Raw genomic sequence first — 144,179 nt, forward strand, 5'->3', positions numbered from 1 at the left:
TGTGCACAGTGACAAACATGAATGTTTGCACAGAACAAAACAGGAGCATGCTACACACTACGTATCCCAAAACTTGGAACAATAGAGTCAAATGAACTTTTCATATGCTCTTTGAATGCGACAAGATTATATAAGATCAAACATAATCTATGTATTACTTTCATGTTTTTATAAACAATTAACATAAGATAAAATGGAATGAAACTTTTGGATCTCATAGCATTTGATTTTAAGTTTTTACTAATAGAAGCAATTGACATTCCAGTGTAAGAGAGGATAAAATAAAGACCAAAGAGCATACCACAGCTCTGAAAAGCTTCGCTCATGCACCAGCCACCTAGAGGTTCAAGAATCAAACCATTCCTGGAAAACAGGCAGACCAGAAAAGATTAAGGAACTATTATTTAAGTTTTACTGAAATAATGTCATCGACGACAATACCTGGCTGCAAGTGAGAATGCTCATATGAGTTTCGAAGTTGAAATTTATCGATTGTGTCTATCTATGAAAACTTTAGCCTGCATGCATATCTTCAATCATCAGGTTAAAATCGTAACTTCATAAGATTAACAGATCCCAACTATTTGGAACCAACGATAAAATTCTGTAAAGTCATCCAGCCCTATCCAACCAAATGCTCATGTCACCTAGTAGATTGACCATGACTTAACTATCCCAGCCACCAATGCAAAACATCCATCCTAATGTTTATGCCTGCTAAAACTACATTAGGTCCTTTTACATGAGAAAAAGTCCTGAACGGAGTAAATACATTAATAGCCTACCCCCTAATGTACATGGATTATCCGGAGTCCAGGGAAGTAAAATAGAAAACTTAGAAGAATCAAGTCCATTAAACATGGATAAGTTTTTCTAGCACATTGCTCTAGCCAACTGGCTAAGCCCAAATCTGCATTAAACGTGGATAAGTTTAATTCATAAAACAAAAAATAAAACAAATGATTATAAAAAAAATTTAAAATGGCATATACTGACCTGACCTTAGTGGAGCCAACTAAAGCTGCCTTTGCAAACTCAGCATGGATAAAGCCAAATCGTAAGATATACAATTTTTTTCGGGGACAAATCCTAAGATATACAGTTCTGACTATGTGAGAACTCCATCTTGACCAACACAGTTTATCTTGGACATGACCTATAATGTTGTCCCTTTGGTAATCCCAGCGGTTACTTCTGGTTGATGTTCAAAACAACTAAGAGAACGTAAACTTCCGTCCTCCAGTTGCACACCATACACAAATGGGAGTCTAAGGGTAACGAAACTCTCTGCAGGTAAAACCACTTGGGATCCGAGGTTGAACTGCAACTTCTGCTAACGTTCTGGGATTGAGGGAGGTAGACATGATGCCTACACGTAAAATGATTGCAATAGCATGAGAAAACAAAGATTTAAGTTTGTAAGAAAAATCTAATAAACAAAAGAGGAAATAATGTGTTTAACCAGTGATATATTTTGTAAGAATAATAACAGGAACAATGAACAGGTGCGTGTTACAAGTGCATAGAACAACAATAATAAACAACATGAAGGATTTGCCATTCTAAAACCAAAATCCAATCAAGAATACTAGCAAACTGATTTATTAACCTTGGAGAATTCTAATTCTTCGGGTGTCAAGTTGTAAAATAAACTGTACCAATAAAGTAAAGTAGGTAATATCATAAAGGTTAGGCATACTATACTTGAGTAAGGGAGATAGAAATACCTCAAATTGTATAACTGGGCAAGTAGCTAATATCACTGGAAAGGGAGGTGTGACCTACAAGCGGAATCTTTAGAGGGCATCGGTAAGGGAGAAAAACATTAGCATGAAATCAAACCTCCTTTAGTCAGGTATAGCATATTCCAGATATTAAGAATGGTACTGCATATTTCAGATGAATAAAATAGGAAAAACCTCGTAGATGGCCAATCCAAAGCAAAAAGTTTAAACACTAAAATAAACTACTTAGTAACTCTTGTAAAATGCAATGAGAAAAATAGATTATAAGAAACATTCCATACCACAAAAATGTTGAATTATAAGTGTTGAGCTGAAAAGTTTAAAATAAGATATCTTAAATTGGTGTATTCACTTATGCAAAATGATGCAAAGTGTAAAGTTCAAATTTGTTAAAAGGCCATGAGTGTCATGTGTTGATTGATCCATGTAATTAGTTAGATGAGTGACTAAGATGAAATGTAGTGTGTGTGTGGTCCCAAGTTAAGGCCAACAGTGATGTAAAAAGCATGTTTAGTGCTCTCTTTTGATATATGAAGAAAGTCATCCTCTCTGCACCTTAGGCGAGAGTGAAAGAAAGAAAACCATTCAGTTTCCTTTGTGTTCATTTTTGTTCTCTGTCTAGCTCTTTCTCTCTAGATCGAAACCAGAGATTTCATATACACTAACATGGCCTTAGAGCCTAGTTGGGTTTAACAATCTGGGCGTAAATCTGTGAAGCTATTTTTGAGCTCAATCGAAGCTCTCTTGAAGCTCCGTGAAAGTTGTCGATTCAAATAAAAAACATGTCTGGATCTGGAGGCTCGGAAGTGAGGACTCCAGTTTTCTCCGGTGAGAACTATGAGTTATGGAGAATTAAAATGGCAACAATATTCAAATCTCTTGGGTTATGGAATCTGGTGGAGAAGGGGATTACAACCTCCAATCCGAAGAAGAAGGAAGCTGGAGAAGCATCGGAGGATGATGAAGAAATGGTAGCTGTTTTGATGAAAGACGCAAAGGCTTTGGGAATCATTCAGAATGCAGTCTCGGATCAGATCTTCCCACGAATAGCCAATGTCGAGTTAGCTAAGATGGCATGAGATTTGTTGTACGGAGAATATCATGGTGGTGATCATGTACGATCTGTGAAATTGCAGAATCTTAGAAGAGAATTTGAATATGCTAGGATGCGAGATGATGATTCTTTATCTAGCTATCTTACACGGCTGAATGAACTAATTAATCAAATGAGAACATTTGGTGAATCTCTGTCGAATGAGAGACTTGTGCAGAAGGTTCTGATTAGTCTTAGTAAACCTTATGATTTTATCTGTTTGGTTATAGAAAACACAAAGTGTCTAGAGACTGTAGAATTGCAGGAAGTAGTTGCAATCTTAAAGAGTCAAGAACAACGGTTTGATCTGCATACTGTTGATACTACTGGGAAAACATTCTCATCTTTCTCAGTGAGTTCAAAGGAGCAGAATAGGGGTAAAGGTCAATCTGGTTCATCTCAATTCCAGAAAAATTGGAATAATAAGGGCAAGAAATGGGGTTCAAAACCTAAGTTTCAGCAGAAATTTCCTGCTAACTCTGCACATAATGCACAGTCAATGAGTCAGATAGGTACAAAACCACAGTGCAGGGTATGTTCTAAGTTTCATTTTGGAGAATGTAGGTATAAAGGGAAACCTAAATGCTATAACTGTGAAAAGTTTGGACACTGGGCTAGAGAGTGCACAATAGGTAAATTAGTGCAAAAGGTAAGTTGAGGTGACAGGGAACTTGTTTTATGCAAATAGCACAATCACTGAATCAAAAGTGAATGGAGAATGGTATGTTGACAGTGGTTGTAGCAACCATATGACAGGGGATTCAAAGTTGTTGATAGATATGAAGACAAATGTGGTTGGCAAAGTTCAAATGCCCACATGAGAACTCATGAATGTGGCAAGTTTTGGTACACTTGTGATAGACACAAGCAAAGGCAGAAAATATGTCAAAGAAGTAATGTACCTACCTCGTTTGAAGGAAAACTTGTTAAGTATGGGTCAGATGGATGAACACGGTTACTACCTGTTATTTGGGGGAAAGATGTGTAGTATCTTTGATGGACCTTCATTGGATTGTCTGGTACTCAAAGTTGAAATGAAAAAGAACAGGTGTTATCCTTTGACGCTGATACCAAATGATCAGGTTGTACTAAGAGCAAGTATTTCTAAGTCTACTTCGATATGGCACAAGAGACTAGGCCATCTGCATTTTAGAGGTCTTCAACAGCTTAAGAACAAAGAAATGGTGCATGGTCTTCCAGTTTTAGAAGAAATGGATGAAGTTTGTGAAGGTTGTCAGTTTGGAAAACAGCATAGAGAGTGGTTTCTAAAGAATCAGGCATGGAGAGCAAGTAAACCTGTAGAACTGGTGCATGTAAATATTTGTGGTCCTATGCAAAATGACTCTCTTGCGGGTAACAAATATTTCATGCTTCTTGTAGATGACTGTACAAGAATGATGTGGGTTTATTTTCTGAAATACAAGTCAGATGCATTGATCTGTTTTAGAAAATTCAAATCCATGGTGGAGTTACAAAGTGGTTTTAAAGTAAAATGTTTGAGGAGTGATAGAGGGGGTGAATTCACATCTTGTGAATTCAACAAAATGTGTGAAGATGCAGGGATTCAAAGACAGTTATCTATGGCTTATACTCCACAACAGAATGGAATGGTAGAGAGGAAGAACAGAGCTGTAGTTGAAATGGCAAAAGCTATGCTTCATGACAAAGGACTACCTTACTATTTATGGGCAAAATCTGTACTCACAGCTGTCTACATACTGAACATGTGTCCTACAAGAGCTCTTGGAGAAGTAACTCCATTTGAAGCATTCAGTGGTCGAAAACCTGGAATTGCACATCTTAGAATTTTTGGTTGTTTGTGTTATGTACACACACCAAATGAGTTGAGACAGAAACTAGATGCAAAGAGTGTCAAGGGCATATTTGTTGGTTATGCAACCTGTGAAAAGGGGTACAGAGTCTATGATTCTCTTAGTAAAAAGCTTATACTCTCAAGGGATGTAGTGTTTGATGAAAATGCAGCCTGGGAATGGTAGAAAGCTCCTGAGAATTATGTAACTGTGTTTCATCATAGTGAGTTATCTGAGCTGCCTAAATGTATTTCATCAGAGACAACTCCAGAGGGAAATGGCTATGCTTTGTCACCAAATCTGGCATCTTCTCATGAATCTGTAAGTGATGTGAACAGCAGCATGAGAAAGACTCAAGCTTTTGATCACACTCCATTGAGATGGAGGAATCTAGATGATGTTCTAGCACAATGCAATCTTTGTATTATGGAACCTGAAAAGTTTGAAGAGGCAGCTAAAGATGAATCATGGATGAAGGCTATGGAAAATGAATTGTCAATGATTGAGAAGAATGCAACATGGGATCTGGTGAACAGACCAAGTGATAAACCCATAATTGGGGTTAAGTGGGTGTTCAAGACCAAGCTTAATCTCGATGGGACAGTGCAAAAGCATAAGGCAAGGTTGGTAGCCAAGGGATATGCTCAGAAACCAGGTGTGGATTACAATGAAACGTTTGCACCTGTAGCTAAACTTGATACAATTCGGACTCTAATTGCCTTGGCAGCTCAGAAAAGTTGGAAATTATACCAACTAGATGTGAAATCTGCTTTTCTGAATGGAGTACTCGAAGAAGAGGTTTATGTAGAACAACCAGATGGATTTGTGATCAAGGGGAGTGAAGACAAGGTGTACAAGCTTCATAAAGCTTTGTATGGTCTAAAACAGGCACCAAGGGCCTGGTATAGTGAAATTGATACCTACTTTGCTCACTGTGGGTTTGTGAAAAGTCAAAGTGAAGCTACTCTTTACATCAAAGCAAAGGGAGGAGAACTTCTAATTGTTTCAATCTATGTGGATGACATAGTATATACTGGAAATAGCACTGAGATGTTGAAAGAGTTCAAGGAAGACATGACGATAAAATATGAGATGACAGATTTGGGGCTTTTTCACCATTTTCTTGGTATGGGGGTTATTCAAACTCACACAAGCATATTTATCCATCAAAGAAAGTATGCTGTTTCTTTGTTAGATAAGTTTGGTTTGAATAAGTGTAAATCTGTGTTCACACCTCTGGTTTCATTAGAGAAGCTATGCAAAGATGATGGCAGTGGTTCAGCAAGTGAGGAACAATATCGAAGAATTGTGGGAAGTTTGTTGTATCTCACAGCTACTCGACCAGATATAATGTATGCTGCAAGCCTTCTAGCTCGATTCATGCACTGTCCTACAAACAAACATCTTGGAACAACCAAAAGAGTGCTTAGATACATCAAGGGAACATTAGATTATGGTTTGGAGTATGTAAAAGGAAAGAATGCAATGCTAATCGGATTCTATGATAGTGATTGGGGAGGATCTGTTGATGATAGCAAAAATACTTCTGGTTATGCATTTTCTTTTGGCAGTGGAGTGTTCTCGTAGGCCTCTGTGAAGCAGAATTGTGTAGCACTCTCTACTACAGAAGCAGAGTACATCAGTGCCTCTGAAGCAACTGCTCAAGCCATTTAGCTTAGATTTGTACTTGAAGATTTTGGTGAGATGCAAACTGAAGCAACTCCAGTGCACTATGACAATACAGCTGCAATTGCAATCACTAAAAATCCAGTTTTTTAGTGTACTGTCCAACAAATGAGCAGGTGGCAGACATATTTACCAAGGCTTTGACAAAGGATCGGTTCAACTATCTCAGGGATATGCTTGGTGTGAAATTAGCTCAAAACTTAAAGGGGAGTGTTGAATTATAAGTGTTGAGCTGAAAAGTTTAAAATAAGATATCTTAAATTGGTGTATTCACTTATGCAAAATGATGCAAAGTGTAAAGTTCAATTTTGTTAAAAGGCCATGAGTGCCATGTGTTGATTGATCCATGTAATTAGTTAGATGAGTGACTAAGATGAAATGTAGTGTGTGTGTGGTCCCAAGTTAAGGCTAACAGTGATGTAAAAAGTATGTTTAGTGCTCTCTTTTGATATATGAAGAAAGTCATCCTCTCTGCACCTTAGGCGAGAGTGAAAGAAAGAAAACCATTCAGTTTCCTCTGTGTTCATTTTTGTTCTCTGTCTAGCTCTTTCTCTCTAGATCGAAACCAGAGATTTCATATACACTAACAAAAAAATCCTTTGAAGCTGTGATATTGTGCCAGCAAACTTAGTCATTGGTGAATGTTGCTTATCCCTAGAGATCTTGGAGTGTGGGCAGTTCATATAGATTGGTAAATTTCTATTCAACATAGAGAAAGCACATCCACCATCATTAAGGCTACAAGACGTTTGGACAAATTATGGATTGCAGATGCACTAAAAGATGTGTGATTTTGCTCCTTCCTTTGTCCTGACTGCATTAGCCGATCTATTTTCAGATTACCATTAGTTACTATCTCTTTTGACTTAGTTACATGTCCCTCTTTATTTGCAGCGGTAGCAGCCATCCTATTTAAATTGCGGTGAACATTACCACGGAAACCATTCTTACTCAGTTTAGAATTATCTGGCAGGCTATGGTCCGAGTTTTCCTAAGATTCTTTGGGCAATTAATATGAGGTCCCAAGCTCATTAAGATGCTCTGGATTTAATAGAACACGGTGGCCATGGGGGCACTCATGCTCAAATCCAACATACACTATTACATGTTTTAAAAAATGGATCATTTTTAACTTTTCACCGTTGTTCAGGTCCACACTAACTACATTACTGCCTCTTTGTAGATAGGAGTCAACATTTGTGCTATTGGTCCCACTAAAGCTTTCCCGGACAGATAAAACATCTTCAGATTTCCGAGTTCCTTTATCACTAGTCCTTTCTACACTATGATCCCTTGCCCTAGTTTTCTGAATACTCTTATCTAGACCTGGTGAAGATTTTTCCCTCAACAGGATAGAAGGAAATCCTGAATCTGCAGCGAATATTCCAGCGACGACCTCAGAAAAAGCTTTACGCATGGTAAAGTTGGGAAGACCTTTACCAAAATGGATTCTAATTATTATCATCAAGCACTAAGTCCTCTGCAAGGTTTATGTGACTTGCTACTCCAGAGTTTAACTCCCTTGTGAAAAACAGCACATCAGCTTTAGATTCAAATTTGAGGTTTGTATCTGGCCTTACTACAAAACCTTGATGCATTGCACTGGTCGGTAAGTCATTTGGGCTTATCTGTTTTTCCAAATATATTATCCATTTCAAAATAAACTTCTGAGTGGAAGAAAACACACTTTAAAGCAAGCCTTTACAAGGTTCATAGTACTTTGCAACACCAATGCGGACCAAACTCCATGAGGAAGGTTGAATAGGGCATGTATTGCTTACTTTAGGTAGTTGAAGTGTGGGAAAGTGCTTGTCACAGTCTGGGTAGCAATTGAAAGTAATGTTTGCTGACTCAAAGTCAAAAGCATCAGATCTTAGTTTCCGTGAATGACCACAAGAACACGCGTGTGTTAAAGTTGTTAGGATCTCCTAGCCGATAGGGTTAGGATTCCTTGTTTTTAGGTTTAAAGTCGTGCATAATAATCCCTATACTTAAGGGACAAGTTTATTTGTTTTGGACTTAGTCCTGCACCACGATTCTAGGCTGTAAAGTTGTGGGTTATTATTTCCCTTCCTGTTTTGATGTAAGGCCATTTAATAGCCATATTTGTTCTTTAATTCAATAAGATAATTCTCCCAACAATCAAGCGTATTCTAATTTTTGCATAAACAAGTTCTTTATTGTTATGTTCGTTCTAACATCTGGCATCAGAGCCCCATCACGAGGCCTGACCAAAAGTTTGTATCACAGTCACCAGCGTAAAGAAGCAACAACATACAAGCGAGAGCAGTTTTGTGCAGCCTGATATCCCAAGGTTCAACGGACACTATGATCACTGGAGCATGCTTATGGAGAATTTTCTGCACTCTAAGGAATATTGGAGCTTGGTGGAAACTGGGATCTCTGCAACAGCAGAAAGGATGGATCCCATTGGGGCACAAAAAAAGGCAATTGATGATCAAAAGTTGAAAAACCTGAAGGCTAAGAACTATTTGTTCCAAGCCATTGATCGATCAATTCTAGACACGATATTGAAGAAAGATACAATGAAAGATATCTAGGACTCTTTAAAGCAAAAGTATTAAGGGACAACACGAGTTAAACATGCTTAACGACAAGCTCTTCACCATGAAAAGTGTTGCACATGAAAGCTGGCGAATCGGTGAATGACTACTTTAGAAGAACTTTCATCATAGCCAATAAGATGAGAATTCACGGAGAAATGATGGAGGATGTGGTGATCATTGAGAAGCTTTTAAGATCTATGACTCCAAAGTACTACTACGTTGTGTGCTCGATCGAACGATTTAGATACTTTGTCCATAGATGAACTTCAAAGTAGTCTTTTGGTGCACATATAGCGGATCAGTCGCCACACTGTGGATGAACAAGCAGTTCAGATCACTCACGGAACTCAGTTAGGAGGAAGAGGTGGTGGTAGAGGCACTTATCAAGGAAAATGAAGGGGAAGATGTAGGTTTGGGTCTGATAAATCTACCCTAGAGTGTTATAGTTGTCATGAGCTTAGGCATTTTCAGTGGGAGTGTCCCAAAAAAGTAAGAGATACAAAGGCAAACTTTGTTGAGACCAGTGAAGATATGTTTTTAATGGTGTATGTTGATATCAAGGAGGCTAGAAGAGATTACTTGTGCTTCACGATTCTGGGTGTAGTAATCATATGTGTGGGAAAAGAGAATTATTTTCCCAATTTGATAACAATTTCAGAGAATTAGTGAAGCTGGGCACAAGTTTTACTGTGCTAGGGAAGGGCAGCATTCAAATGGAAGAAAATGGGATCATGCAAGTGATTACTAGAGTTTTCTTTGTGCTAGAGTTGAAAAATAATTTACTAAGTATTGGTCAATTGCAAGAGAAGGGTCTCGCAGTATTCATGCAACACAAAAGTGCAAGATCTTTCATCTTGAGAAAGGTTTAATCATGGAAACCAAGATGACATATAATAGAATGCTTGTTGTGCTTGGTCGTTGACCACCAAAAGAGGAAATCTGCTTCTCCTTGCTGCCCACAGATCAAGACCAACTTTGGCATTGTCGTTATGGCCATCTCAGTTTGAATGGTCTCAAAGTTCTTCAACATAAGAATATGGTGGAAGGGTTGCCTCAATTGAAAGCTCATCTGAAAGTTTGCGATGATTGCTTGATAGGAAAACAACATCGCGATCCTTTTCCAAAGGAAAGTATATGGAGGGCATCTGGAGTTCTTCAATTAGTGCATGCGAACATATGTGGGCTAATAAATCCAATCTCAAACAGCAAAAAAAGGTATCTCATTACCTTTATTGATGACTTCAGTAGAAAAACTTGGGTTTATTTCTTGGTGGAAAAATCAGAAGCATTTGCTACTTTTAAATCCTACAAAGCTAGGGTTGTGAAGGAAACCGGAGCATTTATAAGGAGTCTTCAAACTGATCGTGGGGGAAAGTTCACATCACTAGAGTTCACTCGCTTTTGTAAAGTGAATGGCATTCAAGACAATTAACGGCTGCATATACACCCAACAGAATAGGGTCGCAGAGAGGAAAATTCGCACCATCCTGAATATGGTGCGCATCATGCTGTCAAAGAAGCAAATCCCAAAAACTTTATGGCTTGAAGCAGTGAACTGGACAGTGCATGCCTTGAACAAAAGTCCAACGCTTGTCATGAGAAGCAAGACACCAGAAGAAGCCTGGAGCGGATCCAAGCCTTCAGTAAGTCACTTCTGGGTCTTTGGATGCATATCTCATATTCATGTACCTGATAACAAGAGAGTGAAGCTCAATGCCAAAAGTCTGAAATGCATATTCCTTGGGGTAAGTGAAGAATCTAAAGCTTACAGATTATTTGATCCCATTTCTTAAAAAATAATTGTGAGCTGAGATGTGGTATTTGAAGAAGATCAAAGGTGGAACTGGGATAACAGCCACAAGCAAACTATTTTGGCTGATTTGGAATGGGAAGATGATGAAGTGGTAGGTACAGATGGAGGCAATGGAGATGAACCTGACGTCAACATCACTGCTGAAGATGAACAAGGAAATATAAGTTTTGTTCAAAGTGACTTACTAGAAGGAAGGGGTTCTTCAAATGATGACAGTCTTTTCCATGAAGGATGAGTTAGAAGACCACGAGGGTGGATACGAGATTATGAGAATGGTTAGGGCCTCTCTGATGAAGAAAATGTGGATATGGCTCATCTAGCCTTATTCTCTGACAGTGATTATTTAACATACGAGGATGCAGTAAAGAGTAGCAAATGGAAGCAAGTCATGGACGTTGAAATTGAAGCTATTATGAGGAATGACACATGAGAACTCACCTAGATGCCATCTAGAGGGAAAACAATTGGCGTAAAATGGGTTTTTAAAACAAAACTCAATGAAAATGGGGAAGTGGTCAAATACAAGGCTTGGCTCATTGAAAAAGGGTACAGTCAGCAGTATGGAGTGGATTATGTCGAGGTGTCGACACCAGTAGCTCGTTTGGATACCATTCGAGTAGTTATCTTAATCGCTACCCAAAAAAGTTGGATGATCTACGAACTAGATGTCAAGTTTGCATTTTTGCATGGGGAGATAGATGAAGAAGTGGTTGTCGATCAACCTTCTGGTTATGAACAAAAAGGGCACGAATCCAAGGTATATCGACTGAAAAAGGCTTTGTATGGACTTAAACAAGCTCCTAGAGCTTGGTATAGTCATATAGAGACCTATTTTGTTCAAGAAGGCTTTAAGAAATGTCCTTATGAGCATACCTTGTTCATAAAAACAGCATATGGAGGTAAATTATTAATTGTGTGCCTTTTTGTTGATGATCTTATATTCACTGGTAATGATGAGATTATGTTCGAACACTTCAAGAAATCCATGATGTTTGAATTTGATATGATTGATCTTGGAAAAATGAGATATTTTCTTAGGATTGAAATTTTGCAAAAGTCAGATGGTGTTTTTATCAACCAACGAAAATATGCCCAGGAGCTATTGGAGAGATTCAATATGGATAATTGCAATCCAATGCACAATCCAGTGGTTCCTGGTTTTAAGCTCACAAGGGATGAAGATGGAGTAATAGTTAATGGCACTCTTTACAAACAGATCATGGGAATCCTTATGTACTTGACTGCCACACGTCCTAACTTAATGTTTTTAGTAAGTCTAATTAACAGGTACATGGAACGTCCCATTGAGATTCATCTGCAAGTAGCAAAGAGAATGCTAAGTTATGTGAAAGGCACAGTCAGTTTTAGGTTGTTCTACAAGAAGGGAGAGGAACTTGTTGGCTACATGGACAACGACTACGCTAGTGATCAGAATGATAGGAAGAGCACTTCGGGTTATGGTTTTATCCTGAGTTCAAGTGCAGTGTCTTGGTCTTCAAAGAAACAGCCGGTAGTCACTCTTTCCACTACTGAGGCCGAGTTCATTACTGCAGCATCTAGTGCTTATCAAGTTGTGTGGCTAAGAAGGATTTTAGAGCAGCTTAATCATGGCCAATCCAAACCAACGGTGGTTTACTATGACAACATCTTAGCTATTAAACTTTCCAAAAATCCAGTGATGCATGGTCACAGCAAACATATTGATGTGTGTTTCCATTTTCTTCGAAATCTCAACAAGGAAGAAGTTGTGGAGTTGATACAGTGTTCTACTCAGGAGCAAATTGCATATATTCTGACAAAGCCACTAAAGCTCGAAGTGTTCGTGAAGATGCGTGACTTGATGGGTGTCTGCGAATATCCAGGGATAAACTGAATGACAGTAGCATTCAGTTTAAGGGAGGATGTTAAACTTGTTAGGATCTCCTAGCTGATATGGTTAAGATTCCTTGTTTTTAGGTTTAAAGTTAGTGCATAATAACCCATATCCTTAAGGGACAAGTTTATTTGTTTAGGACTTAGTCATGCACCACGATTCTAGGGCTGTAAGGTTGTGGGTTGTTGATAGGAGCATATTCATGCGACTTAAATGGCTTGTTCTCGTGCATTTACGTTATGTTTCTTTAGTTATTTTAGTCATTTATGCTTCTTTTGTGTGTTTTCAGGTTCTAAGGGCAAAGTATGCAAAAGGATGCCTTTTGGAGCCTTTTGGAGCAAATTAGAGATTGGAATGGATATCATATGCTTGGAGCCAAGAGGATGGACGAAATTGAAGGATTCCTCCTCCATTGCAGCCACATACACATTCATTTCACAACAGAAATTGGTCCCTTGGGGCCGTGCCTTTCACAAAGTCCATCCATTTCTTCCATAAACTCATCCATTGCAGAAATGTAGACCATCAAACTCCCTTGTGCCGTGCTCTCCCCTACAAATCCAAACACCATCCTTCCATATTCCACCACTCCTCTTCCATTCCTCCACCACTCCCCAAACCATTCACACCATCAAACTATCCCTAGACCTTGTGCTACAACGAAGAGGAAGAGAAGAGTGCCTAAACGTTCATACAATTCAAGTTTGAGTTGTTGGAATGTTTAGGTGTTTCTTTGATTTCAACGTTTAATTTCAATGCTCTTTGTTTTGTACGAATGAGGAATGGAAGATAAGAGGGCCTAAACGTTCATACAATTCAAGTTTGAGTTGTTGGAATGTTTAGGTGTTTCTTTGATTCTCTTTGTTTTGTACCATGAGGAACTAAACCCCCCTTGGCTAGGGGGTGATTCGAAATATATGTTTATGCTTGCGTTTTGATTTGATTACTTCTAATTGCGTTTCATAATTTGTGGATTCAATTTGTTTAACTATTTGATTGATAACTTATTTATGTATGTTTATTAAGAATGCGCGCTTAATTTTCATGCATGAATATGACACTAGAATATAAGTGAGTTTCACCTAATAGTTACGAACTTATATTCACAAGTAGTGGAGGTTGCTTATAAACAATCGCGTTAAATGAATTCTTGGCAAGAGTATCATGCATTCATAGTTACAATTGCCTCGTCAATACTTATAATTTTCGTAGAGCGTAATGATTCTTGCTTGTATCTCTATTATGCAATCATGTAGGGGACTTGTGGGGAATGTTTTGAATTGTTGTATGCGCTAACCCATCCAATTCAATAACATTAGGAAGATTTGAAGGTTAATTAGTGCATCACGGTTAACTTGGGGTGTTGAGAATTCATGGTTTATTGAAATGCAATTGGAAATCATTTTATTATGCAAGTGTAACATGTGTGGAGAAGAACCTTCTAGCTAGCATTCATCCATTCATTTTCATCGCATTCATATTTACATTCTGTCTAGTTTATTAAACTTGTTTCGTTATTTCAATTTTCGTCAAATTAAAATCCCCCTTTACTTTATTGTCTAATTTAGTTAGAAAGTGTCTTAGTTTGTGTTTATAAGAGTTTTGAGTCATTTTGTTACACAAATTCGTCCAAATTTGTGTTTGTGCTCAAATCTGCCCAGAAAGTGGTTTTTAGGCAGATTTGAGTGTGTTTGTGTTGTTTTGAGTCTTTTGGTTTGTTTTAGTGTTTTAAAGTTTAGTTTTACATTCTTTGAGTCTAGTTTAGTGTTTTATATTACGTTTTTACGTTTGTGATTCAATTTGTTACATAAATTCGTCCAAAGTACTCAAAGTGCTCAAATCTGCCCAGAAAGTGATTTTAAGGCAGTTTTGAGTGTTTTGGGTAATGTTTGAGTCTTTTGGTTTGTTTTAGTGTTTTAAAGTTTAGTTTTGCATTCCTTGAGTCTAGTATAGTGTTTCATATTGTTATTTTACGTTTTTGAGTCAAATCCAAGTGGTTAACAATCCCTCCTAATCCCCGGTCCAGAACGATCCCTACTTATACTTATACTACAATTGACAAAAAGAGGGTTTAATTTATGTGCGTATAAATCACGCATCAGTTGTTATTTCTCTTCCTGTTTTGATGTAAGGCTATTTAATTGCCATATTTGTTTTTTAATTCAATAAGATAATTCTCCCAGCAATCAAGCGTATTTTAATTTCTACATAAACAAGTTTTTTATTGTTCTGTTAGTTCTAACAGCATGAAGGAAAACATATCCGTTAGAATGTTGCTTCACAGGAACTCCCAGAAGTGATTCACTAGCCTCAACATCATGTCTCTGGTGCATACATGGTTTTCCAGTCAAACTAAAGGCATCACACAATTGCCTTCCAGATTTCCAAATGAATGTACATTCATCCTCCAACTTTTTTGCAAACTATTGCACTGCATGTCCTTTCACCATTGAATGGAAAGCTTGCAAAGCCTTCTTTAAATGTGATTCATGATGTGAAGTTGTGTAACAACCAAACAAGTCTTTGAGATAAACCTCTTTAGCAGCTGGAAGAGTTATTTCCCACCACAAAATCAAAAATTTTGTGTTCAGCCTTTTATCATTTTCGAGCCAAGATGCTGCTAAATCTAGAAGATTCGTACCTTTTGAAGAAACTCATTTAGTCTGCTATGGAACTATGTTTCTTAGGCGAGGTTGTCTTTTGCTAGCTTCAGTTTCATCTAAGCACCCACTTTTTGCAAAAAGAATTCCATGAAGAATCTATTGACTAGAAGATAACCAAATTTGGAAATTTGGAATTTCAAGAGTAGACATCTGCTTTCCAGGTGTAGCTGATCCAGCGGCAACAGTTGCAGCAACAACAACCACCAACATCAGCAATTGAACCATTACTAAATTTATTTACTAGTCCCCCTTGCCTCTTAGAATATCAGTTTGTCTGTAAATAAACTCCTTGACTAATATGATATTCTCTTTGCTTGCATTCTGACCATGACTTTCAAGCAGAAGAGAATCTGAGGTTGCCTTCCCGTTCAAAACATTTTCCATGAATCATGTGGCAAATTGTAAGGATTGACCTCTCTGATTTGTAGACCTATCTAACAAAAGAACAACCCTTGATGCATCAAGGGAGAATAAAGGTGCAGAATTTGCACCCCTACTTCTTGACCCCGCATGACTGCTTTCAAAACCTAGAAGTGTTCTACACTTTTTAATTAAAAAATGAATCTATGCTTCAAGGGTTGAATGCAGTTTCTTCCTAAAACTACTCTCATATTTACTCACAAGGCATGTTAGCACAACCACTAAACCCGAACCTTTAACAGGCAAGCTTGGCCATGCTAAATTGCTCACACTAGACGATTGATTAATTGAGGATGTATCTGCCGACTCGTCCACATTAGAATTGGGATTTGGCACATTAAAGAAATCATCAACAAAAACAAACAATGTGACTAGGTTACACTGTCCTGGAAACAAAGAAGTGTAGGAACCTAAACTTGACATAAGCAAAATGGCAGAGGCATTGCGAGTCAAGATGCCACCACTTCTACCTTGAGAAGAATTGCTAGTGGAGTTAGAGGATGTGGTAGGTAGGTCGTGAGGATGACAATGATGAAAATGGCCTGGACAGTGTTGGCTGCACAGTTATGGATCTCATAAACGGAGTCAAAGCATGCTTGGCCGCTTGTAACACTCGAAAATTTTACAGGAGTTGCGAATCAAATTGCGATCCCTCTATAATATATACTATTACATGGCGAACCTGCATTACTCATTGGGTTAATCACAGTTAAATCAACCATTCACACCCCCTATAGATTGAAACCCCAAAACTTGCTTTTCAAAATTCTAACTGCCCCAATAAGAAAATTGGTCATATACTGAGTAGAGGTAAGTTCTTGTACTAGTAACTATAGATAGTATAATGCCCATGGAAATTCTTCGTTAGCGAAATTTTCACACATTTTTTTCAAAATACTTCTATGTGATTTACATTGTTGTCGCAGGTTGGGTTGCATGTCCTGCTACAAGTGCAACTTGTTCGTGTGTTGTTGGATGGCAAGGTTCAACTCTAATAACACTACATAGGGCGTGTCTAGAGTTGTTATGTAGTCATCACGGTGTTCTTAGATGAACGCATGTTGTGAGTCTTACTCGTGATTATCTAAAAGAAAAAGAAATAAAAAACAGTCGATAAATAAGAACTTAATCAAACCAACTTTCTTCACTTACATGTTGAATATTTTTAAGAATTCTCATAGCATTAATTTGGGGATGCAAAATTATGCAAATTTATGTCCAAGCAAATTGACTAGAAAACCTGCTAAAAATATAACCCCTAAACCAATTGACTAATATTGATATAATGTTTGTCAAAAGGCCTCCAATGCTTAAGTCATAAGATGTTTTAGAAAAAATGACGCGACTATTACTAAAGGAGAAGTCTAACAATCGTATGTTATGCAGGCCGATGTATGGATAATATCTCTTCTACAAGTGCAAGAATGTTCACTTTGGTGGATGACTAGCAAGATACATCTGAATGTTTTACTATATCTTGAACACTACATGAATGAGGTAGTCTTTAGCATGGAGTTGTGTAGGAAAGTGTGAGGCATTTGGGTGACTCTAAGGAGCTTTTCCCTATTTGTTAGGTGTCTTATAGGCTGAGCTACGACGGAGTAGTTGACCTTTTCTCTCAGGAGAGGAGTGGTTTCCTACTTAAATGTCAAGTTATTCTCTTAAAGTGTTTGGCAACTTTTTTTATTTTTTTATTTTGGACGTAAAGTTAGAATTCATTAAACTTAAAACAAATTACATAGTCAACAACGGCCTATGACAAACAATGGGAGACCTAATCCCGCAATGACAAAGGCTTGAAACTAAAAACTGATGACAAAGAGAAAAACAACCTAAATCAACCCCGAAAAAGCAACCCGATGTTGCCAAACTCTCACCAGCAACCGTTGAAGTGACAGAGTGAAGGAGGATCCGCAGAGAGTCCAGCACAACTAAAGTAACCCCAAAAAAAAAAAAAAAATCCACAACAAAAATCAAATCTTAGAGCACTGCAACAGATCAAGCCATCTAGATCTGTTTGCCAACCACCATACCTCTAAGAAGCGAACCAAGTTGACATAACACGGGGGTGGGGAGGGCCAAGGGGATGTGTAAAACACCCTTACTACAACGAAAGTCACAGAACACTTAGCCCAAAATTTTTGGCATTCCGATAAAGCAAAGGCAGTAAGTTAAAGATTTACATCCCAAATCGAGTCCAAAACTCGAAAATCCGATTTTTAGTATGGATAAAAGGAGGTGAAGGAAAGGTCGCAGATAGAGGTGTTGGCAAGGGAAAAGGGGGGAGATGGATGTGAGAGAAAAAAGCTGCATAAATGAAATTAGTTTGTGAAACAAGGGCAAAAGGGAGGAGGAGAAGCATAGTAAGGTAGCAAAATGGGAAACTCATAGCTAAAACTGGTGAAAAACACACGGGAAATGGCGAAGAAGACCGAGCAATGCAGGACACAGACAAAGGACTAAAGAGAAGAAGGAGAAAAGCAGGAAGAGCAAGGGGGCTTGATGACCCCAACCAAAGGAAGGAGTCGACGTTGAAAACTGGGGAAATAGGGGTTCTGTAAGATAGAGAAAAGAGGGAGCAGCTAGGGTTTTTTAGTTGTTTTTTTTTAAGTGTTTGACAATTGATCTGGCCTTTAAGGGTTGATTGTTGAGGGCTTTCCGCCATTTGGGTTGAGATTGTAGTTTTGTTTCATGCCGTTAAAGGTAACTTCATCACCTGACATGCTTTGATTAAGTGTGACTAGTTTATGTTTCCATAATAAAGACATAGCGGCAAATCTTTTGTTGGTATCTAAACTAAAAATGTGACGAAATAAAGTGTAGGTCAATTGGTTAAGAAGTGCTACGTATAAACCTGAAGCCCAAAATTCGATTTCACTATCCCAAAATTAAAAATAAAACAATTGACTCCGAAATGGTATTTAATCTGAAGTTTCTTTTTTTTTTTTTTTTTTTTTTTTTAAATAACAATGGAAAGGTTAGTTACCACTTTTAGAGCAGAAAACAGAGCGCGGTTAAACCCAGAATGTTCAGAAAAGTGTTGAACGGAAGGAACCAAAGTCCCAGATAAAACACCAAAGCTCCTGAGTGGCAGCTCCTCACTCTCACTTTATCATCTCAACCTCCCCCAACCACCAACCAATCCAAAGCAAACAATGCAAGCAGCTTTGGCCGTCATGGCAGCTCAGACTGTCTTGCTTTCATCCCCCACTCTCTTCTCCCAACTCCAAATCCCTAACCCTCACTCAATTTCTCCTTCCTCCTTCCATGGCGTCTCCCTCAAGCTCCCACTCAAATCCCAATCCATGTCTTTCGCTGCCGCCGCCCCTAAGCCTCTCACTGTCGTCGCCGCCACCAAGAAAGCCGTCTCTGTCCTCAAGGGCACTTCCAGTGTGGAAGGAGTCGTCACCTTGAGCCAAGAAAACGATGGTATCTTCGTATAACCCTACCCCCTTCTGTAAATGATTGTGTTATCGATATCTTTTTCCTTTTCCGACATGGGTTTTCGGAAAATTGGTTCATGTCCTTAAATGGCCAACTCTGCTAGGTTTACTCTCATATTGTTTTATGTCTAAGAGAATGGAAATGTGGAAAAGATTATGTGTTTGTTCGATATTTTCGCGGTTAATTGAAATTGAATTCTGGATTTTGGGTAGTGAGTAGCTTGTTTGGACTCAAGGCAAGAGTTTAATCTACAGATTTTCTTTTTTCTAGTTTTAACTCCTGTTTGTTGAGAATTTGAAAATGTGGGTACTCAAAATTTCCCAAACTTGGATTATATTTAATTTAGTTGAATGCTGTTTCAATTGTTCCTTTAATTGTGTGTGAGTGGTCTGATTCTGTGCTCAAAATATTGTGTTATCTGAACTCATAATCTCAGTCACATTTGATGGAGCAATGACTGCTTACTGGTGATTGTGTTTTACTGTTATCAGGTCCTACAACCGTGAATGTTCGTATTACTGGACTTACTCCCGGTCCTCATGGGTTTCACTTAGTGAGTGTTTTTGAATTAGGTTCTTCATCTGTGGATTAGTAAACTTGTTTCTAAGTGTTTTTCTTTCTTGTGAAGCATGAGTATGGTGATACGACAAATGGATGCATATCCACAGGTAGGGCTTTATATCATTTCAAGCTTAAAATTTTATGGTTATAGTATTATGTAGTTGTATTTGTGATTCTATTTTGATGCCATTCTAATGAATTTCTTTTTCCCTTACTAGGACCACATTTCAATCCTAAACAGTTGACACATGGTGCTCCTGAGGATGAAGTCCGTCATGCGGGCGACCTGGGAAACATAGTTGCTAATGCCGATGGTAATTTCATATTTTAATTCCCTTTACAAACTTGTTCTTTTCAATATCACAACCCAGTTAATGTACTAAGAGATATATTGTGGGGATGCAGGGGTGGCAGAGGCAACAATCGTGGATAACCAGGTAATCATTGAGCTGGGTAATGCTTTCCTATAAGAAAGTGTGTACCTTCTGGGCATGTTTATCTTTATTTTCATACAGGTTTTAGTTTGGTGTCTGGCATTTTTGTGTTCATTTGGTACTGTATTCACCTTAGTAGTATTTGATTACTCACATTTTGGTTTTGGCTAAAATTTGTAGATACCATTAACTGGTCCTAATGCTGTAATTGGAAGAGCACTTGTTGTTCATGAGCTTGAGGATGACCTTGGAAAGGGTAAGTACTAAGTAGTTTATAATCAACCTGTTGAAGAAACTTGTTAGTAAATTTAAAGCACGAGTGGAGAAAATTTTATATGCAATGGTTGTGCATGGTTGGAACTAGAAACTAACTCTTCTTATCCTTTTGAGCAAAGCATGTGGGTGGGTAATGACAAGAAAGTTTGACAAGAAACATTTGTTTCCTTCCCCTCCGTTTTTATTTGTTGGGGAATGCAGAGAAGCAAGTTACTACCTTTGATGTTTCTTTCTCATTCTTCTTATTTACTTCCTAATCACATTTGGTTTGCACTTGTAGGTGGACACGAACTTAGTCTAAGCACTGGCAATGCAGGCGGAAGATTGGCATGTGGTAAGCAAGAAAATTTGATTTCACATTTATTTCTCTTTTCTTTTTAATCCCTTTTCTGTTTTACTGTTTGAAAAAAAAAAGATTCTATGCTGTATGTTGTTCCTTTATCTAGTTTGTGTTGGAAGAATATGATAAATTGGTGACAAGGAATAATTTTCTCAGGAAATAGGGTAATATTTCATTATACATGGGCCTTTGTGCGTAATTTTTCCATTAGATGTAGCACATTAAATTTTCCTCTATTGTATGCTTTTCTGATGAGAGATAAACAAAAAGAAAATGCCCATGACTTACCTGTGTTAAGGTACTGTAAAATATGAAATTGTGATCAACAAGTTTGTTATGCAGAGAGCCTCAGGAAACATTATACCTTCTATTAAAATTTTATTGGGTAAATTCGGGATATAATTTATGCTTGTATTTCTGTATGTGTATATACTATAATATAGCATTAGTAACTCTTTCAAGACCTCTAAGCATTTTCTATGTTTAATAAGGGTCTTGAGAAACCTTGATATTATTAGCAATCGCTGTTATACTTGTATATATGGATGATGAGAGTTTAGTATGTTGTACTCTAATGTGAAGATGAACTAGCATCACATATAAATAATTCTAAATAAATAGACAAAAAGATATATTGGTCATATTTTTCTGTTGAGCTATATCCGAAATTTTGTAATTGTCTCTATAGTCAATAAACTAATTAATTAAAAACGTTAGAATGATGAATTCCAGTTCTTTTTTGTCCCAACTTACGGGTGGAAATTGTTATTTGGCCCAACGTGTGGATGGCTGTTGCAGTCTATAATACTGGAAGGACATAATCCAATTGATAGGTGACTTCAAATATGACATCTTTTGTTGGGCACTCAGGCATGGGTTTGGGCAAATAGTTTGTGTATGGGTCATCTGAGATACTTATATGTTGATAAATGGCTAGATCATAATGGGTGCATTCATGAAGCTGTTCTGCTTATGTAATGGTCTTCGTAATGGTTCATCAAGTCCTAGGATTAATTTCTCTCATCGTTAGCCTCATAAAGGAGGTTTTGAGAACCATTTGGAGAATCACTCTCTAGTCCTCTCTCTCCAATTAAATTGTAGTCCTAGTAAATGGTTAGTAAACAAAGGGTGCAAGGGGGATAGAGTGAGTATCTTGTGTATTTCATTGTGGTTATAGTAACGGCAGCCTACCCTTCATTATTTGTTCCATAGGTTAGTGCTCTATATGATAGGCTTTAGTAATAACGTTGCCGTTGCACATATAATGGAGAGGCTTTACATTAGGCATACAACGGCTATGCTCAACATTGGAAGAAAGGAACTAGTATATGGTTTTCTGCTCCTTACCTTCTGAGCTTATCTGTTGTACTGTGAATGTCATTGCCCAGGGGAACAATGCTTTTATGGACCAAGTTAAACGTACTATTAGTTTTGCTCCAGGTTATGGAACCAATTCCCTCATCAAAATATCCGGGGCGACACATGTATTTCAGTCATATCCTAGTTAATTAGGATGAAGTATGGTTAACTAGATGATAATTGGGAATATAGTTTCTGAGTTTTTCTGGATACCCTTGGTGCTTAGAATGTCAAAACGTAAGTTGCTTTAGTTCTACAGATGCATACTGCCTCAAGCGCCAATAGGGGTTAAAATTTCTTTTTGTCTCATCCCACAATCACTATATTCTTGCTTGTTTCCATGATTTCGTTAAATTCTCAATTTTCACTTTTCGTTGTGATCTTGTGCATGCAGGCGTGGTTGGTTTGACACCGGTGTAATTGGAACGTCCTTTCCAATCAGTTTGTTCTGAAGAATTGGCTGCTGTGGTTCTAGAGTTTCTCATATAGAGCTTAATCTATTGAGGGTGTAATGTAACATTGTGGACAAATTCATCATACCATTTGTGGAGTATTTTAATCTCAATAAACTTGAGTTGCTATGGTTACAGTATGAATGAAGAACATGCAATTGACCTTTGAAAGCAGCTAAATTGGATTTATAATGTTCTTTCATCCATAAGATTGAGCACGATTCTTGAGTTAAGTATGCGTTGTTGACTGAAGTTGCTGTGTGCACATTCGATAAAATTCGAATGGCACATTGAAGATTTTCATGGTCCATGTGCAAGGAGAACGTATAAATGAACTTCCGTTCGACAAGATTGAGCACAATTCTGTAGTGTTCTTTCCGTAGTTCACCGGATTTAGATTGTGAACGGCGTAGCTAGTCATCGAATCGAGTATGAAAACCTAACTGCTAGAAGCCTGCGTTTTATTTTTTTTTTCTAGTTTGGCACAAGGAAAAGATGAAACATGAAAAGGGAGGGAGGGTTAGTTTTGTTTTTGGTCTTTCTATTTTGGACAAGGGAAGAGTTGTAAAAGGGCAGGAGGCTCGGTTTTGCACTGTGTTTTTTCTAATTTTGGTTCAAAAGTACAACCAAAGGAGGCCGAAGTTTTTACTTCTCGGCACCTCAAGTGGCATAACAATCTGTTCAGCTGCTTGACAAAGGTTTCATCGGCAGTTCGTCACAACTCATAATAATGGAGTCCACATTAAATTCTTTAACAGCAAACATGAGTTTAGATGATTGTGTACCGTTGATTTTCTCAAGAGGAATCCATTAAACTAACAAATCCAAGCAACTTAAATTCGTGAAAATCCTAATATTTACATGCGTTGGATAAATATCAAGAATCAATGACAAATTTATATATGCTAATAAATAATAAATGCGAAAAAATAAATTAACAAAATATGAATATAACGAATTTATATTTAAACTGATTTTTAGCGAATTTCTTTGTGATTCTCTCAGTAAGAAAGTTTTGGATTGTAGAACCCTAAGATTGAGCCCAAATTCATTCTCCATGGTCCATCTTTTGATAATTAATTATATATTATATAATTAATTAGTATACCCCAAAGCCCAACCTCCAAGGTTGAGCCCAAATTCATTTTCTATGATCCATCACTCCAATTACTATCTATAAGGGACAAAGCCTTATAAAGTGATAGAACCTTTTGGTAGTGAGCAATGTAAAACAATAAACTTTCTACTCAAAATTTCCAACAACATGTGTTTATGTGAAATTATGCCGGTAAATTTGAACTCAAGGCTTCGGATATGAAAGTAAATTAATGTTTTTAACTACCGGAGCTACAAGCCGAACAATGTTAGCATTGTTGAGGCTATGCTAAGTTTTCGTAGTTCCATTGTGAACCCTCTATTAAGGTGACACTTGACACCCCGAACCCTATCCAACCCTGTTGTTGTTGATCGTGATTAGTCAACTTTAATCACGAGTTGCTTGACACCTGGGTTCCTAAACTAACAGACACAGTAGGCTTAGTAGGCTAATTAAGCCAGTATTTTTAAACAACACGTAGCTGGTGACTGGTGACTGGTCTGACTCATGCCATCATTCTGGTAAGTGTAGCCAACAAACTACTACACCTGTACCAGATCCAACAAACATCTCATCAATAGGAACTGCCCGACCTAGCTATCTTACTTAGGCATCACGGAAAATTTAAATTGGTTAAATTTCACTTTTGATCTCAGTAGTTTAGGTCAAATTTTACTTGAGTCTTTATGATTTTAGGGTAAATTTGTGACTGTAGTTTACTTAACGACACATCTACTATTCCGTCAATTTAGATTGACGGATATGACATGTGACATGTATAAGATGAGGATTTCAGTTTTTTAACTTTTTTAACTATATTAATTGGAAATCACTTTAAAATGTAAACACATAAGCCTAATCCACACAAAGATCATAAATATGGAGAAGATCAAACTCATTTTTCAAACTACTCTCCCCAACATGTTGGACTGTGATTAGGATTTGCTTGTTTTATGGTTGGGCAAAGTGGTCAAATCATGAAATGAGGCAGGTACGAAGATACAATTTGTATTTTAAGAGTGTAGTACTCAAAGGATGATAAAACATAAAGTATTGGTGAGCTTTAGTCGAATTTCTCAAATATGGAAGCTTATTTGAGGAACAATCTTGTAGATTATTTTAGTTGTATTTTAACAGTCTAAACTGTCTATCTTTTAAGTCTTTCATTTAATATATTTTCCACAACAGATATCTCAAATCGGAAACTATATGAGGATTACATATTAGTCATTTTAGGGTTTCTTGGAAGCATTATATTCAACAATTTTCTTCACTGCAATTGAATGTCTAAATAGTTTCATATTTATCTAATATTTTTTAAAGATAATAAGTTAAATATAAAATAATTCAGATCTTAAAAAAGATAAATAATGAATCCCATAAAGTGTCCTTCTAATAAGACTATTTAAAGGTTCTGATAATAGAATAGAACTATATAAAAGTATATGTATGTAAGAGCCTAATTAATATAAGATATAAGTTTGGCACAAACAAATTCCTTGTGGTTGTGGTTAGAGAGAAACCTGATCAACTCATTTCTTTTAATCAAACCTGATCAACTCATTTTATTCTCCTTATCTTATGATTAATTATGATGATAATCTTCTTTGCTATGTTGCATTAGTTATAACTTCCATCAAACACCAAGACTTTGAGTAGAGTAGTACTAAACTAAGTCATCACTATTACTAGTCCCACTAATTACTCAACCAGAAAGGGAGTTTAGAGAGAGAGAGAGAGATCTGATTCGGCAGATTGCTTTTGGCACCGTTAAAGCTTTGATTAGGGTTTTGGCTGGTGTGTAGTCAGAGACTGTATTGCTGCACTGGGTCATCTTTCGTGACGTTGGGATGTAATCAAAATAATTTGTTAGTAGTTGCATGCAATACGTATCTCCATTGAATATTTTCTTCTGTTTTTTCATTTTCTCAAAAAAATAATTAATGTATTGTGAAGATGATATATGTTTTTTTTTTTTTCCTTTTGGTAGGTAAAAATGATACAATTCCTACCTAATATTTTTGTTTTACCATGAGTCGTATCTGATACTCTTAAATTTTCCTAGCAGTGCGAGCCAACTCCTAAAAAAACTTGTTTAGTTTATGACTTAATTTGCATCCGAACACTTTAAGTGATTACTTAATTAACAAGCTATATATAGTTTTATTCATTTTTTTGTATATGAAAAAACAAACTTATTCATTTCACCTTCTTCTCATCTTTATACTTTTTTTGTTCAGTCATAACTAATCGTATCTTGAAACTATCTTATAAGAACTTTTAAACCTTAATTAAGCTAAGAGGACTTAAAATCAAGTTTTAATCAAATGTTGACTTCTAAACTAGCTACTGCATTACTACCTACATAAGTCGTCTCTTTCATCATCTCAAACACGCATCTTACGCCAATCACCAAACAGATAATTAAATACATGAACTCGGATCAGAAGGATGCAAAATAAAGGTCATCCTTTTTTTGTTGATTTTATCTTTTTCTCATGCCCACGCAACTTTTGTTTGGTGTGGAACCTGCAAAAATAGGTTAAAGTTCAAAACAGAAACCATACAGAGTCTGAGTCTGAGTAAATTCTATATCCATTATATATATATATATATATATTATCTTCTCCAAGCAGGACCTCCACTAACATCGCCTCTGCGGCTTGGATTGAAATATGCCATCCTCCTACTGGACAGATCAAGAATGCATGCTTTGCTTTCCTCCACCATCCAATGGCAACAGCACCAAATTAAAGGCTGCATGCATTTGCCCCCCTTGCATTACGTACCTCGGCCAACTGGCCACATAAATCTTTCCGTGCCAAGAATCGTTGCCCTACTATTCTTGATTTTTAAAATATAGTTACGTCATAACTAGTGGGGGCTGGATTATTCTAGCAGTGTTGGCCAAATTAGCTAGATTTAAGTAATTAATTTGGACTATAATTAAGATTTGTCAAGTAAAAGAAAAGGTGCACACAGAAAAAGAGTGAGTTTTTGTATTAATACATATATAGATAAAAACCCTATTTTGTAAGAAAATAATAAAAACTGTGTGGAAGATCAAGGAGGTTGGAGTTATTTGCAAGCAAAACTCTGATACTATATTAAACGCTCATTATATTCCAAAAATTTAAGTTGTTAGAAAATGTATCAATAATACATATCAAATTATCATAAACAAATTTTTTTATCATTTCTGCTAGTTTCAATACATCTACATCTCTATAAAAGTGAAATTCATGTGAAAGACATTTAGAAAAGTGGGTTTATATCTTTTTTGGTAAGTTATGTAGTCAGTAAATGCACCTATCTCACTCACCATAAAAAATTGAGTAAAATAAATTTAACACTACTAGTGCATATGGTTTGCTTAGCCTGTCAATGTCCAGGCATGGTGTACACTACCCACCAAAATATCATGAAGACTTTATGAGGGACACATTGTTTGGATTATATATTTCAAATCGCACAGACAGTTAGTTCACTGACAACCAAGAAAACAAAACCTAAAATAAGAAGGGGAGTGTGGTTGTTTGGCTAGCTATTATTGGTTTTTTTTTTTTGTATGAGGACGTGCTTGGTTGCAAGCAAAAGGGTTTATGAGTGGCTCACAAGTCACAAGCTTCCCACACACCCTCAGTGACATCTCAACTGTTAAAAAAAGTGGAGTGACTATCAAGTCCCCCACAATACTTCATCACCTTCCTTGTAAAGAATATCACATTATTACTCAATTGACAAAACTATTGAATTGGATTATTAGGGTCCCCCCACCACACACACGCACGCACTTTTCTCCAACTCCAAACAACGTGCCCAACAAGTTGCAATCACCAAATATAAATTCGGATAAATATGTGCACCATGCTATAGTTTTATTCCTTTTTTTTTTTTTCTCTCTCTCTCTTAGGGAGCTTTCTTTGACCACTCAAACCATACATATTGAGCTAACTCTCTGTAATGTTGGCGTAGAGAGTATGGCACCTTTTCATCAATCTATAGACGGTCATCACTGGTTGTCGATGCCTTAAAAATGACAAAAGGATTAATGACTTTCACAATGAGAAGCAATCCACATGGTTAGGGGGTGTAAGTTATAACTGAATTTTTTTTACTTCAACCAAACCAATCCTATATTTATAATTTTGACATTAAATAACTAATTTTGATTTTTTTAATAATTTGAAAAATGCAATAAACGTCTAACTACATTTTCTGAAATTTTATGTTTATTATATATTTACCATGAATGAGAAAGCAATGTATGAGTATCATTTTCGTTCTTGACATATCCTCGTTCACCATAGCACACAAGGAATGAAAAAATAAATAGATTTCCTGTTGAAAATATGTGTTCCATTTGCAATTTCAACAAGTTATCATTATCAAGATTTTTCTCATACCTAAGCAATTTAGGTATCATTCCCGCATAATTATCTCATATCATTCGTTTTTAAAATTTAAGTAAAGATTGAACAACTAGATCGAGAAACATTAAAATCAAAATGCTTTATGGTATGTCGACTTCTAGTTCGATGCCTTATCGTGTAATCCATTCCGAAAATTTACGTAAATCCCTTGTCAGTATTGATGCAGATACTGGTGGCTTCAAAATTTTGACATGATTAATAAATCTCAAAATATATAATGAATATGTCATCCCCTAATGAAAATTGTCTGTTCCTTTTCTTCTTCAGTGATGAAAAAGGATAGGAATCAAGCACTAATTAATATATGTAAGAGAATACATATATATTCTTCCACTTGAGTTAGAAGTCCCTCTAAACATATTTTATCTTGGTTGAGTGGTTGAGTTAGATGAGCCATGTGATTATAAATGTGCCTTGGCTTCACATACGAATCAGGACCCAAATATATGCTCCGATATTTTGTTGGGTTATAATAATTAAGCAGAAAATGACATGAGAATATTGATGCAAAATATGAACATATTTTACTAGGGTTGTAACTCTGGCAAAATATTCAATCTAAATTGATTGGATGACAAATGAGATTCTAAAGAAAAGTAAATCTTTGAAGTTGATGCAGCCACATTTTTCAGTCCTAGTCATTTTATGACTAATGAGTTGAGCCAAACCCTTTCTATTTAGCATAAGGGCACATAAATTAAAGATGATATTACCGCAAATTACATCCATTGGACCATATATATATAGCTTTATTCTCTTCAAATATTCCATGTTTTTCCGTAATCTTTCTCGAGTAATCTCAGTACAGATTGGCACAGAGAGGAAAATATCTTATTTTTGGTACAAACCACCTTCCTTTATGCTTTACGAAAAACAGCAACAGCAGCAGCACTTAGCAGCATCACATAGTAGTACTTAACTTACGTGCCTCACACGAGTAAGCACGTTTATCTGTTACGCCAAGAATATTCTGCCTTCCTTTGCCTGCTCATTGCCTCACTGCACGATCCCCTTAATACCTATTTGGATGTCATATCCTTTTATACTTTTTCTTTCTACAAGGAAAACAATCAAGAGTTTCATCCTTTCATCAAGTATAAGATGTTATAAAGGTAACTTTCACAAATGCACGTAATCACCTACAAATTATATGTATCAAATATACAAGAGTTGTTTTCGCACCCACGAAAAGGATCATTTAAAGCGCATATACTTAGTTCCTATTTGGCCACCCTAGCAAGTAATTTACCAGTTTACTTGAAACCATGCCACATGGTATTGTTATTATTTCACTCAAACTACAACATGTGCATTTTGCATTTTATTAATATACTTTAGTAGCGTGGAGATGTCAAGTTTGTCACTCACTCATATTATAACACATGAAATGGTAACATCATGTGACCGTGTGTCCAACACTCACGAAAATTTCTCTGCCCTAAAGGTGTAATTGTGATTTTGAACAGTCATCATATAATAGAACTTAAGAATAAATTACACTTGGGGCATGTTTACTTACATAATATTGAGATAAGAAAGAATGAACATGAGAGGAATTAGTATGGGATAGACAACTCCTCTATGTTAATGGAATACCTTCATTGTTCAGGTATCAGGTATGTCATACCCAGTTTTAGGTACGTAGTATAATCCAATCAACAATCAAATTGAAGGACCTTTTGGTTTTTTTAATAGCCTTGAAGATATTCCTGCCGCTTTTCTGTACCATAACTCCGGACTACAAGTTTCGGGGCAAGGTTTGGAAAAACGAGTAATCCAAGAATAAGAAACAAAGTGGAAATTCTATTAAGAAGCTTCCAAATATCTTTATTGACTTTGGAATATATGGTGTTTCAGGGACTAGTCCTTAATTTTAGAGGGAAATTCGAAAAAAAATTATTTGTTCAACATCTTTTTCCCCTTATCTTTTGAATAAGGTGTTTTTTTTCCCCTATTTTTCTATAGGAATATCGGTGCGCCCATTCTATGGGTCACTTAGTAATACGGTCTAATGATATTCTTCTTCACTTGTAAGTGAGAGATTTCAGGTTCGATTCTCACCAAAGGTGAATTTGAACCACATTATTGTTAGCTCATTGTGAGACTAAGCCCACCCTATTTCCCTTAGTGTAAATACTATCGTTTGTTTAAAAAGAGAAAAAAAGAAAGAAAAAAAAAGCAAACACCACAGTTGCATGGAGGTTCTCGTTACCGACTAGAGAGGAAGAAAGGCACATATATGTGCTTGTCGGTTAGATGGGTTCCTTACACATTCTCTGACTGACAGTGTTTCACACTTCATATATAAGTATATTTTCAGACCAACAAAAATAAATAAAAACCTGAGAAGAATTTCAAGGTTTTCCAAAAAGGAAATTAGGATTTTTATGGGCCCACTCTGTATTGTAGTGATATTAGTACTTCAGTAAAATGGAGCAGTCTTGTAACTCTCAATTCAAAGACCCTGTATATACAAAATTTAGTTGTACACGACAAAAGTTACCTTTGAATAATTATTTATGTTAATTAATTTAATTATGATAAAATAAACAGACGAGTGCGATATGATTCCAGTAAATAATAATAATGTTGTTGTAATGTGAAGAAAAACCTAAAATTATGATTATATTTGCAGTCTTATTAAATTAATAATTTAATAACGTAATATGCCAAATATGTATTTGCACAACAAATGCATTCTTCTTAATTAACTAAAAATATGGTTCTAAAGACTAAGTTACTCTCGTTGATTAGTTGAAAAACTATAGTGATTGAGGAAAGCATGAGAAATGATACATACCAAACAAATAATGTAGCGGATGAGGAAGGGGCCTCCTTGGGAATAAACAAGTGGGTCAACAGGTACATGAACCACTAGATGAAGTCCCGAAGAAGGTACCTAAACTTTGATGATTATTCTCAGATTTCACTTTGATTTTAAAAGTTTTACTCCTCAACATTTACAGAGAGTTCGTTGTGACTTGTGCCACTTGCATTGTTAATTTAAAAAATAGTCAAACATCGAATAAAAATTTTAAAAATTCAAGGATGTTTTGGAATATCATATACTCAGTATTTTAAACGTTAAATCTTGTTTTTTATATTATCATAAACATCTCATATATGTACTGTAAAAAAATCCCCTAAAAAACTAGCATAATAACAAGCTTTTGTATTGCAATTGAATTAGTTTAATCCTATATACTTTTAGTCTTAGTAAGAGCTAGTCCAGAATCGTGCAATATGTTAAACCCACCCCCCCCCCCCAAGTGTTTGCGACCATTTACAAGAGTTAATACCGAAACAGACAATTTCGGATGCCCTCAAAAGAGACTCGCGCCCCTTCTGAAGTTCACAAATCCGCTCTTGTAATCGATGAACCCCCCCTCCCCCCCCCCCCCCAACACACACACACACTTTTCTTCCTCCTTTGGTAGGTCCTAATATGTTAAACCCCCCCCCCCCCGGTGAGCGTTTGCGACCATTTACAAGAGTTAATACCGAAACAGACAATTCCAGATGCCCTCAAAAGAGACTCACACCCCTTCTGAAGTTCACGAATCCGCTCTTGTGATCGATGAAACCACCCCCCCCCCCCCCCCAAAAAAAACACTTTTCTTCCTCCTTAGGTAGGTCCTATTTTCAAGAGGTTAATTGAATAAGTTGCAAAGCAAGTCTTTATTTTGTTGTTAAGGAACCATGCACGTTAAGTTGAAAAAATCAATTTAATCAAAGATTTATGGCTCTTTTGAAACTGTTTTTAAAATAATTAAGAGTGATTTTAAAGAAAATATTTTTTTGATTTCAAAAGCACTTATCTTTCCACTAAGGTTTGGTTTCAAATTCATTTTCATCAAAAGCATTTTCAATCATTTAAAAACAGTTCCAAACAAGCCCATAATAATGATAAAGATCGATGAAGTTGATGATCTTGGTCATGATAAAAGTTGGTAATCTAGTGTGAGAATGTGAGTGTTGATCACAATGAAAAGGTAAGGACTTTGTATTTATCTATAAAGAACTGAGCTATTTCTTTTATTGCCAATTAATTTAGGGTGGAATCTTAAATTTTCATGGTATCAGAGCATGTTGTCTCATGTGTTAAGCCGAACAATCATTTGTGCTCCACATCACATAATACTTGTTCACTTATTTGGCTTGTGTGTCACCGCACGTAAGGGGCGTGTGAGATCATGGAGTATGTTTTACCAAATCAAAAAGTTAAGAGACCTAGCATGTGCCTAATTTAAAGAGTTGGACTACTCTCATTATCGCCATTGCCAATAAATTTTAAGAAAAAACCTCAACTTTCTTGCTTAGGTCAATTTAGTCCGAGTAATTAGTCTCTGTTGTGATGTATTAGGAATTATTTCATCATTTCATCTTAAAACTAATGTGAACACACTCATATTTTCAAAATTTACTTTATTTATAATTGACACCATCGCAGGTCAATATATGTTTATTCTCTCGTTGTTATTCAATTATACACTAGAGTGGTGGTATATACGCACTATTTTCTTCCAGATTCCCACATGATCTACCTCAAAAATCTCATGACCGACTATGTAAAATACCCCAAGAAATTTTGTTTATATTTTTTAATACAGTTTCCGTGGTCCAAAATATATATATATGCTTTCACATGGAAGTGTTATAACTGATGCCGTATTATATTTCTGTTTCCAAACCCTCTTAACCCCTTTTTATACATCAACTTTTATGTGATAATCGAACCCTTCTTTAGAATAATTGGAGGTTCCCAATTGAGCTAATAATGGTCCAATATACTAGAGATAAAGTTTTAGATTTCCGCTCACGCATCCTAGGTTTGAAACTTCACTTCTCCTCTTCCCTTCCCTTTAATAGTGATAAATTAAAATAATAATAATAACAATGGACTTGAACTGTAAATAATTTTCTCAGCATGAAAAATAATTATATAGGACTAATTATGTTTCAATAAGATGTAGTCATGAGTTTTTATTTTTATTTTTGTTTGTCAAACTGCCTTGTATTTCAAATGACTTTGATTGGCAACTGACCTTCAATTCAAACTTGAAAAAAAAAAAAAAAAAAAAACAACAACAACAACAATGGGTACCCATTAGAATTGGTATCGAACTTGTCATTCACGGAAGTCAAATCTAAAATGTCTAACATACAAATAGAGAAGAATACCACTAGTGCTAGCTAACCTTCAGACTTAATCATATGCATTAGTTAGTTCTTAATAACTCAAACAAACAACAAGTGGCCTTTTACCACAGTGGTGGAAAGGGTGTTGAGCCCTTTCATGACGGCGTGAGTTCAAACTCCGTCGGTGACTAATCTAACGTCTAATCTAACAAAATCTATTTTCTGACAACAACAACAAATACAAATACAATAAAAAAAATAAAAAATAAAAAACCCTCAAACGAACAATTAAGAATGGTTGAATTAATTAACAAATAAATGAAAAAGAGGGTATTTTGTAGACATCACAAATTAATTAGCTGCAAGTGCACTCAAACTACTGCTTTTAAACAAGATAACATAACTAGCTAGCTAGTCACAAAATGCCCGTTTGCATATATACTTGTATTGTATGGTAAACATGCCCTACTTATATATCACTTAACCAAAGCCTACTTGACGTAGGCACTAAATTACTTGTGCACACTACTAAAATGATGTATAGATCCCTTTCTTTTCTTGCTAGGCTGGGCGCTTGGTGGGTTAATGATAAATTATTTTAGATGTTAATTTGACACTGTCACGTGATGTTAATAATTTCATCCATAGGTCATAAAATGAGTGGACGACAAGTTTATATTTAAGGTATAGTATTCATAAATAAGACAAGTATTATAGTATGACTGAACTGACAATACTACATAGCGATGTTACGGTCAAAACGGAAGCTTTCTCGCTTCGTTGGTGCTGCAGCCTCATTCATATATGTAGGTACTATCTAGAGCTATATGTGTAGGCTATTGGTATACATTGGGCACGAGCTTTAGATGAATGAGCAAGTGACATAGAAAGATTAGTTGAGAGAAAAAAAAAGTAATAAGGAGTTTGCTTGAAAGGTGCCCGAATCTCCCATTACTCAATGTATATGAAGATGTAGTGCTGCTTTTCTTTAACAAGACATGATGTGAATGAGGTGTAGCCAGCTTTTAACGTGCAATCCTCCTTTGCTTTAATCGGTGTGTTTATTCGTGACTTAGTTGGCTTACTATGTGATATGAGAAAGAGAGTGTGAAACTGACTCCAAACGTTTGTACCAACCTTTCTTGAACTGTCTCCGTTCTAAATTTAATTTTAGTTTCCTCGATCTCTCTCCCTCTTTCTCTCTCTAAAATTCACTAACACACTCTTAGTATTATTGTGTAAGCAATAAACAATGGAGGAAATCAAATCTTTTTGCCATGCACTCCGACGAGTCATATATTTTAGTTTAGCTATAAAACAACAAACCCACCACCTAATCATTAAAAGTCTACACATCTACCTTTTAATACTCGATCGAGTAACACTATTATATATTTACTGACTATATTATAACTACATATGTAAAAAAAATTTATCATGACAAAGGATAACTACATTAATAAATCTTATATATACGTATAAATTTGACTTTAAAAAGAGATTTGATGAACAATATGAACAGTAAATTTCTATATTTCTTCCTTTTTCTCGCTAACCCTCTCATGATGGTAGAGGAGAGAACATGACTCCAATTGAAATAATGTGTTGACGTACAATATATTCGCTTGAAAGTAGAACAAACTTTTCTTGGTAGTAACACTTCGAAGGTTGGAAACGCAAGGAAGATTTTGGTGGTAGACTTATTTATGGTTAACTGTGAGCGGAGGGGCGGCTTTTGACCCCACAAAACTTTCTTGCCATTCACTATATATAACAACAGCACTCACTCCTCTTTCCTTGCTTCCCTTCATTGCTCTCTCTCCCCTCCCTCTCACTCCCTCTTAGCCCTTCCTTTTCTTAGTTCACATCAAACCTCTTTCACGGTTTCCTCTCTCTCCTCTAATTTCTTTCTCTTTGGTCAAAACCAAATTCTGGGGTTTTTGTCTGTGAGCATGGAGGGCCAAGAAGAATTAGTCGTGACTAATGAGCAAGCGTCACAGATGATCATGATCAAAGGCAAGCGTACCAAGCGCCAGAGGCCTCAGTCCCCGAATGGGGTAGTCACCGCGGCGGTGACCTCTAGCTCATCGAGTGCCTGTGGCGTTGCTACCATTGGAGGAGGAGATCACGAGTACAACTATTATGGAAGTTCATTTACATCTCCCACAACTTCTAGTGAGATTTATGAGAGCACGGAAGAAGAAGAGGACATGGCAAATTGCCTAATCCTCTTGGCTCAGGGTGATCATGGTAATCCAAAGCAGATCATTGAAGAAAGATTAGCACAAAATATTAACATGGGCAAGGCTGGTTTTTTGGTCTATGAGTGCAAAACATGCAACAGAACTTTCCCTTCATTTCAAGCACTTGGTGGCCATAGAGCAAGTCACAAAAAACCGAAGTCCATGAGCAGCACGGAGGAGATAATAAAAAAATTGCCACCACCAGCGGCTGCGCCACCAACCCTCCATTCCATCACAGCAACAACTTTTGAGAAATTTGAAGATCAAAGCAAGCAGTTCATCAAATATAAGAGCAGCCCATCTCCTGCAATTCCAATCCAAATAGGTAACAAGCCTAAGATTCATGAGTGTTCAATCTGTGGGTCTGAGTTCACATCTGGTCAGGCACTTGGTGGCCACATGAGAAGGCACAGAACAGCATCTGCGGCAACCAATAGTAACTCTACTAGTGGTGGACCTGGTGGTGCTACTGCTACACATGTGGCTGTGAGTAATAGTAGCAATGATATGATTGGCACAAGTACCAAACTGCAGAGAAATGTTCTCCCACTGGATCTAAACCTTCCTGCACCAGAAGATCATGATCATCATCACCATCACCATCATCGTGAGTCTAAGTTTCAGTTTGTGCCTACCCAACAAACTACCCTTGTCTTCAACGCCCCTGCTTTGGTGGATTGTCAGTATTAAGAGAGAAAAAAATAAGAAAAGAGAGAATCTTTTATTAGTAGATCATCTCAATGTGAATTATAAGCATTGTTATTTTCAATTTTTACTGTTGCTGGATATTTTTTGTGGAATATAAATTCTTTGATCATTCTTTCTACTTTTTAATTTTTTTAACTATCATATGTTAGATCATGTAATAGATGTGAATAACATCAATTGACCAAGACAATACAAATTCCTCGCACCAAACCTCTTATTCTTGTTCATATAAATCAGAGTAATTCAATTAGAATATTACTTTGTCACTCAGAAATGGTTGGATCATCTAAATGGTTGAAGTTGAATACTTTGAGTAAGTAAGTGGTTAGTGTTCACGGTTGCCTTTCATTCACGAAAAGTGAGTGATGAGGCATCTTTTTCTTTTTACAATTTTCCTCCCTTTTTCTATGTTCCTTTTTTAAGTGGGAGAGCTATGCACATAAACACTATGAGAGAGAGAGAGAGAGAGAGAGAGAGAGAGAGAGATGGAAAATGTGGTGGCAGCGGCTAAGGGCTAGGGTTGGGCAGCAGTGCAGCATCCAGCACCACAACCAAATGTCATGGATTAGGTTCCACCTCCTCCTCCTTGAATTGGTGTTATAATAATAATGATAATAATAATAAAACTAAAAACCTATAAAAGCTCTCTCCCTCTCACTTCACAGTCTGTTCCATTAAATGACAAGAAGTAATGGATAGCAAAGCAGAGTTGGCAACTGTCATGCCACATGAATCCACCTGTATCTCTCTCTCATTCTCATTTTTTTAGCTTAATTCATAATAAACAACAATAGTAATCAATTTCTATGTTAATTTTACGAACCATCTTAGGGAGAAATATTTCATATCTTTGGAAAACAAGTCAGTATATCACGTATTATAATATAAAATAAAGAAATGATATATTTTCAGTGTGCATGTATTTACTTATATTACAACATATGATGCATCACTTTGCATTCTGAATACACGAAAAAAATCTATCTAACCGAGGTTTTTTAGTTAGTTCCAAGCCTAACGCATATTATTATACATACACAACACAAACACTCTCTAAACAGTTGTACCTAATTTACCAAATTGTGCTGCTGTGTGATCCCTTACTTTGCAAGTCACTTCAACTATATTTTTGATAATCAATCATCATCTCTCCCTAGTGGGGCCCACACCATGCCACATTCATTGATATTCCCAAGAGAGATACTCCAGCTCTCTCACACCACACACTCTCCTTTGTTTTTAGGGTTTGGCTAGCTAGCTAGCTTCGACTTATCCAATCTCCACTCTCACTCCACTCTCTTTGTGTATGCTTCGTTAGGTCCCACAATCCCCTCATATATTTGTTGTGATAGCTCACTGCTTTTCAAATCATCAAGTTCTCCATCATTTACACTTCCTCTTTCTTTTACCATGTACATGTCAAAGAATTTCCTCCTCTTTTTTTTTTTTTTTTTTTTCGTGGAACTTTTCACATCATCAAGTTCTCCATCATTTACACTTCCTCTTTCTTTTACCATGTACATGTCAAAGAATTTCCTCCTCTTTTTTTTTTTTTTTTTTTTCGTGGAACTTTTCACATCATCAAGTTCTCCATCATTTAGACTTCCTCTTTCTTTTACCATGCACATGTCAAAGAATTTCCTCTTTTTTTTTTCCAAAAAAAAAAAAAAAAAGAATTTCCTTTTCCATATATGTCACATTTTCAAGAAAAACAATGCTTGGGCTGTTCAAGGATGTGCAGGAATTTTTTTACTCAAAATTCTTTGTGTTTAAACTACAACGCTTTGTATTTATGATCAAAGTCATTCATATTATAAATCACTATGTAAAGATCATCTTTACAAAAGGTGAATTAAAAATAAGGTCATTTAGAGTATTTTAGCAAATACATAGACAATTCGTAATACTTTTACCAATTTCGTTCATCTGTTTTTGTACAGTTCGATGAATAAACAAACTTAGTTTAATTGACTTTTTTGTAGGCGATCTTTATAGAGTGATTTATAATATGAACAAGTTTGATCATAAACACAGAGTTCTATAAATCAGCAACAAACAACTTTGAGTAGGAACTTCAACTCATCCTTTGAGTAGTCAAGCATTGTTATGCAACCCTAGCTAGACTGGTCCAAGTATTATCTACGAAGATGTCAGTTAACATAGGCCAAATCCCGGCCGGATGCAAGTGAATCAACTATAAAATCTTTTAACATGAAATTTACATCATATTTATGTATGTATGGACAATTTGTGATTAGTATTTACGTGTCTACAACGATTTGTCATTGGTATATGCTTGAATATAAATTATGAATTCAATGAGAGTGTTACTTTCACACTACTAGCTTAACTTGTGGAGAGTTTGCTAAGTGCACGTTTTGGTGAATGGTGTGAAGTGAAGCAAGTGGACATATTGCGTGAGAATGGAGGTGTCCAAATGCACTTAGAGAGGGGGGAAATCATTGACATTGGCACATGTAGCAGGGAGGTTACCTTGTCATATATCCTCTCCCATTATTTCTCTCCACATTTAAATATTCATTATATGCTCAAAACGAGCTAACTAACTTAATTAATTAATAGTTCGACTTTGCTTCTTTTATAAAAGATTCTCCTTATTGGCTGATCCACCAAATTATCAATCATATAGATTATGAAATAGTTTATTATGAATAAAATAACAAGGTCAATAAGGTTATGCTTAGCTAATGTCAAATTTTCATTATAAAAAATAAATAAATAAAAAACCATTCCAATCGTATTATGAGGCCGTAAGGCTATGCTTAGTTTATCTTACACTTAGTCAATAGTGTGACTAGCTATTAATCTACTCGTATTTCACATACAATATGATTCACTAAAAATACATTAATTACTAATATTTAAACCATCAAATATTTTACAAAATATTGCAATCCTCTATTTTTTTACCAAACAAGCATATATAAATGAGTGTTCATTCAAATATCCGACAAGTATCTTAGAATTTCTTGAAAACTTAAAACATAAAATGAAAGTGATCTGTTTTCTATCAAAATGAGAGTCGCAATCCTTAGTCATTTTCTTAAATAAATATTAAAAAAAAAACAAAAAAAAGTCACAAAACCACCTAGCTCACCTAGTTTGCTTATGTCTACCTAGACGTGATAGGCAGACGCCTAGACGCCCCTTTTTATATTTTTTTAAACTGCTAGGGATTAATCGCAAGAGTGGCTACGCGGCCTTAAACGGAGCCTTTTAGAATACTGGTCCTATGAATACCAAACATCTCTATCTCCATAAAGATGGCCTAAATTATGCCTTTTCTTTTTTTCTTTCTATTTTTTCCTAATAAATAAGTAGATGCCCATTAATTAGCTTATATGTAAAGATGCGATACTTTAACTCAAAGTCATAAACTCTAAGTCATTTTAGAAATTTTAAAAAAAAAAAAAAAAAAAAAAAAACCTCATATTTTCTAATTCTCATGGAAATATATTTTCGTTCTTCTTATGGCGGCTCGTATTAGAAAATAATTTTTTTGAAGAGGATGTGAGTCCCTATAGCTCACAAGACAGTGGTAGTATAGTGCCGATCAAAAGATTAATTGGAGTCCTCCCCAAAAAATAAATTTTGGATGAGTCCGTGATGAATCAACGTGCTGCCGGAGGCTTTACAATTATTCGTGATGAGTGGGGAAATCTTATTTTGTGCAAGAAATCTTGGTAGTTTTACGATTTCCATTGTGGAAGTTGCGGTGCTACATGATGCCTTAAAATTTGCTGCTCAATAAAACTACAAAGATGTACAAGTGGAGGGAGATTCTACATTGGTCATTGATATTATAGTAGTAGAGATTATTCAGTGTGCTCGAAATACGGGCACATACGTCATATACAAGTGGAGAGACACTTAAAAAAAAAAAAAAAAAAAAAAAAAACTTATCTCAACTTATACAGGGCCGGTCCAAAGATTTTTGAGGCACGGGGCGACGTAAAAAAATATGCCCTCATTTCGTATAAAAAAAACATTTGTTTTCACACGTAAGATATTGATAAAATTATATTTAGAAAAACACTTCAAACTCAATAATTTATAAACACGGAATAATTAATTTATCTTGTATCAAGAGGAGGAACCTAAAAAACTTCGGCCTTCCAAGTAGATAGATTATGAGTTTTGTTTTCATATGAACTTTTAAAGTGTTTTTGAATAAATCGTGAGTTATTTTTTCTTATTTACTAACCTCATAAATATAAGACTAAAAAAATATTAATGTTGTTAAGTCTTTAAGGATATGTATAAGTAATGAATGGACACTGAATTAAACATTTTGATGGCACGTAATATTATTTGCAAATTTGGCCTAAAAATTTAGTCTACGCATTACTCTTTGCTGAAGATTAGACTTGAATTGGAATGGATATTTAAAAATAGCAACTCACATAACTACTAGCTAGTAAATAAATTAACAACCAAACAAAAATTTGTAAAAATTGAAAAAGAAATAAACATGCACATGGCATTTCGAACTTAGGACCTTTCGCTAATTTTAAACAACAAAAACCATTGCTTCTAATTACTTCTTGATCATTTAGCCAAATTTTATAAATTTATACTGTTGTGAAAAGATATTTGTAAAAATGGGAATGTAAATAAGCACACATGGTGTTTTGAACCAAAGACCTCCTCATTCATTTTAAACAACAAAACCACCGATTCTAGTTAAATTTCTTTGTCATTAAACCAAATTTTATAAATTTATACTCTTATAAAAACATATATAAATATATCACCCTAATAATTTTGGTGCCCTAATTTTTTTGAGCCCTGGACAGTCACCCTGCCTGCACTGGGCCTGGGGCGGGCCTGAACTTATATAATAACATATGACATATCACCCCACGGGAGTTGAAAGTTATATTTAAAAGCATTATTTTGTTGTTATAAAATTTAACTTCTATCTTTTGAAAGTATGTATTCGGAAAGACAAACTTCGTTGTTGGTGCAATTACAAAGTTAAGACACTATCGAGTACCACAAAAAAAAAGTTTAAAAAAACCATCACCAATCACAGCGAGGTAGCACAATATCGACGCATAAATTGATCCATCCACGCACGTCCTAATGAAAACGAAGTGTTTTTGTCAGTTTTGGCTCCCATGTTATGAAGTGTGACTACTTGTGGACACTTCTCACTTCACATACTTGAATTAGATATATTGAAATAGTAGTGTGGCGTGCTCTCCAACTTCGCACAGCTGTATGGTCACGGGCTGCTAGCTCCTCCAATGGCATAGCATGCAAGGCTAAGCTATCTAAAGCAAAGACACCCAAAAAGGATACTTTTAGTGGCATTGACATGAACATACATATATTTATATATACAATACAGGATTAGGATTCGGGAATACGCACTTTTGAATACATTTTGACACCTATTTTGTAAGGAGCACTTCGTAACATATTTCAATGAGTTGAACTATCTGTATTTTAGTACATCCTCATATGTCATCCTCAAAAAATTAGACAAATCCAAAACCATTAACACGCTCATTTGTACTGAAGAAAATAGACAAATATGGTTGTACAAAGAAACACTAAATTTAATCCAATGATCATATGGTTTCGGATTTGAGTGATTCTTTTATAGATATGATTTTTGAGAGAAAACCTAAAATATACATGGTTCTGATTGCTGAAATACAATACGGAACACTTCGTAAAAATGTATGTCAAAAGCGTGTGTCTGGAATCCTAACCCATATATATATATATATATGGCTATTTTTTGCTTAGAGACAAATTAATTAATTAAACTTCTCTAATTAGCTGTCACACCGTCCATAAATGGGTATTTGCCGGCCATTCTTGTTGCAATTGAAATTGCAGTCAATTGCTGGCTTAATTACTCGAACTTTTAATCACATTAGACTTAACTAAATTATTTAAAAACAAAATTAGTTAATCGGGTCTTGCATGAGTGTGGCACCTAAGTTGTGATCTTTTTGTTTATATTTCTTATGGCTGTCATTATTTGGTTTGGTGAGATATTATGTATCTAATCACTACTAATCAGCCTGTTAACTTATTTTTAGTGGGTTAGGTTTTTTCATGGTATAATTTGTATTTCATTGACTGAAAAGAAAAAAAAATACTAAAAATATAACTTTAGCCTCTGAAACTTAATTTTTTTCATATAAAACTCTACATAAGTTTTTTACTCCGATAAAACTCATTGACTAGATTCCACATCAGCAAATTCATTAATTATATTTGACTTTACACATTTCAAAAATATATATATTATGCCTAAAATACCCCTATTTGAATGTTTTCTGTACACAATTAATTCTATACGGATTGTAAAGAAGATTTAATGATTTTACAAAAATAAAAAAATAATAAATTTATTGCCTAATATATAATAACAATAAAACATGCCTAATATATGTAATAACACATGCTTAGTTCAGTCAATCAAATTATATTTTACATATAAATGTAAGTATTTCACACACAATATAACAAAAAAAAAAAAAAAACATGCATGATATCATAAAAATTCATGCAAAATAATTCACCTACAAAAAAAATATTATTTGATTCAGTGTACCTACTATATATTTAAATTTTAAAATGTTAGATGCTTAAAAAAAAAAATAAAGCAAATTAATTTACCCAATAAATGTAAATACATGCAAAATAATTTACCTACATAATAAAGCAAGCCCAATAGATGCAAAATAATGTACCTACATAAAAAATAATATTTTTTTATTCAATACTAGTTTACCTATTATTTGTACATATAATAATAAAATGTGCCCAATATATGATACATACAAAATAAAATACCTACATAATGAAGAATGTTATTTGATTCAAAATTAATTTACTTACAAAATAAAGCAATTTTATTTGATTCAAAATTAATTTACCTATTATTTGTACATATATCTTATAATGTAATAATACATGAAAAATTTATTACCTACTAAATAAAAGAATGTTCTAATTATTTGATTCAACATTAATTTACCTACAAAATATATGTTAGTTACTCATCATAAATTTACATATAGGTAGATTAATTAGTATAATATGTGTAATAACTATTTATTCATTGTAATTAAGGTGAGTAATTACATTTATTGATTTACTTTAATTATTGTGGTACAAGTTGTAAATATCTTGTAATAATAGGTCAATTATTTTTCTAATTGGTAGTCATTTTTTACTAGGAGCTTTTCATTAAAGTTCCATTTTTAAATTTGGGTTTTATTTGGAAGTTTATGACTAGGTGGATATTTATCTAGAAAATAAGAGTTGCAAGGGTCTATATCTAAAGAACCCAAAAAAATATTGTTACATACTACCAAGGTCACTTAACGATAAAAATGTTACATCTTGTCAAGACTATGAAAAAATAGATTCAACTTGAGTACAACCAAATACGTTGTTTTAACTAAGTACTTTGAATGATATCAAATAAAGTAATTGCTAAGTTGCTTGCATTTCTTACAAATGTTGAACAATGACCATTAATTAGAAAGTGTGGAAAGAAAAACATGGTGCATGGGAAAATTAAATAAAATGTCTTATCTCTTTAAATTTGTGGGTGAGTATCTTCCATGATATAGTCAAATTTCAAATTATTGTGCGGGCCATGTTGCCTGTTAGGCTTTGAGCTTTGGAATTGAGGTACAGGGATGTATGACACATTTTGTTTTTGGGAATTATTATTAGCACTCCAAAAATCTCATTTTACACTTCAAACTTTCTATTTTAGGAAAGAAAAATACACTTGTGAGGAGTGTGAATGAGATTTTTGGAGTGCCAATAACAATTCTCTTGTTTTTTTAGGTATATGATTTACTTTTGGATGAATTAAGATGTGTGATTTGAATGCTAAGCAAGTGCTAATTGTGTGCACAAAAATGGTAGGAGGGGTAAAAGAACGTGGAACTCGGAGCAAGTGCAGCAAAGGTCTCCCCTACACGGTTCTCTCCGAGTGGGAATCTTTCTCTCCTATAGTCTCTCTCAACGTTTGGTGTGAGGCTTCCAAATTTAAGAAAATCAGGTGGTGCTGACCCTAGCTTTCACCAGGGTCGGTCGCTGTTTCCCCCTTCTCTCTTTATCTTCTCTGTTCTTTGCTTCTATAGCTTTTTCCCCTACCTTTTTATCCCAATCTATTTTGTTCCTCTTGCCCAGTTGGTATCCCTCCTCTTTGTTCATTCACATTCTGATTTTTTTTAGCCATGCATGTTGTTGAGATCGTGTGTAGAGCTTCGGTGTTTACACCGGCTCGGGTGTTTCCAACACCACCACCTTCTCCTTGTTATTTGTCTTTACAAACAGTGTTGTTTGTGCGTTCCCACGGACTTCATCTTGATAGTTGGCTTTTTTCGATCAGTTGTTGGCTATCCTTTCTTTGTGGCTGTGCTTGGGAGGTAAATCAGGGTCGGATGCTGCGATTGATGAGGCGATGCTTAGCTGCGGACGAGGAATTGGATGGATCGAGAATTACTATGGCGGTGGCGGTGGCGGTGGCGGATGCAGTAGATGTTTTTGGAGTCTGTAACTTCATTTGTGTATTTGGGCTTCAACTGTTGGCTAGCCCTTTTGTAGTTTGTTTATCTTGGCCCATTTTTTGCTTGTTTATATGTTAACTTTAGACCTTTGGTTTGTTTATATGTATGTATTTAGTTTGTAATAAAAGTAGCTTTTAACCAAAAAAACAAAAAAAACAAATGGTAGGAGGGGACTTTTTTAAGGGTAATAACACCAACTTTATAAGTAAGAAATTAAGAGGCCTAATCTTATAAGTAAGAAATTAAGAGGGTAATAACCTCCCTCTATAAGTGCCTCTGTTCGATCCCAACCATGCTTAAAGTCACTGGGAGAAAAGGGTGATTTCTTACTAAGCTTATAGGAATCTCGTTGTAGGCTCAACTCTACATTGTATTTGAATGATTCAAATGAATCAAACCATTTAATTTTTAGGTACTTCTTCAAAGATCGTCCTTAAAAAAACACTCAAATTCAAAAACTTTTAAACCACTCAATGAAATGGTTGTTAGCTGAGTATTTTCTTGAAATACCTTTTTCGGCTATTTTTATATTATTAGTAGTTTTGGATTCGTCCAACTTTTTGCATTATTAATCCAAGAAATAAGGCTTGAAAATTAAATAGCTTGGATCAATTGAAACAAATGAAGAGCGCCAGAAAGGTGTGTCTCAAATAAGTAAACCAAAAGGGTAGATAAAACGCGTTGCCAGCCAATACGTTGCTGTGGTGTAGTGGTTATCACGTTAGTCTTACACACTAAAGGTCCCCAGTTCGATCCTGGGCAGCAACATAATTAATTTATATTTAATCATCCTTTTGATCCTCCTTCATTAGCCATATATGATACAAGTTTTACTTATATCTGTTATCTAAACACAATTACCTCAAGGTTGCTGTGGTGTAGTGGTTATCACGTTAGTCTTACACACTAAAGGTCTCCAGTTCGATCCTGGGCAGCAACATTTTTAATTTATCACTTTTTGCTACATTTTTTTTTCCAGTGCATGTTTTGAACTTTCTCTTCTTTTACAAAAAAGAAAAGAAAACTGAACAACTTTTTACCCAAAAGTAGGGTCTTCTTGGGGTGAAAATTGAAGTCGTCCTAAGATTTGCTGAGAAGAAGAATTATCACTTGCGAGAAACAAATAATATTTCTTAGAAGATACAGTGTTGAGTTTTCACCCATGCGTTTCTGGTTCGAAACTCTCTCATCTCCTAAATTATTGTTATAGTTTTGAACTCTTTAATAATAAATAAATATTTCCTAGAAGAAAACGGTTGACATAGAAAATGGAGGAAAAAGAATTTGCCCAAAAGTGGTAGTTAATCAAATGTAAATGTAATGAACAACAAAAATACGTTGGCAGGTAAATCAGATTTATACATCTCTACCTTCGTTACATTACATTAACATTACTGCCTCCTTCCAATTGGTGCCTATATGAATGAAATACATGATGTTGATGGTACTTTGGCCATGTACATCCTGCACAAATACCTCAAAAAGGGAATTCTCCGCTCAAGTAGGTCCTCGAAAATGACTCCCGGTGGTGCTTATCCCTAGTTAGCAGAAACGATTACTCGCACTTCAGCAGTGACTTCTGGGTGAAGTTTCAGTTCTGCAATATACTCTCCTATCTCTCGAATATCTGGAAGCGACACAATGCGCTTGTCCACCTCCCTACATATGAATGAAAGAACGGACATGGAGCAATCAGGGTGTGCTTGGAAAAGATAAAATGACAAACACCGGCATGAAAGATTTGAATTGCAAAATATCACACCATTTGCGATCCACACATACACATAAAATTATCACGAACTTTTAAACTGCAAAATACACGAGCATACAATAAATTATCACAAGCTTTTTCTGTTTGGAAAAGTTTGGTTCCGGGGATATGTTTGCAAGGTCTTCTCGAGAAGTTTCTAACCATTTAAGCTAAGGCATTAATATGAAATTCTCTCTCTTCTTGCTGCTTTTCCCTCTTTTTCTTTTGGGGGTGTTGCGGTTTAAAAGCAAAATTCTGCTGCTAGCCTGCAGTAGTTCTTAAGCGTAGAAGTATTGATGCTTGTGTTATGAAACTATATGGTATATATCATGCGGACAAAATTCAGATAACAATAACAGAGCTCGTGTGAAAATTGCGAATGATATATCGATCATACTCTTGATAAAAGATACTTACCTGTTCAGTTGTGCCTTGATTATGTCAACAAGATCTTGGGGGGTGACGCTGCAGAAACATCTCTCTGTTAAATTTCATATGCAGACAGTGCATGAAGTATTTAATGTCGCACTGAATACAACTCACCTTCCAAAAATTAACTTTCCTTTTCCACCTTTGCGCTTCACCTTGAAACCTCCAACAGTTTCAAAAATACGAGCAAGTTGCTCCGCCTCTTCTTTTACCTGCACCAAGATGAAATAATCTTACAAGACATGATTGATAGGACGAATTCAGACAATATAGAATCTACTGCCAAGAGAGGTATCAAATGCATTTAGAATTGTTTTGGGTGTACAACACCACATAAAACACAATCAGCACAGAGCCAGAGTACATCCAAATCATATTTTAAATTTGAGATAAAAATACATGAGTACGGCACCCAAAACAAAAGGAGAAAAAAAAAGTGTTAATTACCCGTATTTTCTCTGCCTCAATCCTTTCCTCTTCCACCTTCATTTCCCTGGAATGAACAATTAAAATTATGAGTAATATGTTCTTAAGAGATATATAATTAATTTGGTACCCTAATTATTTTTCCCAAAAAACCAAAAAGTGTGAATGCCATTAGGTAATTTGATTTAACTCCCACCAAAACTTATGTTTATGCCTTACTGCATAATGTAGTCTTAGACACAAAACCCTTGTGTGACATGTCATCTATCAATGTTTAATGAGCAAAAGTTTATTTTCGGTGAATCATAATTTACATTACAAACATTTGTTTATTGGATAAAAACCATGTAGTTGTAACTTGTAACTTATAAATTAAGCAGGCTAATGGCTTGTGCAATCTAAGAAAATACATCAAGAAAAGAGGCATATTCACACAACAGGTGTTAAACCCTCTTTATGTCTATCTCTAGTTTAAATTTCTATCTGAAAACGTAAGAAACGAATTGCACCCAAGGACTGAGATGTTTCCAATTAATTTGCAGAAGCAACTAAAAAGCATAATAGTTGTGCAAATAAAAGTTCACATTTTGATGCAGAGAACTTGAGAAGTATTACTATTAGTACCTCGCATTGATACAATATGAGTATGGATCAAACTCGAAGTAGGTGAATCGGCTGAACATTCAAATTTTGTGTCGACTTTATGAAAGAATTTCAGAGTTGGTAGTATACACTAAAGGCAGTTTACATTAGAGAGCAGTTAACTATTGGTAATCAAGTCTCACCACAAACACCGATCGACATTTCATACATTACTTTCACAACTTGTATATGCCTCCTCTTTCCGTCTCATACATTATCTAATCAATTCCGTCAGCATTCTGCATAAGTTCTATCTTATGGTTTCCAACTAAAACTTTTCGTCATCAAACTAGTTTGACTCGTAAACGCAACACAACAGATTCACAAGTCTTACTGTAAACTTCAGATATGAAAATGTGAAACATAAAGTACAAGAAATTGACAAAAACAAATAAAGGGACTCGTTCCGAATGAGAAAATTCAGTCATGCATTACTTGAGCAGCAGGGGAGTGACAATCTGGGCTTTCCCCAATGGTAGCAGATAATTCCTGTAATAACCAGCTTTCACACTTAAAAGTTGCCCTTTCTTTCCCAGGTCAGTTATGTCCTCCTTTAGAATTATCTGAAACAATCAAATAACAACAACAACAATTAAATTAAACAACCCCACAATAATGCTACATTTAGTTCACTATTTTTCTTTGAATTTGTAAGAAAAAGAACATGTTTAGAAAAATAAATTGAGGTGGGTTCTTCCACTTTCGAATTCTGGAAGCAGAGAAACTCTAAAAATTTAAACTTATGGGTAAACATAGAAATACCAGAGGAAGAGAACCCATTTCTTATATTTACCGTTCGAGCCTTCTTTGCTTTCTTCTGAGCGACAACCACCAATCCCGTTCTTCTATCTGACAATTTGGTAGCTTCGTTTGTGTTTCCCGCGAAGCTTTGAAGCCACGAGGAAGAACTCCACGACAGAGTCGATGCTGCGGATGCCATTGTCACTCTCTCTCTCTCCCGCTCACGCACAGAGAGTCTTAGGATTTATGGGCTTTCTATCTTATCTCTTTCGCCATTTGCCTCTGTTATGTTTCAGATGAAAATATTTTCATCATGGCAAGTACAGCACCTGATTTTATTTTAAATTATTAAATTTTTAACACATATATTTTATTATTTGTATACTGACACGTGATGTAATATCTTATATTCCAATCACATTAAAAAATATCTCGTTTCAAAGAACGGTTGTGTTTTGTTTGAATTTTGTAAAAGCTGAAAGGTTGTTTGATTGTATGCTTATCCAAGAGGACCAAGACGTGCTTCCTATATCTTCCCATAGAGCTCTAGCCTTTGATAAGGCCCATGTAACTCTTTCACTAACTTGAGATTAAGTCCTATTAATTTTTCAAGTATTATAATTTTCCTATACATAATAGTTGTCCTTAACTTGTTTCTATGAATAATTTGTGCTTTTGCTTTCGACGGGGTATGATTGTTGTGCTTTTGCTTATTGATGATGATTTTGCTTGAACTTGGTGTCATAGAAAACTTATGAAAATTTACAAGGATTAAAGCAAGTGTTGAGCCATAAGTAATGTTTATATGAATTTGAGCTCTTAGATTATATAATAACAGTCCAAATAGCTGGTTGCATCTCCAACCCCATAATTAGCCTGAATGAATTTCTTCTTCTTCTTTAATTTTTAGGTAATACTTTTCAGTTATATGTTGATACCTAGTTGGGTGACTTCTCTCGCTGTTATTTTCAGTTACAAGTTTAACATTTACTTCACTTACCTTGGATTTTGAGCTCTTAGAAGTTGTTATTCAAAATCTCAATGCACCTGCTATTCTCTTGACACCAATGTTTATTTTCTTCTCTTTTATTATGTAAGGATAAGATGAAGAAAAAGAAGGATGAAGTTAAAAGGAGAAAGTATTCAAGAAGCACCTGAGATAGTGATGGTGATATTTCAAATGACAATGGTACTTGTGTTGAAGTAAAGACCATGATATGGCTGATGACTTATATTATGTATTTTGTTGTTGGTTTCAAACGTGCACACAGTATACCTATTTTGTTACCGACTCAACGCCTTAGAATCTTGTTAGCATCTCAATATGTTTAGAGGTGTTAGGATGCTTATGTTAGCTTTTGGGATATACACTTAGTGTATTTATTGGATGTAACCTAAGTTATTGATCAATGAAATGTGATTAACCAATGTATTGCCTCATATTTGTTATGAAATGTGTATGTGTCCTAGGGTGTAACCTAACTTATTGATGCTTTCAATCTCACTTATCTTCAACCATAGCATTATAGGATTAGATTGGGTGATGATAAATTCCTCGCTTATGCATTTGTTATGTGACAAACTTATAGGTCACTGACTTCTGTGTTTTGTGACGCTTATTATGTCACAGTTAAAGTTATTAAGTGACGAATTTGGCATTACAAATACTAAAAATATGTGGCGAATGAAAAATTCGTCACTAAACTATAGGTGACTTAGTATATGTGATGAAAATAGTGACACTGGATTTTCATCACATATAATCAAATGTGATGAATTTTCATGTTTATGTGAGGAATGTCTGTCACCACCTAAGCCATGTCTTCTTGTAGTGTATCGTGTTTCATTTAGATTAGTATTTTCCTTATTAATTATAACCCACATCATCAACCAAGTCATTTAATGTTTAAAACTCTTCACATCACTCTCAATGTAGACCGCTGAATGTTATAAAATCTAAATGCTACAAAGAAGTGTAAAAATATTTGTAAAAGTATTTGTCCCTTGATCCTATCCATGGTCTTAAATATCAATATTTCGCCGATAATATCGTTTTTTTGAGAGGGGGATATTTTCACACGTATCCACCTTATTTTCGTCAATATATCGGGATAATATCGATAATATCGGTCATATCGGTAATATCGGGATAATATCGATAAAATAAACATAATAATTTAGTGTGTGTGTCAGTGTGTGTGTGTGGTGGTGTGTGTGTTATGATAAGTTACATAATATAATATAATATAATATAATATATATATATATATATATAATATAAATCCCCTAAACATGCCAACTTTTGAAACTTTTGACAACTTTTGACAAGACAAAATGTAGTGGTGGTTGGTTTCATACTCAAAACCGTGTGCCACTTCCAACTCTTTCACATTCAGAGTATCAGATCACCACACCTCTATTACACCTTTTCATTTCTTCTTCTTCGCTTAGCCCTTTCAGAGCCCTTTCAGAGCTTCAACACAAAGGGTTCCATATTTAAGGTAAGTTTACAAATATATATTTATATTATTGTAATTTATACAACAACAAAAAAATTTGTGTGGACCCGTACATGTGATCTAAGAACCAAATAATACTTGCATGTTAATTTTTTGAAGTAATTAAGTAATGTTGTATAATTATTCCCTAGGATAATTTTAATATGTTTAATGTTATTTATTATTTTATTAATATTAGGTTTTTTCATTATCAAATTGGATTATTATTCATTAAATTGGATTATTATCAAATTGGATTATTCATTAAATTGGATTATTATTAAATTGGATTATTATCAAATTGGATTATTATTCATTAATATTAGGTTTTATTATTCCATATTATTTTTATAATTACTTAAATTCTTACAATCATTTTCTTTACTTCGTATTTAATTCTTCTGTAGAATAACTTTATTATTTAGGTTCTCTTATACAACCGTCATCACTACTATATTTTTTGGCCAAAAAATAATTGCCTAATTTCCATGAAAAATAAATATAGGTACGTTTAAGATGTCTAGTGGAGTTACTAAACGTGATCCAACTTGGGAACATGGAGACTCAATAGACGGAAACAAACATGGCACAATTTGCAAATATTGTGGTCGGGTAATGAAGAGTGGCGGAGTGACACGACTTAAGTACCATCTTTGTGGATTAGATCCAGGAAATAATGTCCAACGATGCGATAATGTCCCCCCCCCCCCAAGAAGTGAAGGCATTCATCACCACATTATTAAAAAAATAAAAAACACCAAAAGGAAAAGAAAACACATGGAATGGAAAATATTCGAGCTGGGCTACGAGGAGAAGTCATTGGCCAAGCGGTTGACAATGATGATGATGATGATGACGATGAGGACGAATGTGATGATGACATAGGACCTGAAGAACGACGCAATTTCAAACAAGCATTACGTGCCTCAAACAGTCAGCATGGGAAAGAGAACACCTTCATAAAATTCCTAATAGAGCACAAGGTTCTGGGACAAGTGGTGGTGCACAAATGAGATGGGGAGCAAGTGTTACAGAATCACAACCAACACCACCAATAGCCCCAAGTTTATATAAGTCATCCAAAGCACGTCAAAAGAGTGTTTAGAGTTATTTCACTGGAGGTAATGTGAAGGAGGGAATGGGGCATCTAATTAGCAAGTTCTTTATCTATGAAAATGTCCCTGCTGAGAAGGCATCATCACATCATTTCAAAAAATATGGTATTGGGATGTCAACAGGCCGGTGTTGGAGTACAACCTCCCACTCCCTATGAGGTAAGAAACAAATATTTGGAAATGGAGTATAAAGACATTGGCGAGTATGTTAACAAGTTGAGGTCAAAGTGGAAAACTAATGGTTGCACAATCATGTGTGATGGATAGATTGGCCCGACCAGATTGTCTATCATAAACTTCATGGTATACTCCAAAGGAAAGACAATTTTTTTGAAGTTCGTTGATGCTTCAGACCATATAAAGAACTACAAGTATATTTACAAATTATTGAGGGATGTAATCATGGAGGTGGGAGAGCATAATGTTGTCCAAGTCGTCACCGACAACGGTTCTACATTTGTCAAAGCTGGAAAAAAGTTAATGAAGCATCATAATGTGTTTTGGACATCATGTGCAGCACATTGTATTGATCTCATGTTTGAGGCAATGGGGAAGAAAGAGAATATTGCTAATGTCGTAAAAAGAGCTAGAACGATCACAAATTATATTTACAATCATGGTTGGTTGTTGGCAAAGATGCATGAATTTTGCAAAGGAGAAATTATTCGTCCAGCTACCACTTGATTCGCCACCAACTATATTGCATTAGACAGCCTACTTAAGAAGAAAGCAGGGTTGAAGCAACTATTCACTAGTGACAATTGGGCCAACCACAATTTTAGCCGCTCAAATGCAGGTCGTATGGTGGAAAGTATAGTGCTTGATCATGCTTTTTGGACTTAATCAGAACATGTGTCCCAACTGTTTGAACCTCTTTACAAAGTTTTACGGATCGTTGACACAGAAGTGCATCCTACTATGGGGGCAATATATGAGTTGATGCGTGTAGTGAAGGAGGACTTGGAAAGAAAACATGGTGCAAGGTGGGTCATAAAGATAATTGATGACCGATGGTATAAAACATTATACCACGATTTGCATGCAGCAGGTATAAATTATGTCATAATTTGCAATTCATTTCTTTAGTTGCATAAGTATTATTTCTCTTATTAGAGTATGTGTTTCTTTGAATAGCATATTATTTGAATCCTCGATACCAATACAGACCCGGTGTTAGAGATGATGGTACCCTTATACGTGTTATACATAATGTATACTCTAAATTAGACCCTGCATCACCATCAGTTGGCCAATTTGTACACAATTACTTAAATTATAATAATTACATTGTTGGATTAAACTAACACGATTTATTGAATTCAACTAACATGGTTTAAAGATGCAAGAAGAACTTTTGGAGAACCAACATCAGTTGCTGCTCAAACAAAAATGTCTCCTAGTGAGTGTAAACATATTTCACTATCAATTTATAATAGAATTTGTTGGAGTTATTAGGCTTATCAACATTGTTTTTCATTATAGCTGAATGGTGGATCATGTATGGGACTGATGCACCAACTGTGAGAAAGTTAGCAATCAAAGTATTATCACAAACAGCTTCTTCATCTGCTTGTGAAAGAAATTGGAGTACATTTGCACTCATACACACAAAGCAAAGAAATAGGTTGGCTCATAGTAGGTTGGAAAAATTAGTATATTGCTACTACAACATGAAGCTTCAAATTCGAGATAAGAAAGCAGAAATAAATCATGTCAACCGTGGTGTCCCACTAGATGTGTTTGATATTTTGGTTGAAGATGATGATACAGATGGTAACCAACTTTATCAATGGATTAGACCTCTTCATTTAGATGATGATGAAAGCAACCCAGCTCTAAGAGTTGTTGAAGAAGCACGTAATGAAGGGATAAATGTAGAAAGAGTATTAGAGGAGGAGGTGAGATCTAGCAGCGCTGACTCTTTTGAAGAACTTTTGCGCCCAAGACCAAGAAACACTGGAATTCCACCTTCTTCCAATCCTACACAACCACAAGATCCTGCTGATACTAATGATAGCTCTAGTACAAGATCAGGAGACTCAACTACCACCGTAGGTGGGAATGATGAAGGATATAGTGGAGCTAGAGGTAGTGGTGGATATGGAAACTATGTTGGACCACCTCCCGGATTTATGAGCCCCTTCACTGATGAGGCAAACTTCACGCATGCAACACAAGATGAGAACCATGGCAGTAGGTGGGCAGGACCAGGAATTGGTGCCATAAGGAAGGACTATACTTGTAAAGAAAGAGGCAAGGGGACTCTGTCAAGTCAAGAAGTTGACTCGTTATCTATAACTTCGGACTCTGTTGAAGTGAGAAGTAGTAACTATGGTTATACTCATAACCAACCATTTCCCTACCCTTCATATCCCATTCCTGTTGGGATGGAATTGAGCGACTCATGGAAAGAATCTGAGACTTAATCTTCAAATGATTTTGTTTATGGACAACGACAACCAATCTCGGATCCATATGGATGGCATGTTAACAATTACATGCAAAACTATTTTGGGGATTTATCATTTGATGACTACTCTTCACAATACACTTACACATAGAGATGATGAAGATAGTGAAAATTTTGAACCTCATAGGAACTCTATGTGGTACTAAGTCACTTATGTATCTTACCATGCAATGTATAAAGTGTAAAATATTGTACTAATTCATTATATATAAATGGTTATGGTGTGTTTAAACTTCTTTCATTAATTACTACATATTTTCTACACTCACAATGTTTGCCAACTCACTATATAATCAACTGAAATCAGTTAAATCCATCATGCAATGCATTTCCTTCCAATTTTTTGTGATAAACTAATAGATAATTGACTAAATAAACATCCTGCAAAGTTTCAATAAAAATTTCCAAGTTTTTCTTACAATTTCCGTGGTTTTTATTCAATTTTTATCAATATCTATAATATCCCGATATTTCCATCGAAATTTCCGTGTTTTTGGACTACCGATATTTCCGATATCAGCGATATTTTAGACCTTGATCCTATCCCATATATATATAGGGGCAAACTCGTGGTACCACAAAAAAAAAAAACACAAATTTTGACACAACTCTTAGACCATTAGATGTGTACATTTTTAATGGTTGAGATATAATCTAATTAGTCCAATTAATTTTCTTTATTCAAATAATTATAAATTGAGAATAAAATTCTAAAAACCTTTTAATTAAGAATTTTATATTCTCTCTCTTCATTGTTCATCCTATGTACAGATACCTCCCATGACCATGCTATCTTGGTTTCTACGTTTTTGATTTTGTTTTTAAATTTCTTCTCCATCTTGATGATTGAATCTTTCTGCACCAACCAAACTTCTGTTTTCTTTATTCAGACCCGATTCTGTATATATCCCTTGGAATGTTTTGAACACATGCGGATGTTCATTCTGTATTCAGACCAGATTCTTTTCCACTCACCAAAAACGGAACAACTTTGGGATTTCTTTTGCAATAGATGAGTCTGGAAGATCTTTTCCAATAAGGTTTCTAGGTTCAAATAGTTGTGGCATGTTTGGGTTCCAGTAAGGTTTCTAGATGAGCCCGGAACCGCAAACAACAGAACACGAGATTTGATGCACCAATATTGATGCAAATTAACAAACAAAACAGGAAGCTACAAAAACAAAAACGAGAACAGATTTTTTACGGGGCAGCCTAATATGACTAATTGGTCAGGCAATCAAATCTCAAATGATCAAAATTGCTGGATTCTCATGGGAAAGCAAAAGAAAAGGAACGAAATGGAAAGTTAATGGGATTAGGAGAGAGAATCAGAGTCATATTTAAAAAAGGTTTCATATTTTTATTTCCAATGTATGTTATTATTTTTTTTTTTAAATCAAATCAATTGGCATATTAGGTTAAATCTCAACGGTTAATAGTGGGGTAATCTAATAGTTTAAAGGAGAAATTAGGTTTTCATCCCTCTTTTTTTATCAAATTTGAATTTCGAGATTCATGTAGTGGAGAAGCACAAATCTCAAAATTCAAACATATCTAACGGTGATAAATAGGGTGGTAAGCATACATCACACTAAATGGTAGTGAGAAAAAATGCACTTCTTTTTAAAACTCCATTGATTGAAACCTTACTCCTTTTTAATTTTTAATCAAGGTCCTTGGTTTTAATAAACATCATTAATTATTTCAATAATAAAATATTTTACATATCAAGATAATTAAATTTTAGAGAAAATTAGAATTAGATGCCTAATTTTAGACTTTTGTAGACTAATTAAATATTTATGCTTTTTGAGTTTTTGATTAAGCTTTTGAAACATTTGATTAAGATACTCAAACTTGAACTACTTCAGATTAATTGAAATTAATTTACATTTAAATATCTGCTATAAATTTTAAATAATTTCAAGTATATTTAAGTCTAAAAATTTAAACTTTTAAAATCTAAATGTACACCCATGCCAAATGGAAACGTACCAACATTAAATGAAAACGTGCCAACGTGAAACGAAAATGTACCAACCCCGAATTAAAACGTACCCAATTATAAACTATATTAAAATGAATATTCATCTTTTTGGAATGTTTAAAAATATGTTTAATTCATACACAATGCTCTAGATAGTCTTGTTTTTTGGTAGATAAGTCTCTGGAACAACTTTTAGTTGATCGGAGATAAATCCTTATTACTGTAGATAATGCTAAATAATAACGGTAAATCATATAATTTTGAATTTAAAAAAAAGGTTATTATCCGTTGATTAATGACTCTTTCTAGAAAGAAAAAAATAATTAATTAAAGTAATTTAAACTTTTACATTGTTAACAACTCTTTCTATAAAAAAAAATTAATTAAAGTAATTCTTCATTATTAGAACAAAAAGTAATAATGTTTTGAAAACAAACGTACCAGAAATTCAAATGTACAAAAAACTAAATGTACCAAGAATTCAAATGTACCAAGAAACCAAATGGACCAAAAATTCAAATGTACCAAGTAATTAAATGTACTATTATAATCAAACGTACCTAACAACGAGTTTTGTTTCATTCTATTTAATTTACTAAAATAAATATTTTAATAAAAAATAAAAAAATCTTAAATCATCATAATAAGAGATGCATAAAAATAGGAGGAAAAAAGGGAATGCTAACATGAATAGACTTCTAATGAAATAAAATTAAAGTACCAAAATTGTAGGGAAAATGTTTAATCAAATTTGCAAAAGGAATAGATGTTTAGTCTATGACATTTAAAAACGAGGCGTCTAATTCAAAACGTCCCTAAATTTTATTTATAAATTATTCATTTAGTGTTAGAAATGTTACATTTGATATATTTATATTTATGGCTAAATTTTGTATCATATATTGTTATTTTTATTTGGTGCCATTTTAATTTGCAACCTTTTTTTTAAATTGTTTCAATTTTCTATTCAGTTTTAGTTTGTACCCATATATTAATTTCTTTTTGTGTCCATATTTTTTAAACTTTTATTTCTAATCATATTTTTTTGACCTTTTATTTGTACCCATAATTTATTAATAATGTGCCCATTTGTCTTTAAAAATGTACCACTTTGCCACTTTGTTAAAATGTACCCTTTTTTTTTTTTTTGTAAGTACCATCTCTTTTTTTGTGTAAAATGTACCCATTGTTTTATTTATTTTTTATTTTATATATATATATATATATATATATATATATATATGAAATGTACCCATTATATAAAATGTATGACCTTTATTAAAATGTTGTATGTAAGATGTATCGTATAAAAATTACCAATTTTTTGTATGTAAAATGTCATTAATACAAGTGTCACATCCCCGCCCGGGGCGGATCACTTCCCGAGCCCACTCCACCACCGTAGCACGATATTGTCCGCTTTGGGCTTACCATTCCCTCACGGTTTTGTTTTTTGCAACTCACGAGCAACTTCCCAGTGGGTCACCCATCATGGGATTGCTCTAGCCCCCTTCTCGCTTAACTTCGGAGTTCCTACGGAACCCAAAGCCAAAGAGCTCCCAAAAGGCCTCGTGCTAGGTAGGGATGAGAATATACATTTAAGGATCACTCCCTTGGGTGATGTGGGATGTCACAACAAGTAATGACAAATCATGGGTTTTATTTAAGTATATTTTTTAAAAAAATATTTTCAACAAATTATGGATTTTATTCAAAATCTCATTAATATAAATAACTACAAATATCAAATTTTAATTTAAAAATTATTATAACCTACATAGAAATGCATTATTGCATTAATTTCAGAGACTTCAATAAAAAACTGAAAACCAACAATGTTTCAATCAAAGAATGTTGATAAATAGGGATCGCATCAAAAGTTACCCTAGTTTAAAAATTGTCTCAAATATTGTGCAAAAAATATGATGTCATTGATCCAAGCCCATATGTATATAAACACACACACACACACACACACACACATATATATACATATGGCATATAAATCTCAAATTTAAAACCCCCTTATTATATTGCTATTACAAACGGCTACAATAAAAAAGGAATTAAGTACCGACAACTCCCCCCATTTTCAATGTCATTCCAAATTGGTTTCAAACCTTTTAAACATTCCAAATAAATATCCAACCTATTATAAATGTCACATCCATTAAGCTCCAGTATAAGTTAAACTAACTAGAACTTACTTTGTCTCCAAAATAAAAAAAAGGTCATGAAAGTTGCTGAAATGGTATAGACTACCATCATGCGGCTACCATCATCTTCATTGGCCACAAAGAAGAACTACAAGCTGAACAAGTTGGTAGGGATTGAATATAAAGGTAGGGACAGGGTCTCGATGGTCGTAGGTTGAGTTTGGAGGTGGCAAGGACTTGATATTTCCCATCTTTATTTTTTGTTTTCCATTTTATTTGTGAATTTGTTTATTTATTTTTTATTTTTTTCATCTTCATGTCCTTTTTAAGATATTTTTATTATTATTTTAGTGTCCAAGTACGCTAAAAAGTGGGACTCATTGTTGCCACCTGTAGTATTTAACAAAAATTAACTGGGACTTAAAGGATATGACATTTTCAATAAGTTGAGTACTTATTTGAAATGTTTAAAAAGGTTGAGATCAATTTATAATGACACTAAAAGGTTGGGCATATTAGGTACTTAATCCTACAAAAATTCAAACATTTTGATTGAATAAATGGATAAAATAATGTAACAATATATGTTATGTGTACAAATAACCAATGGCAAAAGAATTTGCTCATAGTGTTAAAAAATGGGTACATTTTCCGTATAAAATTTTACAAAATTAATCGGTATATTTTATATATAACAAAGTGGTACATTTATAATGAAGAATTGGTACATTATAGATAAATTATGTGTACAAATAAAAGATTAAAAAAATTATGAGTACAGATGAAATTTTAAAAAGTATGGGCACAAAAAGAATTTAATATATGGGTACAAATTAAAACTAAAAAGAAAACTAGTACAATTTTTTTTTTAAACAATGGTTGCAAATTAAATTGGGTGCAAGCTAAAAATAGAAATATATGATACAAAGTTTAGCCATAAATATAAATATACCAAATGTAACGTTTCTAACGTTAAATGAATATTTGAGAAATACAATTTAATTATGCTGATTTGTGAATATTTTATTATTGAACAATGACGTTAGGACCTTGATAAAAAAATTACAAAAAATAAGATTTTAATTAATGGAATAGAAATAGAGGGATGAGAACCTCATTTCTCTCTAAAAAAACGTTAGAAGATTTGAGGAAAAAAAATGGTTAGAAGGATTAATCAGACTTTAATGCCCTTGATTGAAGCTAAAATTCAAGCGTGGGTGAGAAACTTATAAATCGGTTGTGGCATAACTTGTAAATAATCTGTAAAAATAGTTTACTTGTATTTCTACATGACAATTTATTTGAAATCTCGGGTTTTGTTGGATGTTTAATTATAGGTGGGTTTATGTTTGGAAAATATGGATTGTATGGACCAATATTTAAAGAACCCTTCTTTGATCGGTTGTTAGCAATTTTCCCTGGTAATTTTTTTTTTCTTTCTGCTGGTGGTGAATTTATGTTTTTTTTTCCCAATGAATTAGATGTTCATTGGGTTTTGGTGGTTAGTGCTCATAAATTTGTGGAGGTGTATGTTTGGAGAGAACGTACTGGACATGGTTTTTGATACGTTTAGTTCCTATTCTAGGTTGAATTTAGGGTTTTCGGAGAAGGTTTTCTTAGTAGACCGACTCGTTGTTGTAAGTATGAGTAAATTCCCGCATGTACTAAAACTGTCTAGGGTTGGCTTATTTCTTTCCTTTAGTAACAATTCATTTGCTTCCTGACGAGGGAGAATGGATCCACCAACCCTATTTTTTGTTTTTTCCTTGTGGTGAACCGCTCTGTAGCTTCAATTTAGTTTTATTTTTTCATCCTCTATGATTCTTTTTCTGCACTTTGAAATATAGAGTCTTTGTAAGTTTTGCAGGATGGGCTAAGGGCTTAAAATGGAGATTTTCTACTTCCATTTTGTGTATAAAGGAGTTCATCTTGCGCCCTCTCCAGGTAATCAGTAGCAGTTATCTGGAGCAAGTTGTTGACTCCGTCCGCGTGAAAGTTTTGTTGATTTGTTCAACATAATCTCTGTGTGGGGAAAATCCCATTTCTTCTAATACCGCATCTCTGACTTCCACCATGTTTCAAATGAGAGTGCGCTAAAAAATTCAGTTTGTTGGAGAATAATTCAGAAATAAAAAATAAAAAAAAAACAGAAATAACAGAATTCGAAATTCTAATACTTTATTAACAAAAAAATACTTGCTATACAGAATAAAATACAAAAATAAGTATATGAATTAAAATGGTACTAACTTGATTGCAACAGGTGGAGGCTAGTGCAAAAACTATGTCTTTCAAACAGTATTTCCGTCCCACTCTTGTGCTTATGGTTCTACAACGTCTGCTCGACCAGGATACAACTACCTAATTCTACAACCTGCACTGGATTATAGAATTCTAGCGAATTGCTTTGTATGTTTACTCTCTGGAAAGTTTGTACGGAAGAGGAGGAAGAAAAGATCATCTACGATGGAACTGAGACTCCAGTTATATAGGCTCTTTCATACCTCTTCAAATACCTTTTGGATGTATCTGAAGCTACACAACTCTTTCCAAAGAGTTGTGTCTATTAATCAAAACATTTTTAATTAATTTTAATTAAAAACTTAATTTGAAATTAAAATTAATGATCTGATTAATTTTAATTCTTGGGCCGCAACCTTGTCTTGATTAATTAATATTAATGTTATGTTAATATTATGATATAATCATCAAGCCTAATCCACACAATTAGTGGTCCAAATCTCATTCCTCATTCCAAATGGTCCAACACCTAATCACTAATAAAGGTCACTAACTTAATATAAGGACCTCAAGTTTCCTTGAATTCCCCAACGTGGGACTAAAGGAGCTCAAAAAACTCCAACACAGTTGTCATATTTTTAGGGTTTTAGTTCATCATCAACTAATTCACTAACTTAATTTCCTGTCCTTTTTAAACTAATTCACTTATTTTTTTTGGGTTCAGAGTTAATTACTTACCTATATATGCAGCAAAAGAGATCTATCTGTATATTTCCCTTGTTCGCTATTATCTGCCGTTGCTGGACATGGCATTGTGCGTGCACCAGAGTTGCCAATGAGAATTCATTTACTGCCATTTAGACATCGCCTTGAGATTGATGACGTAGGAATGAAGGAACAAATAAATTAACGACCCTCCCTTTCTTAATTTTCAAAAGAATACTGATTAATTATTTAGTTATGACCTATAAGCTTGAAAAAACCATTATCCAAACTACCAAGCTGTCGATGTGCATGATGTTCCAAATCCAACAACTCACAAATTAAAAAAATCCTTTCCAAAATTCCAACAATTTTTAGCTATTGTTGTTTTGTTTATATTGTACTATAGCTTGGCAATATAATTATCATTTATTTATAAGGGAATATTTTTGCTACCAGCTTCAAGTAATGGTTATATTTACCACCTTATATATTATTATCATATGAGTTTAAGTTTTGAGATCTATATATTAGATACACAGAAATCTATAAAATGATAATAAGTATGCTAATGAGTATTACCGTCACTTGAGAGTGGCAAGAAAAAATACTCCCTATTCATAAAAAGCGTTTACTTCTTCTTTGATATGCTTGTGGGCCTACCTATGAAGGAAGAGAAAACCTAGTAATTGAATTAGTTAATTAATCTAAGTCCTCATCCCTAGACCCAATTTTCTGTTTATGATAAATAGCATCCTGTTATCTACACATTTATTTTACCCACCACACATCTTTGTTAATTGCAGTTATTTGATCTTCTTTAAATCATTAAATCTGATGGTCAAAAATTAAGAGAATGTGTGAAATATAAAAATGAGCATGCAGATAACACCACCTTATGTTGTGTGTATGTGTCTGTGAAGTGTTGTCAACCACAAACTCAATAAATTGTTATCCCTTATTTCTTTGCCTCGTTTGGTTCAAAGTATTGAATAAAGATGGATAATTTTCTAAATTTAAAGTATTTTGAAGGCAGACGAGATTTATTTTTCATTTTGATGAAATTAGACATGAAAAAACCTTCTTTTTTACTTTGGAAATGATGAAAATAAATTTTCTTCTTGACGAATCCAACTTCTACCTCAGACCAACTCCAATGGTGGGCTAAAAGCCAAATTACCCCCCAAAATTTCCCCCCTAACCCACTCCAACCCAAGGGGAAATTTTGGGCTAAATGTTAAATGTTAAACCAATGCCAAATTCCCCCCAAAATTTAGCCTAGAAATCGGAGTGGACTCCACCCAATATTTATCGGAATATAAATTTTTTTAGATTAAAATGTTTATAAAATTAAATTACGATGATCTACATATTTATTTTTTTTTAAAAAAAATTAATTTAACAAAAAAAAAATAGCCTAAGTTCATTCTTTAATAATCACCGGCTAAAATTTTAAGTTAGAACGGTTGGAACAGAAAAACTGTTTCTGGGCTAAAAGCTAAATTTTCCGGGCTAAAAAATTTAGCTTTTAGCCCAACCATTGAAGATGGTCTCAATGCAGGTCATAAAATTTCCATTTCTCGTTTATACCTACTTTAAAAATAGTAAGTTATGTATTTTAATTTAATCTTTTGTAGTAAATTAAAGAGACCCATACTAATAGCCCATTAGATAAGGATGAAAAATGCATTCTTCGAGTAGCATTAAAAACAACCAGAAACTTACAATATACACCCTAGCTGGCAAAACCTGCCAATATACTGCCTGTTGGCCCGTTTGGTTGTGAAACCTATAATATTATATAATATTATACAAATTAAGTACCTAGATTCTGATGGATGCGCCGGCGCAGTTTCGGAGTTGTTAAAAAATAAGATAGCGTACTCTTCGTTATTAAATTGTTAAGTGTGCTGCTAGACATAGTAAACACAGGAGAACAATCTTTTTGTTTTGAGTAAGAATAATGTTGTTCATATCATGTTTTTATATCATATTTCTATATCATCTTAGGTAACATCTAATGTGGACAAACACATCATTTGAAAACTTTGCAAAACCCAAGGAAAGGGAGGAGAAAGACTTTTCGTATACCACAATAATCATTTAATTAACTAGTTTTTGTTAATTATTAGTTTATTAAATAATGAACTAAATTTAAAAATCTGATTAATTCAAATGATTTGGCTGTCCATATCAAATGCCACATAAGGTGGTATAAATATAAATAGCATTACTTTGTAATGTTAGGAAGACTCAATTTGCAAACTAAATGATGTGTCACAAATAGAAATGAACACGTCTATTAACGCTTAATTAATAAACTAATCATCAACTTACATATCTTTTAGTTTCCAAAATTTAGTATTCCTAACATTACTCTTTTGTTTTTATTGCTTGCCTACAATTGATTATGGGAATTGTTATTGGTACTCCAAAATACACTCCAAACTTTCTATATTTAGAAAGAAAAATACACTTGTGAGGAGTGTTGAATGAGATTTTTGGAGTGCTAATAACACTTCCCTTGATTATAAACTACATTAAGGGAGGATGTTGAGAGTTTAAACATGAAACACAGTAAATTAAGAAGAAAAACGCTAATCACCAAGACAATTTATCACTTACAATAATGATCTTTTTGTTAATCACTTGGAATATGAAGTGTGCTGGGAAACCACCCCAAGTTCGTGAACACTCAAGACGCAGGGAATCAAAAACAGAGAGAAAGAGAGAGAAAGAATGTGCTGCTGCTATAGATTATCCCACTGAAGTGCTAGATACTTTTTCAGTATGTAACCCAAGTGTTTGATCCTAGATGACGATCATACTAATTAAACTTACGTGTTTAGTCAGTCATCCAGGCATGCATACGTACGTGAGGCATGACAATCGCAAGCTAATGATTTTGACCATCGCAGTGACTATTACATGGAACTTACCAACGGCTCAAATGCATCCACATATATTTCAACTTCTCCGATATTTAATTAATTATCCAACAAAAAAGTCCTATATGCATCACTATACGAAATGGTCAAAAAGGATGCGACAAAACGAGCGAAATTGAAAAACAAATTAGTTTCACTAGAAGTTCTATAAGCTGGCAAAGAGATTGTCAAGAGTAGTTATATATGTAACTTGAAGGGTTTCGTAAATTTTTTATAGAAAGAGACATCTTTGACTACACCACATTGATATTCCGACAATCGAATCGTCTATCTTTTAGATCTTTTGATGCTACAAAAAATCACTCAAATTTAAAGCTATAAAAGCGATGGATTAAATGAGATGATTATTTTAGTATTTCATTGGAACATCATATTCGTCTATTTTCTTCACTACAATTGGATGATTTTGGATTTGTCCAAACCATCTATATTTTAGTTAATCATACATAGATCATCCTTAAAAAATATGATAAATTGCTAAACCACAAGCCCTTACAAAAATTAAATCTCTGCACCCATTCAACATGCAAGAAATAACCTAGATAGTAGTTGGCATATAGGCTTAGAGCATCTTCTATGGTATAGGTAATTAAAGTAGATAAAATTATACTATAAAGGCTGACGTGGCATGTTGTTTTGCTCAATTGCCTCAATTGAAAATGTTTTTCACTTCAATGGATTAGCAAACCAAGTAGGTAAAATTGTATTTTATTATTTTCTTTCATCTATAACATCTACTTTTAGCTAGTTTTTAGTTTTGTTATTTTCCTCCACATACAATATTTCACAACAAAAAGATATGTGGGATCCGATTTGCCTACTCATGATATTGTAGGTAACATTGTCTACTTCGAAAGAGTAGACAAAATTTGTAAACTCAATTGCCTATACCGTTAGAGTTAATTTTTGCTTACGTGGCTGATCAAAATGGGTTTGGCGATCAATTATCTACACCATGCTCTTAGTAGGCAATTCATGTAAGTAAAAAGATATACTAATAAACTTACGGAACCAAAACATGATTAATTTATAATTTTATATACTTTTCTAACTCTCCAAATCTCTCTGCACAAGGTCTGTCCTAATTTGAGGTTAGCCTCATATGAGGAAGGTCGCCACTGGGGATGATCAGTTGATTCGGTTGAGACCTAATAACTCCAAGTTGACTTCTCTCTCTCTCCCTCTCTCATGACTTAGCCAGCATAAGTAATATTATACTACTGAAAAGCGTGGGTTCTTTCTTCCTTGATCATATGAACCCTATATAATTAATCTCTATATATGCACTACAAGCAGTTTCAACCTTTCCAAGAGAAAGATCTGAAAACCAAAATAAGTAGACAACATTTCAGTCTCACAGGAAGGCAGATTGGAGAAGAAGCAAAACCAAAAGAATGATTTCTGGGGCTCCATCTAATTGTTTCCAAACTATGTTACAACAGCAACAACACCATCTAGGGTTACAAATCTATGAAGATCCTGATCAGGTTTCTTCATTTTCACTCGAACCAAACTCCTCATCATCGTCGGTTCCTGACAATCACTCAACCTCTCTCCTCTGCAACGTCTCAGTCCTAAAAGAAAAGGTTCATCAAGCCAAATCACTAGTCAGCATCCTCATCTCTCCAAATCATCATCAAATTCAACCCCAAGAGTCAGCCACCATCACCCTAGCAAGCATGAGCAATATCATACAAGAAATCATCGTCACGGCTTCTTCTATGATGTTCACATGTCAACAGATGGCCCTTGTTTCCACTACTACTTCAGGTAACCACATCAACAACACTAATACTAGCACCACTACTACTGGTCAAGGTCTTAGTAATCCTTCTGATCATCGTGATCATAATCGCTTATCGGAAACAAACTTTGGTGGCGGTCATGGTAATAAAATTGATCAATCTGGTTTCTATTCTACTCGTGAACACACACTCGATTGGTTTAGCGACAGCTACAATGATTGTACCACGGCAGATACGAGTACTAGGATTGTCAATCAAAGGGGCAACAATGATAAGCATGTGCAAGGCAAGGAATTGCCTGTTTCTTCGAACTACGACATTATTGAGGTAGATGCTTCGGATTTGTTGGCTAAATACACCCATTACTGCCAAGTTTGTGGCAAAGGGTTCAAGCGCGATGCGAATTTGAGAATGCACATGAGGGCTCATGGAGATGAGTACAAGACTATCGTTGCTCTAAGCAACCCCATGAAGAAAACTAACAACAATAATGATAGTGCAGGAGGCATAGATGGAAACATGGCATGTTCGACGAAATTGCCAAGAAAGTATTCGTGTCCGCAAGAAGGGTGTAGGTGGAACCAAAAGCACGCGAAATTCCAGCCTTTGAAATCGATGATTTGTGTGAAGAATCACTACAAGAGGAGCCATTGTCCTAAGATGTATGTGTGCAAGAGGTGCAACAGGAAGCAGTTCTCGGTGTTATCTGATCTACGCACCCATGAGAAGCACTGCGGCGATCTGAGATGGCAGTGTTCATGTGGAACAACATTTTCAAGGAAAGATAAGCTGATGGGGCACGTCGCGTTATTCACCGGGCATACGCCAGTTATGATCACTTCTTTGACAAGGATTGGGAAGGTTGATCAGCAAAGCCATCGATCACAGATGCAAATGGGATGAATATTGAATGGTAAAGCATTAATGGTTTTATTTGTGTTTGATAAGTACATCCTTTATCTTATGTGTCAACAAAAATGTTTAGGAATAATTCGCAGCTTGGTTTGTGAGTTTAGCTTGCATTGTAATTAATTAACCGTACTTAATTATTCTAGCTATGAAACTTTTGATTCAATTTTCAGATAAAAGTGCTTAGGGTTTGAATTGTGTGTTTATTCTTCACTCTAGGAGGTAAATATATAGTTGTACAATATCTCACATAACAGGAAATAAGAATCCAAATTACACAAGGAATAAATTATAGGATTACATTCCTAAACTAAATGGTTGGCTCACGCCAACATTTTCAAGGTAAAATTTTGTACTGATAGTATTAGTCATTAGTTATTAGAATCGGGGAACCTATTTAGTTTGAATTACAATGGAATCCGATCATTATCTAATTCAATATTCTTAATCACATCATTAGGATACAAATAATTTAGAACACACCCATAATTTTGATTTCCTTAATTCATATGATTCAGTTGAGAATTAGAATGCCTTCCTAAATCACGATCAATATTCGCTATAAGATTCTCGAATCATATTGTCGACTATTACCTTCACTTACTCAAGGTTATAGATTTCTCATCACACACGCGCATACATCTATGCACAAGTCAAGGGCCCCAACAATGCATGGAACACTCCCGTGGTGGAGCATGGTCATTCATTTTGCATCAACAAATGGCCAATGACGTATCCACACTCAAATCTAAGGATTGCTTGCATTATTGCAACTCTTAAAGTTTCTTGCTTGATACGTAAGTAGAATTCCATGCAAGAACTCTCGATTGATCCGTTTAGTGAATTCACTATCTATTATGCACCTACACACTTGTCTTATTATCTACACATAAATGACTTGAGACTCATCATTCTCCCAATTAAGCAAACTTAGTGCATATCAGTCCTTCTGAATTATCAATGTCCATTTAATAATCATATGGTTGAGAACAGTTTATGTCATGATAGTTGGATAAAAGAATATCTCTTGAATCTAACTTCTTTAGATCACTTCTTCCTTTATTTATTATCTATGGACTCACTGTTCGGATGTATAACAATTAATGAGATCTTTACCAATGATTTTACATCATTTGTATATCCTAAAAAGTTACATATAATAATTGTTTTTTTACAGAGTACATCTAACAAGCGTAAAGGCTTTTCGAAACGTGTGAATTTCAATCTAAGCACAATATGTTAACCTTTTATCTAAAGACATTTGATAATAATTTTCTAGCATGTTGTTTACATGAACGAACAAAAATTAGTTTTCTCAAAATATTACTTGAACTACTTTCGTGAATTAATTTCTTAGATTATCAATGTCCATTTGGATCGAGGCATGTCACTTGAACCTTGTCAGTGTGTATGTCTAAAACATGCGTGCAAAGCTAACAATCACAAAACTAGTCTCCAAGTCACTTCCCGGTGGCGAGTGAGCTGGCCTTCAATCTTCAAGTTTTCCACACGAGGATCCAACGCCAGGCAATGCTATGGTACTAAATGATATGGACAAGAGGAAGTGCTTAAGAATATCAATGAAAATACGAATTTGGAGTTTATGGAGGAGGAACCATGACTTCTTAATCTTGGGTTTATGGAGGAACTTGACCTCTGAATAATTCACGTTAACAATTCTCTTACATTTTATTCAATAAACCCTGCACCTTTATGTAGGTGTCATGTACGACCGAACATGAAAAATATAAGGAACTTAAGTGACCGTATAGATGAACATAATCCCACCAAATAGCCGCTAATATTAATGCGTAAGAGAAGAAAATAATTGTGCAGAAATCACATATCAAAAAGTAGTTTATATGCGCAGCTTCTGCAGGTTTTATTATAAGAACCATGATGGTAGACCTTTGGTGGCGGGTACACATGTCGATTTTGGATCGGATCATTTTATTCGTTTATGTTAACGGGTGTTATACGACACGATCTGTTAATATATCGAGTATGACACAAACACGAAAAACACGACACGAATGTCAGATCATAAAAATGATATCGTATTGTTACCGGAAAAAAAAATTATATCGTATTAGGCTTTTTATTCCGGCTTGTGCTGCACATGCTACCCAAATATACCTCTCTTGTATTGGTTGCCCTAAAAGCTTTTATATTTACTTTGCTCCTTTAAGTGAAAAAAATAAGGGTGCTAATAGTAACATTTTAAAATTTTTATTGTGCACTTCCCATAAGTGTATTTTTTGTTTTGAATATAAAAAATTTGGAGTGCAAAACAAGATTTTTAGAATGAAAATAATAGTTCTAAGAAATAATCGATAATTAATATTTAATATTGTAAACTTGATATAAGTTCAATTTTGTGAGTCATTATTAGGTTTAGTCTATTTATTGTGTTGTGTTCCTTCATTGATTATTCACATCAACATTTTGCTATTATTAATTTAATGGCGATAAATGTTTCTTTTACTCAATTTTAAAATTAAATATAAGAACTAAATATTGTTTCTCCTTTTCCCCTCCTAATTCGTATCTCAGTTTTATCTTTTACCTCTATCACAAGTTGAATGTGTTAACTAATCTTTGTTGTAGGTACTGTATATGATGTCTATAGTACGGATTTATAAATGTGTGAAAGACTTTGAACTATTTTCATGGATGATACATAGATTAATTTTTATTTATTTTCGTAGACCTCTATTGCATGTTAATGTATTACATCAATATATGATATAAGTATCGTATATGATGACATATAAATTTTCTTTTACCTATATTCCATGAGAGTGGTTAAATTTTCTTTTGAAAATGGGTACACAAAACTACCTCAACTATAAGTCTAACCGCAATCTCATATCTCATGTTTTAAACATTGCAATGTCATATCTCAACTTATGAATTCGTTACAATATCAAATATTCGTTAAGTTTTCTATCAATGTAGCTATTAAGTGCTGACGTGATAGGCAGCAGGCCTACTCACTCATCCAATTGAATTGATAAATTAATAAAATATTAAAAAATTAAGATTTTTTTTGTAACAACAAAATTAAAATAATGAAGAGGGTCCCACCACTAAGCTTAGCAATTCCTTCCCCATCACCACGTGCATTATCCTTCTCCCACACCAGACGCTGCCTTCACCTTCATAAACTCCAGCAAAGTCCTCTTCTTCTCCGGCCACCGGAATTTTCCCCAATGACGATTGATTATTTATGATATTTTTTCTCCTTCTAGGCTCTTCAAATTATGAAGTTTGAAGGCTATGGAGGAGAGAGAGGGGGTGGGCAAGTTGACCAGGCATGGAGGAGAGAGAGGTGTTGGTAGGGTTGGGTGTGAGTTGGTTTGGGTCGGTTTTAAGCCAAAATTGAAACCAAACCAACCTAATCGGTTGGGCCAAAATTGCAAACCGAAATCAACCAAGCTGGATCTAAAGCCGATCAAGTCGGTTAACTGATAGTGGCGAGTTGGTTTGGATCGGTTCTCGGTTTGTGCAAAGACGAAAATACATAACAAATTTCTCTCCAAAAGCTACAGAATATAGCACCAATATGAGTGATTGCTCAAAGGAAATCACAAATGAGGCAGCCCAAGGAGAGCACCAAAGCAGCAGTTGCTGCCTTCTTCAAATGGTCCCCCTATTCTTCTCCAAAGAGACTTGTTTTCATGTGGTGGAAACATGGTAACTTGTAAATAACTAACCATTTAAAATATTACACGTATTAATTATAATTACAAAATAAAATTAGATATATGCGGATTGGTTTGTTTAATCGAACACTAAAAATTTTGAGAATTGATTAAGGTTAGTGCGGTTCGATTTAACTACCGAAAATTAAAAAAACAAAAAAACAAAAAAACAAAACCAAATCAAACCAAGCCGCGGGTGCTGTTCGGGTGGCCTAGTCGGGTTTTTAATTTATTTTTAAAATGCCCAACCCTAGGTGCTGGGGTCGGGTCTGCAATGGCAATAGGCGTGGTGGCTAAAAGCAGTTCCACCCCCAAAGACTTTGCGCCAGCACCCAGCGCATTTATCCACTTAAGTGAACAGTAATATACCATAGTGAACAGTAATAGGCCAAAGCATCTCCACCCCTAAAAAAAATAACCTAGTCCATTTTATTAAAATATTATTATTTTTTGTTATAAAATAATAATTTAATTTTAAATTTCTGACTTCTTCTTCCCTTCTTCTCTCTGGACTCCTTTTTTTTTCTTCTTCTTCTTCTTCCCATTTTTCCCACTTTCTTCCTTAATTTTCCAACTGTGCGGTCAAGCACAGTTTTTCGACGGATGAGGGCTTAAAGTTGCTGACGACGTTGCGGCCACGGAAGCGCTGTGCAGTAACGTCGTAGGCCCTGGCGGCCTTGTCCTCTTCGTTAAAGATACCTAACCAGACGCGCTGGTGCTTCTCGTAAATCTGGGCACCCCAGCATCCATTGGGTTGCGGGACCATGCCTTTGTACTTGGAGGAAGGGAGCTTCCGGGACTCGGCCTTGACGCCGCCAGTGCCGCTACTGCTGCTAAGCTTGGGGTCGAGAATCACGCTGCTGGCGCCGCTGCCCTTCTTCTTCTTCTTTATGGACTCCCTGCTTTTTCTTATTCTCTCTGGACTCCCTGCTTCTTCATCGTCTCCTCGCTGGAGCTCGCCAATGAGGTGCTCCACACCCAGGGAGTCGAATTCAGGTCGAGGAAGGCGTGACTGTATCGCCTGGCGTCATGTAGGCGGGGCAAGGGCTTATCACATTCTGAGCCGGCCTAGAGATCAGCTTGGGCTGGGTGCCAGCCTATCTGCTCGGCTGGAGTGGATTGGCTGGGTGCCTGGCCAATAATTTCGCTGGGTGCTGGCCTAAAGGTTCCCCAGTGGAACTGCTCTAAAGATATTGAAGGTTTCGAGCTTCTTGATTTGCGTGGGTTGTGCAAGAATTTGGTCTCGATCTGCAGGTGAATATCTGCAGCTATCGCTGATGCCGAGAGGTAGGGTGCTGTAGGTCTGGGGCACTGGTTGCAGGAGTTGGTTGTGAAGAGGACCGACGTTCACCAAAACTTGGGCCTAGCTGAAGCATGGGGCTTCGTGATGGTTGCTGTTGAGAAATGACGACGAGATTGATGAAGACGACATTTCTGGAGGGGATGAGCGAAGAGAGAGACATCGTTGGTGGCTGGGCTTCGTGGTTAAGTTGCAGGGGTTGATTTGAAGCTCTGGCAGCGGGAAGGATTGGATAGCTGAGATTTTGAATCCTTGGTTGTAGAGTTTTTTTTTATTTTTTTATTTTTTTAATTTTTTATAGGTTATGAGGTTGCAGGTGAGCATGGCATCAAGGAGAATGCACCGGGGGGGGGGGGGTGATGGGGAAGGAATTGCATCCTCTCCTGAGCTTAGGAGCCTCCTGACCAATGCACAAGGGGCGTTGGATTTTGATCCAACGACTACAAACAAAGAATATCTAAAAGTTATAATAATTGTAGCTATTGGATTAAAATTCAATGGTTCTTGTGCGTTGGTCAGGAGGCTCTTGAGCCCAAGCTAATCCAATGGGGACGGAATTGCTAAGCGTAGTGGTGGGACCCTCTTCATTATTTTGATATTTTGCTACAAAAAAAGGTTCTTAATTTTTTCAATAAATCATGAATTTAATATTTTATTAATTTATCAATCCAGTTGGAAGAGTGAGTAGGCCCGTTGCCTACCACGTCAGCATTTAACAGTCAAATTAATAAAAAATTTAACGGAAGTTTGACATTGTAACAAATTCATAAGTTGAGGTATGACATTGCAATATTTGAAACATAAGGTATGAACTGTGGTTTGACCAAAATAATTTTATGCAAGTTACCCTGTTTAAATATTCTAATTAAATTTTTTCACAAAGCTACAAAGGTGTATATATAAATTTTTTTAATTAAAATTGAAAAATAGGAAAACTGGACTAAATTCAACAACAGTTCAATTTTTGAACCTAGATCAATAAAATGAAATGAAATACGGCAGTGCGTTTTGGGTATGGATTGAATCTTGAATTGTGCATTCTTGAATGGAGGGATCCAGTTCCAGATTCGATTAAAATACAAATTATTTTCACCAAATCGCGCCTTAAAAGCCCCAAACCCGCCAAACCCAAAAATCCCAATTTAAAAATAATTCTGAACAAATTCTACCGCTCAAACAAAACCCGATCTCCACCGTCTATTCTATCCCCGAACATCCAATCGCTCCACGTCACTGATCCGCGCAGCACCAACACAACCAATCAAATCTCATCACCTTCCCCTATATATACAGAATCCCAAATCCAACCCATCTCATTCACTCACAACCTTCGTCTCAGATAGCTCTGTATTTTCCTCCTTTTCTACAAACCCTAGTTTTTTTTTCCGAAAATCTGACACCAATGGCTCCCAAGGCAGAGAAGAAGCCGGCCGAGAAGAAGCCCGCGGAGGAGAAGAAGGCTGAGAAGGCCCCCGCTGAGAAAAAGCCCCGTGCCGAGAAGAATCTCCCCAAGGATGGCGCCGGCGAGAAGAAGAAGAAGAGATCGAAGAAGAGCGTGGAGACCTACAAGATCTACATCTTCAAGGTCCTGAAGCAGGTCCACCCAGACATCGGAATCTCCAGCAAGGCCATGGGGATCATGAACAGCTTTATCAATGACATCTTCGAGAAGCTCGCTCAGGAGTCGTCGCGGCTCGCGAGGTACAACAAGAAGCCGACGATCACTTCACGGGAGATTCAGACGGCGGTGAGGTTGGTGCTCCCTGGTGAGCTCGCCAAGCACGCTGTCTCTGAGGGTACTAAGTCGGTGACCAAGTTTACTAGCTCTTAAGGATTTGGAGGTGTATTTTGGGAAGTGGGTATTTGGGGATGGCGATGGAATTAGGGTTTTTAGGTGTAAAGTTTGAATTTGGGGCTGGGATGTCGAAGGGGTCGGATGTTTAGGGTTTTATGGTATTTTGAAATTTGCTTTTGTTGGAATCGAATTGGAACATCTGCTTGATGATTTCTGGATACAATGGAAGGTTTTATGTTTTGCTAACTTCTGGAAATGTTATTTTTATTTGGCTTAATTTCTTGCATTTGTTTTGCATTTAATTTTGATTATTGTATAAATGATTAGGAATATTAACACAAAGTTATGAGTTGCAGAAATTGAATTGGTTTTGGATACTTAAACACTGATGAGCAGTGAGATGGACGGTGGAGATGGTAGTAGCGATGCATTTGACACTAGTTTTCCAGTGAGATGTACGGTGGAGATTGTACATGAAGTGATGCAAGTTTCCATTGCAGTAAAATTGTACAGATGGAAACAGGACTTGAACTGTTACCCTGGATTTTGACCGTACATGAGATATGGTGATTGAGTGGAGGAGTGGTGGAAAACAACTTACATGGCATGAGCGTTTTGTCATTTTAGAGTTTTTCTTAGAGCGGGGGAGGGTAGAGAGGAGCGTGAAACACGAACAAAATTAACTAAAAATGTGAAAAAATAGACGGCTGTGACTATAGTGGCACATATAGCTACGATTTACTCTACTTAGTAATTAAAAAACTATTGCTACAATTGCGTACACAATGTACAGTTCAAATCTGTGTGCATCGTGTATTTATTTTTACACAAATACCTATATTTGTTATCCCTATCCTACATTTAATTTTTGACTAAACAGAAATGCACGATACTAGTATCTAAGGCCTCGCCGTCTTCTCTCCCCGAGTCTAGCTATCTCCCTCTCGGTGTGACGATGGTTTACAAGACAAGAGAGAGTATGGATGTGCAATTGCAGATGTGTTGATATGGTTGACGACGACAATGGTTTTTGTAGCGAGCAACTTAGGGTTTTATTGTGAAAAAGGTGAGTCGGTGATTGGGAATCGGAAGGCTGTACAAGTATCTTGGTGTATTCTTTTATTCTAATAGGAAATATAAGATAATAATTGGATTAGATGGCTTTGGGTTTTTGGTTCGGGACCATTGCGCCCATCTATAATGGTCTGGACAATTCTATTCAAAGGTGAAACAAGGAATACAAGCCCAACCTTGCATTTTATTAATGAAAAAGGCCCAAAAAAAAATTACAGGCTTAGAAAATGACACAAAGTGTCTATTATTTTACATATTTTCTTACACATATTTTTCTTTTAAAAAAACTAACATATTATTCAATGTTTATTCACATATTATGTAGTAAGTTGAATTAATTTATATGATGTATAATAAAATTACTTAAATCCGTCTAAGCCGCCTAATTAGCATCTAGCGTTTTTTTAGAACCTTGGCTCGATCATAATCTGCAACTCTAATCAATGTCAGCGTGTACATAATCTACAAACACGAAATTCTTTTCGAGTTCATGCAAAGCGTAAGCCAAGCCAGCACTCAGAAGCGCAAAACCTGCCAAAATGATCCGTAGCTGCAGATCCGAAGGAATCCCGGTTGATGCACAGAAAACAACGGTTGCCCCAACTAGCAGCTTCTGCCATGTCTGGAATGCTGTATAAGCTTTCTTACACGAGGAGCATTTGAGGGTGTGCTGCTCGAATCTATCCAGCATCTGCATAACAAATTGAAAATAGAAACCCGGAATCCATAATCTAGTTTTCATTTCGAGAAATGAATGAACTGCTTATGTGTTTATTTTCTCTGAGTGGGAGAAAGGCTCCTCACCTGACGTTTTGATAAAACCATTGACGGTAAGGGTTGTTGGTCACAAGTACCAAACCACTCGGGTTGGCTGTTGCCATGCCGCCTCAGCCAGTTTCGAAATGCCAAGACAAGACGATCTGCTTGTGTCGGAGTAAATGTGATTTTTGTGTACTGCTGATTAACATCACCAGATTCATCCTTGGATTTGGCATGAAAGACCTTCTCTTGGCCCTGAAGGACAATCATGTCTCCGTCATACACCTTATTTGAAGTCCAATGCTCTTGCCATCTAGGAACCACCTGAAACAATTACATGTTGAAAAATAATGGAAAACCAAGGTTGTAAGGATATAAACTTTGAAGAAGGAAAAAAATAAAAGACAAACATGAACTTTAAGCCTCTTATGAACGTTGTGTTTCAGATTGGTTCAGTGTTATTAAGCTAAAAAATCAGTAGAAGCAAAGAATGAAAGCAAGCAAGATCAATATATTTCACACAAATCAAAGTTAAGAGTCTTTGGAAGCTCATTCAAAAGTGATATTGTTTCTTATAGCTTATATGGCATCCGATGCTGGGATTGGTGTTCACCAATAGGAAAAGTTAAACCCTTCTTCTATGGTTTTATAACTTCAAACCCTTCTTCTATGGTTTTGTAACTTCAAACCCTTCTTCTATGGTTTTGTAACTTCAAACCCTTCTTCTATGATTTTATAACTAATCACACACAACTTATTTCATGGAACGAGTGTTCGTCAATCAGAAAAGCTAAACACCAAGTGCCCGAAGGAGAAACTTCACATATCCTCTCAGAATTTGGAAATATTGTCCGAACCCAACTTATAATGAGAAAAAGAAATTTACTTAAACACGAGAGATTCCAATTTCCACCAATAAGGATCAACTTGCTGGACAAGATGTGCTGGTTCACCTAAGATGTTGTTATGAAGTACAAAGTACGAAATAAGATAACCACAAATTTCTTACCTGCCACCAAGCAGGCCCTGGCATGCTAAACTGGAAGAAATTTCGAGCACTACATACAATAGAGCGAGTCTTTCCAGGTGCCATTGGAACGTTGAAGGAGCAAATCCATATAACCCATTTTTGATCTCCAACTACTGGAAGCTTTGTGTCAATCTCTATTCTGGGTACAAGAAAAGGAAACCAAGTATGTTTAGTTTTAGAAGCACGTAATTAATTACAATAGGACCAGATAAAATATATTAAGGATGGAGTTTTCATGGTTATGTATGTTGTACAAATAAAGGACTAGAGAATGCCTCTAGGACATGCCATATTGCTCTCAAATGATATGAGGATCCTTTGTAAATTTTGTAGAACTGACAAATATTTCTTCAATGAGGAAGATTGACGTTTAAGCGTCACATTTTCTTGGAAGTTTCTCTGTTTGATTTTGGTTTGGAAGTATTCTTACAAAACCAAACTAAGAAACAGCTCAAGATTCCTAGCCGACAAACATTAGACTTTACTAATGTTGTAGCCCTACATCAATTACATATGAAGAAATCAAGGAGTTGAGGACATGTAAGTCCAGAACAAACATAATTCATATCTACAATGTTGTATCGTTTACTGCTTATACAAGAATGATGAACTTACTTATTCAAATAATAGCAAGGCGCTATAAACTCAGCAGTAATTCGTGGGTTGCCATCATTTGCTCCAGAAAAACCCCAAGGACCACTATCCTCCAGTTTAAATGGCAAAGGTTTGGCTCTATCTCTCCTTCCAGTGACCTATTAAATGATTTCACCATTAAGCAAAATGGAAATTTCTATCTATCATGAAAGTGTACTTAAATTTCCAAGTTTCAAAGGAAAAATCAAAATGCGTGCAAAATCAAACTAATGACTCAGAGCCTCGGACTGATATGCAGAAAAGTTCATAAAACATAGAACAGGCACAAATGCGTATAAGAAACTTTGGAACATTTATCCTCTTAGAATATGCTCATTTTACTAGAATTCACCATTACGATTCTAACTGCACGCCTTTAACTGCTCAAAGAACGTACCAAGAGATTTGCTTGAATACCAAAAAATGAAAGAGACTCCAGGTTTAGATCCAGTCATATACCTTGTGATGAGCGAAGTCAATGTGGGAAGGATCAGAGACATTTTCCATAAGGGTATCATAGCCATAGAACAGATCACGCTGGATTGTCACTGACGAAAACTCAGGTTTGCTAAATTCATCTGGCAGCCTAAACATTAAAAAATTACCATCATCAAAAGATCATTAAATTATTCAGAACATAACAATTAACAACTACCCATATTAAACAGCCAAAAAAACACTTCAAGCACAGTATTCAACAATCCTAATCACAATATTTATAAATTAAAGACAACAATCCTAATCACTATATTTATAAATTAAAGATTCGCAAAAGCGATATAAAATGAATCAATTACATGGGAGGCTTGGTGGCATTAGCTCTTTCCCAACCATTCTCATCCGGCCAAACAAAGAGCAGGCCTTGAGACACCAGCGTAGGAAACCTCGTAGCACATGCTCTTGGAGACCGAACAGCACGAGCTTCAGGACCTTCAGATGAAGCCTGAGGAATCGTAACACATGATCCACACCCGTCAAATGACCATCCATGGTATGAACATTGCAAGTTTCCGCCTTCATCAATCCGTCCTTCCTGCAAAATCAAAATAACTCAATCGAAAACCATGAACCCTGTTCCTCACTTAATCATCCAAAACTTTAAACGCAATTGGATGCTACATTTCATGAAGCTTATTTGATCACTGGCAATGCCTAAACCCAATGGTACTAATTTTAGTAAACCTAATAATTTAATGCAATGACCAAATTGAAACACGAGTCAAAGTTCAGCCACTAATGCGTTTGTTGCACCGGACTGTCTCGGACTAGACTAGCTTTAGGGACTAAGTTGGACTGGCTTAGACTAGACTAAGCTGGACTAGCTTAGTGAAACGTTTGATGCAGTGTCGGACTAAGAAGTAGGATAATGAAAATAGTACTGTCACATATAAGAACTACGAATCAAGAAGCAAATGTACATATCCGAAGTAATCACTTCCTGTTTCTAATTATTAAAGTAAAGAGAACAATCCAGATATCTGAACTAGTCAAACCTAAACCTGTAAGATGATAACAAAGAAATTTACAAATTGTTAAAAGAATAAAGAGAACAATCTATAGCAATTCCCTATACAAAATATAAATGTAGAAAACTCATACTCACATATATACTCATTGCCACCGATTCGAGTCGTTGAGAACCAAACTCAACATTCTCAATATGAAACAAGTATGACACCATTGAAGGGCAGTTGTTAATTGTTATTAAACCAAGAAGAACAAAACAATTCACGTAATTTCAGAAAACAACGGTGCCCGACGCTGTAATTGGCGTTTCCGCCCAAACCCTCGCATAACCGATTCATGTTTTCCGCCTTACCCCCGCCTTATCCCATTTAACGAAAAATTGTTACTTTCTTTTTCCTCTGGCAAATTTAACGACATACAAATGAATATATGCTCTGCAACAAAGAACATCATAATTTCTAATAAATTTAATTAATTATACTAATGACTATTTGAGCTGCTTAAACAAATTTATGGTAAGAAATGGTACAATTTTAATTCAAAGAAATGAAAGAAAAAAAAATCTGAACTTGTAACGAAAAAACAATGCAAATAAATTGCAAAAAAAAAAAAATCAAAACAAAATACAAAATCCCAATTAGCAGAGAAACAACACAGAGAGAGAGGGAGAGAGAGAGATTTATGAGGACTTAGTTTACAACAGAGTGAGTGTGAGGTAAGGGACGATGAAGATTTCAGAGTTCGAGAGTTTTGAGAGGTTGAGAGAAGCGGCGGCGCCTCTAACAAGTAGACAAGGAAGAAGATAAGGAAGAGGAAAGTGGTCGGAGACATACGAGGACGCGACGGCGGTCGGTGGGATGGTCCGGCGAGGTCGTCGAGCAGGACGAGGACGAGGAATGGCGGGAGTTGGTGGGTGACGCCGGATTGGGCGAGAAGGATGAGGACGAGAGAGAGGAAGGTCTTAGCAATCCTCAGGAATTCGGGGGGTCTCGCTAAGAACTTTTAGCGAGGCCTTCAGTCGGAGCGAGTGAAATTTAATCCCATTAAACAGTCCTTCCCAGTAACAGACACTGGTTTAGACTAATTCTCAGTCTAGTCCAGTGAGACTTAGTACAGCCAAACAAACACACCAAAGCTCCAATTCCATCGTTATGTAAATAGTAAGATATTTGTTTTATAAAATTAATAATTCAAACAAATAAAATTTTTCATCATATATCATTTATATAAATACATGTAGTATATCACCGTATTTCCGTTATAATTAAAATTTCTCTTCTTCAACAGCAATCCCAAAGACCAATCATGAGATTGGAGGGTTTTTCCTCCAAAATCTCAGCAACCAAACACAAGCAAGAAACTTACAGATAGGGGGGCGAGGCGATGAGGACATCTGTCATCGAAAGCGACCCACGATTCACCATCGTACCAGATAACAAGGTCTCGACCCAGAAGCTGGAATGGGCTCGGCAACCGAGGGTCCAAATCTTCAATCAAGGAAACTGGGTACCAATGATCCCTCCAATTGAACTTGCTCGTCGATGTCGCGTCTTCAATCTCGTCCTCAGCTCCGTAATCTTCCCCGTCCGGTTCCCTCTGCCCTTCTGGGTCAGCGGTTTGTGGCGGCGGCGATGCAGGCGCAGCTACTCTCAGAGGAGGTAGATTTTTCGCTCTGCCTGGTAAATTACTATTTGGGTTTTTGGTGGAGATCAAGAAAGGGGTTGTCTTGAGAGATTTGGCGGGTGGCGATGATAAGGTGAAGATTGTAGGAGATGCAAAGGAAGATAGAGAAAATGCCATGATAGTGTGAAGATTGTAGGGATGCCTTGAGAGATTTAGTGGGTTTGATTCTCACACTTCAGTTCTCTGAATTTCTGCTAAAAAGTAGAGAGAGAGAAAGAGAGGAGTTTGCGTGCAAGTTTGAAATGGGTTCCTGTCATCCTGACTTCCTGTTTGTCTGTGCCTGGAGGTAGAGCTAGAGAGTTCCAGTTTTAGCTCCGCGGAGAACGGTAATTTCCGGGGGAAAATTATGTGCGAGATGCATTGTAATTTGTGACTGGCAAGATCTCATTGGTTAGGTTTTGTTTGGTGTTGACGGTGCCTGCCATGAGAAAAAAAATTCACGATCTACTGATTCGGACTTCAGACCATAAGACAAGCACGTGAGTTAAAAAAATCAAGATTAATTAACAGTTAGATGTCATGCACTGAAGCACAATAGAATTTTCGCTTTATAGGTATGAGAAACAATATTAAGATAATGAAATTAACAGATGTTCCGATCGACACGATAACGAATTGAGTCATTATCGAGTAATCTGATAAACATATGTTAAGATAACGGTTTAGTTCAGATATACATTTAGGTAACACGATACACGATAAGTAAAATATTAATTTAATACTTTTATAATCCTTAAAAAATACTATAATAATTATATATATATTAATTTAGCAAATTTATACCCCTAAAAACTATTATAATTATATATATGTGTGTGTATAAAATTAAATTTAAAAAATTGGAGACCATTGGATTGGCTGAGATTTAATCTCAGCCGTCCATTGTGCATTAGGTTGGAAGCTATCCTTCTCTTCTCTCTCATTCACTCTGATCTCTCCAGTCCAGACTTACTCCCGCGCCGTCTCCTTAATCCGCATCTTTCTCGCATCTTCCTCCTTTCACTTCATTTAACTCGACTCTGGTAACCACAAGAAAACCACACACAGGCAAGCATACGCTAAAGTTATGAATTTTGTATTTTTGGGTATTCTGTGGTTTTTTTCAAAAAACTATTGATTTGGGGGGTTTTCGTTAAAATTAAAACTAATGGTTGGGGATTTTCTGGGTTTGGGGTTTCTGGGGTTTTCTGATTTTGGAGATTCTGGGTTGGGGCATGTTTGCAAACATTCAAAAAACCTAGCGATCAAGTAAGCGTGCTTCGCATTGGCTTCGCAAGCTTGAAAATCACAAAAGGACGAGGCAGAAATAGAATCAAACATTGGAATTTGGGAGTATAGATGTAGACTGTAGTTATGTAAATTAATTTTATTATGTCATGCCATTTAGTCGTATTGTAAGTCGTAAGGTGAGATTCATTACTTGATGTCATATATATATATATTGGCGATATGTTATCAGGGGACTGGGGAGGTTAGAATTCAGGTGGCCTATGAGGCAGGCAATGATAGAGTAGTGACACCCCACCTATTTTTGTTTTGCTGTAGTAGATGCAATGTCTTAATTATTTGTCCCAAGTATTGGCAATTGGCAGGCAGGTCCTTTTTTTTATTATGAACGTCGCGAGTTCATTTGTATCTATCTTTCATTTGGGGTCTATTTACTTGAAGTTAATAAGTGAGGTCTATATTTGTTTTCCAGATTTGGAGATTTGGAACAAGCAAAGCAATTAAGCAAGGCTGCAACCTGCAAGTGCAAGGTATTTTTAATTGAATTGTGAATTTGAAAGTAAATTTGAATTGGATTGTGATTTGTGTATATGTGAATTGGATTTTGAAATTGAATTGGATATGTGAATTTGAAATGGATATAGATAGGTGAAATTGAATTGGATATGTAAAATTGAAATGAATATGTGAAATTGAAATTGAAATGGATATGTGAATTTGAATGGATATGGATATGTGAAATTGAAATTGAAATGGATATGTGAATTTGAAATGCATATGGTATGAAATTGGTATGAGCAAGATTTTACAGTTTTGTTTTTCTTTCTTGAAGCAATGGATGCTGTAGAGCAAGATTTTACGAACCTTAGTGATGGAGGGTCAGTGAAAGTTACAATGGGAATACAACTTGATCATGGAAGTGAAAATACAGAAGATACAAATACAAGTCCGGCAAAGAAAAATGTTAGAGTGATCAAATTAGGTAAGCGACACTAAGGTCTCCTGTTTGGAAAACTTTCAATAAATTGACTACTATTTTTCGTAAAAGTCATGCTCAATGTAAAGATTGTAAGAAACTGGTAATAGATGACAGTCATCATGGGACGAGTAATATGAATAGACATTTGAAAACATGCCTTAGACCAACTGGTGGATTATTGTCGGTGTCTGAATTATGTTCCCAAAACTTTGATCATGTGGTATTATGTGGCTTATTGGTATAAGCCATTATCAATCATAATCTTCATTTTAGTTTTTCTGAATATGGGGGAATTAGGGCTTTGTTTGCATATATATATATATATATATATATATATATATATATATATATATATATATATATATATATCCTGATATTAAGTTATCGTGTAGAAATACAATTAAAGCATGTGTGTTGAGGATGTTCAAAAATGAAAAACAAAGGCTTCATAATTTGTTAGGCTTAGTTGAAGGTAGAATTTGTTTGACATCAGACTTATGGACCTCGCAATGCACTGATGGGTATCTTGCTCTAACTGCTCACTTTGTAGACAAAGATTGGAAATTGCATAAAAGAATTTTAAGTTTTTATCACATGCCTTCTCCGAATACTGGTGTTGCATTATCTGAGAAAATTAATGCATTAGTGACTGAGTGGGGGATTGAGAAGAAGTTATTTTCTATTACCTTGGATAATGCTTCTTCAAACATTTCTTTTGTTAGCATTTTAAAGAATCAATTGAATCTTAGAAGTCTTCTTGTGGTGAATGGTGACTTCTTTCATGTGCGTTGTTGTACTCATGTTTTGAATTTGATAGTCCAAGATGAACTTAAAGAAATTGATTCTTCGGTGATAAAGATTTGTGAATGCATCAAGTATATAAAGGGCTCTGAGGCTAGGAAACTAAAGTTTTATGAATGTGTTAGACAAGTAGGGATATTGGATAGTAGGAGAGGTTTAAGACAAAATGTCCCTACTAGATGGAACTCAACCTATATTATGCTAGATAGTGCAATTTTCTATCGATATGCTTTGATTCATTTAGGGTTGAGTGATTCCAATTTTAGTAGTTGTCCTTCTTCTAAAGAGGCATAAAATAATGAAAATTTCCAAGTTTTTGGGATACTTTTATGAGGTTATGTGCTTATTCTTTGGGACAAAGTACCCCACATCAAATTTGTTATTCCCTAAGGTGTTCATAATCCAACTTCAAATTAAGGCAACCATGGATAACTCCGAAAGTTTTATGAATAAGATGGGGACTTACATGTACATGAAGTTTGAGAAATATTGGTCAGAGTATAGTTTGATTTTGGCAATTGCAATCATCTTAGACCCTCGTTATAAATTGCATTTTGTGGATTGAGCTTACACAAAGCTTCATGGCGTGAATTCAATCGAATTTACAAAGGTTAATGGCAAATTGAATGTTCTTTTCAGTGCCTAATCATCAAACAGAATATGGAGATGTTCTCTTCGAGGTAACCTTAGTTTGTTTTTATTTACTTTATATATTTGTAGTAGTAGTACTATAAAAAGTGTTAATATTATATTTGAAATTGACATGATACATGATTCTTCTTACGTTTTCGTTTTTATTTTTTATGATGTAGGATTTTGATAATAATTACGATGATTCAAGTTTGATTGAAAAAAATGAATTGCAGAAGTATTTGGAGGATAAAAGAATAGATAGAAAAGTAGACATACATGTTATTTCTTGATGGCAAATGGAGTGTTTTCATTATCCGATACTTTCTCAGTTAGCACGAGATGTGTTAACAATTCCCATTTTAACTGTTGCATCAGAATTTGCATTTAGTATTGGGGGTAGAGTACTAGATTAGTATCATAGTTCATTGTTACTGATAAGCTTATATTTATATATATTTTTTATATCAAATTCACTTGTCTTTTCTTAGTTAGTTCCTTATATTTTTGAGTTATTTACTTTGTTTTTGTGTTTTGTAGGATTTGTCAAGTAAAGAAAAGAAAAATAACACAAGTGGAATTTTAAGTAATAAATTCGTCAAAACTGCCTGTGCAGGTCAGTTGACTTTGGAAGCAAGTTACGGACAGCTCAGAATGAATTAGAGAATGAGCCTTATATGCTTGGAAAGCTACGGATGTCTATTTTCTGGAGAATTTCACGGATTGTTAATATCATGTTTCTAGAAAAAGTTATGGCCGTTCTAACACTGAAAAGTTCCCAAGAGGCTGAGCAGTTTGTAACTGACAAGAAAGCATGGAAAACAATAAATCACATAAAACTAACAGCTAAAACTGATGCAGCCAAGAACAAGTCAGCTAACACCTATTCAAATATAAGAGGAAATGAAAAATTAAGTGAGAGTAATGGGCATGAAGGCTGCCCAAAGAGTTACAATTGTTTTAGCATTTCCTCTCACTTATTGTCATCACTAAATGGCTGTTAGTGGGGTGAGTTATGGAGAAAAAAACTGTAGCAGTAGAAAAGAAGAAAAGACCTACAGGTTGCAGAAACAAAAAGGGAGAAAAAGTGTGGAAAAAAGATAGAAAAAAAAGAAGGAAAGCAAGGAAAAAAGGCAAGGCTGCTGCGTTGGGGAAGGAAGGAAAGGAAGGAGAAAATCTTGGCATTCTCTTCTCTCGGTTTTATCTTCTCAAACTCATGTCTTTCTTTTGGTTTAATTTGAGAATTATGTGTAACTAATTTTTAGTAGTTAGGGACTGTTTTGAAGCCCCTAATATGATTGCAAGTTCGTTATGACATTTCGTTTGAATTACTTTTACGAATGGATGAAAATTGGTTCACTACTTGTCTCATTGATGAATTCTTTATGTGTTTTCTACGGATGCATACTTAGTAAGCATATCTAGGATTCTAATGCTATGAATATGTGTGTGCCTGCCCTTGTCGAATGAGGACCTACATATGTTCTAGAGTAGTACTTGTTCATTGTGATTAACATGTGAACCAATTTCTAGGATTAGTAAGACAACGCTAGTACTTACGATGCCTTGTGATGACTCAAACTCTTTTTATTCTTAATGATTTCTACTTGTTAAATCTATGCACACACCATTCAAGATTGCATGTTATGGACTAAGTTAAGTTGAAAACGCCATTCTCTTAACATACTACATAAGAAAGAGTAATAGGTTGAGTTCTAACATTGAGCCAACTTGAGCATCTTCATCCAAAAATGAAAGGAATTTGAATGAAACATAACATGTTTGCATGATTATTTGGTGGTGGATAGCAATTCCCCTAACTCGTTTTTCTTAATTTGTGAACTACTTAAAAATCTGTCTCTGTCTTGTTTTTGTTCGATTTAATTTAAATATCAAATCAACTTCAAAAATCCCAAAAATTTGTGTGAGTATAGCTCTGTGTGTCTAGTATATGCATATAAAATTTCTTAGACTTTAGATAAGTGTAAGTCGGTCTAATAATTATTTTTCGGTGGCTGGTCAGTAGGGACAACAACCCAGTTTTTGTGACATTCTAAGTAGTTAGATAAAACAATCTTCTGCGGGAAAGACCCTTATTTTCATATGCTACAATTGATAAATCTTATTGTTAATAAGGAAAATTAATAGGACATTTGTGTACTACTTTATGGTGTGCTTTTAATCCTATCAGTTACCAGAAATAGTTTAAGCTTTATTGTGCATATGAGATTGGCTATTTGGAAAAAGAAGGTAATATATTTTTATATGGTATAACACTATTGTTTTATTTTTTTTCATAATTATTTTGGTAAACTTCTCATAATTTGAATGGTTTTTAATGTTTGAATTTTAGGAAAACTAATGAAAAATGCTTGAAAACTTAGAGTTTTAACAATAAAGACAAAATAAAGGGTAAAGTGAATAGTACCAGGATTGACTTTTTAGTGTAAAAATGTGGTTTTTCTTTAAAGTGAACAGTACTTCGAGTTTTTCGTTAAAACTCCCTTGAATTTTCTATACTTAGTTTATGCGGAAAATAGTTTTGACGTGGAAAACCTTACTGAAAACATCATCAACATAACTCTTGAAGGCAATAGATCAAGCCAAAGTTCCAATACAATTTCCTCATGATGATCGATGAAAATTGAGGATTTTGTAAAAGGAATAACATTCAAGCTTTGAGTTCCATTGGCAAGGTTTAAACTTTTGAGAAAGGCTTCACAACCTTGAAAACAAAAATTCTTTCATTTTGCATATCCTTGCACATTTAATATTTTGTAATAGACTAGTAGTTTATGAATTTTTTTTATTAGGCTCTTATTTTCGAGTGTAGATTTAATACTTAAACGACAAATGTGTTTTAATATTTTGAAGTAATATTTATGTGGCAATGTGTGGTATGTGCAAATTTAAGAAAAAAAAATATTTTTCTTAACGGGTCATAACAGCGTTGGATAAAGTGACCCGACCTGTTAAAGACCTGTTAAGATAATAGTTGTGATTCAACACGACACGACCCGTTAAGATAACAGGTGTTACACGAAAACGACACGAACACCACATACACGACCCGTTTGCCAGGCCTGCTTATATGTACTCCCAAGAGCAGATATCATACCATGGTGATCACTTCTTCAAGTAGGTCTGATATCCAACGTCACGAGAGCCAGTGTTTATGTAAGAGCAACTCCACCGTTGCAAAGCCCCCCTCCCCCTGGGGCTATTCACTATTTAATCCACTCAGTGAACAGTAACTGCCCTTAATAAACAGTAACTGCCTTTTGCATCTCCACCCCTATATTGAATAGCCCTGGTAATAAGCAATAAAATATTAGTATTTTATTTATTTATAATTAATATTATATTATTTACTTTGTATAAATTAATATTATATTATTAATTTATCTCCGAATCCTCCTCATTCTTCCTTCTTCTCTGCAGATTTCCTTTTTCCTTCTTCTCTGCAAATTTGGTTCTGCTTCTTCAATTATGTATCTTCTTCTTCACTTCCTTCTTCCTTCTTTGTTTGTTTATCGGAAAACTTCTTCTTCAATTATGCATCTTCTCCGACAACCATCTCCGAGGAAGTCATGACACCGACTTCGGGAAAGCACGACGCCGATTCCAGGAAAGCCCACGATGCCGACTTGGCCTTTAAAGAAGACAGATCCGGAGGCTCCGGTGGGTTTGGGTCCGAAGAGGATCCTTTCCGCAGCTTCCAAGGACGACGAAGGTCGAGTAGCTGTAAGGTTGAGGCCCAGAAATACAAATGAGATGATGGCTGACGTTGTCCATACATCAACCTTGCGTACTAAAAAATGAAAGAGACTCCAGGTTTAGATCCAATAATACACCTTGTGATGAGCGAAGTCAATGTGGGAAGGATCAAAGACATTTTCCATGAGGGTATCATAGCCATAGAACAGATCACGCTGAATTGTCACTGACGAAAACTCAGGTTTACTAAATTCATCAGTTAGCCTAAACATTAAACAATTACCATCATCAAAAGATAATTAAATTATTCAGAACATAACAATTAACAACTACCCATATTAAACAGCTAAAAAAACACTTCAAGCACAGTATTCAACAATCCTAATCACTATATTTATAAATTAAAGATTCACAAAAGCGATATAAAATGAAGCAATTACATGGGAGGCTTGGTGGCATTAGCTCTTTAAACACAATTGGATGCTACATTTCATGAAACCTATTCCTCACTTAATCATCCGAAACTTTAAACGCAATTGGATGCTACGTTTCATGAAGCTTATTTGATCACTGGCAATGCCTAAACCCAATTGTTCTAACTTTAGTAAACCTAATAATGTAATGCAATGCCCAAATTGAAACACGAGTAAGAGTTCAGCCACTAAAGCTCCAATTTACTTAAACATTTTATTAAAGTATTCAAAAAGCCCAACTTAGGGCATTTTATGGGTTAATTACACTAACACCTCCTAAGATTTTTTGAGTTTTCACAAAACCCGCTCAAGTTTGAAACATTATACTAACACCCCTTGAGGTTTTAATTCACTTTTACAAATATCCCTTCGGTTGATAATATGACTATAAAAAAATAAATATACCCCTTTAATTAATTACTTAAAAAAATAATAACTTTATAAATAAATAAAAAGAATATCAAATTATATATCAAACACGGCATTGACTCGCATGATGCCGAACCAGTCCTTTTCAAAATCAAACACAGCGCCATTACCGTTGTCGACTTCGTACTTGAATACGAGTATCTGGTTGCCTGTACTCCTACCGTCGATGACAATCCAGCACTGTTTAGTACCAAAATTTCTCGAATTTGTGCGAAAAGGAGAAAGTAGCATACTGTGAGAGCTAGTGCGATGGCGACTAAAGCGAAGATTAAGAGGCTCGATCTGGGGTTGTGCTTGGAGGTGCAGGAGTAGAGATTAGATTGGGTGATGGGTTAGAGTTGGAGTTTAACTGGGTCCACATTGTTGTCGTCGTTGTTGGTAAGTCAAAGTGACCTGTTTACGAGTATTCAATAGTTGGATGAAGAATCGAGAGCCATAGGAATTTTCGCAGGCAATTTGACAAAAACAATGATCTTGTAGTAAAGGTTTCTAATTGGAACACAATGAATAATTAAATTCAAATGTGAAAGTGTAAAAATATAAAAATGAAGGTCTGTTTGATCGGAGACGGAGAGGAAGTGATCCGTCTCGATCTCACTGTGTGCGTTGCAGATGGTATCTGAGAAAAATGAATCACCTCTTGGTTTTCCTATAAAGGCAGGTTCGTAGTCCTTCTCAATCCCTCATAGCAGAGGAAGGTTTTCCAATTAAAATTTTTTTTTAATTTTTTATATAACTTTTAATTTGATTTGATTTATTTATAAAAGTTTTTTATTTTGTTAAGTAATTAATTATAGGGTAAATTTGTCTTTTTATAGTTAGATTTTCTACGTGAAAGTTAATTAAAACCTGAAAGGATGTTTGTGTAATGTTCCAAACCTAAGAAGGTTTTGTGAAAACTCAAAAAACTTCAAGGGTGTTAGTGTAATTAACCAGACATTTTATTGCCTTCTTCTACAGCGATCCCAAAGACCACTCATGAGAATGGAGGGTTTTCCCTCCAAAATCTCAGCAACCAAACACAAACAAGGAGCTTACAGATAGGGGGCGAGGCGATGAGGGCATCTATCATCGAAAGCGACCCTCGATTCACCATCGTACCAGATAACAAGGTCTCGACCCAGAAGCTGAAATGGGGTCGCAAACCGAGGGTCCAAATCTTCAATCAAGGAAACTGGGTACCAATGATCCCTCCAATTGAACTTGCTCGTCGATGTCGCGTCTTCAATATCGTCCTCAGCTCCGTAATCTTCCCCGTCCGGTTCCCTCTGTCCTTCTGGGTCAGCGGTTTGTGGCGGCGGCGAGGGCAGCTACTCTCAGAGGAGGTAGATTTTTCGCTCTGCCTGGTAAATTACGATTTGGGTTTTTGGTGGAGATCAAGAAAGGTGGTGTCTTGAGAGATTTGGTGGGTGGCGATGGCGGCGATGATAGTGTGAAGAAAGTAGTGGTGTCTTGAGAGATTTAGTGGGTTTGTTTCTCACACTTCAGTTCTCGGAATTTCTGCTAAAAAGTAGAGAGAGAGAGAGAGAGGAGTTTGCGTGCAAGTTTGAAATGGGTTCCTGTTTGTCTGTGCCCGGAGGTAGAGCTTGAGAGTTCCAGTTTTAGCTCCGAGGTTAACGGTATTTTCCGGGGGAAAATTGTGTGCGAGATGCATTGTAATTTGTGACGTGGCAAGATCTCATTGGTTCGGTTTTGTTTGGTGGTGACGGTGCCGGCCACTAGTGAGCCACCGTTGAAAAAAATCACGATCTGCTGATTCGGACTTCAGACCATGAGACATGGACGTGAGTTAGAGAAAAATCAAGATTAATCAATGGTTGAATATCATACACCGGAGCACAATAGAATTTTCGCCTTATAGGTATGAGAAATATAATCTATAAATACACCATTTGGACAAGGGCCTAAAAATAGCCGCTTATATTAACTTGATAACGTGTGAATATCATATCACTAACAACATTATCGGTGCAAAATCGTATTTGGTAAGGACATAAGTCTTGTATAGAGAATTTGTACACACCACATTACCATGTGATCTAGTTCTATGTAGGTCAAGCGACTAAAATGAACCACGAAACAAAGGCTGCACCTTGTACTGCTTTCAACCTTGACAAATTTTCAGTTGCATTCGGCATCGATATATTTCATTCGGCACTGGAGTTGGACTGTTGGACGCAACAAATATCAGTAAACTTCAAATTCTGAGCTATGTTCACATGCAGAAGGCACCAAATCTCCATAAAGAGTTCACCACCAAACCTACATAATTGTCCACAGGAAGTGAGGAAGCAATAGAACTCATCAAATACGAGCGGCCGGGAATAAACCCTCTAAACTCGTCTGAAAAACTTTCTTTTGCTTGTTCTTTACAGGTATGAGATGTAATACCAAAAAGAAGTCTCACTGACAATTAATTTAACACATTCAAAAGTGAGCACGAGAAGAATGTTGGATTTCTACGTCATCTATTTGTAGATCAAAAGAGACCTTCTCAGTCGAAAATACAGATATGTCCCTTCATCTGGAGAAGCAAATTCCAAAATGATTCAACTCAGGCATAACGCACGATAGTGTTTACTTATATGTACTCCCAAGAGCAGATATCATACCATGGTGATCACTTCTTCGGGTGGGTCTGATAGTCAGGTCCAACGTCGCGAGAGCCAGTGTTTATATAAGGCCCCCGAAAAGTTGCCTGGGGTGATAGCGGCTTTGATGGGTCAATGACAGGCTTCGGCGATGACCTGGATAACAAAGAACCACATGATTCTAACTTCTTTTCTCATGAATTAACATAAAACTATAGTGTTTATTCATCGTTGTTGAAATGACAATCTACTTACGCCATGTAAAACGGAAATGCCAAACCTGCAGCTGCAAACATTACCAAGCCAGTAGCAACAATTGCATTCCGTGACCAGGCCATTGAGAGTACCACAAGAAACTAAACATGACGTGAACAAGGAAGAGAACTGTTATATTCAGATGGATTCTTGAGTGATACTAATTGAAAAATTAAGTGACTATGAAACCAACTATTTGGCATGCTCCAACTGAACAGTTCCATATAATACCTCGAAAATTACAGCCCCGTATCAAAGTGAGAATAAACATCTAGTTCATTTTCATCACTAATGCGCACACCAAGTTTAATCAAAGAAAATGTTCAGCCAACTGTAAAACTGGGAAAGGAAATGCTCAACTGATAGGGCTCCGATGGTAAAATTCTAGCTCAGCCAATATATATATATATATAAAACAGATGCAGTATTGTACATTTGGGTAAGCCCAAGATGTGTAAATTTTCCCAGCAGCTAGACGATACCTATGTCTATCTATCCTCCAGAGCATAAGAAGACTAATGATTCTATTTTTTCAGTTCAAACAGTAGATTTTAGGCTCATATCTTACTGAACGAAGAGAAAAATGCGTTTTAGCTTCTGCTAGGTAGCAGTTACAATGCAAGAACATTGCACGTAATCCCACTAGGACTGATATTGTAAGCCTAGCTAAGAACACTACACTAATGTAATGGTTGTTTGCGGGGAGACCGATGCACACATTTCATTATCCTAGTTCCTTACAGTCCAATGCATACACTTGAGTGTAGTAATACCACGAAATAGTCTAAAAAACCACGCACACTCACAATTCTCTTGCCAAGTTTTTACATGTTTAAGCAGAAACTATGTCCACTACTGCGCTACACAGAAAACCCGAATCACATTGAAAAATAAACACAACCAAGTGGGATATGCGCGAGGTTTTGGAATAATGGTACCCCATAAAGAAACTACAAATAGCCGAGGCAACAAAGCTTAAGAAACAGTACACAACTTCACTTAACGTAATGTCGAACAATTAGCTCCATATACGTCTCCGAAAGGAGTTATATCACACCGAATATGCGCGAGGTTCGAACTAAAGATCTCCGCAACAAGTATGCTTCAAATTCACATTCTTTAATCTTGAATAAACCCTCCAACTCACATTAATTAATATATTTAAAAGCTTCACCATCCTCATTTCATGACAAATAATGACCATATATTATCCATCACTTTGTTTCTCACAGATTGAATTTTTTTCTGCATATTTTGATCTGAACAGGTAATTAGCCATTCAAACACACAAGATACCAAATTTTTTTATGAATTGGGTAATTATTAACCAGATTTGAGTCAAGCCATGTATCTAAAATGCAAGAAAAACCTAATTTTAAACAAATTGCATGAACAAATGAATAGGGAGAAACAAGAAATAAGATATAGAATTATTGAATCACCTGATTCACTTCCAAGTGACACGGATTGCCGATGAACCAAAGTAACAACTCGCCGAGTGATCTGACTCGGTTTAAGACTCAGGCTTAGCAAAATAAAAGACAAGTCGTTGTTTGGGGGTCATGCCTCCTCTAGATAGACGCACAATTGATTGAACGAAATGTTGGGCCAAAAGTAAAAAATAACTGAATACAATTGGGCCAGAAATTTAAATCTAGTTATGCTTTGTCACGGTTATCCACCTCTTCCGGGGGTTGAGAAGACTCACAAAGGCATTTCAGCATTCCCCTGGCCACAAGTTTGGCGTCCACACCAACAGTAGATTCAAACCCGAGACCTCCAATTTTTAGTTTGAAAAAAGCATTCTAATCCGCTCTTTACCACTGAGCCACTAACTCATGGTTATAGTTTGTTTTGTGTTTATTTGTTACGTTTTTTAACAAAAATAATTTTTGCGAACCTCTTTGTTTTAGGGATTGAATACAATACATATATGTATTTAATACAATTACTTTGTACGTGAGAAAAAAATATAGACGGGCTATTGTCACATAATTTTTTTTTTTCAGTACACATTTTATGTTTGTTTTGTCACTTAATTCTCCTTCTATCTTCCCTTCTATTAAGGGATTTCAAAAATAATCATGTGTTAATCCAGACCGTCTATTATATTTCATAATGAGATTATTCTTGCAAAAAATAAGATAAATTCAAAATCATTTAGCCATCGGTGGTAGTCGGCAGCTCCTCTGCCGGCTTCCCCCTCCCTCGAGTGGAGAGGTTCGGACCGGCCAGGATACACAACCAAGCTTACATAAAACTACAACAAATGAGCTAAGTCTATCACTTAATTGAACTGGTTGGTTCTTCCTTTCTTTCAACATGCCAATGGTGATTAAAAACAAATTCAGCACATCATTCTCTAGCAAAATCCTAGTCATAATTCAAACATCTACGTTTTCAATTTCATCTTTTTGATTAGGAATCAAAGAAACATCCACAACAAAATGCAAGAACCGCCTTCAAAAGAAATTCTGACTACTACACGGAGCCTTTAGGTAACTCGGTACCCCTCTCCGACAAAATGACAATGGATGAGAAGCAAACTCATACTTCAAACCAACCAAACTATCTTAAGTGCACACAATCCATTTACAATCATTCAGGCCAACATGGAGAGATCAGCTATGCTTCTCAACCACTTAAAAGATAAGAACAACAAAAGCAGAGCCACACATCATAAATCGATAATAATAACCATTCAAATTCACCACTGGTTCTAAATCCACACAATAAAGCAGTGAAGCAACAAGTTTAAGACGTCATCAACACCAAAGCCTACTTAAGTAACAGTGACTACCCGCCACAATTCTCCAAATGAGAGAATTACACTACAGTGCCATAATCCAAACATGCACATTACTTTTGAACAAACGATAAACCTGTTTATCTAACATTTCAGTTCTAGAGATGACAGTGTCGTTGCGCAGACAAGGGTCACTTTGCAAGAACCTGCTGGGCAGCTTGGTTCTCCTGCTGTTGCTGATAGTTCAGTGGCCTCCTGAAGAGCATGATGTGGGGCTCAGGGCGATGAATTGCGTAGTGCACCCAACCACGGCTCTGCTGAACCCCAATTGCACGCCATTCATTCTAAATCAAAATGGAAAAAGAAACAATAAAGTGTTAATTAAATTCAGATAACCAAATTTTAACATACACAAAGACGATTCACTAAAGTTATGAAATGCTTCTGATTTTAGAACTTGATTCACTCATATATTTCACCATCTCATTCTTCTTCCCCCTTTACTTTCTATCCTCGGCAACCAAACAACCAATCGAATCCTCACAGAAACAAAGAAGAAAATAGAAAACAATACATATTACTAAACCATCAACATTGTAGAGAGAATCACAAATGAACAACTTGCAAAAGCATTTTAAATATTGGGTTCTAACTAAAAAGAATTAATTTGGGTTCCATAAATAAAAAAATTAACCAAATTACACCAAACAACGAAATAATGGCCGGTAAGTTCTGGGTTTCATAGATTTTACAATTGGGATTATAAATCTTTCATTTCCACAATCATACCAATTAACTAAACACAAAGAACCCAATGAACATAAAATTACAAAAAAATCCAATGATTAAATAGTGAAAAACCCCAATAAATTACCTCAGAGAGAAGCCGATTCTTTGGGAGCAGTTTAGCCACATCCTGAGGAAGAACCACATGCCTGTACCAACATTGAAAAAAAAAAAATTAATCAAAATGCAAAAACAAAAAACAAAAACGAATCAGAAACGAGCATACCTGTACTCGTAGATATCATCGAAGTACTTTTCGGAGTACTGGATCTGACCCATCGTTCAATCCCAAACCACGATTTCAAGCAAAATCTCGAACAGGATTTTTCAAATTTCTCAGTTTAATCTGCCAAATAAAGCACAACTTTCAAGAAATACAAAGAGATCGGAATTCTAGAGAGGGAGTAAAATTCAAATTGAAGAGAGAGAGAGAGAGAGAGAGAGAGAGAGAGAGTGCTTTTACCTCAGAGAGCGTCGGAGACGACAGAAAATGGGAGTGAAAATTTAATAAAGGAGGGATGGGAGGGGGGATGGTGGAATAAAAGGGAAGTTTGGGAGGGGTATTTATGTAAATTTGATTTTCTAAAATGTGCTTTTTCTATTTATATTTATTTATTTGGAAAAAAGGGGGATGAAGCACCGGATGTATTGTTTTTGAATTTCAAAATTCTAAAAACTTCGCGCTTTTGATTTGTTTTCGTGATTAGTCTCTCACAACGGTAAACATGTATTTAAAATATCAAGTTAATTGCAATTCTTTTTTCTTTTCCAATTGTACACCAAACCGCAGTTACTCAATACTATGGTCTGGTGGTATTCTTCTTTATTTGGAAGTGAGAGGTCTTAGGTTCGAATCTCGTGGATGGCGAATTCGATACTAAATTAGGTTGCTCATTATATGGCTTAACCAAACTCCTCCTCCCTTTAGTGTAAAAATATTGATGTATTAAAAAAAAAAGGTAAATGACAAAAAACTACCTCAACTATTGGTCTCACAACACTATCATACCTCATCTTTTAAAATTGATAATGTCATACCTCATTTTTAGAATTTGGTCTAATGTTATACCTTCCATTAGCTTGGTCGTGAATTTCTCAGTCAAATGTTGACGTGGCTTAATACGAGACCCACTTTCTATTAATAAAATATTAAAAAATAATAATTTACACTAAAAAAAAATTAAAAAAAAAAAACCCCAAACACCCATCTTCCCCAAGGACCCTCCCCCACCTCCTCCTCCTCCTCCTCTTCCCCCCCCCCCCCCTCACACACACACACACACACACACACACACACACACACACACACACAAAGACCCACCTCTTCATTCTCTGCTGCCCATCCTTTTGTAGTCATGAAGTTGAAGCCTTTATATTCATCATTGCCTTAATACAACACACACAAAGACCCACCCCTTCATTCTCTGTTGCCCATCCTTTTGTAGTCATGAAGTTGAAGCCTTTATATTCATCATTGCCTTAATACAACATCAACATTCTAACAACAAAAAACCCAAATCCAGAAGAGAAAAAAAAAAAAAAAAAAAAACCAGAAATCCATCATAGTTTTTAAATTTTTGATCATTTGGGTAGTTTTGAAATCGAACTAAAACCGTGAAAGAGTCGGAGAAAAGCTTGAATCCTTAGTTGTGGCACGTCTGCGCCGGCGGCATGCTTTACGTGCCTCCGGTGAACTCCGAAGTCTTCTACTTCCCGCAAGGCCACGTCTAGCATGCCTAAACTAGTGGTGGCTCGATTTCTTCTCCACCTCGCCGAGGATCCCGTTGCTCATTCTCTGCAGGGTGGCCGCAATCAAGTTCATGGCGGACTCGGAAACCAACGAGGTGTTTGCCAAAATTAGGATGAACCCAATTAAGAATAACAAGGCCTTTGCCGCGGATGACAGGGGTACGTAGGCAAATGGGTCGGAAAATCAGGAAAAGCCGACGTCTTTCGCTAAGACGCTGACCCAATCTGACGCCAACAATGGCGGTGGATTCTTTGTCCCAAGGTACTGCGCTGAGACCATTTTTCCAAGGTTGGATTACTCGGCGGACCCACCGGTGCAGATGGTGATCACGAAGGACGTTCACAGCGAGGTGTGGAAGTTCATGCACATTTACAGAGGGAGGGACTCCATATCGGCATTTGTTAACTACGGGGTGGAGCACATTTGTGAACCAGAAGAAATTGGTGGTTGGAGACTCGATTGTGTTTCTGAGAGCTAAAAATGGCGATCTCTATGTTGGGATTTGGAGGGTGAAAAGGGGAATAGATGACGTGGCGGAAATGAATTGACTTCTGGATGGAACAACAGCCACAACAGCGGCAGTGGCTCTGGAGGTTGTGGGTGGCAGGGAAGGAGGAGATGGGTATGGGGAGGGGGGGCGAGATGTTGCGTGGGTGGGGAAGGGGTCGGGTGTCACGCCCCAATCCCGACATACGTTCATAATTGACACGTGACGTCACCAAAAAATCCGTATCTATCATATCCCACCTCCGGGATATGGGCAAGCACAACTCAAAAATCGAATCGCATAGTTATTTTTCGTATGTTTTATGGCTGCATCTAACCTCCCCGTTAGACTGCCTACGTACCCTAAACAGGGATCAAGCCATTCGTAGTTCATCATGCACAATAATTGACATATAACACAGTCCGATTAAGTCGAAAGGTATAACATTTCTCAATCAATCAATAGAACTTGACAAGCATGAAAATACTAGACTCAGGGTTACATAACAAACCCATCTGAAAAACATGATTTCCCCCCCAACTATATATAAATCATTATGTCGCAACATGATACCGCAATTCACAACATATATCACTTCAAAGAACCAACGAAGCACAATACCATTCTCTAGCCACATTTATCAACAAGTCTAATCATAACAATAACCATGATATCCAACATAACAATCCCACATGACGACTAACCTTTCCACTTCATCCATCACGTAATTCATCACGTTTTCCACCTAAAATCACATTTCATAGTGTGTAACATAGTTAAGAATTAACAAAGCACACATGATTATCTAGAAATATTAATCAACTAAAATACTCATGATAACCCCACTCATATCCAACGTCATTCCATAATCACATCAATAAAAAAATGTCAACCATCACATCATCAATAACACATACAACAAGTCGAAACGCAAGGCTAGAGCAACACAATTCAGTTGAAGACTACATCTTTGAAAAAAGGGATTTTGGACCACTCAACGGACCAAGGCTCCAAAGGGGATTCCGGACCATCACTCAACGGAATCCAAACAGAACTCAGTTCCAGACCACCCAACCGAATTGAACGGAAGTCCAAGAAGCATAACAACGGCTCGAAGGAACAAGACATGATTCAAGTTACCCAATTCACAAAGCTCAACGAAACGAAGCAATATTGAGCACAAATCCACATCACAATGGGTTATCGGTCATTTACTAGACCTCACATCTCCCAAGCAATTCAATATGCATTTCAATCACATGTCACAACCATTTCCAATACACAAGTCAAATCACATTTCACTTCATCATACCAATCACTATACTTCCAACATTAGATCTCAATACATAGCTTGTAACATATCAAGGAATCACAAGGCACAATGTTAATATTTAATTATGTTAATCAATCAATGAGATAACATATCATTTCACGAATTTAATTAATGAACTCTACATAATTCCCAACTTGGGTTATGAATAATAACATGACGATTCTAATTTATTTTCAAAATATCTATTGTGGGTAATTCTCATCTACTCGAATTTAGGATTCTAAGATCACCTTATGGAATGAACAAGAGCAAGGATTCCGGACCACTCAACGGAATCCAACAACATTGGGTTCCGGACCACTCAACGGAACCAAAATATCAAGCGGTTTCTCATAATCTACCCAAACCTATCATATGTAAAGTCAATGCCAATATTATGGGATTGGTGCACTAGCAAATCAGGCACCCAGATAAGCTGAGAGGCTCGGGTGAGGGACAATAAAATAAGCATGTGATACAATAATAAAACTAGCCATCAATCATAATTTATAAAACTTGAATATAAATCTTTCATAAGAAATCAATACCCTACTTTTGAAAACTTCGAGGGAGTTACCCAGACATCCAAAAGTTCATTTCAAACAACCATAACATCTCACACCCATATTCACATACACACAATGAAAGTAGAATTAGGGCGACACTGTTCATCCAAAGCCTACACCTTTGCAACCATCTCAACTAAACTCAATGAACTAATGTGGATACAATCCCGGACCATCACTCAACGAGATTGCGGAGTAAGAGGGATTCCGGACCATCACTCAACGGAACCCAAACTAAGATATGATTCCTGACCATCACTCAACGGAATCGCAAAGTGGAGTAGGAAGGATTCCGGACCATCACTCAACGGAATCCAAACCAAGATCCGATTCCGGACCATCACTCAATGGAATCGCAGAGTACATTGCATAACCACCAATCAATGAAACAACACATGAATCAAGTTGCTCAAGTTATAAAGGTTCAACGAAACAAGAAATAAAATAATGAAACGAGCATTGACACACGTTTCAAAGCAACAAACCCCATGACAATGGGTTAACGGTCCACCACTAGCCCTCACCTCATCAAATCAAGCCAATCAAACAAAACAAACCATATTTCCAATATGCACGTCAAATCCCACTTTATATAACTATATCATTGGCTAAATATGAAAATTAACAATTTATAGGAAAAATGATTATAAAACCATTACATATTCATATATATTAAAGTCACTCACATTTCATCATAACATACCATCTATGTAAATCAAACACCTTTCGAATATGCGCGTCAATTCACATACCACGATCATCATCAGTACACAAGCCAAATCATGTTTGATAAACATAGGTCTATGGCAAAATATATATAAATATACATATAATCACATTTCAATAGAATCACATTATAAGACCAAGTCAAATTCACAGATGATACCAATATAATAAATCAAGGTAATGACCGTATCACATATGTTCAAGTCACTCTCTAACCAATGTAGGCCCATTAGACTTCACTTAAGTCTCCCATAGTACTAATTTTATTATTTAGAACATTCCGAGACATGTTGACCATAAATCAATTCTCAGTCAACGATGGGGTCCACAACAATCCGCAAATCCGATTTATGATCCATAACTTCCCAAAGTCCACATTATGCTTTGAGGATAACATACTAAAGTTTCATTTTGATCCAATGGTCGAATTGTCGTCAATCACACAAACAAGTGGCGGTCCAAATTGATCACCACACCAAACAATTGAATCTTTGGAAACCAAGCTAGACATAGGTTCACATGGTCACTAGAAGGTATTTGAAACCTAGACAACACTCGTGAACGATCCCACGCACCGCCACACGCGGTGGAAGTCAAGATGGAGGGTTTACAAACCCCGAATTTCAACATTAACTAGATGAGCTCAAATTTATGTGGTAGCTAGAGCTCAACAAGGGAAACACTTTTCACAACTAGGCCGACGATAAATTCTAACCGGAAACCGTCCAATTTCACTAGAGAAAACCGGATTTCTAGGGTTCTAAACACCCAACTCTAAAATGAATACGAAAGCACAAACTAAGCATACCAACTTGAAGATTATGAAGAGTAGATGAAGTTTCATACCTCATTCGAAGGAAATCGTTGCCGGAATCGCCGGAAAAATGATAAAACCGCCGGAAAAGTCATGGACTTTGCAACATCGAACTGCAAAGATGAAAAAGAAATGGGAAAATCTAACATCACAGAGATGTAGGGCTCGTCAAGAGCTTTCCATGGACACCAAGATCATCCAAAACGGAGCTCGGATGAGAAAGATACAAGCGGGTCAAGTTTGGTGGGTTTATGGGTCAAATTCCCCCTAAAACGGGTTAGGCAGCACCCATTTTCCATTTTCCAATTTTTGAAAACCCCCCTCCTTTTCTGGAGGTTTCCCTCCCATTTATGGCATTTTGGTAATATTACCAAAATGCCACCAACTTTAAACGACTTTAACTTCTCCGTTCGGACTCGGAAATAAGATCTGTTTACGCCTACACACTCATGGAATCGAACTCTACCTAACCAATTCAAGAGTTGACCAAAAAGGTCGAGAAAATTGGAAATGACTAAAGTAACCCTCACTTCGTTTTTCTCAAATTTGGAGAAATAAAGAACTAGTTCCAATCAAATCTTCGAAATACGTCAAGAATAAAATAAAATAATAATTTTAGGGACGGGATATCACATCGGGGGTTGCAAGGAAGGGGAAGGAAAAGGGATCTGGGTTTTGGATTTGGGTTGCAGATAAGGGAAGGGGTCGCGAAAGATGGGTATTTGGGTTTTTTTTTAAGGTAAATTATTATTTTTTAATATTTTATTAACTTTTTAATAGAAAGTGGGCCCCGATGGTCAACATTTAACTGAGAAATTCACAACCAAGTTAACGGAAGGTATAACATTGGACCAAATTTAAAATATGAGGTATGAAATTGTCAATTTTAAAAGATGAGGTATGATAGTGTCGTGAGACTAATAATTGAGGTAATTTTTTGTAATTTACCCAAAAAAAATTATACACCAAACCGAAAACAATGAAGACCCACGATCATAAACAAAGTGAAGAGGTCAACTAGCTCTTATTTTAGTGATAATTTTATTCACGTTTGTTATAAAGCCAAAAAAAAAATAAAAATAAAAACTAAACTGAAGAATGTCAATCATTAGTGTATACACACACACTAAACTGAAATGTTTTATTTTTATTTTTAAAATTGAAGGAGAGAGCAAAAGAGTGAGAGAACATGAGAGAGGGGAGAGACGGAGAGAAGTTTAATTTTTTTTAAATTAGAAATGTTAAAATTACCGGTAGGTGATGCTTAAACAAAAAACAGCATAAATTTGTTTTGTAAAATTACGTTACTGCTCTGAACTTTGTTGTGATAGAAGACTAAATAGTTTTTTCTCCCTCTTTTAATTGTCAAAGAGAGTTTTATTAATATGTAGTTTAGATAGGAAAGTATTATTGACACTCCAAAAATCTCATTCTACACTCCTCACAAGTATATTTTTCTTTCTAAATATAGAATGTTTGGACTGTAGAATAAGAAATTTAGAGTACCAATAACAATTCCCTTTAGATATTGCAAGATACTAATGATCAGTTAGTCTAATAGCATTCAATTTTTGCTTGTTTGGAAAGCGGTTAGGCTCAAATGCCATGGACGACAATTGTTGAACAAAAAACACGACAAGAAATCATGTACATAAAAAACGAAAGTAGAGACTCCAATTTGGTTATTTACCACAATTGATTTTTCTTTTTGAGCAGATGAACATAGGCATGAGCAAAATAACATGATCCCTGTATTAATCTTCTTATTTACTAGTTCAGATGCAGGAAGGATCATAATTCAAGTTTCGAACGACAAAAAGGCCGAAGGGACCGAACAAAAAGCATAAGCTACAAAAATGGCCCAGACGCAGAAATAACAGTAACAAAATTTTCTGTAAGAAGCTTCATAAACCTAAGACGACATTCGGTCTCCGAAACTGAAATATCTCAAAAATTCTATGTGCTACCCAAAAGACAAACTGCCTGTAAGGTTGAGGTATATTTCTGCTCTTTCTGTACACCAAGAGACAAGGGAGTCATTTACATTTCGGTAGAAACATAAGATCTAGATGATCCGACATTCAGCTACTTCAATGGGACCTAAGAATTCGGCACTTGGGGACGGGCTTCTGCAGCATGTTAGTCCCTTGGAAGATCATCATTTGGTATATTTTCCTGTAATCGTGTATCTACAAAACGAAATTATGTAAATAAACAAGCTTAACAAAATTATGCACTAGAAGAAACCATGCAAGAGTTCACACACACCTCATTTTCGGTTAACTTCTCAAAACCGAATCTCTTTTTCCAAATTGATTCTGCCTCACTAGCGGCTGGCAGCACAAGGCTTTTCAAGTTTAGAAATGCAAGAAGCCTCTCAATACATGAAAACAACGTCTGGAAGTAACCCTACAAAACAATAATCAGTTAAGTCAGTAAGAAAGATAAGGAATAACCCAAAATTCCATCACTTTTTCTTCCAAAAGAAAAATGTGGCTATGTGATTATCCACACGCCAGAGTAGTAATAACCTGTCCTTCAAAATCAGCACATGTAGCCACTAAAGGAAGCTCTGCCACTTCGGCTCCATAGATACGAAACATTCCAGCTGACACGACTAATTGACTGCGTAATAAGAAAAACATGTCAAAACAGATGACCTTAACTGAAATAATATTGCATAATAAGCACTCAGAAACAATCCTTACTTTACTGTAATAATTGCACAGTACATCCCACCAAAATCTTGGGTATGGATGGTCCTCCTGCAAATTCAGTTGATATATTCAGTCTAGATTGAACGTAATTACGTAGTAGTTAACACAAGGAGACCAAACAAAAGAGTAACAGTTGAGTAAAGCTCATGAGAAAAGAGAACATTCTTGCTCACCCGTAAAGCATTTCTTTGATGAAGTCCTGGCGTGAAGTAGAATCAATTATTGGGGAAAAACGATCCTAGTGCACAGAAATGAAATCGAAAATTTAATATGTTGTTTAATGCCGCCTGAAAAAGGACAGAAGTTCATCTAATAACACCACAGACACAGGAGGGCCAATAATGCACATTAAGGTAGGTCAGATCATCCACTAACATCACTAAATGCAGCACAACATTTTCCTCATTAACGACACCTCTCAGTTGGGTAATATTATAAAAATAACAGATTCTAACAGAGCAACAAATAAGAAGTTTGCTCACATGGAAGATTTCAAGAGCCTTGGAAAGCAACTGAACACTTTCATCATCAGTAGACATTTTCCCACTAAGCACCCTCCATTTTATATCAAGATTAGCTCCACTCTCAGGACCTTCCTCATTATGCTTCTTCCTTACAACATTCAGGAGGGAGTCTGGAAGCTTCTGTTCCCCATGAACTACCAACTTCTGCAAAGCTGAATGAACCCTGAGGCAATCTGAGCAACAGAACCACTTGTCTTGTGGTAATTCCTGGAGAACAAATGAAAATTTAATAAAAATAGCAGCAAAAATACAGAGCATAACAAAAACAAATGCTGATAAAATGATATTCACAATAATAAAAAAAGGAAGATGAGCACCTTCAAATCTTCAATTCCTTTATCCTTCAAACAACCTACATGATACTCCTTTTCACACTGGAGTGAGGAAAAGAATAAGCACATCATTTAGAGCATAACGGCTAATCATAAACAATTAAGAAATTGAAAACACTTCAAAGACAGACTCAATATGTTTATAGATTAGGTTAGCAATGAAAGTACCTGATCACACAAAATAACTGTGCCGGGACCAAAATCAGAGCCGCTGAACTCATGGCTACTGCAAACATAAAAAAAACAAGACTATTTATGATAGGAAATAAGTTGATGCACCAAATGTTGGGATTTCCAGCCCACTAAAAATTGTTGCCAAAAGTAAGTGTTCTGTATAACTGCATATATTTTCCTGGTTCATGACAACTGAAACGAGAAATAACCTGCACAGTGCACATCCACCAAGCTTCTCCTCGAAAGTTGTGACAATACGAATGCATCGGTTGGTTATTTGTTCTATGGAATCGACCCCTGCAACCCTTCCAGCTGCAACAGCATTGGCATTATGCTCCACATATTTCTCTCTCTCAAACATAGTCTGGCAATTCTTACAGTACCAAGTATCGCCAGGGACAATTGGTAGAGAAAGGCACTCTGCAATCGACAAAAAATAAATATATAAAACATGCAGTTCATGCACAACAAGCATACTACATACATATCGTCTCTTTCATTTTTTTTTTTTTTTTTTGCTTTTACATGTGTAATGCTTACAGAGCTAGCATCTAAACTAGTTAGGAAAAGAAAATGCAACAAACAATTAAAAATGGGACAGATTTGAATGCATGTGATCAATAACCATAACCTATGTTTTTAGAATACAGACTCCTGTAAACATGAGGGATAATTAGTTTTCCAGTTCATGAATCCTACTATTCCAAAAAATAAAAATGATACGGCAACCTCAGAAATTTTATTAAATATAAACATTGGAACTGAATAAAGAGAGAAAAATAATAAAAGCATAAAATGAACATGATAATTGGAGATAGATCCTAACAATTAATACTATGCAAGTTAAAGAATACACATCCCTCTTAACCCTCCATGTGAAGGCAACTAAGACATTGGATTGTGCATGCACTTGCACACTTGCAGAAAGAAGCCCAAATGTTCCCCCTCAGCAAGCACATTGTCAAAGACCCTCCTATTCCTTTCATCTGACAAAATTGCCATCATTGCCAACCCTACGCTTATGAATCTAAATTTTGAAAAGAAAAAATAATTTATTTTCTTCATTCCTTCTCCTATCCGCTGCCCACTTCCCTCTCTAATCCTAATATTTCAATTTTGTAGGTCACGACATCACCATCACTTGGGTGCTAACTCGATCTAAATATTATTTTTTCTAATTTTGTTTATTTCTGTTTAACTTCAGTGAATCAAAATTTTAAAATATGATGAACTGGGAAACTTAAGATAGTTCACAGAGGGGTTGTAATAAGACAAAAAAAATGGTGCAAACAGAAGCAACCCAATATGGACATACACCCCTGATTTCATGTCCATTTCCGGCCTCTATCTTTTGAAAGAAATAAATATACCAAAAAATATTTCTTAGAATAAAATAAATGAAATGCACCCTCTGTAACTCTTCCCACGCTTCCATGTCCTTTTTAACAACAGCGGTGTACAGTATTTCATTCCCAATTAAGTATCCATGATCGGTCCCTTTTTAAGGGGGGCCTCAAGAGTTCTATGGATGCAAATAAAGGATTTTTAACATAATTACTAAAATATTACGAAGCGAAAAGTTCCACATGGTATCTGCGAATACGTATTGATGCACCAAAGGTAACTGTGGGACATCACCTTTGTGAAAAGCCCTTGGACAATTCTCACAGCACAAGAGATCTCCTCCAGCTTTGCAGATGGAGCATAGGTCATCATTATGCTTGGCAGACCACTTCCGACGACTAGATAGAGATAATGCCAATTCATGGAGAGATACCCCATTAGATGTGTAAATGTTCAGGTAACTGCCAAACAAATGAATGTCAAAAAATAAATTTAGAAATTATGGATAAAAAAAGTTATTACTGCAAAATTTCCCACAACCTTTCCACCAAAAAAAAAAAAAAACAGGTGGGGACGCCCATGGAAGTCTAGCAATTCAATCATGTCATGTGCAAGAGCTAGATCAAGCCTAACTCACTGCAAAATTTTAGGACCAATGTGAACAAGTATAATAACCAAAAAATTTAACCAAGGACTTACGGCTTGCGACGTGACTTAAAACCAGCATGCGCTTCAAATGTCGATGCGCTGACCTGCCAATCAGATGTAGGAAAATCATAGATCTGTCAAAAAAACCATAGGTGGTGGTAATTCAGTAGAAAGTAAACATACCTCATTATTGCAGCAACCACAAACAATGCCAGGACCCTTTTTATAACCAACCAACAATTTCTGCCAGAAAAAAAAAATGGCCACTCAGAAAATAACATTTCACTTCAATTAGGCAAAACAACAACTAACCAGATTTAGTGGCAACCTTTCCCTTAGAAAAATAGCCTACTTCCGTGCCATCCGGCAAGACATCTTCCTCAAAAACTAACTTGTGCAACCGAAGATCCCTTTCAAACAAATTTGAGACAAGCGGCAAATTAAGTGCATTGATTATGATAAAGAGAGGCACACAAAATAGCTCAATTGTGAAATAACAGAGCTCGTCAAGAAAAAAGAATTAAATATGAGACAGATACAAAACGAGAGAGAGAGAGAGAGAGAGAGAGAGAGAGAGAGGTTGAATACTTTTTGGTTACTCTTCCCTGACTCTTACTTTCTGACGACTGACGCTCTGGCACGTTATGAGGATGCTTTTGAACTTTAACTGGCTTTGATGAGCTACACATTGGCACAGTATGAGGATGCTTTGGTACTGTAACTTGATATGGTGAGCTACACTTTGACAAGGTATCAGGACTATTTGGTACTGTAACCAGCTTTCGTGATCTGAAATGGTAAACACATGCACATCCTCAATTAGAAATCAAAACATTTAAAATAAAGGATCATTATGACTCTCTTGTACTCATATGCGATAGGAGAGTAAAAATCCTGAATTACGTATAATACGTAAAAGTATATACATACGTAAAACTGAAAGTATAGCTAGATTCACCCATCTGCATATATATAAGCTGCTAAGAAATGAAAAATGTTCACAACTCAACTACGCAATCAAATGTGAGCTGTAAAAAATGTAACTATTCCAACAACACAGGGCCCCTAGTCCAAGCACATGTTTTCATAAGGCTCATATGTTCAATGAATTTAAACCAATAAATATCACTATATACAGAAGCTTATCTTGATTGAATACCCCTTGATTTGTAAAAAGAATTAAAATCCCTCAATATCCCAATTGAGTACACCCTGTAATCATAAGATGTAGCTTCCTCTCTGTCAAAGTTACATTAAACCCACCCCATATTAGTCTTCTTAAACATGTTGCATACACCCAGAGGAGGATGAAAGATTTTTCAGATAAACAGATGGAACCAAAAATCAAAAGTAGGGAAGATAAAGTTTACTCGTCACTCTGGTTAGCAGCTACAGCAAGCCTAGCTCCAGACTCTTTTAACTCCATGCATGAGCTACAAAGTATCACTGCTGACCTTCTACCGTCTTTGTCAATAGATTCTACATTCATCGTATAAGAAAAGAGTTATGCATATGCATATTACTCATCAAGGGGAATTGCAATTAATTTATGCGGACATAAAGGCTACCTTTGCAATTGAGACAGATCGTACATTTGCTTATAGATGAGCAACCAATGACAAGTCGGACAGCTTCTTCCAAAGTTTCCAATGGAGAATTTTCGCATACAGTCATGACATCCCGAAGGGTCTTCCCATTCTCAAGATATATATACTCCGGCGGACGTTTGTTTGAACTACCCGCATGCAGCTCAAACACAGGAGGTGTAATAACCTAATGAAATTCAATATAATAATCTATCAACCCTTTATATCAATGGACATTACAAGACATGATACAAAAGAAATATCGTTAAACAATACTCACTTCAGTTCCTTTGCAAGAATCACAGTGACACAATATAGAAGAGCCCATAATCACTCCCCTAAGCCCAGTTTCTCCAGATTCTCTTATCTGACAACAAGAAATATGAAACACAAAATAAGTACTCCACCCTAAACCACAAATCAGCAATCATATGCACACTGAAAAACAGCAGCACCAATCGAAATAATACCTTTGATCGTCTAAGGTATTTGACTGGCTGCCCCTCGAGAATACCGGTATCAAGAAGTTCTTTCAGTTTACTGAGCTTCCTCCCCATCCTCGGCATTTTCGTATCAAGTTTCATTGGAGTAACAAAAGGGCTTTTCTGAATCTCCGAATCTATCTCTTGGGTATAACCTTCTGCGGGTAAATTCTGCATTTTTTCTGCCTCAAGTTTCAATGCTGACCGAGTGAACCTCCTCAGAGGCTTCCCAATCACCTCATCTTCCACCTTAACGCTGGCGTTCTCAATCAAAACAGGGACTTCTTCGTCCACCAAAGGCTTTTTGGGTTCATTATCTCCAATGCAACCGGTCTGGGGCTCCTCATCTACTGCCATCTCCAACACACAGTGCTTCAACTCGTCTTCCCCAACCCTCTCGCTCAGCACAAGCTCACCCACATGGGATTTCGGCTCGTCTTCGCTCGTGAGGTCCACCACATCGCTTTTTGCATCCTCTTCGCTCATAGCCTCCTCCAAATCCTCCTTAACCTTCACAATCTCCCCCTCCCCCATCTCCCCACCCCCCAATTTCTCATCACCATCACCACCGTTGCGCTCCTCCGTCTTCAACCTCTTACAGCCATCGTTCTGGGCCCTACGAGTCCGCCCTAAAGAGCCAGACACTTCGGCCTGCGCCTTCAACGCAAACACGAACTCGCGTTTCAGGCCCGTCCGGACATTAGACATCACCACAAACTCCTCCGAATCCGTACCCTTCGCCATGCACGGCCTCAGATCGATTCAAAACCGTAGAAATTTCCCAAATCCCTGGTTCAGATTTGGATTCAAAGAATTTCAAACCCAAAACCGAGCCTAAAGGTGAAACCTTTGTTTAATATATATGTCTCTGTGTGTGTGAATCGAAATTTAACAAAATATAAACCCTTGAATAAAGTTGGGATTTTGTGAGAGGGGAAAAAATTAGGGTTTCAGAAAGAGTCCGAGAGATTGGTTTGTAATTGGGAGGAAATAGGAAACGTCGGGTTGGTTTTTGTTTGTTTTTTTTTTTTTGAGGAAGAGTGGATGGCCACCACCCGCAAGTATGAAAGAGGGAGGGAGAAGGGGGAAAACGAAGAGTCCACCTGTAAATTTCTTCAGGGACGAAACTACCCCTGACACCACGACGCTGTTGGATCTTGTCTTTTATGGGAATTTTGGGATTGTGGTCCTCTACTTCGTATTATATTCATTTCCATCCCCATTCATTCAGGCTAGGCTACCACCAATTTCTCTTTAAAATATGGGATATATTACAAATTTGCAATTTACACCCTTAGGTTTGGAATCTATTGTAATCTCATACAAGGTTTTTAAAACATTTTAATCTCATACATTTACTATTATTTCATTTCAATTTCATACAACCTTAATCTATTTAATTGGCCGTCAAATGATGACATGGCAAATGTAAGGCCCACATATCTTTGATGATGTGGCAACAAATAAATCAAATATTAAAGAATCATTTTAGAGAGGGAAACAGAGATTTTGTGCAAATTTTTTTTTGAATTTGAAAAAAAAATAAGATGGTGAGGGTGAACCGCAAATAATTTTTAGGCATAGGCAGCGGGAAAAACTGAAGGAGGTGTGCAATGGCTAAGAGCATCTCCAGTGAATGGCTTTATATGGAGCTAGAAAAGTGGTGGATATAGCTCATTTTAGAGTTCCGAGGAATCTTTAGGGTTTTATAAAGAATCTCTCCCAATGAGAGACTATTACCTTTTGGGCTCTATATGGAGCTATATATTTCTTTATGTAGTAATTAGATTACACGATAAATTTTTGTCTTCGTTTTTCTTAAATTGATTTTTGGATAGGTAAATTTTTTTAAGAACTTTTCAACCTATAAAAATTCAAATTATGACAAAGTTAGATTTCATCACTTATGCACCATTGGATTAGGTTCTCTTATCTCAATCCCATTCGTTAGTTTGTTCTATAAAATCAGACAAGATAAAATTTCACTTCATGACAACCATTGGATTGAATTATTTTATCTCAATCTTATCTGTTGGTTTATTTCTTTGATTGGCACATTCTGCGAAATCAAACAAAATAAGATTTTATTTCATAATGACCATTAGATTGGATAAATCTTATCTAAATCTCATCCATTGGTTTATTTATTTGATTGGCACATTCTTCGAAATTAAACAAGATAAGATTTCATTTCATCACAACCATTAGATTGGATTTATCTTATTTCAATCTCATATGTTGGTTTATTTATCTAATTGACACATTTTCCGAAATCAAACAAGATAAGATTTCATCATTCACTCTTTATAAATGATGACACACTAATTTCATGGTACATAAGCTTCCAATCCCTTTACTCTAAAAAACCTCCTAACCACCAAATTATAATGATAACTCTTTGTCTGATGAGGATAATACTACCTTTGCAATGGCAGGGGATATCTATCAGCACTTCCAGAGACGTTTAGAGGCTGCTCAAGTGCAAAATGAGTCGAAACACGGCGGCACCTCGTCATGCCGACAAAGAGTTAATCAAGATCGGGAAGAGAGCCATGTTCGACTTATGTATGATTACTTCTCTAACCCTCCATTGTACCCACCACACTTCTTCCGAGCCAGGTTCTGCATGAGGCGTGAGTTGTTCGACAAGATCATGGAAAGAGTCGTCAAGTTTGACAATTTATTTCACTCAAAGACGTGATGCAACCAGAAAGCATAGATTCTTACCATCTATCAAGATAGCAGTAGCATTCTGAATGCTTGCATACGGAGCAGTGGCCAACGCCGTTGACGACTATTTAAAGGTGTCAGAGACAACAACTTTAGAGTCTTGCAAGAAGTTTTGTTGTGTCATCAATGACGTCTAAGGACCAAAATATCTTCGTAAACTGACGAAAGGTAACTTGCACATACTTTTGAGAAAAGCTAAGGAATGAGGGTTTCCTGGTATGTTTGGGAACCTAGTTTGCATGCACTGGGATTGGAACAAATGTCCAGTGGCATACCATGGTTCTTATACTGGATACAAATGACACCCAACCATTGTCCTCAGTGTTGTTGCATCATATGATACATGGATCTGACATGCATTCTTTAAACCTCCAGGTTCGTGTAATGATCTTAATATACTTTACAGATCACCTCTTTTTAATGATGTTTATGAAGGACGTGCTCCACTTGTTTGATATTCCTTTAATGGTATTGAACACAACAAGGATATTATCTTGCAGATGGTATATATCCAAAGTGGTCGACTATTGTCCAAACAATGACAGATACTCAAACAAGGGATAAAAAATTATTCTGCAGTATGCATAAGGCATAATGAAAGGATGTCGAAAGATATTTTGGTATACTTCAAGCAAGGTTTAGAATTGTTGAGGACCCAAGCCAACAATGGTATTAAGAAGATATAGCAAAGGCTATGAAGGCTTGCAGAATTCTTCACAATATGATTGTGGAAGACAGCCGTCAAGTAGAAGGGGAAGACTATGAAGATGATCCTTCGCAATATCATGTAAAGGAAGCCCCTAATGAAGTTGATCGAGATCCAGTGTTTAAAATATCGGTATCGGTGGAAATATCGATAGATATATCGAATATCAATATCGATTGCCTTTGATGGAAATAATGGAAATTTGCTCAAAAACATGGAAATTTAAAAATATTTTTTAGGGAATGTCATATGAAGCCACAACACACTTATGAATCAATAATTAATGATTAGATACTGTGTAACCAATAAGTATGTGATATGTGAGAAGGAAAACGTATTTCTAATGACAAGTAATAAAATAAAGCATTTCACTAGAATGAATAAATTATACATAACTTAATTGAAATTTTCGTCATGAAAGTAATACAATTTTATTTAAGTAAACTAATACCATAAAGAAAGAAATTAAACAATAAAGAATGCATAGACTCATGGAGTTAAAACTGATAGCAAATCTTCATCTTTCATTTTGATTTGGCCTTCCTGCGTAGTACTTCCCAATTGCACCAATGCCTACACCCACTTCTCTACACCCACTATCTTCATCTTAGGTGGCATAAGTAAAGACATCCTCATCATCCCCACCACCATCATCCTCTCCACTATAATTTCTCCCATCGGTAACATCATTTGTTTAGACATGCTTTCCACTTTGAATGCCATACATTTCCCTCTCAAACGAAGAAGTATCACCACTCTCAAGTTCTTCAAAAATGTCTTTCTCAACATCAATTCCTTTAGCATTAGCAAGATAGGCTACTCGTGAATCAGGATTTCTGGCTTCATCATCCAAGTGGGCTGGCATAATCCATGCATGAAGTGGATCATTGCCATTTTCCTCACTGGGTTGGCCTTCATTTTCAAGAAGGTCTATGTAATCATTTTCTTCAATCATGTTAGCTTCAGCCTCTTCATCTTGTAACTTAAGCTTCATATTATATTAGCAATAAACAAGCATTTCTAATCTAGAATATGCGAGAAAATTCCTTTGTTTGGCATGAATCAAAGCAAATGTGCTCCAATCTCGCTCACATGCCGAAGATGATGCAGTTTGTGCTAGTATACGCACCGCAATCTTTTGCAAGTTTGGTGTAGAATGCCCATGCATATCCCACTAATCCCCTATCAACATAAATCATATTATGAGATAATTGTTATTTTGTAAGTAAAAAAATATACATCACTTGATAAATAAATATGTATGTATGTATGTATATGTATATATATATATATATATATATATATATATAAATAATTCAATTGAAAAAATGATAAACTTGGCGGCATTGTCTTTTGAGACTGCACTACTAATTCTTTGCGAAAAGACTTCTTGCATTCCCTAAAGTCGATGATCTGCAAAAGCATTGAAATTTAAGGTATACTTTATATGTGAATAATGATCTTGCATAATTACTAATCCCCACACAAGTCCCAACAATCAAGAACAGAGAAGACTCATTCATATAGGCAACTATGTCTGCAACCAAACAATTTTTAATTAAAATGAGTGAGATCTCACCTCATTTCCAAATTTTTGCAACCCGAGTTGCTCACTTAGGTTCAACCTTTGAAATACTATTTGTACTGCTTGAAGTACTTCTGCATCATGGCCAACGTCGGACTTGTACTGATATTTCGGGTTCAAATAATAGGCTTAAAACATGAATTTAAGTTGGTATGAGATCATACACCATGAAGTAAATCAAATGACATTAAATAAAGGAAAAAACATATCTGCTACATGTAATGGATGAGATAATGTGGTATCTTACCAATCATTGATTATTTTAAGAATCCATTTCTTCCCCTTGAGGCGTGAAATTTATTCTTTCATCTTCTGAAACATATACAAGAAAAAGAATATGAGAAACATTATACTACAAGATAAAGAATATGAGAAACATTATAGTACATGATTGCTGAGATTCAATTAGCATATTCTTAAAATGATGTGAACTGGCCATATGAGGAGCCACACCTTCATATATGATGTATTTGCTCACCATTCTTCCTAGTTTTTCTTTAGCACCCTTCCACAAGCCTTTAACAGTTTGTTGCTTTTGCCTTGATGAATCATAAAGTTTAGGCTCAAAATGAGTAAAATGAGTATCTTGGGTGCTCTGTGTGCAACGATATAGGTAGGGTGGTTGACTGCTACTACCTGCTCTTGGAGCACTTCGCTTAGTGGCATGATAATCATTTCTCAATGCTAACATGGCTGCATGATAATCATTTCTCAATGCTAACATGGCTGCATCATAATCATCTTGCTCATCTGGATGTAGGTCTTTAGGATACATGTATCCATCATCCTCGTCATCATTCGACTCAATGTGAATACTTCTTTTGCTTATGAAATCACCTTTGAGTTTAGCTCGTATACTTTCCCTAAAGGCTACTTTATGTTGTCTTGCTACTTCTTTTTTATTTTTTTGTATCCATGCTTTCACTTGTTTTTTTGTTTCTTTTGGCACTGCCATGCACTTCTTCGCATTTTTGTGCGGATCATAACCGGCTAAATGATACTTTAAACGTTTAATGCCTCCACTTTGAAACTGAGCATTACAAAATGAGCATATAGTGCCATTCTTATTTCCAGGCAGATGAATAACATATTGCTATGCTGGATCATTTCTTTAAAAAACATGGGCATTTTGATTGGGCTCATTTCCTTCTGTAGGGGTGCTACCACTTACCATATATTAAAAACCTACCACATAAAAAGCAAGTATTAATAAAATGAGTTGGGTTTTTCAACAACTAAGGAAAAATAAATTACAATACTAAAAGATTGAAAAGTATTAAAGATGTGAAACTTGCCTTGTATTGATGACTTGACGTCTGCAAAATAAAGAATGTGGTGCCTGCACTCAGAATTTTTTTTGTTCTCCTACTTTCATGCACAGACTTGAAGATGAAGAGTTTGAAAGGAAAATAGTTATGAAATGAAAGAACACATTTCACGTTGGTGGATTTTTTTATTTATTAATGTAAGAAATCTCCACCTTTTGTGGAGATAAGAAACTCTTTTTGTTTGCTGAGTAACATATAAGAGATATTACATTCCTTAACCCACCTAATCTACAATTCAAAAATACATCAGACTAGTCAAATTTAATTCAAACGAGAACCAAAATCCCAATTCTCAACATAAATCCATTTTAGCAAATTTAAACATGACAACCCTGAATTATAGGAATTTAAAACTCTAATTATGGGATCATTTTGATAATAATATACATTACTACTAATGATAGAGAGAGACGAGCAAAGATCAAATGCTAGAGCAAATATATCAGCACTACTACAAATCCACAATTTGAAAATAAGCAAAGTTATAATACAAAGTTGAAAGTTGATTTTAAAACTTGTCCCTCAATGCTCTCAACTGCAAGTTCATTCATTCATCCATATATGCTTATCCTTGTATTCCTCCTTATCGGTCGTTGCATCTTGGTACTGCTAGTACTCAGAAACCATGCACTAGACAACTACGTTGAATTCGAAGCTTCATCTTGAAACCCTGATTGTATAGATGAAAACGCAAAAATAATTCATGTTAAAGAGGGAACAAAAGATATTCGTCATTCATCTTGTGTCTCCCTTGAAAACGCGACCACTACTACAAATTTTCTGCAAATTGTCTGCAAACACTGGATATTTCCTGAAAATATAAAAAAAAAATTGAGGAAATTAACTAATTTCCGGAAATATCGCAGATATGGGGTGAAGTTAAGACTTCACCCCCCCCTTTCCATATCGTTCCTTGAATTTTTGAATATTTGAATATTTCCATGGAAATATTGAGCATATCTAGGATATTTCAAACATTGCCGAGATCTTATAACGCTACATCAATTTTTAAGTAATCGAAGTGTAGTGAAAGATACAAATTCCGACTTCGCTTTTCGAAATAGTTTGATTTCAGATGTGTGGAATGAACATGCACATGGAGGCTAAGTCTTGTGTTTGTAGCATTTAAATAACTACATTGTAATGACTTTACAATGAATATGTTCCAATGTGTTTGTGTTTGTATTTATGCATTTAAATAACTACATTGTAATGACTTTACAATGAATATGGTGTCATCAGTGCAAATTAAACTACTTGTGTCTATTGCATTAATTTTGGGCTCCCTTGCTTGCATAAAAGAGCCTTAGCAGAAAAAGCGAGGAAATGTAAGGGTTGGACAACATGTGAAAAGTATAGGAAAAAGTAAAGAAGGGAAAAAAAATTACAAACTACAACATTTTTGGATAAACATAAAATACGAACACAAACACATTAGAACAACATTATGATACTTCTACAAGATACTCATTTTTGGATAAGCATTATAAAAGACAAAAAACCACATTAAAACAAATACAACATTTTTGGATAAGCATATACACAAACACAAACTACAACATTAAGAAAGACAACAAACTACATTAGAACAAATACATCATATTCAAATCTCTCCGGGATACTCCTCCGATACAAATGGATGGTGATAGTCCCCCACAAAGTTTATATGGCATGCAGTTCTTTTTTTGAGAACCTCATTTTGTTGCTCTCTTATCCGCTTTCTACTAGCCAAAGTCTCAATCTTTGAAGTTTCCGTCATCATAAGCTTAAGCTCTTGTTTGTTGTCAAAACTCTATTTGTAAGCCATGGAAGAGCTAGCCAAAGTTTTGCTTCTTTGCCAAGATCATGCACAATATCAATTTTTTTTTGTGCTTTAGCTTTTTTGTGTCCAATAGGCCTTTGACATCGGGTTGAAGTTTTCACAATGTTTTGAGTTTCCGGAACTGACTCCATAAGATCCTCATTGTCGACAGAAAAAACGATTCGCCATTGGAGATAACTTATTAATGGAGAGTGTTTCATTCCACTTCGGGGAATGTCGTAGAATCTCCCAACATTTCATGAAATGGAATGATTTGTCATCTTTCTTATAATATGAGAACTCAACATCTTCTATCTATAAATGTGTGGATTAAAGTTATAAATTAGTAATAAAATTATATATATACTAAAAGAGAAAAACAACTAGAACACTATTCATTCTACAATGTTTTTTCGTTTTTACCCTTTCTTTGTTTCTTTGGCCACTGTTCATTCTACAGTGTGATTCCGTTTTTACCCCTGTTTTAGTTCTTTGGTCTTTATTTGATCTTTGCCTGGAATTGGAACTCCAACGACTTATTTCTTTCTTACACCCTCATCCGCTTGCTCAGTTCCAAAGACTTCCAATCTTTAATGTCAAACGGAAATCTCAAATCCCTAAACTCGCTTACTCCCCTTTCTGCCTAGAACACGCTTCCCGCAACCACTTCTGGGCGAACACGGTTCCTGCAACTGCCTCTGGTCTGTCTTCTATGACTCCGACATCGACGACCTAGATATCTCCTTTGCCTAGTAACCCAAGAGATCTTGTTTGTTCACCAAAAGATCTTGAATATACCCATAACTTGACTGTTTTGTTCCTATTTGAATTGTCTCCTGCTGGACCGTACAATCAATGGCAGTGTGGTCTTTTTCTCCAATTGCTCTCTTCTCTTCCTTCCGATATTTCTCTCTCTCTCTCTTGCTTCTTTTTTTTTTTTTTTTCACGTTTTGTGTTTTGTTTATCTGTGTGAAGCTTCTCTTTGTTCGATGTGAGGACACCCACTAGCCTCTGATCAAGTTTCGTGATACGATGCTGGGTTTGGTTTCGTTTATGAAGTTGGATTCTTATTTGGGTCTTCCAACACACATATGATTTTGCTTTGGGCTTTATTATAGTTTAGGTTATGAGCAATTTTTTTTTATGCAAAGAAATTATATCGTATGAGATTTGCACCATGAGATATCTCATGATGTAAAAATATTAAATATACTGGTGTAAAAGAGAATGATGATTGCATATTTAGTGTAAACTCTCCTTTTAAGTTCTTCAATCATTTAGCTGAAATGGAGGATTTTCTTCCAATGGTTTCTTCTATATGGAATACATATGTTCATGGATCTTTTCAATTTCAAGTGTGTTACAAATTGAATTTAATTAAAAAAAGCTGAAGAAGATGATTGCCCCTGGAAGTGATGTTTATGATGATGTTTTAACTACAAAGACGACCTTAGATGGTTGTTAATAGAATTGGGATGCTAACCCCTTTGATAGACAATTGAAACAGCTTCAATGTCTTAAAAAATTATTAGATACTTCTTTTTTTTTGAAGATTTTTTTGTGCTTTACTAATTTCTAATTGGTAATGCACATAATACTGAAATTATTTATGTGTTTGTTTTATTTAGCTTAAAAATTAGACCATTCATTATTCGGTTTGTCTAATTCTTCATTTAGCTTTATTTTAGATTGTTGAAATTAGTTTAGTTACCTTGCAGGGCAATTAATTCGGATTTTTAATACAAGAATCCAGTGCTTAGTTTGCTTCAGTTACATATATTTAACTACATTTACAATCCATGAGATAGTTTTTGCCTATTTTGCAACTTGGTTAACTGTAAACATTCATACTTCTATAAAATTGACAGTCAACCCATGCATTAAATGGATTGTTTATTATCTTTGAGTTAATTAGATTGAAGCAATTGAGGCTGACAATTTCTGGTTTGATCATCAATTGTTGATCTGCTACTTATCTAATTGGGGATGTTGTCTATATGCATGACCTGATGGCTGTTAAATTATTTTTATGCAAAAATTATTTTTTATAATGGTGCTAAATGATGACTTCAGTTGTTGTTGTTGTTGTTTTTTTTTTTTTTTTTTTTTTTTTTTTCCCTATTAATCTTTTTCTATATATTTGATTTATAGGCCTCTTGAATTCTAATTGGAAATTGAAGTCCTGACATGGAGGATAGGTAAAACCACTACTTCCTTTGCTTATTACTTTTCCTATAAATGTGTTTTGATTCTAAGACTGACTCTCAATAAATTGTAAATTTATGGCACTTACTTTAGTTCATACAAGAAAGCCAATAATTTTCTTTTAGTTATGAAGAACCGAATACGTTATCAATATCTTCAATGAAATGCTTTATTGTTTTTACTTTTGATTGTTTAGTTTAATGGTTGTTTGGATGCTTAAAAATATTCTTCGTTCAAAGCTCTTTTTGAACGGATAATTAAATCGATATAGATTCTATTACCATTTGTTTTATCAGTTAATCTTACTTGTTTGAATCAAGTGCAAATTCCAATATTTCATTGTTAAGCCCTAAAATTAGAACATAGTTTTTTCACATGAAAATTGAAGTTTTCCATGATTGAGAACTCTCTTTTTGTTCAATTGTGTTACAAGTTTTGTGTTTTTTTTTTCTTCCAGCAGGTGGACCTAAAAAAGTGCTATTAATTTACAATTATTGGTTTTATAGTTCGATAGAAAGTAATAATTGTTATTCTATTTGGGCTTTGTTTTAAAAAGTGTTGCAAAAAGAGAACAATGAAGGATAAGTATTACATAATCAATAAACAATCAATATATACGAGGACACTATCTTTTTATGCTTCTTGAAAAATTTAGTAATTTGAAAAACTGAGTAAGAATTTTTTCTTTTGAGCAAAGCCCATCTACTAAAATGTCTAGATTTCTCAATTTATTGAAGGAAACATATGGTAAATACCCTAAACTTTAAGGCAAATACATTTTTGAATCACTTTTCTTTCCAGGGATGCAATGAAAGATGATGTGAGGACTTGCGATGGTGGAGTTCTATAGCTATTTTGTTGCATGTATAGGGATGAGCAACCAGGAATGTGAGATCACATACTTTCATACTCGGATAAATTTTGATTGGCCAACCAATCTATTGTATAAAGGTTGCTAGAGTATTTTGGATAATAAACTGTTCATAATGTTGATGGAAAAAGATGAATGATATGTGTGCCTAAATGCATTTAAGGTTTTCTACATTTACTCAAGACATTTATATTTTGTGATCTTCAAATACACTTTGGATTTTGACGGAAAAAAAAATACACTTTGATTTTTAGATTCTAATATGGATATAAATAGATTTTAATATATTTTACACGTTTAATAGAGTTTTTATAGGTCGCCACATCATGCAGGCTTAAATCCTAGTAATATACTAAAATGCCAAATAAATTAACTAAACAAGTAAAATCAATAAAAACTCACATGGTTCTCTTTGCAACTACCACTCTTGGGCCTCCGCTTTATTTGAATGAGGTGTTCAGCAAACTTGCTACACTCATTATTGATGACCCTTACCTATTTTTAAGGCTTTTCGGGTTTCTTGAGTTATCGTCACTTTTGCAAAACTCTAGCTATTGATGTTGAATACGAGCCCACATCGTAGTGCCGGCTTGATTTTTCGCAACAATTAGATCTTCACTAATCAAAATCCATGCTTGGCTTAGCGCTACATCTTCCTTAATTGAGTAATTTGTGCCCTTTTGTGATTTTTCCCCCATTGGAGGAAAAATGATGAAAGCAAATAGAAAAAAAAAAAAAAAACTTGTTGCACATAACAATTTGGAAATGAAACAAAAATTCAAAAGTTTGTGAAAGATATAATTTTTTTAAGAAATTTATGGGGATTTTATAGGAAATATGTGAAGAGAAAAAGAACAAAAAAAAAAACAATTGAAAAAAGAGCCATTGAAAACAACAGTATAAAAAAAGGGTAACAAAAATGGGGGGTTGCCCACCTAATTTGAATTATAAAACAACGAAGAAAAATATTGGAATCAAAGAAAGGCAACAAAAAAGGGTGGGCCTTATTTTTGAATTAAAAATAACAAAAAAATAAGTTTGGGCTCCATTTTTGGTATGGATCCCACCAATTTTTTGGGCTAGATATGGCCTAACTTTTTGCTATCTAAGGAAGGAAGTTGTTAGCCATTGTGGTGGATGTGATCTCATTTTTCGGCCTATGGGGGATGAAATTTCTCACTAGGGCTTCAAATATGGTAGCCCCAAGGAGGATAGAGCTCCCATTGGGGATGATCTAAAGAAAGAAATGAAGGTGGCTATGGTGGGACGGGGGAGATGAAGAATGGTGGGGGCGTGGAATGGCAAACTAGATCCCAATCTCGACCCTCTGCTACCTTTATAACTCCAAATTCATCTCCGCAATCTCTTCAACATTTCGTCGAACATATGGAGGGCATAAGATGGTTCGAAATCCTCCACCTCATGGATTCCGTCTTTGGAGATTTGGAGGCCTTCTGTTCGGTTCTTTTCTAGAAATGGGCTGGATTCGAATTTAGATGTAAGCCGGTTCGAAATCCTCCACCCTATGGATTCTATCCCCAGAGATTCGGAGGTCGTCTAATCGATTCTTTTCCAGAAATGGGTTGGATTCGAATTCTCTGAATTTGAATCAGGTTTCCACGTCACAGTTGAAGTTGAGAATGTTACTTGAATTGTTGTCTTTGAAGATGAGGAGTGAGTTATACAAGCACGAAAAGATTGATGAGCTTGTTGAGGTTGTGGAGAACCCCAGAAATTCGATGTAGAAAGAGACAATATCAAAGTTGTTGTTGGACCATCTGAGCCACTTGCTGGAGTGGATTCTGCTGGGGTGGCGTCATCTCGTTCATCCTAGCTTGGTACAATGGCAATGAGGAGGAGAAGGAGATCAAAGCGTTTGTGGAGCCACTGGTGATTTTCCTAATCCTAAACGTGAACGCGATCGTTGAGATTTGGCAGAAAAGCAACGCAAAGAAGGCACTGGGAGGTGTTGAAGGAGATTAAGTTGGAGCAGGTGGCGGTCGTTAGGGATGGGATGAAGGTGTTAAATCTGGGGCGAACGAGCTGGTGTTAGGTGATGTTGAACTCCACATTTTTTTCTTTATTTATTTGTTTTTTTTTTGTCAAAATTTTTTATTTATTTGTTTTTAATTATAGAAATTAATTTTTTTGTGAATTAATCTTTATTTATTTTTTATCCACATGGTGCAAAGTTGGTAGCCACATCAGCAGAAATATGAACCTCATATTTGCCACATCATCACTTAACGGTTGACTTAACAGATTTGCTAACGGATATATGAAATTGAAATAAAGTAAGAGTGAATGTATGGGATTGAAATGTTTTAAAGATGTTGTATGGAGTTGCAATTGAGCACAAACTTAAGGGTGTAAAATGTAATTTACCCTTAAAAAATTATCAAGAATATCTCCAACCAGATCTTGCAATGCGAACTTCAGTGCCATGTCATATGTGCAGCATGCACACGAGAAATTTTTCAGGGTTTTGGGCATAAATGTGGGCGGGTGTTCCTGACTTATGAAAATTAGACAGCTGGATTTCCTTCTTTTCTTATTAAAAACACTCTTAAACTAAAACGTCATCTAAAAATCATTAACACTGTAACTTTGTTGCACAATGTCGTCTTGATATTGGAGCCTAGGAATATGAACAACACCACCTACCATGAGTGAGTAAGGTTGATCGTCCCTAACCACCACTTGCTTCGGCCACACGGTTTCGCAGCAGTCTGCGAATGCATCATTGAACTTGAAATTGAATTTGAAAATCACCACTGATGATATAATCTACTAGAACAATCACAAGATTAATCGGATTATATCAAGGTTCAGATTTATTAGTGAGAATAATAAGAGCAATTTCATTTCAGAATCACATTAATTACTCAACAACACAACATCACAACATCACATCAATTACTTAACAACACAACAACACATCAATTACTCTGAAAGGCATAATTTTTCGATAACTATCCATCCTCAAGTAGAACAACCATTTCAAACACATAGTTAGGGGCAATTGTATGACCATGATTTTCCAAGGCTACAGTAAGACGAATCAGAATACGGATACCTTAAAAGTCCGATCATGACGTATCGAGCTGCAAAAATGGACTAGCGATGTCATTCTTGTTCCGCAAGATACGAAAACCTAAACTAATTGAGGATCATATAAGTCCCTATATTTTTGGAAATTCCTACAATCTAGGGATTAGCGTGCAACGTAAGTTATCACACTCGTTAGATGATGCAATATCTACTCCTAGATATCATCTTGGATTCTCCCAGTTTAATATGAATTTTATATCCTAAAATGACTCTCTTGACTAGTATAAGTACACCATTCTAGGCTTCATCTCTGGTATCGCAATTATCGCATGCTTTATTTTCTTATGTATTGCTTGAGTCTCATAAGTTGCTTTCTAACTGGATCGTCAGAGAGCCTTTAGTCGGTACCTTACCATTGCCAAGGTGATGTTACAATCATTTTCTCTTTTACATATAGTCGAGTTTGTGCATCTCTTTCACACACGGTGGTCTGCGAATTCCGACTTCAACTGCTCTCTCTAACAAAATGTTAATGTCCCAAGTTCCATTTTTATGAGTGTAAAATTGATCCAACCCAATCATGGAGGGATTGGTCGGTTTAGGTGAGTGACCCATGAAAATGCCCACCTTTAGAGTATTATGTTGTCGCATCCTTGAAATAAAGCTCACAATACGGGACCCAACATGCCATCTTTTCACTTTGATATTGAGATTTACCTAGAAGAATCTTCTGCTTATTTCACATGAGGATCAATTATGTGCTTCCAAACCTGAAAGAAAATGACTTATAAAAGTCATGCTTGAAAGAATTTGATCCGGATGCATACTCTAAGCTTTATCTTCTTGAAGGTATCATCACGAGTGTTGGGTCAAAAAGCCTTAGTATCATGCTAAAGTTTTGCTATAAGAGAAAAAAATGTCTCTTTATTTAACATTTATACCTGTCAATATGGGTACATCTTAAGTACTTAATGTACAAAATTCATTACACATGGTGAGAATTTAAAAAACCATATAAACACTGGAATAATTATGACCAAAATTATAAGAATTCACTACAAAAAAACTTGTTAAATACGACGCTAAAAACTCGTCGTGTAAAGTCATGAAAGCGTCGTTTATGCGTTTTAACGACAGTCATGCGACGCTTGTGATAGCGTTGCAACCAACCCATGTCGTAAAAGTTTTCACAACTTATTGCGACGCATTACAAGCGTCGCAAAGTTTATTTACGATAGCTTTGCGACACAATAGTTAGCGTCGCAACTACTTTGATGGTGGAATTAAACAAAATATTTGGGACATGTTTGACACGTCGCAAATGCTTTTATCCTTGCAGTTTTTTTGTTGTAAATACAAAATGGTTGGAAATCATATTTGTTCAGTGAAAGATTGAGTTGCAATTTATAATCTTATTCACAATCATTCTAAGTTCAAAAGTAAAATGATATATGAATCAAAGAACCGTGCTTTAAGAAATCCTAATAACATTAAAAGTACATCATCCGCATATCCCAATACATAATCCTACTAGAATCAAATATAAATAATCTCGTCCCAAAAGTTATGAACATAATTTTTTTTTCTTTCTAATATGCTCCAACATAGTTCAAGAGTTTAATTATGATCAAGACTCTTCATCACAATCTCCATGCAAACCTGAAAAATAAGAATTACCATCAATAACATGTGTCAATTAAAAGTTTAATCTTTAGTATGTTTTCTTTACAAACCTTTTATGAAAGCAATTGTTTCTATGCTTCTGGGTCTAACTAAGGTTGCTGCTCATTACTCCCATATGTTTTTTGTAGATGGCTTGATGTATTTAGAGCCTATATTTAACACCAAAATGACAAATAGAAATCAAAATTGCTCAAATTTTCATACTAATTTATTCTAATTAATTGAAAAGAGAACAAAATCACATTCAAATTTATATAACTGTCCACTTACGCTTGGTGATGTGTTAACATGGAAACCAATATGAGTTATCACGAGATGGAGTTTCGAACTGACTTTACTATACTTGGATCGGAGATCTTCAATTTCAGATTCACGCTTAGCCTTAAGATCATCTTAGTCTTATATTGTCTTTCTACCTCTTCTCGTATGGTGTCCTCATTAACATTGGAAGATCTTGAACTTTGACTAAACACTTGAGATGGAGTTATATCCGTTCCATACATTCGAACATGTTCATGTGCATTAGGTCCCATAACTCTAGTAAACACCTCTTCTCGATAATCCTCATCTTGCTCATGCTCTTCCCTTTCTTCCAAGCATTGATTAAATTGATTCTACAAAACATGACCCAACCAGTTTAAATGACCAAAAGATAAAAATAATGTACAACCCAATATTGTCCAAAAGACAAAATTAGTGAACTCAATCAATGCTTCAACAACATTCTTAGGCAAAGCTCTGCGTGCTGCTATAGGAAGTAATTGTTGCATTAATAAATGATGATCATGACTCTTAAGACCCCAAATACTCCACTCCTTCATGTGTACATACCGAGAAATATTAGAAGCTGGAACCTCTACTTGCATTAAGACTTTTAAGAACACATCTTTATTGTCTTTAGTCATAGTAAAACAAGCAGGAGCTAAGTATACCTTATTAGAACCTCGTTGCTGAGGGTGCAATGGTTTCCTAATGCCCATTTCTTCTAAGTCATGTTGAGCCTTTAAATTATCCTTGGTTTTTTCTAGCAACACCCAATATTGTCCAAAGGATATTTTCACAACAATTCTTCTCAATGTGCATGACATCGAGATTGTGACAAATCAAATTATGCTCCCAATATGGTAACTAAAAAAATATGCTTTTTTTCTTCCAAAATGATCGATCATTATTACTCCCATCTTCAGCTCTTTTCCTCTTTCTAAGGTATTCTTTCTTATACTCTGTAAGTACTCCTCGCAGCTGTCTTTTCACATCAATACCTAAATTTTTTTGCGGAGCACGTCCCCATTCTCGTGTGCCATCAAAAGACACCTTATCTCTTCGAAACTTATGACTTGTAGGTAAAAATCAATGGTGACCTGTGTAACAATACTTTCTTCCATAAGTTAACCAACGAGACCGAGTGTTCGTATTGCAACAAGGACATGCTTTTTCACCTCTAGTGCTCCACCCTGATAAGTTCCCATATGCAGGAAAGTCATTGATAGTCCAAAGTAATGTAGCATGTAGTTTAAACATTTGATTCGTCAAGGCATCATAAGTAAGTACACCTTATTGCCATAATTCCTTTAACTCGTCAATCAGTGGTTGTAAATATACATCAATCTTATTACCAGGTCCGTGCGGGCCATCTATCAGAATAGACAAGATATAGAATGGTTGCTTCATGCACATCCATGGTGGCAAATTATATGGCATTAGAATAACAGGCCATGTACTGTAAGGTTTGAACATTGTTCTAAATGGGTTGAAACCATCTGATGCTAGACCAAGTCTGACATTACGAATTCCACTAGCAAAATCTGGATACTTAGCATCAAAAGCTTTCCATGCAGGTGTATCAGCAGGGTGCCTTAGCACATCATCATTAATACGCTCATAGGCATGCCATTTCATAAGCGAAGTAGTTTTGGAAGACATAAAAAGTCTTTGCAATCTTGGCTTCAATGGAAAATATCTTACTTGTTGAACAGGTATTTTTCTATCCCCACTTACACCATTGTTAGTTTGGCCTTCAAATTTCTTGTATCTGGATGTGTGGCAAATGTCACATGATTCAAGTTTGTCATCCTCATTTTTAAACAACATACAATGATTATGACATGCATCCCATGTCTCATATGTGAAGCCCAGGTCCTCAGTACTCTTTCGAGCATCATTATAAGAATCTGGTACGTCTATATTGGGAAAAACTTCTTTCAGAAAATTTAACAAGATTGTCATTGAACTGTCTGTCCATCCACCAAGTACCTTTATGTGTAATAGCCGAACAATGAATGATAATTTAGTAAACTTTTCACACCCTGGATACAAATGACATTCTGCATCTTGTAGCAATTTAAAGTACTTTCTAGTTTCATCATTTGGCCCCTTACTGTGTTTATTTTCTATTGATTGATCATTCTTCATATTAGGATCCACATTAGAATGGCCAAATGCCTCTTGTACCATTCCAAACATATCATCAACAAAAGCTGATGGAGTATTATTCCCAATACCTTGTTCTGAATATAATGGTTGGTTTGTTTCTTCAGGATGAATCCAATTTCTATAATTTGGCATAAACCCGTCAACTATTATATGAGCTCTTGCTACTTCCCTTGTAACAAAGTATCGATTGTAACATTTTTTGCAGGGACAATAAATCCTTGTATGACCATTGTTGTTATCAAATGCAAACTCCAAAAAATGTTCAAGCCCATGTTTAAATTGATCAAACGACCTGTCGTTTAAATCTATCCAACTCTTGTCCATACCTAATGTCATCCAAAAATAAAGAAACAATACCTTATATTATCCATTAAAAAAGGGTTGTTATTTTTAACAAGAAAAACAACAAGATGTAGAAAAGCATACAAAGAAAGTAAGTAAGATTAATCAAATTTTTATTTAAAAGGTGGATAGAAAACGTACCAAGCTAAGAATTAAGCACCCTTGATCCGATCTCTATAGTTAATCCAAAATATATGAACTACAAAAGAAACAATCTATTAATCTTTAGTCCTGAAGGTAACCCAAAAATGTTGACAATCCAAACCAAGTTTTCAAGCTATACCTACTCTTGGTCTGCCATCAATTTAAAATAATACTCTAGTTTGTGGATAAATTTGGATTGGAGGGAAGGGAAGCAAGTTGGTCTACTATCTTAAATGAGTTCACATGCTTGGTAATAGGTAAGGCGGTGGTTTGATTGAGTTACCATTGGTCTTGGCGGCAATGACCGTTGAGATATTATGTAAGAGTTTAGAACTACTGGGAATTCGATGAAATTACAATATGTAGTAATTCAAAGTCAAATACTACTAATTTAAAATAAATTGCAAAAAGCAAATATCCTTATTTGAGCCGTCTCCAGGCTCTAATCCTACGATATACATAACCAATTAGAAAATAAATTTGAAAGCAGGGGATTCACTCGACAATCAACTTGAAAGCAGGGGATTTCTTTAACCCCTCGACAGAAACCCTAGAAATCACTTATCAATTCATGTAAACATATTAACAACAATACATTTCAGCATTGTAGTCAAGAACTTGCATCAAATAACTGTTCCAAAAAGGCTTTTTTCTTGTAGTGGAAGTAGTTTCAAATTCAGCATTGTAGTCAAGAACTTGCATCAAATAACTTAATCAAAAGCCTTAAAAGGTAAATGTGCATCAAAATGATCAATCAAACATGTTAGGCGCAATAATAAGAGGTTTAATACTAAAAGATATTAAATAAATAAAATATGCTAGAAAAATAGGATAATCATATAGGGATGCATCGTAGCCTCAATGAAAATAATTACTTCAACATCAATGTCATGAAAAAAATATTAAGAAATTACGAGACATGAAAAAAGGGTTAGCAAAACCGTTAAAACTTCTTCAACAACAATCTCTTCAAGTTGGGTCGCATATTCGCCTTGTGAATCATAAAAGAGTTTCTTAAATAGTTGTTGGAAACCTTAATTTCTTTGGGCTTGATTGTCTTCATGTGTCGAGATGCTTCTTTCTTGGACTTAAAAGTTAGGAAACCGATTCCTAAAATTGGGCTTTTGAATATATCATATTAAAGTTTAGAATCTTAATTTTCAAATGGTGCCAAGCTTCGGCTCAAAGTCTTCAACCAATACTATTTTTTACTAATGAAAACAAAATTTATGTGCAATTTGGCCCATTTTGTAACTGTCTCAAATTTGCTAGAGCTTATGAAGAAAATTCAAATAAAAAGTTTAGGACACCAAAATAAACTTCAGAGTCTTCTTGCTCAAACTTGGGTAGCCTTTTGTCAAGAAATACTTAGTGTTCCTAACTTTTGTTCCATAGTATTTTTTTTTTTTTGTCATAGTTTTTGTTAGAAAACAAACTTTCAAGTCCAAAACAACATATTTGGTTCAAATTAACAAGAAAATAAAAATAAAACTATGTCCAAAAGGTACTAAAACATGCACTAAGATGATCACATCATCTTCAAAGACTTGTTATGAATATTGTGGGTCTTAGACACAAACCAATCCAAATTATTCAAACTTGGCTAGGTTTGGTTTAGTCTTTTCATTGTTTATTTTTGTTAAAGTTGAACTGAATCAAATTATTTTGTTATAATCAGTTCAATCGTGATTTGAGGATAAAATGAATATTATTTGAAATTGTACGCACCCTTACCAAACGAAACATAGCCAAGAGCTACATGGGCAGCAATCCATGCACAATTTTTGAATAAAAAACATTTACATATATATAATTGCTTCCTTTTACAAGACAAGTTGATGTTAAAGAGCTTGCCATTGTGGATTTTACAAAGACAAGTCCAAGTGGCTCCAGCTTGTTGAGTGGCAGATGTAGTAGACTAGGAGGAGTGCAAATAACCCACTTGTCCTAATTTTCTAATTCCTAAATTCTTCCTCAACATTACCATATTCATTATTATCATTATTCTTTCAAAATCCAAAATTATTATTTATTTTTTTTAAATGTATGTTGCAAACTACAATGTGTGAGAAATTATAATACAAACTATCTCAACTTGTTTTTTTGTTATAGTTCATAATGTGAAATTGAAGTCGATCAAATTCACTTGTACGATCAAGTTTGTTTTTGTAGGCGTTTGCCTCCAATCCGATCGGGGGATCAAATTGATTATAGACACATGAGTTTAATTAGTTGATTTATTAGCAAACAAGGAAAAATATTATCTAGACGGGTGAATAGATTGACCTTAAAACAAAAACGATTTATTACTATTGCTATAAAACAAGCTGTATTTTATCTATGTTACCTTTTCTTAATAATGAGAAACAATTTGAAAGAAGTGAGTCAATCGCTAGAGCTGCTGGTCTTAGAACCAGAGTTATGTTGAGAATCTTATATATTTGAACATATCTAACAAACAAATAGATACTTTATTAAAATCCCTACCCTTGACTTTTCGTTGAGGGAAGAAAATATAGCTTAACACAAGCTACCCAACTTTCAAATCCTAGCTTTGTTCCTACCCCTTACTAAAAACAAAAGTAAGGGCGAATTTATGTTTTAAGGACAGTAACTTGCAACTTTTTGCATAGGTTTCGAGTCAGTTCGTTATTACTGCCTTGGGAATATACTGGATTTTATTTTTAGTATTTTGTTGTTGTTATGTAATAATATCTTCTGTAAATTATATATTATTGATTATTGTTGCTTGAAACTAAGATCTAGTGATATTCTCTTTGCATGTAAATGAGAGGTCTTATGACACGCCCGACCCTGATATCCCCAAAATACCAGAGTAGACACACGCTGGCCAACACTCGAAGGTGATGAAGCCATACTAAATGCGTGAAAACTATGAAGAAAGAACAAAAATAAATAAAACTTGTGAATTTAACTATAATGAATATGCAATTGTGGAACGTGTTTAGAGTATACAACTAATCCAGAACATTTAAGAAGAAGTATTATACACAGTACGAACAAAGGAAAGGGTCCTACACCTAGAAGACTCGAGATACTGATGCAAGAGTGCCTTGACACTAGGATTGTACGCCTCGATTCTAAGTCATGAGGGGGTGTAAAACAAAACATGAGTGGACTAAGTTGATATACTAGTAATACTGAAACAGTTACTCATCAACATACTAACCCCCAAAGTTTAGAAAATTCATATAGCATAATAAGTAATAGGTTTTCCGAAAACCTTAGCATGCCATATAACCTTCATAAAGCATATATCATAAATAATGTGCTTAGTAGTGGTATCACAAAGGCATATATAAATCTTCATTTGCCCAAAGGCCCTTCATCACCCGCCTGTAGGCATATATATATAAAACTTCATTCACCTGACCAAAGCCATATATAAGTATCATTCGCTCGTAGGCTCTTCATCACCCGACCGAAGTAATATATAAGTATCATTTGCCCCTAGTCATATATAAGCACAGAAAATCATAAACATAATATTTTCAAAATATATCTCATCGGAGCTCAATAGATCAAACATCATATCATAAATCATAGAAGCGTTCTAGCTCAAATCATCATCATAAACCATGTTCATAGTATATAATCATAAGTCTTTCAAAGAACGTAAATCTGATAAAGCATGATATTTCATAAAGCATAAGTCCAATTTACTCGTAAACGTTTCATAAAACATAGTCATAAAATCATGCTTTTCATGTATGTATTTCTATAATAAAAATCATGCATTTTGGAAGGGGTTTACTCACAGATACTCTGCCGTCGAAGTGCCGTGCAACTAATGAAGACGGAAATGCCATAAACAAATGCACCTAAGTACATAAAGGTACCAATTAATAAAACTATACTAAAATGATTGAATTTGGGAAAAAGGAGCACATATTTGGAATTAGGACCTCGAAGTTTAGAAGGGGTCCGGGCTGAAATTCGAAAAAGTCAACGGTCAACAGTCAACAAGTCAGGTCATTAGTCAACACGTCAGGTCAACAATCAACAGTCAACTGGTCGGATCCAGGTCTGGGCTTTGCTTTTCTAGGTTCTAGGTTGGGTCGGTTCTCATTTGGGTTTGGGCCAAAGGCTTGGGTTGGGCCAGGTCACTAGGACTGGCTTGGGTTCTTTGGGTTTGGGCTGCAAGGTTGGGCCTAGGGCAACTGGGTCTTGGCCAAGAGTTTGAGCCAGGTTCCATGGCCTAAAGGTTTGGGCTAGCCTAGGATTATGGATTTGGTTTGACCCATTTCAGGCTGGGTTAGCCGATTTCGAGGAAGAAGAAAGCCAGAGCTTTCCAAGCTCCGTTTAACCCTAAAACTTAATCAAAATACGTCATGCAATATACCAAATTGAAGCCCAAGGAATGAGGATTCGAGACGTACCAATAGTTTCCTCAGTCATGGCCAGAGTTGGCCAGAAAAATGATCTGAAACCCACGATTCTTGTCAAGATATTGGGAAAGTCTTCCCGAGTTAATCTCTGCAACTAACAAGTGAAACCACCTAAAGCCTACATTACAACCTAAGAGGTTCTAGGACTTACCTAAGTCGAGAGTTCGCCGGAGAGGGAACTGCACAGTGGTGCAGCCACATTGCACGTGATACGGGTGTTCTTTCATTCCAGGTTTTGTGGAACTCGCGTGGAGGGGAGAGAATGATGGTGGTTGTGCGTGCGTGAGTGAACTCAGAGATGAGGTAGGGTTTTACAGAGAAGAGAGAGTGTTCAGGGAGTTTAAGAGAGGATGAGAGAAAGTGAGGATAGAGGAGAGTGGTCTGAGAGTTTCACATGGAAAGGAGGAAAGAGAAGGGAGAGTGGACCGGGGGACCAAAAGGAGAGTGGGCCGGGGGACCAAAAGGAAAGTGGGCCCCACATGGCACACAATTTAAGACCCAAATAGTAACCATTTCAAAATATCTTTCAACCCAAAGTGGAATTACGAAAATGCCCTTCCGTTCCGTAAATTCCGGGACGGGTCGTTACATCTTAAGTTTGAATCTTGTGGATTACAAGTTAAATACAAATTTATTCCTCCACCCTTTAGTGTAATTGTGTAAGTATATAGTTGTATAGAAGAAGTTGATTATGTCTACTATCTTCTATTTAACTAATTTTTCTTTTGTCATAGTCCCATTTAGTATATGCTCATATTAACATTTTATCTCTTACTAATCTGCCACGAAAGCATTTTTCTGGTTAATAAACAGGTTGCTTTTGGAAGAACAAATGCCAATCTTTCCATATTTATATTTTTACCATCTCTTTAATAGAGGTGAACCCACTTGTATTGGTGGGCACTACCTTTATTATGGAGGTGATAAAATGTGATAACTGTAACATTATTTTTGGAAGAAATATAATTCATTAGATGGATAATTTTTTTTTTCATTGAAAATAGAAAAAAAAAATTATTGAAATTCCTATATGCAGAGTCTTTTTTTTTTTTTTTTTTTTTTGGAACAAACAATATTATCTACACTTAAAAAAAAAGGGTGGGCTTAGCCTCACAATGGACTAGTGTGTTTCAAACTCGCCTTTAACAAGAATCGAATATAAGACCTCTCACTTACAAGTGAAGAAAAATACCACTAGACCGTAGTACTAAGTGACTTTTTTTTTTTTTTTTTGCAATGATGGGTGACTCCAGGTAGGCGTGCCCTTGGCCTAATGGCTTCGGGCGCAAGTTCAAAGACTCAATGGTTCACAAAATTCTGTGCCTGGCAACCAAATAGAAGAACGGAAGAAAACCATCGTGTTGCCTAGGCGCTAGGCGGCTGGCTACCATCCCGATTAATGCATGGTGTTTGAAAATTAAGAAATGGTGCCTAGACCTACTAAGGCGCCTACCTAGACTGCCTAGGCACTAGCCTAGCCTGCCCAAACCCGCCTAGGTTGCGACTAACCTAGACAAAAAATAGATAATCTTCATTTTGCATTTTATCTTTTTCAATAATTGTAAAAGACTTGTTGAATAGTTAAATAAACACACATTATATGCTTGTTCCTTATGTTTTCATGCTGTTCCATTATTCCATAATGTATATGTCATTCTATTCTGGTATAAATAGACACTTATTTATACGAAATATAATAGATTTACTTTAATCCATCTAGGCTCTAGGCCCCAACCCGACTTCCGACTAACGCTTAACGTCTTTTAGAACCTTGGTTGTAGGGTTATATGGTGAAAAAAACAAGATAAAAACGACGTCGTTTTTTGTTTACTTCGGTTCAGTTCGGTTTTCATGGGATCAAGATTGAAAAATACATCCATGGGATCAATTTGACACGTGACTAAGATTGAAATTATAATTGCATAACAATTTGACAACCTACCACCAAAATACAACACTAATTAATTAAAAAGTATCTAGTAACTAAAACCAGCATAATACATTGCTTTGAAAAGAAAACTACAGCATCTGCAAAACTTCATATATCTTAATCAAAGTTTGCACTAGCTGCTTGCTTATTTCTGCTACATTAATTAATAACTGAGGAAAAAAAAAAAGATACCAAAATACTGAAAAACCAAGCTTTTATCAGATACTAGTAATTATTCATACAAACCTAAAAGTTTAAACCGCATAGTTAATGAGGAAGAGAAATTCCCAGTTGATCAGTAAAATGCCAAAGGATTGAAATTGCCCTGTGCAGGAGAAATATTAACAGACCCTTTGAGAAAGAGGCTGCTGCAGAACAAGCTCCATTTCTCCCATTACAGAAAACCGGTACGTAGCCACCTGGCCCACCTCCCATCATTGACCTAAACCCATCCAAAGCTGCATATGGAGTGGACTAGCATGGTGGGGGTGGCCTAGAATTCTAGGGCACTTGGGTGCCAAAACTGAAGTATTTCACACTATCTATACCTAATATATGTTGCTGTGGTTGTGAAAGAGGATGAGAGAAGAGGGTCTCCATTTATATGCATAAAGAGAGAGAGAGAGAGAGAGAGAGAGAGAGAGAGAGAGAGAGAGAGAGAGAGAGAGAGAGAGAGGGGGGGGGGGGGCAATGTAAAATGTTAAGGACTGTTGATTGTTGAAAATGTAGGGTTCATTGAGAATCTTCCAAGGCATATGCGGCGACCACCAAAGTTGGTTTCATCACTTTCAGTCCTTTCCTCCTATTTCACCTTTTGCCTCCCCTTGGCAGCCTTGCCATATATAATATAATATAATTAGGGATTTTTATTACCGCACCATGTACTTTGAACTTCCACTTGTCACGCGCTCCCCATAGTGTGACGGATGTGGGCGATGGATATGGGGACACATGGCAGGATGCTGAAGGAGGGTGCATGCCACTTTTGAGTTGCAAGCATCTGGTTGTTGGTGGGGGTACATACCAATTTGTCCCCATTAAGTCTGTGAGCACAAATAAACTAGGGGAAAACGGGTTTTGAGCAAGGGTTTCGTCCACGTTCCGTTTCGATTTGCTTTGTGAGGATCTCGGGATGTCATAAAAGAAAAGAAATAAAGTTTGGACCTCATGTGAATGTCACTAAAGCTTTGGTTGTGAAGAATGATCACGCACAAAGTGTATTGTTTTGTATGGGAGAGAAATCATAGTGCGTTTTAAGTCAGTTGATTAAAGTTCAATCGTTTATGATATGTAAAGTATATATGTTAGTGTTTAAAAAAAAAAGTATACTTGTAAGGAATTAATCACGTTTTTCGGTCTGTAATTCATCCAACTATGGTATTTGTTAAGTTTCATGACACAATTAGTCCGAATTTTTGTTTTTGATGGTTGACCTAGGTAGATCGCCTTAGTCTCTGCTTGATAGTACACTTGGGCTTGTCTCGGCGGTTGCGGCTAGGTTTTGCATATTTAAACAACCTCAGAGGGTAGTCTTCTGAAGTTGTTGTGGAAGTTGACCTATGCAGCCCAAGAAAAGGCCTACTTGGTAAGACATCCAAAGCTTACATAACGTTAGGTTCTCGGAAGGATAATGATTTGGTCAATTGCCGGCCCTATATGAATATCCTTCATGCATTAATAGTCAGAAATTGCATGAGCACGCGTGAGTAGCTTAATGCTTCTCTTGGGACTAGGTTACTTGTGACCCAACAAGATAATCTTATAGTTGCGCGCTGCGAACCTTTAAAATTCGCTTCCACTCCTTGTTCTCGCACTTACTTCTCTAAATTTTACCACCAATACTACTCTGTAGACCTCCATAATGAAGCAAATAGTAGTGGCAGTTTGATGGAAGTTTGTCGGGAAAGGTTGGTCACCCTAAACCCTAAATCCTAATTAATCCTAAGACCTAATTAAGTCTTTGAGCGACAAAACCTTTTAAAGTTTGTCGGGCAAGGTTTGACTGGTTTCGCACCATTTTTTTCGCCCTTGGCGCCAATTTTTGCCCGGCAACCTACGACTTGCCCGACTAAACTGCTCCGTTGCGTAAAGCATCTGAAAAAACCAAAACGCTGACCATGTTTGCCTGACCAAGGCTTATTTTTCGTCAGGAGAAGTGGATTTACCCGACGAAATACCTTCCTTCGGGCTAACCTTAGTCGGAAAAATGGTAATTTCTATTAGTGATCACCACCCACATGGGAACTGATGATATGCATAGATTGAAGGAGATAACTGGCGCGGCATATTCCTTTCTTTCCTTCAAATGATTTTTTTCACTTCAAGTAGCTGGCTTTCATAACAAGGAATCATGGGTTGAGTATCTTTATTTTCCCCTAAAAAAAGAGACTACATTTCAATCAGCAGCTATTCTCCAACTCTAATTGTTAAACTTGAGCTCTAAGTCTGGGATCTGTATGATTATTATTATTATTATTCACTTTTTTGGCAGAGATGGGAAGAACTTACAAAAAAAAGTTAAATAAAAAAGGGCAGCTTACAAGAGTGGCTTTGGTATATCTTGGAGAAAAAGCAAGAACCAGAGGATGGTAAGTTATAATAACAATTTTTTAAAGAGAACTTTAATAAAAAGTTTTCGGTTCTGTTCATTTTAACGAAAAATCATATTTTTACACTAAAAAGTCAGTCCTAGTACTATTCAATTTACCCTTTATTTTGTCCTTATCGTTTTGGAAGGAACAACTCCGTATTTTAATATGGGTAATCATAGGAAGACTAAAATTCTAAACTAAATTGGCAAACCAAATTATGTGTCACCAATAGGAAATAAGCACGTTAATCAACGCTTAAGTAATAATCCAATCATCAACAACCACATCATTTGGTTTAAAAAATTTATTTTCCGTAGCATTACCCATTTAAATATTGTTTTAAAAAGTTATATAGTGACATGAAGCCAATATTTTTTTTTTAGTACATTGATATTTTTACACTAAAGGAATAGGGAGTTAGGCTAAGCCACACAATGGGCAGCCTAATTTGGTATCGAATTCGCCATCCACGAGATTCGAACCGAAGACCTCTCACTTCCAAGTGAAGAGGAATACCACCAGACGGTAGTATTGAGTGAGCAATATTGAAATGGCACTTATTTCATTTCCGGTATATATGGTAGTATATTCTTTTCTTTGATGATCTTTCTTGTGGTCCAGGGCACCTGTAGCAGCATACCTTGCTAGGTAAAATAGGAGTGCACACATCAGCAGCCATACAGCCAAGGGCAATGTTTGCATATAGAAATTCGCTAATACGACAGATCTGACGGAATAGTTGCAGGATATGAGTGACTATTAATAGTGTGAATTGATTCGTTACATTTTCGGAAAATTATGATTGAATCAAGCTCTCATGATCACCATGCATGCATTTTTAGCCACCTGGTAGTTAAGAAAACGTTATTAAGTTTGATTTTGTTTCAACTGTTTCAATCACATATATAATACTTTTCAGTCAATCTTACGACACCCAGTGCTGAAGAAAAGAACAAAGTGTTCACCTCAGTCCCTTAACAAGATGTCTTGAGTTTCATGCACGAAATAAAAAGAGAAAAAGTGTCATGGTGACAGAGAAAAGGGCAAGTTAATAAAGAATTTGGCAGAGACCCCAAGACTTCTCTTAACTTCTCTTATATTACTTCACTTGAATTAGAATAGGTGCAGTTTGCAGCTCTTAACCCACCAAGCTTTCAAAGAGTGCTACAATTTTTAGCTTCTGAAATTCAAACACACTGCCAAAATTTAGTCAAGAAGCCCTAATTCCTCACAATGCCTACTTCTGCATCACGACCCTCGCATGCACCAAAAGCAAAGTCAAATCTAATTAGAATCATTGCAATAGTCTTGCTAGCTTCAATTGTCATTTTGGGTCTTGTGGTGCTCATCACCTGGCTCATTGTGAGGCCGAAACGCCTTGTTTACACCATCGAAGATGGTTCGATCCAAAACTTCAACCTAACCAATAACCACCTCTCAGCGGATTTTGATTTTGTCATCAGATCCTATAATCCCAACAAAAGAGTCTCCATATACTATGACTCTATTGGTGCTACAGTGAATTACAATGACCAGACTCTGGCATTTTCCGGGGTTGAACCCTTCTATCAGCGCCGTCGAAATGTGACCCGCTTTGAGGTCAAGTTCACGGCTCCCTCCACTGCACTTTCCAGCTCTGTCTCTAAGGATCTAATGCTTGAGAAAAGATCAGGCAAGATTCAGTTTGATGTTTGGCTCAAGGCAAGGATTAGGTTTAAGGTCGGAGCCTTGAAGTCACACCACCGCACTCTAAGGGTTTCGTGTTCCCCAGTGTTGGAGTTATCAAGGCCTAAGAATTTGAAAAGGACGTACTGTTATGCTGATATTTGATTAAGCCTGCGGCATGCATGTAATTTCAATGACTTAATTTTTCTCTATCGTTTGAGATTTAATTTTTATTCAATTTTTTGCTCGTCAAACTGTTACAAGCACTGTTTTCTTCATGTATTCTTGAACTATATATGCGTGTAGTCATTGCTGTGTATTGTTGTGCGAGGAAGTGGTCAGTTTTCTTGTAAGATTCTTGTTTGTGATGCTTATTCAATTTATTTATTGTAAATTTGTAACCATTCCATATGGATTGATCAGACTGCTTCAGGGTGATGATAATTTGTGATTGAGTTCCTTATTTTGTTCTAAATTATGGACTTTGGTTCGAGATAGCGAAAAAGTGTGGGCTTAATTAGCCTATACCATATATGTTGACCTTGTTACATTTTTGGATGGATTATTTTGTATCAATTGCATGTGATGTCTTGTTGCCAATGGATGCTAATCCACCTAATGTTGAATTCAATATCACGTTTCCGGGAAAGGAAAGACAAGACGAATCAAACTCGTCACCTTGGTGCGATATAAGATGAAATTTTCTTTGGGGGTTTTGGGGTGGGGTGTGGGGTTAAGGTTAAGATTGCTTAGTGGGTAAAAAAAACATATTTTAATGACGAGCTTGAATGTCGCATGCTTTAAACTTATTATATGAAATCCACATCCACATTAGTGGCGCGTTTGCGTAAAGGGAGTGGAACAAGAGGAATTGGAATTGCACTCCTTCCTGGTTATTCAAGTGTTTACCAACACTTGAGGGAATGAAATGTATGTGGGACCCATCTAATATGGGGAATCAGACTCCCAATATACCCGGAACTAGTCTCCCGAACAATAGATGGGATTTGAATTCCGAGAGAAAGCCTCTATCCGGAATCCCTTTTTTCTACTCCAAATACCCTTATCTCGTCTCCCTTTCACCTCTTTCTCTGCTTCTCTGTGTCTCTGCGGGCGGTGACCAATATCAAAGGAGAAGAAAAATCAGAAGGGAAGAAGAAGAAGATGGAGAAAAGAGATGGAGAAGCTGAAAAGAATTGGGGAATGGGGTGCGGTACGGTCTTCACGAGAAAGAAAAAACAATTGGCGGATGGGGAAGAAGAATCAGAAGAAAACAAGAAGAAGAATTAGAAGGGAGCAAGAAGAAGAAGGGAAGAATCAGAAGAAGGGGAGGCTGAAAAGAGTTGGGGGATGGCTGAAAAGAATTAGGTGAGGGGTGCAGTCTGGGCTTCAGGAGAAAAAAATAATAATTTAGGGATGAGGATCCGGAGAAAAAATTTGATAAACCGTACAAATTCTTTTTAAAGCTTTTTCATATATAGTCTTCTAAAACAAATTATCAAAAATATAAAACTATATACTTGGTATATGGACAATTTAGTAATTACATTAATTTTCATTCCAATTCATGTATTTAAGTAAACAACTTATATAAATAAATATGATTTCTACTCCGATTTTAGGAAATTTTAGTAAACTGTTTTAACAAAAAAAAATTATTAAATGAAATTCACACATGAAGGTGTACTGGGAGTATAAGTTATGCGGTAGTAGGAGGTAGTAGGAGAAGTCTTCCCCCTTAAAACAAGAGCTAAGTGTATTTTTTTTGTTAAACGATAGATTTTGTTAGATTAGTCACCGACAGGGTTCGAACCCACGCCGTCATACAATGACTCAATTCCTTTCCACCACTGTAATAAATGACCACTTGCAGCTAAGCGTATTAACTTAATTAATAAGTTAAAATTTAAATTTACTTTTGAGGCTTTTTGACTTTCTTGATGGTGTGATGGTAGATAACCACAGTAAGTGGTCCAGTGGTAAGGACTTTAACTGCGGCTCCCCAATAAACAAAAAAAATGTAAGAGGTCTCAGGTTCGATACTCCGAACTAGTGAGTATGCTGGACTATGGCCACAAGCAGGTGAAATTCCCCATAGCCTCTCTAGGTTCGAAAATAGTGAATAACCGTGCTTGCCACCAATTGTTTACCTTTTAAAACAAAAAAACAAAAAAAATGGTAGTGATGGTAGAGATCTGCCTAGCTAATTGAGATTGGGAAACATAAGTAGCCTCAATTTATTTAAAACTTATCAAAATATTTTAAAGAGAGGCATAATTAAAGTTTCTTTTAATATTTTAAATAAATAATATATACTAAAGAAAAAGAATTAGTATCGAATTTGTCATCCATAATATTTTAATCCAAAACATCTCCTTGCTAGGCTAATACTAAATGGCAAAAATAAGAAGTCACGTGTACTGATGAATCTAATTAGAAAATATAAACACAAACACAGCTATTAAAATCAAACTAACGCCACAGGCAGCAATAACCATACAATGACGTGGTGTATTGATTTACTTGAGATTTATTCGATTTTGGTTAGACTTTTACATTCTTTTGTTGAGAAAAAAAATTTTAATTAAGGAGGACTAATGAGTATTACAAAACCTTAAGGAAATAAAAATGTTTATCAAATCAAGTACAAAGGACAAAACTTGCCTTCTAATATTTGAGGAGTGATTCATTTTTCAATAACGACGTATCATCGTTTCATAGTACAATTAAAATAATAAGAACAGTTTATTCTTTATATGTAAGAAATCAAATATTATTCATGTACAACTATGTAAGAAGCGCGTCATTAAAAAATAAATGACTTTTTATATGTAGGAAGCCAAGCAATATCCCAATACAAATATGCCTAAAATGTAAAGTGAGCTTGGCCATTCAATTGAGAAACTCCAACAACTCTACGATGACCATGAGCAAAATCACCTCCATTCCAGTGATCCCTCTCCAACAAACCACTTTTCCATTTTTGTCAAACATTATAAAATTACAAGGAAGGACGGCCCAAAAGAGAGGTAGCCCAAAAGGCACAATCGAACTTAACAGAAAATACAATGAACTGGCCCAATATTGTCAATGAGCCGCCCAACAAAGGGACGGCAAATGGCCAAGCTCAACAAAGGTGATGAATATAGTCGGTTTCAAAAAGAGAAAGGTAATGCTAGAAGGATTAAGTTTCTACTAAATTTGTAAATCAAATGATATGGAAGTTGATGATTAAATTATTATTTAAATTTTGATTAGCGTGCTTATTAGCTATTAGTGAAACATCATTTGTTTTGCAAATTTGGTTTAAAATTTTGATCTCTCTAGCATTATCCAAAAGGGAAATAGTTGAAATTTAATTAGTATTAACACTCCAAAAATCTCATTTTACACTACAAATTTTCTATAATTAGAAAGAAAAATACACTTGTGAGAGTGTAAAATGAGATTTTTAGAATGCTAATAGTTCCCTTAGTATATTAGGATAAGGTTTTTTTAACCAAAATGATTCTTAAAATTGGCATAACTCACTTTGTTTCATAAAATTTTAAATTGATAAAAGTGGTCCTCATTTGTTCACCATCAATCATTATGGTTATTCTATGAAAATTTTTGTTAAAAAAGGACCAAAATGATAAAAATACTGTCAATTTAATAAATAATAGGCAAAAATAGTTTGATAAAAATTGAGAGTATTTTTATTATTTTATTCTTATTTAACAGAGATTTTTCACAAAATGACCACAATGATTGATAGTAGACAAACTCAATCAATCTCAAAAAGCATTTTAGACTAAAAACACCCCCACAACAACAAATTATAGAAATCCACTTCAAGTGCTCAAGTGGAGGGAGAAATTTTCCTCTCTCCACTTGTGCTTTTTAATTGATTCTCAATGTAAAATTCCTTTTAACAAAAAAAGATATTTAAGTTTGAGGTTTTTTTTCTTCTTTCTTTCTAGTGTAATATTATCAAAACTAATGAAGAGCCTAATTTGAATCCTTAAACCAATAACCGCTCCAACTAGAAGTTGGTTTTCTAGAATTCACATACTAAAAGTTGGATAAAATTGAAATCGTTTATATGCATTTCATTTCATATCATCATGATTAGCCAAGTCATGTTTCAACTAATGATTGTGAACTTACTAATACTTTTTTACAAATTAGTTATTGATGCACTCAATCTAGTAGTAGTGACAACTCCAATAGTTTTAGTTGGATAGGATTGCATCAATATTGTGATCCCATCCATATGATTTGGTACGAAGGTGAGCCAAATGACACGATATATCCATGCATATATAATATGGATTTCGGCTATAATTAGCATCCGTGCATTTAGCCCCATTTGATAAGTTCTTAACCATTAGACTAAATCTAATGGATTTCAATCAGTCCATATCAACATAATTGTATTAGAATAAAACACACAATTTACACCGTATCATTCACTCGTCTCTTGTTCCCTGTTCTTTTCCTCGCCCTTCCCTACCTAGTACCTCCTGCTTATTTTCCTGTTTCAATTTTCGACTTCATATCTCATTTGACAAACCAAAAGTATTCCAATTTCCCCAACCCCCATTTTTTTCCAATCTTAGTTTCATAGCCCAAAGTGCCACTTCTTTTTTTGTTCTTGAAATAATTGTTGCAAGGAAATATGATAAAACAAAGGAGCGAGAAAGATGAACTGAAAAAAAGAAGAAGAAAAGGAGGTGACAATTTGAAGTGGTGGAAAGGGAGTAGGATTCTCTCCCCTCCTATTTTCATCATCTTTCCTCTCCTCCTCTCACATATTGCTTTTTATTTTATTATCTTTATAAAAAAAATCAATATAAGATGTTGACGTGGCTAAACCGTAACCATTCAAATAGGAGGGAAGGGAAGAGAAATTAAAAGGGGAGAGAATCCTCCTCCTGTGGAAAGATAGAGGGAAGAAAGGGATTGTCCATGAGTCATGATCGTTTGGATTTTAAAACGGTGACATGACTATTCAATGGTTAATTAACGTTGGTTTTTAATGAATCTAATGGAGGCCATGATCTATTCATAGGTTTATAGGATTTCAGGTTTGATTGTTACGAATATGATGAAAAATCGCAGGAGATTGGGAAGGATGATGAAACTGACAAAGAGGGAGAGACGGTGAGTGCTACTGTGAAAATGGTCGAATACAATTATTCTGCCGTTGATTGATTCAAATCCTGTAAAATAATTTAATGGTAAAGATTTTGCTAAATGCAACTAGACTAAATGTAGAGACTCGGAATCCATATTGTATTTAGGATAGTCACTATCAGACATGCTTCATCCACTACATAACTACCTAGCGTATATTTCAAAAGGTAGAGGGGGAATTTTGGATATTTTAAAATAGGTTAATTACGGATAGCTACTTAATTTTGTAAAACATTTCAAATAATTACTCATGTATAGAAAATTAGACATCCGTTATGTTACCAACATTAAGTTGATGCGAGTTTCACTCTCACGTCATTTGTAGAGCTCTAAATTCCTAAACCGATGCCTTTTTTAACTAGATAAATTTAGCATTTGTCTTGGTTAAGAGGGGAAAGAGAGATCATATAGATTGAATTATATGTTGGTGATATATAGTAATTGATATTAACAATTATGCATGGGGTCCAACCTTTTTATTGGCCACGTACTCTTTGC

The 144,179-nt window shown here is 35.6% G+C and overlaps 9 protein-coding genes, 1 long non-coding RNA gene, 2 other non-coding genes and 5 pseudogenes across 19 annotated transcripts; 10 read left to right on the forward strand and 7 right to left on the reverse strand.

The window, feature by feature from the left end:
• Positions 1–1,108: 1,108 nt before the first annotated feature.
• Positions 1,109–16,359, reverse strand: LOC148692888 (uncharacterized; annotated as a pseudogene).
• Positions 16,360–18,658: 2,299 nt separating this feature from the next.
• On the forward strand, positions 18,659–22,711 carry CSD2 (copper/zinc superoxide dismutase 2). The gene is made up of 8 exons (XM_068481703.2): positions 18,659–19,100; positions 19,607–19,668; positions 19,744–19,783; positions 19,895–19,990; positions 20,082–20,113; positions 20,291–20,366; positions 20,667–20,720; positions 22,480–22,711. The coding sequence occupies exons 1-8, from the start codon at positions 18,827–18,829 to the stop codon at positions 22,503–22,505; spliced, it is 660 nt and encodes a 219-aa protein (XP_068337804.2). The 5' UTR covers positions 18,659–18,826; the 3' UTR covers positions 22,506–22,711.
• Positions 22,712–34,992: 12,281 nt separating this feature from the next.
• LOC137743634 (zinc finger protein ZAT5-like) lies at positions 34,993–36,265 on the forward strand. The gene has a single exon (XM_068483561.2). The coding sequence runs from the start codon at positions 35,158–35,160 to the stop codon at positions 36,136–36,138; it is 981 nt and encodes a 326-aa protein (XP_068339662.2). The 5' UTR covers positions 34,993–35,157; the 3' UTR covers positions 36,139–36,265.
• A 9,159-nt stretch (positions 36,266–45,424) lies between these two features.
• TRNAV-UAC (transfer RNA valine (anticodon UAC)) lies at positions 45,425–45,497 on the forward strand. Its single transcript has one exon. It is a non-coding gene; the product is annotated as a tRNA-Val (tRNA).
• A 99-nt stretch (positions 45,498–45,596) lies between these two features.
• TRNAV-UAC (transfer RNA valine (anticodon UAC)) lies at positions 45,597–45,669 on the forward strand. The gene has a single exon. It is a non-coding gene; the product is annotated as a tRNA-Val (tRNA).
• A 580-nt stretch (positions 45,670–46,249) lies between these two features.
• LOC137743390 (large ribosomal subunit protein bL9c) lies at positions 46,250–49,025 on the reverse strand. The gene is made up of 6 exons (XM_088679018.1): positions 48,770–49,025; positions 48,412–48,539; positions 47,356–47,401; positions 47,023–47,120; positions 46,893–46,944; positions 46,250–46,384 (listed from the first exon to the last, which is right to left on the reverse strand). Exons 1-5 carry the CDS (start codon positions 48,914–48,916, stop codon positions 46,893–46,895), a joined length of 471 nt encoding a protein of 156 aa, XP_088535144.1. The 5' UTR covers positions 48,917–49,025; the 3' UTR covers positions 46,250–46,384.
• Positions 49,026–51,731: 2,706 nt separating this feature from the next.
• Positions 51,732–53,513, forward strand: LOC148692889 (uncharacterized; annotated as a pseudogene).
• A 206-nt stretch (positions 53,514–53,719) lies between these two features.
• On the forward strand, positions 53,720–54,946 carry LOC148692890 (uncharacterized; annotated as a pseudogene).
• An 11,189-nt stretch (positions 54,947–66,135) lies between these two features.
• Positions 66,136–67,611, forward strand: LOC137741436 (protein SENSITIVE TO PROTON RHIZOTOXICITY 2-like). The gene has a single exon (XM_068481153.2). It carries the CDS (start codon positions 66,229–66,231, stop codon positions 67,480–67,482), a length of 1,254 nt encoding a protein of 417 aa, XP_068337254.2. The 5' UTR covers positions 66,136–66,228; the 3' UTR covers positions 67,483–67,611.
• A 6,181-nt stretch (positions 67,612–73,792) lies between these two features.
• LOC137742198 (histone H2B.1) lies at positions 73,793–74,564 on the forward strand. The gene has a single exon (XM_068481989.2). The coding sequence runs from the start codon at positions 73,895–73,897 to the stop codon at positions 74,321–74,323; it is 429 nt and encodes a 142-aa protein (XP_068338090.2). The 5' UTR covers positions 73,793–73,894; the 3' UTR covers positions 74,324–74,564.
• A 961-nt stretch (positions 74,565–75,525) lies between these two features.
• Positions 75,526–81,454, reverse strand: ACD1 (Pheophorbide a oxygenase family protein with Rieske 2Fe-2S domain-containing protein). Its single transcript, XM_068483538.2, has 7 exons — positions 80,616–81,454; positions 78,581–78,816; positions 78,243–78,369; positions 77,766–77,902; positions 77,130–77,289; positions 76,166–76,444; positions 75,526–76,052 (listed from the first exon to the last, which is right to left on the reverse strand). The coding sequence occupies exons 1-7, from the start codon at positions 81,048–81,050 to the stop codon at positions 75,798–75,800; spliced, it is 1,629 nt and encodes a 542-aa protein (XP_068339639.2). The 5' UTR covers positions 81,051–81,454; the 3' UTR covers positions 75,526–75,797.
• A 2,279-nt stretch (positions 81,455–83,733) lies between these two features.
• LOC148692891 (zinc finger BED domain-containing protein RICESLEEPER 2-like) lies at positions 83,734–84,586 on the forward strand (annotated as a pseudogene).
• Positions 84,587–91,107: 6,521 nt separating this feature from the next.
• LOC137743595 (uncharacterized) lies at positions 91,108–93,598 on the reverse strand. Of its 7 annotated transcripts, none has more exons than XR_015952941.1 (5): positions 92,229–92,394; positions 92,036–92,136; positions 91,802–91,936; positions 91,601–91,713; positions 91,108–91,451 (listed from the first exon to the last, which is right to left on the reverse strand). XR_015952941.1 is itself a non-coding variant. In XM_088679044.1 (5 exons), the coding sequence occupies exons 2-4, from the start codon at positions 92,304–92,306 to the stop codon at positions 91,810–91,812; spliced, it is 306 nt and encodes a 101-aa protein (XP_088535170.1). In that variant the 5' UTR covers positions 92,307–92,323; positions 93,478–93,586; the 3' UTR covers positions 91,108–91,713; positions 91,802–91,809. The 7 variants fall into 7 exon arrangements, 5 of the variants coding, with proteins under 5 accessions (XP_088535170.1, XP_088535171.1, XP_068339620.2 ...); XR_015952940.1 differs by having other exon boundaries at positions 91,581–91,713; XM_088679044.1 differs by adding an exon at positions 93,478–93,586 and having other exon boundaries at positions 91,108–91,713; positions 92,229–92,323.
• Positions 93,599–94,712: 1,114 nt separating this feature from the next.
• LOC137742082 (cyclin-dependent kinases regulatory subunit 1) lies at positions 94,713–96,170 on the reverse strand. Its single transcript, XM_068481828.2, has 4 exons — positions 96,031–96,170; positions 95,794–95,913; positions 95,656–95,716; positions 94,713–95,125 (listed from the first exon to the last, which is right to left on the reverse strand). The coding sequence occupies exons 2-4, from the start codon at positions 95,844–95,846 to the stop codon at positions 94,973–94,975; spliced, it is 267 nt and encodes an 88-aa protein (XP_068337929.1). The 5' UTR covers positions 95,847–95,913; positions 96,031–96,170; the 3' UTR covers positions 94,713–94,972.
• A 6,781-nt stretch (positions 96,171–102,951) lies between these two features.
• Positions 102,952–110,152, reverse strand: LOC137742260 (uncharacterized). 2 transcript variants are annotated; one of them, XR_011069378.2, is made up of 18 exons: positions 109,018–110,094; positions 108,828–108,914; positions 108,530–108,734; positions 108,332–108,440; positions 107,550–107,750; positions 107,290–107,371; positions 107,145–107,204; positions 107,013–107,065; positions 106,608–106,774; positions 105,179–105,389; positions 104,964–105,021; positions 104,781–104,837; positions 104,422–104,670; positions 104,113–104,226; positions 103,931–103,987; positions 103,754–103,847; positions 103,491–103,631; positions 102,952–103,411 (listed from the first exon to the last, which is right to left on the reverse strand). XR_011069378.2 is itself a non-coding variant. In XM_068482078.2 (18 exons), exons 1-18 carry the CDS (start codon positions 109,771–109,773, stop codon positions 103,313–103,315), a joined length of 2,751 nt encoding a protein of 916 aa, XP_068338179.2. In that variant the 5' UTR covers positions 109,774–110,152; the 3' UTR covers positions 102,952–103,312. The 2 variants fall into 2 exon arrangements, 1 of the variants encoding a protein (XP_068338179.2); XM_068482078.2 differs by having other exon boundaries at positions 104,113–104,177; positions 109,018–110,152.
• Positions 110,153–124,698: 14,546 nt separating this feature from the next.
• LOC148692892 (uncharacterized) lies at positions 124,699–127,983 on the reverse strand. Its single transcript, XR_015953615.1, has 4 exons — positions 127,906–127,983; positions 125,260–125,603; positions 125,040–125,138; positions 124,699–124,965 (listed from the first exon to the last, which is right to left on the reverse strand). It is a non-coding gene; the product is annotated as an uncharacterized LOC148692892 (long non-coding RNA).
• A 9,951-nt stretch (positions 127,984–137,934) lies between these two features.
• LOC137741406 (uncharacterized protein At1g08160 pseudogene) lies at positions 137,935–138,947 on the forward strand (annotated as a pseudogene).
• Positions 138,948–144,179: the final 5,232 nt, after the last annotated feature.

The sequence above is a fragment of the Pyrus communis genome, chromosome 11, assembly GCF_041283825.1.
Source record: "Pyrus communis isolate YQ-2024b chromosome 11, ASM4128382v1, whole genome shotgun sequence".
NCBI classification, from domain to species: Eukaryota; Viridiplantae; Streptophyta; class Magnoliopsida; order Rosales; family Rosaceae; genus Pyrus; species Pyrus communis.

Bases quoted from the DNA above. Each gene is read 5' to 3' on its own strand.
- LOC137742198 (XM_068481989.2), top strand. From the start codon at position 73,895: ATGGCTCCCAAGGCAGAGAAGAAGCCGGCCGAGAAGAAGCCCGCGGAG.
- CSD2 (XM_068481703.2), top strand. From the start codon at position 18,827: ATGCAAGCAGCTTTGGCCGTCATGGCAGCTCAGACTGTCTTGCTTTCA. The intron at 19,669-19,743 runs GTGAGTGTTTTT...TTTCTTGTGAAG, and splicing joins GTCCTCATGGGTTTCACTTA to CATGAGTATGGTGATACGAC. The intron at 20,721-22,479 runs GTAAGCAAGAAA...TTGTGCATGCAG, and splicing joins AGGCGGAAGATTGGCATGTG to GCGTGGTTGGTTTGACACCG.
- LOC137743634 (XM_068483561.2), top strand. From the start codon at position 35,158: ATGGAGGGCCAAGAAGAATTAGTCGTGACTAATGAGCAAGCGTCACAG.
- LOC137743595 (XM_088679044.1), bottom strand. From the start codon at position 92,306: ATGTTTATTCTCACTTTGATACGGGGCTGTAATTTTCGAGGTATTATA. The intron at 92,137-92,228 runs GTTGGTTTCATA...CGTCATGTTTAG, and splicing joins CAGTTGGAGCATGCCAAATA to TTTCTTGTGGTACTCTCAAT. The intron at 91,937-92,035 runs GTAAGTAGATTG...TTTGTTATCCAG, and splicing joins GCATTTCCGTTTTACATGGC to GTCATCGCCGAAGCCTGTCA.
- LOC137741436 (XM_068481153.2), top strand. From the start codon at position 66,229: ATGATTTCTGGGGCTCCATCTAATTGTTTCCAAACTATGTTACAACAG.
- LOC137742260 (XM_068482078.2), bottom strand. From the start codon at position 109,773: ATGGCGAAGGGTACGGATTCGGAGGAGTTTGTGGTGATGTCTAATGTC. The intron at 108,735-108,827 runs GTGAGTATTGTT...GAATTTCATTAG, and splicing joins ATTCTTGCAAAGGAACTGAA to GTTATTACACCTCCTGTGTT. The intron at 103,848-103,930 runs GTAAGGATTGTT...CTTATTACGCAG, and splicing joins TGTGCAATTATTACAGTAAA to TCAATTAGTCGTGTCAGCTG.
- LOC137742082 (XM_068481828.2), bottom strand. From the start codon at position 95,846: ATGGGTCAGATCCAGTACTCCGAAAAGTACTTCGATGATATCTACGAG. The intron at 95,717-95,793 runs GTATGCTCGTTT...ATGTTGGTACAG, and splicing joins GATGATATCTACGAGTACAG to GCATGTGGTTCTTCCTCAGG. The intron at 95,126-95,655 runs GTAATTTATTGG...ATTTTGATTTAG, and splicing joins AGAATCGGCTTCTCTCTGAG to AATGAATGGCGTGCAATTGG.
- LOC137743390 (XM_088679018.1), bottom strand. From the start codon at position 48,916: ATGGCATCCGCAGCATCGACTCTGTCGTGGAGTTCTTCCTCGTGGCTT. The intron at 48,540-48,769 runs GTAAATATAAGA...TGATTGTTTCAG, and splicing joins AAGCAAAGAAGGCTCGAACG to ATAATTCTAAAGGAGGACAT. The intron at 47,402-48,411 runs GTAATGCATGAC...TGTTCATTCCAG, and splicing joins GTCACTCCCCTGCTGCTCAA to GGAAATGAAGGTGGAAGAGG.
- ACD1 (XM_068483538.2), bottom strand. From the start codon at position 81,050: ATGGCATTTTCTCTATCTTCCTTTGCATCTCCTACAATCTTCACCTTA. The intron at 77,903-78,242 runs GTATATGACTGG...ATCATTTAATAG, and splicing joins TTGACTTCGCTCATCACAAG to GTCACTGGAAGGAGAGATAG. The intron at 76,445-77,129 runs GTAAGAAATTTG...TAATTGTTTCAG, and splicing joins CAGGGCCTGCTTGGTGGCAG to GTGGTTCCTAGATGGCAAGA.